This window comes from Poecilia mexicana, unplaced genomic scaffold (assembly GCF_051168715.1).
Source record: "Poecilia mexicana isolate PSO_F unplaced genomic scaffold, ASM5116871v1 scaffold_7, whole genome shotgun sequence".
Classification (NCBI taxonomy): Eukaryota; Metazoa; Chordata; class Actinopteri; order Cyprinodontiformes; family Poeciliidae; genus Poecilia; species Poecilia mexicana.
Window position 1 is genome coordinate 28,724,001 of NW_028263376.1, and position 144,179 is coordinate 28,868,179.

The following is a 144,179-nucleotide window of genomic DNA, read 5'->3' on the forward strand; positions in this document are numbered from 1 at the left end:
GGAAGCTCCCCTCTGTTTTAAAGCCACAACTTTATTAAAAAGCTTGTTGTGCCTTTTTGCTGGAAGGAGAAAAAAAAGTTAGCCATATGTGGTTTCTCTCATTGTTTTCTCCTCCTTTCAGTGACTGTTTGAAAGTATTCACACGTTAAAAATGACACGGTGAAGGCTACGAATTCATCATGGCTCCGTCGGAAACAAACACTTTAAGAGATGATGACTTTGTCCCCTGGGCTGTGCACCTGGAAAGAGATTTCAATTAAAGCATGTCTCTGATGGCTTATTACATAATAGGGAAAATCAAATTTCTGTTAGTTTCAAATATGAATTATTAATTACATGGTGCAAAAACAAAGCTGTTTTCATATTTAGCACAATTTACATCTGGATTGGTATAATTTTAGGCCATGAAAAATGTTTCAAATGTGTCAAAAAATGTGTCGCGCATCATTGGTACCATGATTGTCCACACAATGTACCGTCATTTGTTCAGAGGGAACTAAAAGACGAGAGGAAATGGCTTTGAATGCAAAGAAGAGTCTGTGCAGAGCTCTGCACCAGGGATATAACACCCATATCAAACCAGAGAGCTTTTCCTTCGGTTTTCCCTCCACAAACCCAGACCTGTCTCCGTGTAATTAGCAGTAATATTATTCTTGGGTCGGACATGAGTTCCACACCAAAACCCAGTCTGAAACTGAGAAGTCACAGTGTATGTGCATACTCATTTATTATAACTAGCAGAACAGCAGGTTTATGACGGAGTTTCTGTCAGTGCCGGTGAGATGGCTGCCCTGGGAGCGCTCTGCTGCTGCAAGAACCGCCAGCTCACAGAGATCCCTGGTTAAATCTGAATAATTTAACAGATGGAGAAGTAGAATAAGACACCTGGCTCCTTCCCAGTGAAAGTTATTGGTGTTCTGCTAATGGAAAGGGGCAGAACGGGTTTGAAATTTGACGAAGGCTCCAATTTTGTGCTTCACAAAAATACAGCATTAATCTGAATTCGGACGTGACACAATTGTGGGTATTTGGGATTGTGAGACAACCAAAAATGATTTCCAGTCATCAAACACAGCCATACATCAGAGTTTATCAGATGTTCCCCTGATAATTTAGCTTTGATGTCAGATATTTGTAGATTTTCATCCCATGAGAAAAATAAGAAGTTTTTCCTATTTAAAAATCTTTAGAAGATTTTTATTACTTCTAAAGGGGTTGGTCAGATTCCCCAAGAGCGTATGCAGCCACTGTTTGCTTTTTTTTTTAAACGTTGACCTGTAAGGACTGCTTCAGGGTGCATAAGACAAAAAGGTTGACCTGTTGACCCCGTGAAGCTTGAATGGATAGACAACGTGTGTCCTCAGTGAAAGCAGAGTCGGCCTTAAGGCAGGGGAGTAAGTGAAGAGTCAGTCGACCTCAAACCACCCATTTCACGTTCTTCTTCTTGCTACCGTTTAAAAACCAATCAGGTTTGAATGGAAATAAAATATCCTGCAATAAGCGTGAGCGTAATTGAAAAACCATATAAAGCAGCATTTACTGTCACTCTCCTAAAGAGAAGTAATTTGTTCTCTTTGTTTAAGAGGGTGAATGAATTTCCAATTATTTGATTCCATCGGAGTTGATGTCAGCGAAACATTTCCCAGTTGTTGTTTTCTCCGCCAATCTTGACACGGTTAGAAAAGCCTGTAAGAACTTACAGATAAGATTGAAGAGGACTCACTTATTTTCTATTACGCTTTGCAAATTCAAATAATGCCTTCTTGATTTAGTCGTGGCATGCTCTATAGGCTTCCATAATAGCCAATACAGAAGCCATTATTTAAAGTGGATATGACTTGTAAACAACAGTTAATTATATTGATCTTTTATTCCTGCAGCACTGCTTTGCTCTGAAGTCCAACTTTTGATTTGAACCCAAACATTTTGCGGAGAACAAAAACCCCCAATGGTTTTATTGTTTATACAAAAGCAATGGAATAAATTTCTATAAATTAAATGTAACTAAAACATTTTAAAAATCTATACATTTGCATTTTAATTTGATCAGACCATGAAAGGGATTTTTTTAATGGTGATTTCTCACTTTCTGTTTCCCTGAAGCGCAAATATACTTTTTAATGAAATCAAAAGATGACTGCAGGACTTTGATAAAATCAACATGTTTACGTCAGTGTAGCGAACGCAGTCAAGCATTTTTATGTATATTTTAGGAAATACTGTTTGGTTTGGTTAATACCGTTATCTGACCACTTCAGCAATTACGTCATCACTTGGTCACGTGATGCTTTCGATAAAGGGCTGTAAGTTTCGTTTCATGCTCAGTTGGTTTGCAAGCGGTAATAGGAAAGACAAAGAACTGAAATTTGGAAGAAATGGACTTCTAGCAACTCCTAACCTTCTGGTTGGAGGGGCATACGGTATGGACAATTGAATGGAATATTCTTGTGTTTGTATATGTGTAATAAGTTTCATTCGAACAATTTATATAAGAGAACATGACGGTTTAACTGATGTATATTTGCCACTGTGTACTTTATTGCAGTGTTCACGGTGGTCTTGGGCGTTTATGTGACAGAAAATTCCTTTAATAAACGTTTGGAACCATCAGTCGGAGCGTTGCATCTTCATCAACCAGTGAGAAAAGTTGGGAGCAGCTATAGTGAACACGTTAACCGTATGAAGTGAACACGTTAACCGTATGAAGAGAACACGTGCACCGTATGCAGAGAACACGTGCACCGTATGCAGTGAACACGTGCACCGTATGCAGCTCAGCTCGAAGCCAGAGAACAACGAGGGAGACCGCACGGTGAAAGCAAGCTGTGAACTTCTCGCCAGCCATGCTGAGATGGATGGGGGAGAGGGAAAAAGGACCGTTGCAGCTTGAAGACTACAACTCGCCTGCAGCTTGAAGAAAACTACCGCTCGTCTTTCAACCTTGCAATCTGCTCGGATCGTTGCGATTGCAGTGACTTGCAAAATATGGCGGCGGCTTGCAATCAGGGCAAGGATTGAGACTGCGCCGTTTCCACAAGTAATCACAAGAGCAACAGCGCGCCGTGGTCGTGAGTGGTATCACCAAGCCTTTGGCTTTCAGGTTTTAGTTGATAAGAAACAGTATCACTTGTAAATATTTGAAATTAAGTGTGAAAGGCCATTGTGTGCATATTTTGTGTGAATATTTCTGGCCTGTGTTATTAAGGAACTAGATATTCCTACTTTGGATTTCCTGTTTGGTTCTATATGTGTATGCTTGATATTTGAAATTAATACTGAGGATTACTTATAGAGCAAGTTTAGCTTAAGGTTTTGCTTAAGATTTTTATTATTAATAATTCAGAAAATGGATCAAAGTGAAGAGAGTGCTCTTGTACTTGAGGGAGTAATTCAGGCTCTTGAAGAAGAAAAAATAGACTTACAAACCAAGTTAGAAACTGAAACAGATGCAACATTAAGAGACCAAATGACAGAACGCATTGCTGAAATTGATAACAGTCTGCAAGCACATAGCGTAGAGAGTCAGGAACCAATTTCTGAATCTGAACAACTTAGGCGATCAGAAAGAGAGCGTAGACCAAGCGAAAAATGGCTTAACTATGCAAAAGAAGAGAGTGCAAAAAAGGAAAGAAAGTTTATGTTAACTTATGTCAGCTTCAAAGGTGAGGTTCAGTACATTAGGAGCCAACTCAAAAAAGAATGTGACAAAGAGAGTCTTGAAAGTATGACAGCTACTTTAGAAAGATATGAGTCACACCTAAAGCAGGAGTATGACAGCTTACGTGCATTGACCACACCAAGCCAAGACATAAGACGGCGAATGGATAGCTGCACCTCAGTAACTAAGGAAGTAGTTGCTCTGTTGAAAATACGTTGCTCAGAAATAGGCAAAGAGTTCGATGCTGCCGCAGTGAAGAAATCACTCGTTAAATTACTTCAGAGAGACGATGCCAAATCAGTATATGGGTCTACTGTATCGAGAGCTGGCGCAGGTAGCGTAGCAGGAAGTCAAATGTCAATTAAAAAAACAGAAGTAGCTGCACGTTTAGCATCCAAACGTGCTGAAATAAACAGAGAGAGTGAAATAGCTGCACAAAGAAAGGAAGTGTTTGCTCAGCAAGAGAAGTTGAAAATGCTGGAAAACCAAAGGGATCTGGAAGCTATGCAAGCTGAATATGATGTGTATGAGGAGGAGGAAATGAAAATGAACGGAGAAACAGGAGAAAAGCAAGAAATAACTCTGCCTCCAAGTCAGCTCCAAGGAGAAAGGAAAAGTATAACTCTGTCTCCAGGGCAGTTCCAAACTCAACATAACCCAGTGCCATGTGCTCAGATTGTCCATGAAACACCAGTCTCTCCTCGTTCTGAAAAACAATCAGAGCAAAAGCTGAATGATGCGACACTAGTGCAAGCCTTCAAAGAATCTCTGATGTTAACAAGACTTCCGGCACCGGAGCCATCCGTTTTTACTGGCGATCCTCTGAAATTTACTGAATGGCGTACTAGCTTTAAAGCCTTGATAGAGACTACCTGTACAAGCCCAGCACATAGACTGTTTTATCTCAGAAAATATATAAGTGGAGATGCGCTGTCTGTGCTGGAAGGAACTTTTTACCGAAGTGATAATGAAGCATATACGCAAGCCTGGGATGCACTGAACAAGCGCTATGGGCACCCATTCATAGTGCAAAGAGCCTTTAGGAGTAAACTTAGTAGCTGGCCCAAGATAGGACCAAAAGAGCCACTAAAACTAAGAGAGTTCAGTGATTTTCTTGTTTCATGCAAAAATGCAATGCCTCATATATCAGGTCTTAAAGTTCTAGACGATTGTGAGGAGAATCAAAAGCTGCTTCAGAAACTTCCTGACTGGACAACCACTCGATGGAATCGAATCGTCACCAAGGAATTGGATGACTGCAAGCCATACCCAAGTTTTGAAGCATTCTCAAACTTCTTAGCCGAGGAGGCACGCATTGCCTGCAACCCGGTTTCCTCGCTTCATGCTTTGAAGAAGACAGATGAGAAACCAGGCACAGAAGTAAAACGCATCAAAGTCAGAACCCTCGTGACAACAACAAAGGTTGCTCAAGGGAAAGATCCTCCAGCTAAGGATTCAGGTGAATCAGCAAGCTCAACAGATAATTCATCTGCTGCTCAAACAAAGAAGCAAATAAAATGCATATGCTGTCAAGAAAACCACTTCATTTACAAATGTGAAAAGTTTGCTGCTCTGACTCTTGAAGAGAAGAAAGCGTTTGTGAAAACCAACAAAATGTGCTTCGCCTGCTTGAGAGTTGGCCATGTTGCAAAAGATTGTCGGAAAAAGGCTACATGCAATGTTTGTAGAAAAGGCCATCCAACTCCGCTTCATGACGAACCGGCTCAAGTGGAGAAGTCTGAAGCCAACCAACAGAGAGACAGTAACGCTACTGCTTCGTGTAGTATGAACATGGCGAATGCTGACCGCACTTCAATGATAGTCCCAGTGTGGCTGTCTAGTACTGTCAAAAGTAGCCCAGAGATCTTAGTGTATGCTCTGTTAGATACACAAAGTAGCAATACATTTGTCACTGAAGACGTGTGTGAAAAACTAGAAGCACACACTGAGCCAATTAAGCTCAAGTTGTCAACAATGACTGACAGGTCAATAGTGAATTGTCACAGAGCCTGTGGGTTAAAGGTCAGAGGATACAGTTCCGAAGAATGCATTGAACTACCACCAGCTTACACTCGAGACGATATTCCGTTGGAGAAGACCAGCATTCCAACTCGAAAAACAGCCAAAGGATGGACACACTTGCTTAACATAGCTGATGAGATGCCAGACCTGCTAGACTGTCCTGCTGGACTGCTAATAGGCTACGATTGCGTCAGAGCTCTAAAACCGAAAGAAGTCGTATCAGGAGCGGAGCATGAGCCATATGCAGTGAAAACAGACCTCGGGTGGAGCGTGGTTGGTGCCAAAACACCTAATACTGGTGGAGGAATAAATGCAGGATTCTGCTATCGCATCTCTGTAAAGGAAATTCCACCTATTACACCCGCATGTGCGATTAAGGCTCTTGAGAGAGATTTTCAGGATACAAATCCTACAGATGGAACGATCTCCCAAGAAGATATTCAGTTCCTACAAATTCTGAAAGAGGGAATCCATCATAATGACAATGGATATCTGGAGATGCCTCTGCCTTTCAGAGAGCGCCCCCAGCTCCCTAGCAACAAGCATTTAGCCACAGTTAGGCTGAAACATCTGAAAGGGAAAATGGACAAAAATCCCAAATACAAGGAGGACTATGATCAGTTCATGGTCAATGTTTTCAAAGATGGTGATGCAGAGGAAGTCCATGCAACATCAAAGGATGGGAACACCTGGTACATACCACACCATGGAGTGTACCACCCGCGAAAGCCAGAAAAGATCAGAGTTGTCTTCGACTGCTCTGCCAAATATGAAGGCACTTCGTTGAATGACCACCTTCTCACGGGACCGGATTTAACCAACGCCTTGACTGGAGTGCTGTGTCGGTTCCGACAGTATCCAATTGCAATCAACTGCGACGTGGAGAAAATGTTCCACCGCTTTCATGTCATTCAAGAAGATCGGGATTTCATGAGGTTCCTGTGGTGGGAGAATGGGAACACAGCGAGTGAGCCCAAGGAATACCGCATGAGGGTGCACATATTTGGAGCGGCATCATCGCCAGGTTGTGCGAATTACGGCATGAAATACCTCGCCACCAAATATGAGCATGAGTACCCCATGGCAGCAAGCTTCATCCGTAGAAACTTTTATGTGGATGATGGTCTTGTCAGTTTGGATACCGTGGAAAAGGCCAAGCAACTTGTCCATGAAGCAAGAGAAGTCTGTCAGAAGGGACAGCTGCGTCTGCACAAGTTTATTTGCAATAACGAAGTGGTCTTGGAGAGCATTCCAGAGAGTGAGCGTGCTCCACAAGTCAAGGACGTGGACTTAAACTACACAGAGCTACCAGCTCAGAGAGTGCTAGGAGTTAAGTGGAACATTGAAATGGATGTCTTCTCATTCAATGTGGTCCAACAAGAAAGAACAGCCACTCGACGAGGCATCTTATCCACAGTCGCCAGCATATATGATCCGCTAGGATTTCTGGCCCCCTACATCTTGACTGGGAAAAGAATCTTGCAAGAAATGTGCAAGCGAGGTGTAGGTTGGGATGAGCTTGTCCCACCAGAGTTAAGGCCGAAGTGGGAGACATGGCTCAATGATCTGAACAATCTTCAAACCATTCAAATAACAAGGTGCTTTGTTCCCAACAATCTTGGCACGATCCAGAAGATAGAGCTGCATCACTTTTCTGATGCCAGTAACGATGGCTATGGGCAGTGCTCGTATATCAGGATCGTGGCTGAAGAACAAGTGCATTGCACTTTAGTTATGGCCAAGGCTAGGGTAGCACCCATGAAGATTGTCAGTATACCACGTCTAGAACTCACCGCTGCCACAATCTCTGCAGCCATAAGTAAAGTTCTCAGAGAAGAGCTTGACTTGAAAATCGATGCTGAGTACTTTTGGACGGATTCACAAGTGGTACTGGGGTATATCAAGAATGAGGCCCGGCGTTTTCACGTCTTTGTTGCGAACCGGATCCAGAAGATTATAGACTCTACTGACCCCAATCGATGGTTTTACATTGAAACAAGTCAAAACCCGGCAGATTATGCATCTAGAGGACTCAAGGTGGCAGATCTAATGGCATCAGATTGGCTAAAGGGACCTAAGTTCTTATGGGAACAGGAAATTGTGACTAATCCAACAACCCCAGAGCTTCTCATAGGTGACCCAGAGGTCAAAGTCCTGAAAATGGATGTTGTGCAGGAAAATGACCTTTTGATAAGGCTGGCAAGGTTTTCAGACTGGGTCACTTGCCTTAACGTCATTGCTCGCATTCAGAGGCTGGCTCATAGGGACATATCTGGGCCTGTTACAGTAGAGGAGCGAAAGAAAGCAGCTCTTGTGCTGATCAAGGCGGCACAAAAGGAAGCATTTGGAGAAGAGCTGAAGCTGCTCAGCCAATCACAAAAACTCAGGAGAACTCACAAAATGTATGAACTCGATCCGTTTCTTGAGGACAGAGTGCTCAGAGTTGGTGGCAGGTTAAGAAGGTCATCAGCGTCGCTAGAGTTCAAACATCCCGTAATACTCCCGAAAGAAGGCATCGTAACGCATCTGATACTTGATCATTGCCATAAAAGAACACAGCATCAAGGCCGAGGGCAAACACTCAACGATCTCAGAGCCAATGGCTACTGGATTATGGGTGCTAGTAAAGTTGTGGCCAAGCACATCAGGAGTTGCGTGACCTGTAGGAGGGTGCGGGGTCGAACTGAAGAACAGCGTATGGCTGACTTGCCTGTTGATCGAATAGAGCCATCTCCTCCTTTCTCATATACAGGCATCGACTGTTTTGGTCCTTTTTACACGAAGCAAGGTAGAAAAGAGTACAAGAGATATGGGCTGTTGTTAACATGCCTAAGCTCTAGAGCCATTCATATCGAGATGCTCGAGGACCTGACAACTGATGCATTTCTAAATGCATTAAGATGTTTCATTGCAATAAGAGGAACAGTCAGACAAATTAGATCTGACCAAGGTACAAATTTTGTAGGAGCAAAGAGTGAGTTGGGAAAGTGCTTGATGGAACTTGACAAGGAAAGGATTGCGACCTATCTCGCAAGAAAGGAATGTGACTTCCTTATGAATGTTCCCGAAGCCAGTCATATGGGAGGCATATGGGAGCGCCAGATTCGGACGACAAGGAGTGTGATGAGCTCTGTCCTAGCTCAGGCTAACGGAAGACTGGATGACTCCTCATTAAGAACGTTCTTCTATGAGGCCATGTCCATAGTCAACAGTCGCCCGCTGACAACAAACACCCTAACTGATCCCAAAGGTGCTGAACCCTTGACACCCAACCACTTACTTACTATGAAGTCTACAATACCCCTTCCACCTCCAGGAAAGTTTGTTCAAGAAGATCTGTATGCAAGAAAAAGATGGCGCAAAGTACAGTATCTCTCAGAACAGTTCTGGAACAGGTGGCGCCGAGAATACTTAACCAACATCAACCTTCGTCAGCAGTGGCATGCAACCAGACGAAACGTGCAAGTTGGAGATGTAGTTATCGTTAAGGATGAAAACACTCCCAGAAATGAGTGGCCACTAGCTAGAGTAGTTGAGGCACAGGAAGATGATGATGGTCTCGTGCGAAAGGTGAAAATACAAGTAGGCCAAAATAAGTTAGGACCAAAGGGTGAACGCTTAACACAACCTTCATTTCTTGAGCGTCCAGTGCAGAAATTAGTTGTGTTAGTTGAATATTATTCAAAATAGCTCAGCATTAACATGAAAATCAGTCACCTATTGTAAGATCTATTGATGGAAATTTTGGGTAAAGGTTAAATTTGAAGTTATTGAAAATTACATGTTTTATTTCTTTGAATATGGTGAAAGTAAACCTTTTGTAATTTTGGTGGCAGTGTAGCGAACGCAGTCAAGCATTTTTATGTATATTTTAGGAAATACTGTTTGGTTTGGTTAATACCGTTATCTGACCACTTCAGCAATTACGTCATCACTTGGTCACGTGATGCTTTCGATAAAGGGCTGTAAGTTTCGTTTCATGCTCAGTTGGTTTGCAAGCGGTAATAGGAAAGACAAAGAACTGAAATTTGGAAGAAATGGACTTCTAGCAACTCCTAACCTTCTGGTTGGAGGGGCATACGGTATGGACAATTGAATGGAATATTCTTGTGTTTGTATATGTGTAATAAGTTTCATTCGAACAATTTATATAAGAGAACATGACGGTTTAACTGATGTATATTTGCCACTGTGTACTTTATTGCAGTGTTCACGGTGGTCTTGGGCGTTTATGTGACAGAAAATTCCTTTAATAAACGTTTGGAACCATCAGTCGGAGCGTTGCATCTTCATCAACCAGTGAGAAAAGTTGGGAGCAGCTATAGTCAGTTTCAGTCATTCTTTGCATTTTTTATGTCCCTTTTTGCGAATAAGTTTTTAAAAATATAACTCTTTCGTTAGGATTTTTATAGGAAGCATCAGTAGTCTTTTAGAATGAAATTGTTTGTTTTACTCAAACACATCTTGACAAAAATATTAATCCACCTATTTAAACCCCTGATGCACTTTTCTACAGGTCTGTCAAATCCATCACCTTGGTGTGCAGCTATTGGTCAATGCTCAGGATGATGGGATGCTCCCTTTGCATATGTCTAGTTGTAAAACCTCCTCACTACTAGATTTCAGTATTATGATGCCACAGCTCACTGTGGCATCATAATAAAGAGGAAGACATTGGGAAAGACAGCAATAAAGCCACAAAGTGGCAAACAGTGTAAAATAATAGAGCAGGGTCAGCAGATGTTGCACAGAAGTTGCCAACTTTCTGCAGAGTCAACAGCTACAACAGAGTGAGCAACAGGAAGCGTCATGAAATTAGCTTCTGTGGAAGAAGAGCTGCATGCAAGCGTGGCTTCAACAAAGTGTTGGATGCAGTGGCGTATGGCACGTCTCCACTGAACTCTAAAGTAGCAATGACATTTTCTCTGGAGCGATAAATCAAAGCTCTTTGTCTGGCGATCCAGTAGATGAATCAGGGCTTAGCAGATGCCAGGAGATATTTAACAATTTGGAGATGGTACCTTCCTGATCCAACATGACTGGGCTGCAGGGCACAAGGCAAAGTCAATAAAGACGAACGTTTGGTGAAGAAGAACATAACAGAGCCCTGACCTCAATTGGACATTGAGGTAAAAATCATAGACCAGAAACTGTGAGCCAGAGTTTCTTATCCAACATTCGTGTTTGACCTCACAAATGTAATTCTGGATAATTTGTCAAAAATTTTCATAAACAACCTGAAACTGTTAAATGTGGTTGAAATCATGCAAAACCTAAAGGATCAAAAGGGAAATGATCAAGATGACACCCACGTTCAAAAGATTATGAGTAAGTGCTTGCAATATGGTGTAGTAAAATCAGCATAACATCGAACTTGAAAGTCTTCCAGTTTTTTTTATTGCTCCGACTGTAGACGGTCTCAGATCTACAGTCGGAGCAATAAAAAAATAACATAAAACCACTTCAACTAGCAAACGGGGTCAAGTTTGATTTCCCACCGGAAACAGGAGGAAGAAAAATGAGGTAAAATAATATATTTCAAAGCTCACTGCAGCAATTTTTTCCTCAGTAAATTAATCTGTAACTGTAATTTAAGGTGGGTTTAATTTTAGGGGTGCCAACAATGTGAAGGGTGCTTTAAGCGTTAAACTCTTCATCCATCTACTACAATTAAACAAGCCTTTCAAATGGCGTTGAGGACCATAGAAGTCCAGCAGCCTTCAGCTGAAGCATGCAGAGCTAATCAAGCTGATCAAGGAATTCATTAAAAGTATATTGTTGTCGTTTTTTTTTTAGTCTCAAGTGAAATTAATTTTAAGTATTTGTTTATTCAACAAGCAATTATGCAGAGAGCTGCTACACATCGAGTGCACAAGCTAATAGGAGAGTTTCAGCGGTTTTAGCAAACACTGTAAAATTTTGGAGTAATAGAAAACTTTACTATTTTCATTAAGACACCTGAAGTAAGGTTGTCCCTGCTAATGACAAGAAAGAAGTCTTGTCAATGAAATGCAGCTGGGAACGAGAAGCTACTGTATCTAATTACGTTTGTCCTACTTTCAATGAACCTCATTCTCCATCAGCAAACTTCTTGTGTAGCTTTGAGGATAATGATCTTTTCTTATTCCACGGGGGATTCCTCAGAGGAAGTAGTTAACGTTTTGAAATATGCAGCCTCGCTTTAGTGAGATCAGATTAATGCCAATGGTGAGGCTCAAACATGGCCACTCTGGCCATGTGCGCAACAAGATGCTGGATTTAATTTGTACTGCTTTACATAATGAGCCGACTTATAATTGCTTCATGCAATAAGGAGTTGAATGTGACCATGCATAGGTGCATGAAGGTCTAATTGGATGTCATGTTTTCCTGCTCTCCTCCTTTTTAAGTGATCCACTCTCTGCTTTGGGAGATGGGATAAAGAGAAAGGTAATTGTTTGGAGCTAATGGACACCATACAAAAACAGGTGGCCACTGAAAGCCATTAAATCACGGAGAGTTTTGTTATCTCCACTGATAATTACTCTGACAGTTTTCCAACTGTTGTCAGGTCAGCCCAAGGCTAACACCCCAGCAATGTTGCATCTGTCCTGTCTTTCGTAGATCCCTTAGTCAGAAGATTTTATGTCCAGGGTTACAAAATTACACGCGCTTGGATTCAGTCCCAAACTCTCATCTATATTCATTGAAATCCCGCCGTCGCCTAAAGGGACAGGGATTTTTTATTTTTTTTTCCAGCTACTGTGCATTTAGTTTATTTATTGCCCACTGCTCACAATCAATTACCAGGACCAAAACTCATATGTGTGTGATTTTGCATTATTATACATGGAAACAAGATTACTGTACCATGAGAGAAATGTCTCTAGTTAAAATGTTAGGTGAAATGATTGATTATCGAGCAGTTTCATGCTGCGAAGCTTCTGCCTGCATCGTGCTTTTACATGAGAATATGGCCTTATTAATTGGGACGACTAATTTTTTTTTTACCCTGGTACCTATGTACAAAACAATTTAAAAAGAGACAAAAAATGAAGGGAGGAATAAAATTTATTCAAACTGAAGCACTCCACCACGGTTCTGCTGTTGGCTCTGGCTGCGTGTCCATTTCCTTCTTAATCATTTAGTAGATGCTTTTATCCAAAGTGACTGAGAACGAAAAAATATTCAAAGTTTGTTCCAGTAAGAAACTCTGGCATGAGTACTGAGTGCTGCATTTACTGGGTAATAGTCAAACAGCTGCTGCAGCGGAAAGTGCAGCTCTATCATGTTAATTTGAACATCAGAAAGCATGTATTATTTTCCCAAATAATAAAATCTGGCGTGCCTCAACCTGAACGAATGCTCATAATAAACAACTCCTAAAATCACACTACACAGTTAAACTAATTGGAAAGTTTTTAAGATTTCCAAGCACGTTGCACTGGTGTCACAAGAAAAATTACTACAACAGACACAGAACCAATTTGGCTCATATCTACTGCAACATGAAGCAGTTACTCGCTATCTAATTTAGTTTTATTAGGCCAGAAGAAGAATCACAGTTTCAATTGGAGATTTAAAATGTCACTCTGGTATTTTGAGCACAATTAACTCTATGCCCACCAACCACCAAATTAATTTTCTCCATAAAAAGTAGCTCCATTGTTATCCTTTTTAGGCAGAACAGCTCAGGATTAAGCGGATCATGTTGCAAAAGGTATGCTCATAAAGTTTTGCTTTCATTGGTTAGGCGATGTCTGCAGAAGAAGCCTCTTTTATTCGAATCTCTTTTTTTTATGATTGTTTCCTGCCAACTGCCTTCAAAAACATTTAAAGCATTCTTTATTGTCTCTGGTTTCCATGGCTGCATGGTGCGGGGCTTGTTTTTTTGAGTGTGTACCATACTGCTTTGTATAGCGCAATCAATCTCTTTGTGTTGTTTTTGTGGAATTTTTTTTTCAGCTTTTTGCCTTGAGGCAAGAGCCAATAGATCATGGGGCTGCTCCCAAGGTTTGTTGCAGTTGAGCACTCCAACAGAGAAGTTGAATCTGGTGAGACATTTTGTCTGTACATAATAAATCACCAGCATAGCCTTGACTTTAAATAATATCTGTCTATCTATCTAAATTCCTAGCTCTAACATGATCTATTTCTTGTTCATAGTGTTGACCATTCCTCTGTCTTCTGACCGTAGTTTGAAAACACAGGGGAGAAATTTCCTCGTCTTCGGGGTTAGCTCCCTCACTTGCCCATAAGAGGGGCGAAGAACATAAAAGACGCGGTGGCACTGAGGTACTGAAAAGATAAATGTATTAGCTTCGGCTTAACAATGACGAGGCCGCACAAACTTTCCAAACTACCGCTGCTCCGGTGTTTCAGTTGCTTCAAAGCATGCGCGCTACAGCACGCAGCACCCACTTCTGTCCTCCAGTCAGAAGGGGGCGCTGTCATCAGTTTCATCAGTGAAAGCTGAGATTCACCTGAGCTTGTGCACGAGGGAGAAAATTTCAGGGAGAAATAGTGAAGAAATGCAAAATTTGTCATGACTCAAGCAATAAAACAAGGGCTATTACTTTCATAGGGAATAACTGTTCAGCATTCCCAAGTATCATTATGATGTGACATGTGATAAAACAGCAGTGGAAGCAATTGATGCATGCAAGAGTTTACAATTTATTGGACAAAATGAGAAACTGCGACCATGATGAGCTCAAATGACTAAATATTGTGAGGGTTGAACCAACAGTCCTTGAATTAGAGAAATGTACAGTATGAAAGTTTAAGTCCTAGAACAGCTGTTCTCATTTACATATTCCTACACTTTGACAAAATGAATCAGAAATTTTGTATTTGCTGCCTTTAAAAGCACATGAAGTAGATAAAGTAAAAAAAAAAGAACAACAACAAAAAAACTCAAATTGTTCAAGTTGCCTGGTGCACATAAGCTTTAATCTTATGAATCAAAGATGACACCTACGCTATTATTTCAGCTACTTACCTGTTTGGAGGTCTGAGAAAAAAAAGTTAGAAGTGTACAACAATGTTGGAGGTCTCTGCTATTCTGTAATATAACCAAGTTAATGACAATGAAAGAAACTTACGCAGCCAATATTGCAACAATGAATCTGCACTGATGACATCCCACCTCCTTACCAGCACATACACTTATAGAGTTGTTGCCTAATTTACCTTGAAGGAAAATATTGCCACTTTTTTCTGCATAAAATATCTAAAGTCTGGGGCCAGAAACTGCAGGGTACTTCCTGCTTTCATTCCTGAACACAGTTGCATCAAATGACATCCAGGTGAGTGGTGGTAACATCACGTCCCCAAACCGGGAAACACCAGTCATGAACGTTTTCTTTCATTACCTGCCTGGTATTCAGTGGAGTGGAAAATAAGCCCACATGAAGAAACAATTGCTGTGTTTTTTTTTTTTTAAACAAAATCTCCGGTAGCATAGTTGGTGTAGAATAAATTTACCTCTTGCATTGTTTTTAATTTCACCTTGCTATTTCTCTTGCTGTCACACAGTGAGCAGGAGGGAAAGCGATCAAAACCCCACCAGGCTCTGACTTACATTACATTCAGTATTTGTATTTTAACGCTTGCCTGGAGGAACAATATTCAGCATAAATACTTTCCCTGCATTTTCATTAGGTTTCGTTGGATTTCCCAAATGTTAGAAGATGTTTAAAATTGTCGGGGAATTTTTTTGTCAGAAGCTAAAGATCAACTAGAAGAATCTAAATTACAACACCTTCATTTTTACATATCTGTCTGTTTTGTATGTAGCAGACGTCTTGGGGTCCTCTCTGTCCTAACGCCGGGCTTTCATGTGCTTATTGGTCTGCACACTTGGATATGAAATCTCAAGGGCAGATGTGGTTTATGTCAACCAAGTGTTCTTGTAAAGTTGTTATTAAAAGGCACGTAGGAGGTCCTATTAATATATTTGTGTGTAAATATGGTTTCCCACATCTTTTTGCAGGCTTATATATTTCTGTGTTGGTTTCCTCTCTTGCAGGAATCTTTTGGACAGAGACACTTTCTCCAAGTCCGACCCATGTAAGTTCTCTTCTGCAACAACTATTGTTTTGCTTCAGGTGGAAAATGTTTGGCGGGATATAATTTATCGGCGCCTCCTCTGCTTTTAGATTGCATTCCTCTTTATTTTTGCTGAGCTTAAGCCTCATCCGGTTTACTCTGTTGTTTGAAAGTGTTCCTTCAATAACTGCATATCATTTGCACAGTAATGTGACAACCTTTCTGTGCTGTGAGCTAAACTACCATAATGCATGCAGGGTATAAACAGCAGCCCCGTGAATAGAAATGGCTATCTTTTGGGAAGAGAAACTGGAAAATGTCATAAAGGCAACATTTTTATTTATTTATTTATTTATTTATTTATTTATTTGCCACTGACTAGAAAATGGAGGAAACATTTTTCATAAGCCCTTTGTGTAAATAAGCTTTGGGGGGAAAAAAACAACAAAAAAAAACAAACAACAGCATCACACTCATCCCGATTTTTTGTGCGCGCCTGCAGCTGAACCTGAGGCTATATGCCAGGTCACGTCATTTCCACCTGCACCGGCTTCATCACGAAGCAACACGACGAAGTCAGAAGAATCCCACCCATTAGGACACAGTTTCTCTGATTGCATAGCTTACAGTAAATTGTGCTCTAGGGCCTCTCAAGTCTTATTTTGGAGAGGTTTTCTTCCCCCCGTAGAAGTGGATGTCAGTCAACATTAATCATCAAGTCTGCTACTTCATTATGCTGTCAGGGTGTGGCAGGATAATTAATGATGGATGTCGGCAGAGAAGGAGCAAAAACAAACACTGTTTGTGGATTCGCAATGCATTTTCGAAACTGTTCAATGACGATTAATTCCTCTGTTTTCTCTCTCACTCTGTGTCTCTCCGTCTTTCCCCTCCCGTTTCTCTGCTTATCTCAGTGGTCGTGTTGTACACCCAGGGCGTGGAGTCGAAGCAGTGGCGAGAGGTAAGAGATCAACAAGACTCAATCAGCCTGTCTCTTTCTCCATGACAGGCTGTTTTCTGTTCACAACCCCTCTGTCGCCCCCTCTCCTCCTCCTCAAGGTAATATTCTGTGCCAATCATTTGCGATTGATTGACCCTGTGAACACGAGTGCATCGGTCAGCACCGACTTAGCTTCTGACTGGCTGTCTGACCGACTGACTGATTAAGGTGACAGGTACACGCATCTGTAAAGATTTTTCTCTGCGTCGGCCTCCCCTCTGGCTGTTTGAAACAGGGTCGTAATTACACAAAACCACAGAGACTGATAAATCTAGTGGAGTTTTGCAGCCAGACAACAGAGGGAAGCCTCGGAAATTAGGACACACTCAAAGTTGATGGAAGTGCAGAAAATCTGTGACAAACACGCTTCTGTTTTTGCCACTTTGGCGATGGGCACAACAAATGCTCTCCATGAACATTACAGTCAGCTTGCAGAAATGATTAAAAATATGCTTCTGGTTTGTTTTTCACCTAATTTCCTTTGGCTCACACCACCAGACAAGTGCAAACTGGTGTGACACAGTTACAAAGGGATGCTGGATGTGTTGGACACAGCGTACTTAGGTAGATGTGGGCAGTTTAACTGACAGTTTAATTGACAAGATTCCCAGTTAAAACCTGACACTGAAAAAATCATGACATCAATTTGAAGTTTGTTGCCACATACTCTAGGTGTGAGATGCATCGTATAGCTAAACACATATCTTGATTTCTGAACTATGCACAGACTTTTGAAGCTTGAATAGTTATAAAGAATGAAAATATTGGTTATAAATACTTCAGGAAAGTATGTGTCTCAATGCAGAGCTTTTGTGCTTTGGTAAAATATGCATTGCTGTGCTCCACGGCTTGTTCTAGTGATGCATCTGAAGGCAGAAATGCAAACACCGTCGAGGGGTTCAAAGGTCAACTGCTGCCGTAAATTACATCACTGCAGTTCAGAACAAAGTAAAACAAAAAGCTGTACACTTGTCTAAAGGGGGTGGGGGGAGGAAGCATTTCCTTCACGTTTTGATTCCAAAGAGTCAACGCAGTTTTTAAAGGTAAATTTTTCATCATGTTGACACCCCTTCTATTGGAATGACCTCAAAAAAACAAAACAAAAAACAAACAAAAAAAAAACATTTGGTAACACTTTATTTGAAGGGGGTTGAGTAAGACTGACATGACACTGTCATAAACATGACATATCACATGTCATGAACATGAATAAGCCTTCATGAATATTTATGACTGTTGTCATAAAGCGTCATTCGGTAAATTATGACACTTTTAATACAAAGTTGACATTCAAAATGTCTTTATTATGACAACTTGACATTAACCAAGAAATCATTACTGTTTAAACTTTACCTTTAATAACATAAAGTTATCTAATTTTAAAGTGCAATCAGTAATACTTTTATAACAGATTTATATCTAATCACTTTCATTGAAAAGTCTGATTATAAATGCTTAGTAAATGTTGTTTGAACCACAGCTTGGCTCCCAGTCGCAGCATTAATAAATTAGGCCAAGAAGATGAGAGCATTTGTTTGCAGGTATACTTCATGTCACAATGTGTTTCACCAAACTGTCTCCCTAAGCTGTAATCTTCGCCAGAGGTTCTGAAAATTACAGAATGAGATCAAACATTTACTGTAGCGAAGTAAATCTTTTTCTGGCGGTGGAAAACCAAACTGGTTTCTTTCTTTTTTCTTTCTAACCAGTTTGTAAATGGTGTTAGTATCAGCCCTTCTTTGAAGGCATCATCCTAATTAAGAGTTGGGAGAGTGCTAGTTATATTATTCATGAAATACATGTGCCTTACTTTGCTCTAATTTTCAAAGAGAGCAACCTTTGTGTGAAAGAAAAATCAGATGGTATAAAAATCTATAGAGTTGCGACTGATTCATGGCTTTGTTTCTTACACACAAACTGCTTTACTGCTGGGAAAAAAGAAAAGCAAAAAACGTGATTTCTTCAGGTTGTTCAACATTTTTCATCCCTTTTGCTACATCCTGTTTTTAATGCAGATTGTGTTGCCATCAATGCTCACGATGAATTTAACTCTCAAATAAACAATACATTACATACATAATATTTAAGGTCTTCTGGCCTTAGTTCTTCCTAAACCTCATTGCACAAAACCAATGTGAGAGTTGCTTAGTTGGTTTTTGTTTCACGATAAACTGCAGTTTCTTTTTCACATCAAGCCCCAATCCTTTTCTTTTTCTTAGATGAATTTTACTAAAAGGAGCATCACTCACTGAAGCTATCCGGAGGATATAAAAGAGACGCCATCAATCAGTTTTACATGTTTGCAGAGCAGCAGGTTTTTTTCAGCAGGAGTCCTAATTAAATCATGCTATCATACATTTTCCTCTGTAGAATATAGATTATGCCTTTTCTTTTTGGGTGACGTGTTTAAAGACTCCTATGCTGGGAGGAAACCAAATTAATGTGCTGTGACTCTATAGATTTGATTTTATGCCCATTTGCTCGCTGCATGTAACCAGGAACATTGTTCCTGTTTTACTGAAAAAAAAAAAAAAATAAATAAATCTGTTTGTTTAAAACTAAAATTCTGATTTTGAAACATGTAGTCGAACAATTTCTTCTCACACTTAAATCTACAGATGTGTTTGAGGATGAAGGAGCAGGTTTATTAAGTTTTCTGCAATAGACTTCCACAAATGAGGGAAGTTTCAAATCTGTCAAAGTTTTCATAATATTTTAAATGCAACAGCCCCAAACTAACATGTTGGTTTGGGATCCAAAGTAATTGGTTTGTGTGAAAACAAAACGACTTGTCGTAGCTGTAAAAGCAACATCTATTAGCCGATTTGAATGACTTTAATGCTTTCTAAACTACCAGCCTAATTGGTTATCAAAATCAAATCAGTCCCACAACATTAGTTACAATTAATTTGATCTGAAAAATGAAATGCATCTTCCTGATAATAGAGGAGCAGAAAATCTAACAGCTCATTAATATTTGCAGAGAAAATATCTGGTCCAGTACCAGTCAGTGTTTATTTACCATTCATGAACTAAATAACACAAATTAAGTCTGACATAAATTAAAACCTACAATATAAATAAGAGCATTTCTCTGCTACACCATGAAATGGTTATTCTGAAGCTGAATGCTCTTTTCTAAATTAAGAATTGAGCTGATTTAACTTTATCGAGTATCTGTTTGACTCTTTGATGTGAAGAAGAAGATTATTTTGATTATCTAAGTCAGAGTTTTATGACCTAGTTTTGATCCAGAGAAGGCAGATAAAAATAGGAAATTGGAGGAAATAAAAAAGGCTCCAGTGTCATTATGAGAAAATCTGTCAGCATTCACATCAGCTTCTGCTGAGGACAGGAACAAAGCACCGCTGCTCACAGGTGTCTCAGGTGCTGTTACCCTCTTTCATCAGAAATTGTCACGGATGTAAGATTTTATCTACAACCTTTCATCTTAACGAATCGAAACTGTATTCCAAACATTGTTTCTAATGAGACATAAAACTTGTGTCTTATTGAAATATTGTCCTGTGGCAGCAGGAGACGATTGATTGCATCAAGTCGAGGCAGCAGAGTAAAGGAAGGACTTTCTCCGAACAGGAAAAAAAAAAAAAAAAAAAAAAAAAAAAAAAAACTGCGACCAGCTGGGTGTTTGAGAAAACAGCACAGACGCACAAAAACACAGAAATGAGAAGTGGCAAATGAGCGTAAACGACAGCAGTAGGTATTCCAGTGACTTCATAGGAGATAAACGGAGGCAAATGGATGAACTCTAAGCCAGTAGTACGATCTAAGGGATGGAAAAATCAAAGCAGATACGTGAGTCCGATCCAGCTGCAGTCGCTTTCGGATGAACAGCACTGCAACCTGGAAGGTCGGAAAATAACCTGGATTATTTGGAGTCTAGATTATTGTTTTGAGGAAACTACAGATTTTGATTTAGTCCGTTCGTAATCCGGCTGATTGAAGACTTTTTTCACACCACATACCACGCAGGATTTTGGCCTTATGCATGATTTTAAGATGGGAGAGTGTTGTTTAGTGGAACAACTAAGAATTTTTTTAATCATCTTTCAAAATTTTGTGCTGGCTTTTTACCTCAAGTACACACACACGCACGCACACACACACACACACACACACACACACACACACACACCCCCACACACACACACACACACACGCACACACACACACACACACGCCCGAAAAACTCATTAAACTGGTAGCAAGTACAGCAAGCAAATATTCCTAAACCAGAAAGTTTGGAGTAAGATGCAAATGTTGATGCGCATCAATTGATGTTCCCGGGCTATAAGGAGCTTCCTTCACCTGTCACAGGTGCCCCACCTCTGGCTTAGAAGAGGTGGGTGCAGACCGAATGGCTCTCCTAAAAAGAGATACGGCCGAGGTTTTACAGTGCTGATGACAGCTGGCTAAGCAGCAGAGTCAAGCTGTGCGGCATTGATAAAGCTAAGCGCCTCTTTTGCCTCTCTCTCCGATGATGTGTTTTGGCTCTTCTGTGAGGAGATATGGTTGGTTGAAGCCCCCTTTCACTGTGCCACCAACCAGCTTTTAATCCAGTTACGGTCCAAGCTCCCACACTGACTCCCAGTCATTCAAATTCCTCATCAGCCGAAGTATATCTCAACAAATGCTATGGATATATTGTGTTTTCTGCTTTCAGCAGTAAATCCCCCGGAGACCCATGTCCCCATGACAAATTGTGTGTTTATTGCACAAAAGTGCTGCAGCATCTCATTACTCTGTTACCGCATGATTTTTAAAGTCTTAATTTGCGACACCCTCCTCTGTAATTTCCTCCCCCCAGTGTACGACAGCTTTCCCTCTGCCTACCACTTTCACTTAACTACAAAGTCGACAGAATATAGCCTCCCTGAATTTGAGCAAAGCCCGGAGTTTCCACTTCAAGCTTCTAGACAGTAATCTGTTTTTTTACCGAGATAGATTTTCTGACACCTCTCCACACAATTTTTCTCGTCACGGTTATCAGAGGGGAAGAGGTGTGTGCTGCCTCAGTTGGCTGATCAGGGCTTTCGGTGCCGATTGTTCTGCCTCTGCAATTGCCCGGGACAAAAGTGAGTATACTGTAGCCCCCCTGCTGTCACCCTCAATGCCAGCCACGGAAATTACGTCCCTGCTGCCTCTGTGGAGATTTCACCTCCTCGGCATTAGCTGCCGCTGAGCTCTCACGCTTCCTGGCAGGAGGAACAAGAAGGGATTTGGTGCCACACGGCTCTTAATCATTTATGGTTTGTGTTTGACGGCAGACTTCAGCAAACCCAGACTCTGTCACGTAGGTTTCAGCAGCTCTAGTATTGTATTTCCACTCAAAAGTATTGGTGCCTCCTGACTTTTTCTCTTTAAACATATTGTCAGTACGAATCCAGCTGTTCTGTGAAGGCCTCTGAGTTTATTTAGAGAATAATGAATGAACAAACAGATTTCGATAGGTTCAAAACGCTGCTTTGGTAAATACTCATTTATTCTATTTTATTTATTCCTTAAAACGGGTACATAATTGTAAAGCGGAAGGTACAATTCTACCTTTTACTTCTATACAATCTATAAAGTTAGCTGTGCAGTTCGACAGCCTTTAACTGTACACTTTCCAAATTTGGGTTTTAATGGAAGTGTAAAAGAAGAAAGTAAATGTTGAAGGAGAACCATCATAGATGCCGCTTGCAGTTTGTCACAATCCACACAGGGAAGACGGCAAGCAGATCCTCGGGTCAGATGAGGCGCATGTCTTCAGGAGGAAGAGGGAAGTTTATGGTAAACCTGGAAGCAAGCCTGACTGAGGCTGCAGAGTTTCGACACAACAAGATCCCTAAACGTACGGCCAGATCTCCAGTGTGGGTCGTCTCAAGGCAAAAAGTTCAACACGTCTGAATACTTTTGCAAAACACTGCAAGCCTCCATCAGTTAGAATATTTTGTCATGATAACTTCTCTGCTGCCACGTTGTGCCTCTCTTTGAGTTTACCCCTAATGAATGCAGTCACAGAAACACGAAATTGAAATTCCTCTATTTTTTTGTCCTCATTAGACTGTAACGAGGACATGTGTCAGTTTATGGTAGCTTTTTGACTCTGGATGTTTTATTTATGCAGCACGGCGCCAGTTCTGAGTCTGAATAATTAATATTTGACAATTAATGTGTGTGTATGTGTGCGTTTGCAGGGAGCCGCATTATCTGTTTATGACTGAAGGTTCTGCTCTGCGGTTCTGTTTTTTTTTTGTGTGTGTGTGTTTGCACTGAAGTTTTTCCCTTCTCATTGTAAGTGTTAATTAGTTGGAGCTAAAAAAGAGATTTGTTTGTTCCAGGCTGTGAAGAAAATATGTCAAGTTAATTTATTTGCGCCTCTGTCTTGTTTCCACCTGTTATTGTGAAGTGGCTGAATGAATTAAAAACAGAAAATTGAAACAATCAGTGATTTCTGATAATTGAATCTGATCTCATAAGAATCCCTTAATTCAACTCAGTCAATTTGGGGCTGATGGAGGAGGTGGTGGTGTGTGTTTTGTTACGCATGATCAATTCTGTGTTCACGTTTTCCTTGCTTTTCTTTTCTTCCCCTCCTTTGCTTCTGTTCTGGTCCAGTTTGGGAGAACGGAGGTGATAGACAACACGCTAAACCCGGATTTCGTCAGGAAGTACATCCTGGACTACTTCTTTGAGGAGAAGCAGAACCTGCGCTTTGACGTGTGAGTTTTTCTGTTTGATCCGGCTCTCTCTGTGAACACACACCGAGGTGTGTGTGTGTGTGACTGTATGCCCTTTTGTAATACAGTTCTGAAATTCATCCCTCTTTCTCTATAATGTCAACATTTTATGAGCCCTCTTTCCACTTCATCCTTGTCTTGTACTTTGCTCTCTGTAGATCGGTCTTTTTCTCTTTTGGCCTCTTTGTCAGCTGCTCGTCTCTCCACTGAGGAATTATTCATCTGTAGATTAGCAGAATTAGAAGAGGCATTATAAATGTTTAACTTTAAGTTTTGCCTTTAATCTCTCGTCCGCGAAGCAACGCCTGAGACGACGTTTCTTAAATCCAAGCAGACTCCTGCTCCCTGCTTGTCCTGCTTTTTTACTTTGAAAAGGTCAGACTAGTGAGAGGGTCAGTAAGGTACCGCTTTGTTTCAAAGTTGGCCAGAAACGAGTGATCGCTTCCTTTAGAAAAGGACTTACCCTTCCAAATAATAAAAAGAAACAGAAAAAAGTTTGTACCTCTTAGACATGAAATCCCTGGTGGACTTAACAAATGTATCCACTGCTGAGCTGGAGGTCTCTGAGGATTTATAAGCTCTTAATGAATTTATTTGACATGCTTTTGTAATACAACACTGGCATGGGAAAAGACGTAGAGAGAGAGAGAGCTTCCCTTCATAATTAGTGCTACTCATTTTCATCTCTATTTTATTGCAGAAGTGGGAGCTTGGGTTTGTTCAGCCTTAATTACTTTTACATTAAGTCTGGCTAACAAGATGCTCAAAACTTTTTCTGCATTGATTGGCTGTTTCCATATATCACCCCAGGCACAGTTTCTAGCAGCCATAAAATACACAAAGTTTTTCTTGATTACATCTTGAATTGCAGCCTATATTGTCTCTTTTCTGTCTTTTCTGCACGTTACCCTTGAGTTATTTCTTTCATTTGCTTTTTCTAGGTATGACATTGACTCTAAAAGTCCAGATTTAGCAAAACATGTAAGTGAAACTATTTTTATTTATTTATTTATTTGTTTCTATGTGAATGAGGAACTCGGCTTTACATTTGAAGTGCACGGCTCAGATATTTAGGTTCTATGCAAACCTGTGTTTCCAAAACATCTCTCAAATATATTTTCCGATAGTGAGTGATTTGTGCTTCGACTAACAAAATGTAGTTTCTTTTTCCTTTCTGTCTGCTTCTGTTTTTTTTGTTTTTTTCTTTACCTAACTCCCCCAGAGCAATGATAACAGAGATTTCATTTGCATCCGGTATGGCCTCATTACCTTTGTTTCCCCGAAGTGAGAAATTAAGCATTGTACTCCCTCATCAAAGCTTTTCAGCACAGCTCTCTGTGCGGAGGTTTTACAGGTTTTCAAAATAGCATTTATTTTGAAAGGCTGGTTTTGCCTGAAAGACAAAATGCTTTATTGTGAAGCATACGTTTGAAAACGGTCAACAGAGTGAATGCATGTTGGTTTTACCCCCGTTCCCCCAAGCTTTTTATGAATGAGCGCAAACAATACAGTAAACAATATATTTGATAGACTTGGTTTGCATACTACCACATTTACGTATCAAAACAGGAGTTCGGTGATGCGATGCCTTCATCACTGTGTGTTTGCATTGTGTCTCACACTCTGAAGATAACCATCTGCACTGGTCGCTTTCCTTCTCTTGCGCTCTTTCACATCCCCCTTCCTCTCCCTCTGAGACTGTGCAGCTCTGCGGCTCCCCTCTCTGCCTTTCTGCTTTGTCAAATATTCATTTTCTGCTCTTTTATCTCGTGGTGTGATGCCAGTCTGGTTTTCGAGTCATGTGTCTTTTCGTTCCATGATATGCTCTGTTGTGTCACTGCTGCTGCCTGGTCTTTCTCTTTCTTCCTCCTCCTCCTTCTCCACCCTGGAAGCCCAACGACTTTAACGTACGTGTCTGCCTCAGACGCCATTATATATAAACGTACAAATGCCTATGACGATGCCTAACTCCTCACTGATTCTCCTTCTTACTCCCACGTGATCTGCTTGAATGCCGCTGTCCGTCTCTCTTCCTCCCGCTCCATGCCTGCGTCACCACGGCAGGACTTCCTGGGTCAGGTCTACTGTACTCTTGGAGAGATCGTGGGCTCGCCTGCCAGTCGTCTGGAGAAGCAGCTAGTGTGAGTTTCCTGTTCTCTTCCTTTTATCCGTTCTAAAAGCAGATTTGATGCTCCTGAATCTGTCCACGTTTCGACCGTCTGACCCAAACTGTCAATCTCAGATGAAAGGAAATTGATTGAGAAACACCAACTTGGTTGAAAAAAAGGCTCGATATAAACATCTTAAAGCCTGACTGGAAGTTTAAACATGTGCCCTCTGTTCATCTTGAGAACATTTTTTATGGTCAGATGAGACAAATAATGGAGTCTGTACCATTATTTGTAATGGTACAAATAATGGTACCATTACCATTATTTGTAATGGTAATGGTACCATTACCATTACATTACCATGTTGCTGTCGTGTCGGCAGCAACACGACAGCAACACGTGTTGCTGTCGTGTTGCTGCCGACACGACAGCAACACGACAGCATGTTGCTGTCGTGGTGACAGCAACATGCTCTCTGCTTGTGGTATTTAAGGGTTAGCTCAAAAATGTTTAACTTTACCAGCATTCAGCAGCTGGTAGACTCTGTAGAGATAAACATAAATGGTGTTTTGGTTTATGAGTGGGTGAATGTTTGGAGGTGTGAACAGATGAATGCAATCTAGAATGTAAAAAGTTTTGATTGGTTGATGAGACATAAAAATAACAATAAAAGTCAGTCCTTCTACATCATAACTGGTCCGCAGTTCACTTCAGAACTAAGTGGGATGGTTTGTATTTATACCTAAAGTTGTTTCACAAAGTTTCAAACATCCAATTTGTGTAGTTTTTTTTTTTTCGTTTTTTTTTGTATTGTTCAAAATTAATGTTACATACTTTTCTCTCCAAGTGTAGGTAAAAACCTTCTGACACCAATAAGATAAGCAGATGTTTGTATTTTATAAAAACTGATTTTTTCATTAAATTAAATCACTGTTGAATAATCAGAGCTAAGACAGAGTCGGGAGGAAAAGCTCTTTCATCTGCAGTCAGTTGCGTTTTGGTCTATGATTAAACTCATGTGCTTGGATGGAGATGGGAAATTGAACATGACTGTGAGCTTCCTCAGTGGAGTCCCTGTCATTAACATGCACGCCGTCCTCTAGATGCCATAAAGAGGAGATAGAAATAAGACAGAGGAACATGGCTCTGACACCCTATTGCCTTTTTTAAAATTTTGGAGATCATAAAGTAGCACTGAGGGTGAGAAATGTAACCTAAAAATTACATTTCTATTTTTAAAAATGTATTCATCTTCTATGTATTTTCTACTCTTACTTACTGTCATTCATAACCATAACCATTCTGTGCTGATAAAGTTGCACTGATTATGTTTGGGGTCAGTGATAAAATGTCAGAAACATTGATAAACCTTTTACTGAATCAAAAAATGCCACTGATACTTAAAGAAAAACAGCAAAAGCAAGTAGAAAGTTTCTTTTTTTGTCTGTGTTGCTACAGGTGAAATGGGGACCAAGTCCAGCAAAAGATGAGAGAATATTCAAATTTCAAACTACAGCTAGAGTTTAAAAATGGAAATATTTCAAAAATAAGTTATACAGAGTTCAGGGATATTACAAGTTTTGGAGGTTTTGATACTGCTTCAGATGTATTTCAGAGTTCAATATGAATAAATGTCATCATGACTAAATATATTTAGAGTTTTTGCACCTTAATGTTCTAAAAAATACAATTTTAATTGTAAATCTGACAGAGACTTTTAGACTAAAGTTGCTTTGAAAAAGACTGTGATGTAGCCTCTGTGTTGGTTATATTTATTTATAGATTTTTTTTATTTTAATACATGATATTATTAATATGTGTCAAATGAAAACACACTACTTCATTGTTTGTTCATCTTTATGTGGTACAGCACACAGTATTACAAAATAACTACTAACATTGACATCATGCAATAAAATAACAGTCCACAAAGCTTTAAAGACAAAATGTGTCAAACTCTGCACTTTTCAGCTTAAGTTGTTTAGTTACAAAATAATAAAGAAGACATATATATATATATATATATATATATATATATATATATATATATATATATATATATATATATATATATATATATATATATATATGTATAATGTCACTTTTTTAAGTGACATTATAAAATCTATAGACAAACAAGGATAAAATTTACAACATATTTCCAAAGCAGTGTCTGTCTGAGCTTTCTCTTCTTAGAAGAGAGAAGCTGCTTGACCAATGATGATTTACAGATATGATTTAAATCCCATGAAGCGGCTTTAGTACATCTGTATCAGATCTACCTGGGAGTATGAAACAACCTGATATCAGCTGGTTAATCAGTCCGGATCTCTGTTTAGGTTGAGTCTGTAGAGATCAGCGTAGCAGGAAAATATCAGTTTATTGTCACTTGTGTTTCTTGTGATAGAAACCATTTCCAGTAGATTTATTTTTCCTGATAGCGAGAGAAAAGTGTTGCGGCGTGTTTCCACCAGCTAACTGGCAGTGTGCAGCACCACTGATTCTGTATTTGCTCTAGCATCTCATTAGAAGAACTTTAATCAGTAGGAACATTGTGATAGAAAAAGTTTTGAAGCTAAAACTCTAGAAACTGACTCGCACGTGTTGCCCATATTGACGAAAAGATGAAACGTAGTTGCTGCCTCTCAGCTCAGACACTTGAGAAACTAAAAAAATGGGTGTATGTAAACAGAGCATCAAAAGCAGTGCGATTTTATATTTACTGAGTGTTATTTGAGTTTTAAATAAGCCGGTATGAATAAAACAAATCCATACATCATCCGGCTCTAACGAACACCCAGAGATCTCTCTGCGGCTCCGTGAGTGATGACCCTTATTTTGGAGGGTGAAGGAGAGTTTAATAAACCCTTCGTTTCTGTGTTTGTGTCTGAAAGACGGCACGTATTTCTTTTTATGAATGATGAGGTGCTGCTGTTCCTCGTGGTGGGCGTCGGGGGCTAGTTTGTGAGAAGTGGGGCTTTTTGGTATCGGCTGCGAACTCTGCCAGAAGCTTGTGGGCTGGATTACAAAGCGTGGTGCCCTTCAGTGCTGAATAAGAGGATGAGGAGGATCAAGAGGCAGCGCTCACCAGTGTGCTGTAAACTAGGCTTCACACCCCACATCAGAGGCAACGAGGAGGATCAGCTGCTCCCAGGCAGGCACGACGGATGATATATTGATTCGACAGCTTCAGCGGGGCACCTTGATTACTGCTGAGCTAGTGATGATCATGTTTGCCTGTTAATTTTTTTTCTTTTCTGTGCTGTCTTATTAAAGTTTGAATACATCTGGGTAGCGTTTTAGGACCACTAGGAAAAAACACTGTTATTCTGCTGTTGAACGGCTAAAATGGGCTCACTGCTGGGAGTTTTCGTTCAGTTTTGTGAAAGGCGACAACCAAGGAGCCACTCCGTCTCCCTGTCGTGTCTTCTGGGTTGACTGTGACTCTCTGTACCGAACGACACTTTGCAGGGACTTGGGGGAAATCTTTTAGTCATGCTTACACGAGCCCTCCAAAGGCACGCTGCGTCGAATGGCCTGCTTAAGAAGCACATCAGCTCCCCTTTCTCCATTTTCCACACTTCATCCTTCATTTATTCCTTTTCCTTACATCTGCCAGATTCTTTTCTTTTTTTTTTTTTTCCCGGCCTGACCCCCTTTTCTTTCGCTGTGCTCTTTATAATTTATTTATTCGTTTAGCTCATTCAAACCTCATTCTCTGTCTTCACGGCTTTCACGCTCTCCTTTTGAAGATACGACATATATTGTCTAAGCGTCGGTGCGCTATGCATAAATGCAAAAGTCACCTCAAGGACAGGTAATGTCAAGTCAAGCAAATTAATTGAAATGTGTCACGCTGCAACTCTTCGCCGCTTAAATCGCATGGAAGATTTCAGCTTTCCTCATCGACCGCGACAGAGCTGTAGAGGAAGTGATGATTTACTCCAACTTGGAAATTCATAAGAGTTCATTTTGGTAGTCAAACACTGACCATATAAATGACGACTGACATACAAACTTTTCTTTTATTTTAACCCTTTCCTGCATGAATTACGATTCTTTGTGTCAGGATTTTTTTCCAATTTTTATTTTTATTTTCTTAAGGCATAAAAAAAGTTATTTTATTTTATTTTGTTTAGGTGATCAATTGTAATTTTCTCCAAATACAAAGTTGTTATTTGAAAAATACATCAATGATATTGTTCTTTAGGGGTTATCTTGATGTCACAATATATATATATTTTTTTTACCTGCTAGATTCATCTACAGTAGAAGGAGGGACCGGGTCGGACGGCATGTTTTTTTGTCTGTCAGCCATATTGGATGTAACAAAAATAATTTCTTGCATTTGCAGCTGATGGCCAGTAGTTGATGGTGTATTTTATGATGCATTAGTTTCCACTTCAGTGGTCTGTGTGGATTTATGACATAAAAATCCACAAGAAACACAAGAAAATGGCTTTTAGACAGCTGTCCACTGTAGTGACCACTCTGCATGAAAGAGTTAAAAATGCCTTTAAAAAAGTTCATAGAATAAAAAGCAACCTAAAGGTCTTATTACAGGGTAACATGATGCCACCGTTTTGATCTACTTTATTAAGTAAAGTTGTTCATCAGTTTAACACAAATAGCATCTCAGTCTTTCCCATGGAAGCGACTGAATGAATTTAGCAATCTAGACGTGGTGAAGATGACCTGCTGAAGTTCAAACTTGGCATCAGAATGAGGGAGAAAGGGCATCTGAGACACTTTGAACAGGATGCGGTTGTTGGTGACAGACATGTTAGTGTGTGTAGAGGAACACATATAAATTAATTAAATCTGTAATTCATCCCAGCCCTCCATCCAAACTCCCACTAAAATCAAAGTTTACATAAGAGTAAATAATCCTAAATTACACTATTGCCAGAATAATTGTTTGGTGAAACGGTAAATATTGGGAAAATGAACACAGTTTCTCTGGGAGACCAAACTATTTTTGGTTCACAGGTGTTTTTTTTTTTATTTATCTCCTTGCACTACTTTAACTTTTGTCAAGCAATTTTCATATTGACTTAAGGAAAACATCATGACATGTTCATCATCATAAAGCGCTCTGCATCAGCCCAACAACGAAAAGGAAAATCCTGACATCCTTGCTCTATGCTAACTACCTAAAAAGCTTGTAGAAATTTGCACCTCAGTGACAGGAAGAGTCCTACATTATTATTGTACAGACGTAACATTTGTTTTGCATGCCAGACACATGAGATCAGTGGAGACAACGCAGGTGAAAGAGCAAAACATGCAGCAGCAACACAGTTTTCTAACACAGCAGAAACTTTGGATCGTACTGTTGCAAACGACGTTCTTCAGATTCACATTAAGAGGAAAAAATTTAACGGGGTCATATCTAGAAAATATTCAGATGCATAATTATTTAGACGATTGCAGCCTTTTAGATACTACAGAGCTATCAGTGTGCAATGAATACAGAGCAAGTTACATGAGGCAATGCTGTTATTAGAGTTGAATTCTGCAAAAGGAAAAGCTGGCGAAGATGAAGTAATTTTATACGACAGCATTTACAAACGTATTAAACCATTTTCAAAGTTTTTTTTTTTTTTTTTTTACTTTCTCTGGAACAAGACATGTTGCATCAGTGGTGCTGTGATGTAAATGAAGCTATGCGGATAAGACAGCTTCCCCAGAGTCTGGTGGCGGTGGATCAGCAGTGTGAGACTTCAGACGAGACTCTCCAGACCTCTTGAGGAGACGGAGGAGTTCAGCAGGAGGAGGAGGGTTACATAAAACAGTTTAAATGAGAATGAAACTATAAAGATGAGATTAAGACATCAGCCTGCTTGGTTCAAACTAAACTGAGCAAAAAAATCACCAGGCCCATTGGGAGAAATCTGAGGTAAAAAAAAAAAAAAAATAGAAAGCAAGTTTGACAGTTTGGAAAAGTAGAAGTGTGAGGTTAATGTAGCCAATTTTTAAATCAGGTTATTTAAAAATCTGATCTTATTAAACCTTGAAGGTTCTGGGGAAGATTTTGTCATCCTGAGTATATTTGAGGTGGAAAGAAGTGAACTCACACAATCACAGGAAAGCTCCAGCTTAAAATCTATTTAAATCTAAGATGTTAAGAAGATAAAAAACATACGGGGCGGGACTCCTTTCTCCTAGCTGTACCGGTTCTTTTACGGGACTGAGATTGGGGGCAAATTGACTCCTCTGCCACTTGAAATTGGGTTTATGAATACACAGTTTTGCAAGGATCGAGGTTATAATGCACTACAATCAATTTCATTTTGTTAAGCCAGGTGAAAGGTAGCAGTTTAAGGAAACCCAAAAGATTGAATCGGACTACTTACTTGGCAGCAGTTCCTCTTAGTTTGAAAGCATGTGGCCACAATTGGAGGCCATGACTCTCTTTGAAGCAAAGCAAACCTCCAGCAGAACCAAACCCATTATGAGCAGGAATCTGGAGACTGGGAGAGCAGACCAATACCGAGTCCGAGTCCGGCTGCAGAACTGCTTTCAATAGAGAGAAAAACTGAGCTCACAAAGTTCATAGAAGTAACAGCTCTTTGAGGGTCCTGGTCAATGAGAGACATTTCTTTTTATTTTATTTTCTGTGGAAACATTTAGATTCACGGCAGGAAGAATTTACAAAAAAATTTAAAAGTGAACTAAGATTTTCTTTGTAAAAAAAAAAAAAAAACCTTTGATGATGATTATGTGAGTATGGATAAAGCATGAAATACCTGCTAAAAAGCCAATATTTAATCAAAACCATGAGGAAGCTTAGTTAATTATATGGCGTACTTGTTTGTTTCACCACACTCAATCAAAGCAAAGTGAAAACACAGCGTCCATCCGATTCCTGATGGTAGCAAACCAATTACATCCAAACTGGATTTGACACGAGTGACGAGGCCGCAGCAGCGATCAATAATGACTTTTCAAGGACAAACTTTGAGTGACACATTGCAGGGCGAACATGTTAAACGCCACCAGCTCACAGTTTCTGAGTGATGAGCAGCGTACGGGGTAACAGTAGTGAAGATCGAAAAGATGAAGATCTTTCTGGATTTTCTCTAAACGGCTTCTTATCCAACACCCAAAGCAAGTCAGAATTTAATACACTAGAATAATTAACTATATGACTTGGTGGTACTACAAAATAAGTACCAAAGGACTGGAAGCAAACATAGCAGCACTTTAAAATGTTTCCTTCACTTTTGAAACAAGCAACATATGTTATATGTACACATGTTTGCTACTATGTCAAAGTTCACTGTAACTCAAAGCCTTTCAGTGGAAAATGATCAAAAAAAACAAAACAAAACAAAACAGACTTAGCCTTTTTAATTTGATTATAACCACATTAAAATAAATATGTTTACAAGTCAGCATTTAGCCTCATTGCTTTCTCTGTTTATCACACTTTGTGTTCCTCTACACACATATTACGTTTACTGCTGCTTTTTCACTGCAACTAGTTTTGGTTCATGCAAAAGCAGAAAATCTCTTTACTTAACCTCTTGATCTTCTGTAGTTGAGTTAAAAATACTGGAAAAAGCATTTCAAAATCAAACTGTTTCAGAAGCTTTCAGGACAACTCAGTGTGCCAATGCCATTACAGAACTTTTCCTTGTTTCCTTAAGTGGTTTCTGGTTTGTTTGGTCCAAATGGGTTGGATATATTTCCCTCTGACATGCGAAGAGGTCCCAGAGTCACCATGATCCTGTTGAAGGAATAAAATATGGTGACTTAAGTCTCAGATTTAACTTTGACGTACAAAAAACTAGTAGAAAAAAATCTCTGAGGTTTGAGTTGGACCCGAACTGAAATGAGTTTTGACTTACACTTGTGTTGCAGTTGAAAACAGTGTTTTGTATGTTAAATACATTTCCTCAAAAAAAAAAAAAAAAAAATTGTTAAATAAAATGCCCTAAAACAAGCAATGCAGTTTTGATTGTTTCACTCATCATCTAGAGTTGAGACCAGGCTTGGACTAGTCCGTCGACGCCGTCCTCTTGGACCTTCACTTGTGAACGTCTCTGATTAACCACATCAGTCAGACGAACCCGTTGGGTTTTCAGTTTGCAGCCGAATCTGGACTTCCAAGACAAATTAAAAGCAATTTTACTCAGGTGTCTGTTGGAGCCTTAAGGCAGATAAAGTACAATATCCATAATAAGGCTTTTTATTCAACCTAATGCATAACATTGCCATCATATCCCACTTAAAACTAGAACAGAATATAAAACATTAGTTGATTTTATACTCATAAAACGTTAAACTCACTGTAACCACATTTACTCCCTGAAATCATGGTGTCTCCCTTGTCTCATCTCTACTTCAGAGACTCGCAGCTCTTTTAAAGTTGCGTGTTAGCTGGCTGACTGACTGGAGGCTACGCAGCCGTGCTTCAGCTGTGATGAAATGCAGCACAGATTTAAATAATGAGTGGGAAGTAAAAGAGTTCACTTTTGGTCAAACTAAGAGCCCTAATCCAAGTCCTTTTGACTGCGTAAATGTAGAGATGGTTGCAGGAACGTTGTTGATTTTACCTTTTTATCGAGATGTTTAGCTGCTCTACTTTAATGATGAAGCATTTAAGGTCATGGTGGGAATAATGGAGGCTTGGATATCCACTAAAAGAGGTAAAAACAACCATCTGTGGGGTTCAAAACATCTGCATGTTCCTCGTTCAGGTTAAGTATAAGTGAAGCGGGTGGTGAACCGTAACAACTCTGAGCCTTTTCACCGACACGCCATAATTAGGTGATCTAAGTATGTTTTCCCTTTCACTTTTAGTTTTTAAATTATTTTCTTAAGGCTGTTTGAGAGTGAATACAGACCCATCAAACTGTGTTTAAGTTAGGGGGCTCTGTTGTTTTTTGTGAGTATTTATAATAATAACTCTTGAGGTGATTGTTAAAGAGCTATTTAACTTGCTTAGCCACAGAATTTGATGCTTTCTTGTCATGTTTTCACAGTTGTGAACTGATGTATAAACAGACTTAATTACGCTTAGCAGCTTTATGATTGATGCACTGTATTTCCTCTGTGAAGAAACTATGGAGAGCCTAATCCAGAGAGCCTAATTTCTTAATCTATGAGTTTAAGAAAAGCTCATAGATTTACTCCAAATCAAACCCATAATTAAATGTGTTGTGTTTTCTGACTGGGTTTGCAAATTAGCTTGTGGATAGGAAACCTACCAGCAAGGTTGCTTTGTTAGAAACAAAGCAACCAACTCCATCCACAAGTTTCTCTAAAGCAAAAAAAAAAAAAAAAAGTTTCTTTAAAGCAGGTTCTCCAGTTATGTTACAGAGATGCTGCCCTGCAACTCTTAAAGGAAACTCTGCTCATAACCACAATCTCCTCAAGTTCTTCAGAGGCCTGGAGAGGAGCTATGCATGTGATTTAGGTGTGATGAAATTATCAGTTGCTCACTTTCTGAAAACAGTTGACACTCCCTGTAGAGTTATAATTTACATTCTGCTTCAGCCGGCTTACAGTAGCCAACACCCCCTTGCCTTTGAACGTCACACACAATTACAACATTCTGCTGCTTCACTAAATGCCAAATTAGGCTCCAAGGCTTAACACTAACAAGGGCCCCAGTCCAATAATGTGGATTCCTGCTTAGGATGTGGAAAACCTCGACTGTGCTGACTGTACAGCAGCCAGCATGGTCCGGTGAAGCGGAGACTTATTAGGCATTATCTTGTTGCGGAAAATAAAACAGCGATCTCTTTGCTAACTTGATTCATAAGTTCTGCTTACAATATGAAACAAAATCTGAAAAAAATATCCCTGCTTTGTATGGAGGGGTGAAAGCGATCAGATTTTGAAACTCCGTTGTGTGTGTGAGGCATTAGATTTTTGTCTGCATGCTAATGGAGGCATTAAGAGCAAGAGCGAGCAAGGGCAGCGAAGGTTTTTACTCAGCAGGCGAGCTTAGCTGATTTCTTCTAAGCTCAGAGCGCAGGGTCCTCATTTCTGACACGACCATATGGTAATTCTGCTCCGAAGGTCAGAGTTCAACCAGAATCTGCTGCACCATTTAAAAACCTCTTTGTTGGTGAACTGAATCAGGGTGAACCATTGCACCAAGACTTCAATTACTTCTACCTGGTGCCAGAAATGGGGGTTAAAGGTCCTTCGCTCGATACTGACATAACAGCAGTGAAGGAAAAGTGAATCTGCCATGTCTTGATGTCGCTTCCCTGCAAATGGAAAGTTGGATAAAGTGCAGCTTTCTTTACAAGAGCAACAACAGAACAAATTTTAAAAACTCATTGGACTCTGATAGAGAGACAGAGAAATGTTTTGTTCTTGCCTGTGGCAGCAATGTGTTTAAAAGAAAATGAGTTTTTTCTTTCTGGTAAGCGAGAACACAAGAGCTGTGTTCCCTGAGACCTGAGCATGTTTTTTTATTTATTTATTTACTTTTTGCATTTAGACGAGAAAGCACCCAAGTGACTGACAGGATCTCCTAATCTTCTCCTTTACTTTCAAAACAAGCGATTTCTGGATTGCAGGTGGTTGATGAAAGCCTTGTTTATTTAGAATCAAGAAAAATCAAAAATCAAACACTATTATAGTAATTAAAGCTGCAGTGTAATTTATGTAATCAAAACATCAACGACGGTCTTGCAGAACACCCGCAAAAAGAAATGGGACATGCAAGGAACTTTTTAAGGATAGCAAATAAGTATTCTTACATTGTGAATATTTTCACATTTTGATATGTTGCAAAACTTAAAGTAGAACGCAGACTATGATTTTTAAAAGTTTGTAGAAGTATAAATCTGAAAAGTGTGGCATGCAAAAGCTGCTTAAAAGCCACATTTAGTATGGTTTACTAAAGGATTTCTTGTTGCCATGGATATCGCTCTATGTGGTTCATCGAGATCTTCTCAGCTGCTTCTTTGCATAACGCAGCCCTAACTCTGCCTGCTTGTTTTCGTGGATGGTCACGTCTGGACAGGTTGGCATTTGTGCCGTGTTCTTTTCATCTTCTGATGATGAACTGAGAAAGAAACCTTGAAAGGTTAGGATATTGCTCTGTGACCTAGAACTGCTTCAAACTTATCCACAACTTTATCCGCTGGCTATCTGCTGCGATTTGTTTCACTGGGTTTTATTTAGGGGTATCAGATTATAGAGGGCTGATTACAAATGAATGCGTTCAGATTTCTACCTGACCATGTAGGTTTTCTTCAGTTTCTCCTGCTTGCAGTTGCTCTATTTAAAGTTCATTTAAAATAATCTCAAGTTTGTGGCTGTAGTTTGAAAACTTGAGAAAAACTACAAACGGAATGAATTTGTTTATGTGCATCGTACCTGAAACAACAAACAAACCATAATTTGTTGTTTTCATTTTTTTACGTCTCTCTTCTCCTTTGTATTATATTTTCTTCTTACTTGACTTGAGCTCATTCTGCCAAACGTTCAAAGTGCTTTCACGCAGGATGCTGCCGGCTGTTACCTTTCCTTAAACACAAACAGGAGCTCATCTTGTATTACCAGAGTGGAGCCGCGCTCTTTTCCTCTCCAAGAACCACCGCTCGTATCCTCTGGTGCCATTTAGAATTAGTCAACGCACTTTTCATCATCTTTTTTTTAAATCCTGTGGAGGTGAGGGATTATGAATGCTTATCAAGGTATGTAGATCAGGGGGATTAGAGGCGTAATCCCATTTAAACCCTCACAGAGTTTTGGGAACCCTCTCTAATTCTGTTCAGCTATGATCTGCCCACTGCCCCAAACATTTACAGTGGCACAAAGTCAAATCAGCTGCTGTCGCCTTTTTGTTGCTCTCTGAATCTACTCAAAACGGTTTGATTTCATGATAGTGCTATGTTGGTAATGATTTCCCCATTTTTTCTTTTTCTTTTGTCACACAGACAGTTTTTAAATGTCAAACAAACTGTAGCATCAGACAAAAAATAACCAGAATAAATAAAAATGAACTTTTCAAATTATAGTTTCATTTTCTAAGGGGAAAAAAATGCTATCCAGACCAACTTGACCCAAAGTAAAAGCTAACTACTCCACTGGTTAAGTCATGGATTAACCACAATTGCTTTCATTTCACTGGTTCTTTTTGAGTAGACACGCTCAGGCCTGATTAGCTGTAAAATTAAGGAATATCTTAGCTAGTACCTGCCTGATAGCATGAAGAAGGCTAAAAGTTCTCAAAAAGCATGATGATGCATCTGAAGAAATTCAAGAAGTGATTGGAAGCAAAGTCATTGACATTCATTAATATAGAAAGAGTTACAAAGCAATTTTTAACAGTGGTTAACCTTCCCAGCAGTGGCCATCTTACCAAAAGAACCAAGAGGGTTAATGTAGGAAGTCACAAAACACAGAGCAACATCTGAACCCTGCAGGGCTCAGTTGAGGTCGGTGTTCTTTATTCAGCAATAAGAAAGATGCTGAGCAAAAAATGGCCTCCATGGGAGAGTCATAAGCTAAATTACCAAACAGGACACAGAAAATGAGTCTCACGTTTTCCGTCAAAACATTGTAAATATCCATATTCTGTACTCTTATCACACAAATCTGAAACTTTTTGGAAGGGGTGTGTCCTGTCACATCTGGTTTGAAAATAACACAAAAAAAAACAAAAACAAACGAGAGAAGCAGCCAAACATAACGGTGCTAATCCGATGCACCAGGCTTGCTTTGCTGTTTTAGGACCTACATGCCACAATTCAGCTTTTCTCTGTACCAGAAAATATATCAGGCCATCAGTTTGAGATTTAAACTTGGGCAGTCATCCAAAGCACACCAGCTAATCCATCACTGACAATAATTAAAAAAGAGAGATTTCTGAGTGGCCTGCCAAATGAATATCACCTTAAACATGAGGAAAAAAGTGAAATGGGGCTGACTTAAAACAATTTGGCATAAAAGACTGGGGAAAATCTGTACCCAAAGAGATTTTCTTTCCCCAGATATTACAACTCAGGTTGGTTTTCACCAAGAATGGCACATGAGGTTCATGTTGAGTTGGATTGTTTATCCCCTTCCATAAAAGAAAACCATAATTTGAAACCTATATTTTGTATCTACTCAAAAACAGTCTAACATTAAAATTAGTTAGAGAATCTAAAACATTAATTTAACCAACAGGAGAAAACAGAATCACATGCTTCATCCCAAAGAGCTCGTCGAGCCTTATAAAACACTGTTTTTTTTTTTTTTTTTACGGTTCTGTTTACATTCTGCTTGTTATCCAGTCGCTGCCCAGAACAATCACTAATTTCTTTTGGGAAAATAAAACAATCAAATCATTTTCTCCTGTTATTTCCTAGTGCAATTGCGCCTACCCCACAAAACAATATATTTAATAAGCTCATCTCTACTTGAGTGTAAAATTACAAAACTAATGCTTTTTGCTCTTATTCCATTTCAGAACCAAACATAAAAAAGCAAACCCAGCAACAACTGCAGCGTGAAAGGATAATTTTGTTTTTGTCGGATTCTCACTCATCTCATCGAGAGGATGATCCGCCCTCACTTTTGTATGCGTGACACGTTTCTGGGCTGTTAAATATCAAGACCATTCTTCATCCTAATGACCTGGTGTGAACTGCATCATCAATAGCTTCCTTTTCCCTCTTTGGACTTTAAACTCACCCACCTCCATCTATCTCAGCCCCATGCCGTCGGGGAACGGAAAACGGAGACTTTGTAAATAACAGTTGCTTTGCGAACGACCTCTGGTGGGAAAATTATGGATGCCTCGTGCCGAACCGGAATACCTGCGACATTAATGACTATTATCATGCACGGGCTCTTGCTGGGCTAAAGGAGAGCACAAGTTTTCTTTGTACAATCTCAAAAAAAAAAAAAAAAAAAAAAAGGTTTTGCAGGAGACTGCAATGAGCTGAAATATGCTGCTTGATCTGTTTCGATTCACTTCATCAAACAGAGACCCTGTCAGGACGACTGCAGCTACCTTTCTGTTTCAGCATTACTGACAAGCATGACAGCTGTTCTTCCTGTTGCTTGTTTTACTGATGAAGGACGATGCTGTACCACGAGGTCCTGTTTCATCCCTGTCTTCTCCTGTCTGTCTTCCTCGCGAGGATTTGTTTGATGTCGTGAATTTCTGCTGAAAGGTGACGGCAGACGTGAAGCTGCTCCGAGTGTAAACATGAGGCACGCTAAGGCCTTCAGGCGGAATCGATAAACATTGTGCGCGTTGGTGTTTTGCATTGGGTTGGTCAGGACCATATGGCACAGAGTCTGTTGGGTGCAAACAGGAGTGACTGTATGAATTATGGAGCAATGCAAATGGTGTCGAGTGTTGCAGCGCCTCAAAATTATGGCACCTTCTGAAACACATTACTGCCTTAAATTAGGTGTCAATTCCTCAGCTACGTTCTTCTTGATTCTTAAAGTATAAGAATCACGATTTACTGTTATTTTTGTCCCATGTCCAAATTTCACGAATCGGAATTTTTACTTAGAAAGTGAGCTTAGACATTTCCAGACACACATTTCGATGCGTAGACTTTCTGCTGTTGTTGAATGTTCTGCACTGATGTCCTCTGACTGGATTGAAATACATATTCAAATGCTCCGATGTGCAGCTGCGTAGATTCCCTCAGCTCCTCTTAGCATTCACCCTGTTCATGAACAGAAAGCAAGACCACCTCTTTGCATTTCAAACCGTTTCATCATCATCATCATCATCATCATGAGGTCTGTTTAGTGCAAGAGCTTTCACATCACCAAACGTCCAATCTCGTAAGGAAACCTGCAAAGAGTCACATGCCGGACACGTCAGCAAATAAGGAACTTATTTATGCGCTCAGCTTGTGCTTGCTCTTCACATTTTAACAAGAAGGCGCCGGAGAAAACGCGGTGTTCAATAATGCATGACTAATTTAAAAGACCATCGGCCCCTCGGTACCTGCTCACTTATCAGCGGCTGAGATGGTGGCAGAGTGGTTCGTCTCGACCCCGATTCTTGAACGTTCACTTGATTTTAATTCCCGGTTTGATGGGAGTGCTGGCCATTGCTTTGATTTTATAAGGAGATAAGTTGGCCTCTATTGCTGTGTTTACTGGGTTTATCGCCGGGCATTTTACGGACTCTTTGATGTGCGAATGGTCGGAGGAGCGAAACATCGATAATTCAAGGAAAGTTAATTCACCTTGAGTGGAGTCTCCGCGGACCTTAAAAGATAGAGCGGGAGGATTAAATATGTCTGCCCTCCGACTACAGCTGCCTTACTTCACACATTTCCTCCACAAAGATAGTGCAGCACTTAAAGCTGGATCCTTTGGATGCAGGATCTATGTAGAGGTATTGATCAAACTCGACGCCTTAGAGAGCTGATTTACTTTAATGGTGCGTTTTACTAGATGTGTTACAGGACTGGATATTGAGAGAAACAGCAGTGGAATCAGCTGGACCTGTAAAACCAGCAGTAATGGCAACATTTCTTGTGCAAGGAGAAAAGCACTCTTGCTTTCCTAATGGCCGTCTTTGTCTAACCCATTCTTGAATGTTTAGATGCTGAAAGTTTGGGCTTTTGTTTGCAACGCAAGCCTCTGTTGCTACAGCGACAAACTGCTTCTGGTTCAGACGGACAGAATCCAGCGTTAGGTGACAGCCACGTCAGCTGTCACAGCTTGACGAGGATCCGCAGCAAGTTTGACCTTTTAATGATTGGACTCCAGCTAAGGCCACAGCAGGACTTGCATGTAATTTCCCTCTTTACTCTAAAAAGATGACAGGATGTCAGCAGCGGGAGAGCTACTGTATGATTGATAAATTGAAAATCCATTTTGTTCTGCGTTCACTTAAATTTAGTTCACATATTATTCACAAGTGCATGAAGTGCTGAAATATGGCAAGTCACCTCATAAAAATGTTAGAAAAATGTGCAATAAATGTGTATAAATTGACTCGTATATTATTTAGCTGACATATTACAAGAAAGTCCCTGAACAAGGTGAGATATGAAAACACATCTGGGCAGAGACCCTTCGATTTGCTGCTAGATAAGTTGAAGATAAACACAAGCAACTCTTAAAAGCTTCAAAATTATAGCTGAACTAGGGTAATAGTAATTTACGATAATGTGTAGAAAAAAAAAACCCTAAACTTTTTCACAAAAAAAGAATAAAGAAGTCAGAACTACAAGAAAAAGTGAAACCTGTCCCTGGAAATTATAACTCTGTCAGATTTTACTCTGAAGAATTTGTTGGGAAGATTGTGCTACGATAAAAATTTAAGGGTGCGCAGTGGATCGTTGCTTTTATTAAAAGTTTAAATGATTTGTTTTTCCCCCCCACAGGGGCATACCTGGGAAGACATGTGGAACCATAATCTTATCAGCTGAAGAGCTTGGAAACTGCAGAGTAAGTCCAAAAAGTTTTGACCCGTTTACTTTCTAATTTCTTTTACAATAAATGCTTTTAATAAATGAGATATTTTATTTTTTTTATCCGTCTACCTAAACAAAGGCATATCAGGCTTTAATATGACACACAAAGTGGTGCGAATGCATGTTTGCCCACACGCCTTTGGGAAAGCGGGATGTTTCATATCTGTGCCGTCGGTGAGATGTATCGTATCATAAATGTTCTCATTAAACGAGCAGGATACGCCGTGTTGCCGAGCGAACGCGTTTGTCATTTGCAAATTGTGTACCTAGTGAGTATGCTACAAGCATGAATTGTTATTTAATGAGACCGCCTTTATTCCAATCACTAAATTGGGCCTTTACTCTGCTGTGTGGTGTTAATCCACGAGTCCACATTAATAACCAGTGTCCGGTAATACTCGCTGGCTTCCTCTCCTCAGTGCCAAATGAAGATAGTAAATAACAGCATTATGGCTGTGCCAGCATAGCAGCAGAGAGCAGTAAGATATTCTGGGCAGCACTACTGGGCCTCCCTTAGAGGCTGTACAGTAACCCACTAAGTGACCATATACGCGTTTTATTGCACCACATAACGTGTAATACTCTGAGAGTTCAAAGCTATGTTAATTCACTTGTACTTTCATGGAGTTTGACTGCAGTTTTACCTGACTTGACTTGTCCGACTTAGTTTTAAATAGTCTTCTGTTAGGAAGAGGCAGATCAGATTGATGCAGATAATGAACCTGCCACTATAAGCTGCCCTGTTACGCTCGTGTGTCGGCGCTCTTGCTCATTGAAGGGCCCTCCGTGAGGTGCGTTGCGTCTGCAATGATGGCGGTTAGCAACATCAGTGCAAAGCACCTCTTCAGGAGGCGAATTAGTAATATAAATGCAAATGATCATTACCGGTACAAATGACTGTTTCTGGCCAATTAGGGATGGAAAGATGCGCCACTCCAGACCTGCCCTGTTTGCACAGATTTTTAACCCTGAAAGACATTATTACCTCGGCAGCTTGAGAGAGCGCAGTTAGAATAAAAGACAGATAAGTAGATGTGAAGATGCTGCTGTCGGGCGATGTCCCACATGACCGAAATGCGATGACTTAGGATTCCTGCCGTCCATCTGGACGGTGTTTATCAACTAATCCGCCTGTGACCAATAAGTCGGCAGCTGAGGTGCTGCTTTGCCTGCAGCTCTTATTTAAGGAAAAATTGAGCGGAGTGGGAATCAACTGGGGGAAGTTCTGCAGGGTTGGCTCGAGCCTTTGCGGTGGATTTGCCAGGTATCATTAGACAGAGCAACAGGCTTTGCATGGATCAAAGACTTCCTCCTGGCTGCCGTTTGCTCCTGCACATATGAGCAGCGGTTGGCTTGCTCTCAGATCTTCCTCCTGGTCTCTCTGCAGCTCCTTCTGGTTTAAGTTTTGAGAAAACCTCTTTGCATATTCCAGCTGGAAACCACAGTGCGCACACCACAAATGGATTAGGCATAGCAAGTAGAGAATTTAAGGAAAATTCAATGCAGGATTTATATGGTAGAAAAGCAGATACTAAGCTTTATTCTCAAGGATATTGCTAATAAAAATATTAGGCACATAGTAAGAGATATAATTCATACATATTTTACAAACAACAGCGCCACCTTGAAAAAGAATGTGTATATTCCCTTCAATTTTTCAAATGTTGTCACATTAAATTAAACCCAAAATGTAATACTATTTTGTACGGATTTGTTTTAGATAAATCATTGGTACATTAACAGCCTCTAGTCTTTTGAATTATGTCTTTACCAATTTTACCCACGCAGTCAGATTTGACGGTCTGTGTGTTTAAACATCAACCTTACAGCAGATTCTCAGTTGGATTTAGGTTTGGGATTTTATTCAAACATTACAATGTACCAATACTGTTTCTGTGTATTATATAAAAATTGTTTCATAAGGTAACCCCAATTTAAAACTTTACCAAACACTTTTTAGACTTTTACAGAACTGCTGCATTTATACTGACAGTTAATTACTCACACAGGTTTAATTTACGTTTTTAGGTGACTTTTGAAACCACTGGTTGTACTGAATTTTATTTCGTGGTATCACAGTAAAGTTGACTACATATAAATCCCATAATTTCCAAAGTTTTATTACTACAAAAAATGTGTGAAAATGCTGACTTTTTATTACTTCTGCATCACAATCATTTACTGCTTTTGTTTATCGATCATATAAAATCCCCCAAGATGCCTTGATGCCTGTGGTTGCATAACGTAAAAACGTTAAAGGAATATGAATACTTCTGCATTATGGGAGGCTTGCTCTCAGTTGTATCCATTTGTCTTTATGAATAAAGCAACACCAGAAAGTCAATCATGGAGGATAAAAACATGAATTACTGTATAACTATGCACTAAATCCTATTTTCTGAATGATTGTTATGATTATGTCAGGTGTTTTTCTTATGCAAATACTTCCAGTTTTGCACTGAATTCAGATAGTCAAATGTCGCTCTGTGCTTTCATGAACCAAACTCATCCTCACATTTGCAGAAATGCTCCTCTTCTGTCTTTTATTCATCACGGACAAATGCAAAGAGAGGAAATGGATTGATGCGTGAAACACACAAAAGAGCTGCGTTAATGTCCACATAATGCTTTGGCACGTGATTCGCCGGGTGATTCACTGCACTCTGCTGTCCTGAAGACGCCATGGAAGCTTATGTAACATGCATTCAGGTTTTGTCTGACTTGCTTTGTGGCTCTTTGAAAGGAGAGCCCCACTTTGGGGAAACTGACAGCGAGCATCGCTCTGCCACTTATCCTGTGCGGCGCTATCTGGATAAAGCAGAGAAAAGCATGCAGACTGCACTCTGTATTCCCCTGCTGCTGCTGCTGTTGCTGAACCTCAGTGGCTGAAATGAATGTTCTGCTATTTTTCCCCTCACTTAATGAGGGAACACTGCACAGCACCAAAGTGGGTATGTGTTACTTGCACCTAATGAGGGCTTAAGGCGCACTGTTGCCATGATAGTTTGATTGTAGAGGTTGCATCAGGGTTGTTGCACGGTGGGTTTTGGACAGCTCCAAAGGGCTTCGGCAACCGACACAAGCAAACTCTTTTGCTATGTTGCATTATTTGTATAAATAGACCAAATGGGAACATGTGAAATAAGATGTTCTTGCGAGAAGCCACCAAAGGACAGCTTGACATAGTTTAGGTTTTAAAAAGCGCAGTGGGTTTCTCCATAGGTTTGGTTCCTATCAGCACTCCCCCTACCGTTTTTGCCTGCTGGTTTAAAAAAACGATGATAATAATTGAAAATGACGCAAGGAAATGAAAGCAGATGAACAGCAGCCACTTTAGCTGACAGCACGGGCTGTTTTAATGAGCTTTTCTCTATTACGCCATAATCTGTGCTGATTTGAAAAATCAAAAACTATTATTGGAACAAAAGAATAAGATAACGAAGTTAGCTCGTTTTGAGCAGGATACTCCGAAGTGTTTTCGTGCAGGATGGGAATTCACTCTTTTCTCTCTGCAGTTGCCTCAACAGAGCAGTCGGGTCGGTGCTGCGTCTGCGTCTGAGGGATATGATAGGGGTTAGTGTGAGGTAGGTCACAGACGGACCGTGCCGCACTGATGTGGGTCAAAGCAATCGATAGAGGCCGTGTTCAGCACATTGCTGATTCAGATCAAATAGCAGCATCAAAAGCTAGAAGCCTGTGGACGTGCATGGTAAAAATAGCAGCTCTTACATCCCTGTATGCAAGAAGCACTTATTCTCGAATGTTTCCCAGCGTATCTTAAAGAAATACGAGTTCAACCCATAAATCACAATTATAATAAAATGTTTATTTTATTCAATTGACATAGTGAAACTGCAGGTCCTTAAAAGATAATGTGCACTCTTTTCTTTCTTTTTCAGTTTTGTTTATCTGTCACAGGTGAATGATTTAGACCATCAAACTAATGTTATTATCAGACAAAATACCATTTTTAGATTATGATTCACTTTATAAAGGGAGAAAAATACCCATCCAAACCAATGTAACCATGAATGACAAAGGAATCGGTCCCTGTAATATTAGGAATTAACTTTGATTTGCCTTTTTTAAAAAAAAGCTAAGTTCAGTTTCACTGGACACACCCAGGACACACCCACTGTTTAGTAAGAAGTTACTAGACAGTAACCTAATAACAATTTGAAAACTTGACAAAGTCTAAGAAATGTCAAAAAACTCAAAGCATGCTCCGATCTAAAGTAACTGAAGAATAGACGAAAACATTCATCAGTCTTGAAAGGGTTGTAAAACTATTTCTGAGGCTTTAAGACGTAACTAAACCCCAGTGAGAGACATTATCCACAATGGAAAACAAAACATTAAACACTAATAAATCTTCCCAGGAGCGGCCGGCCAACCAAAATTATTCCAATGGTACACAGATGTCTCATAAAGAGGTCAGCAAAGAACCCAGAGTCGCATCTAAAGCAGATTTTATTGTCTTAGTAAAAGTTCATTGTCTGTGACTCAACAAGAAGAAAGAGACAACAGCAGCCATGGGAGAGTTACAATGCGAAAAATATTGAGCTAAAAAAATAACACTGAAGATCTCAACAAATATTTAAACGCCTGCAAGACTTTGAGGAAAATAGTTTTGTTGGCTGATGATATGGGAACGTTTCAGAAAAGTGTGTCTTGCAGAAGTTTCATCCAACTTTTTCATTCTGACTGATGGGTTGAAAAATCCCACTGTGGTCAATGTTTACCTGTTTTAAAATGATATTAATGACACATTCAGTTGCATGTAATTTTCATTGGGTTTAATTAGTAGTCAGGCTGAACAAAGAATCCACATTGAGCTGTCACACATGCACAAAGTCAGAAGTATGGGAGTGTTTTAAAGTGGTAGCAATTTTAAATATGTCTGGTTTAATTTGGCGTTATCTGAAAAGAGCCAAATGATGCTCAAAAATATAAAAAAAAATATTAGGTGACACCAGAGTTTTGTGAAACGTGTGTGAAATGTATCTTATTTAAGACAAAACTTTCATTTTTAGGATTTTACCTGCCTTGAAATGTATTAATTGATTGGTTTCTTATCAAAGCTTGAATAGTGATGAGCTGAAGTTTGTTAGTGACCATCAATAAGGTCACTTTTTTCCTCTTGTGATCATTTAAGCATCCAACACTTTATCATCCTGGAATGCAAACTAATATTTAGAATATAGAGAAACTATCAGGAATCAAGAGAGCTGGGAGGCAAAGAGATTGTCCTTAATCCAGCAATGAACAATGAATCGGTGCCTAATGAGTATAATTATAATAATACCAGCCTTTCTGGTGTATTGTTGGCTGTAGCCTCATATGCAGCTCCCAGCCTATTACTGCATGTACGAGGTTTTAGAATCCGTTTCTGTGCCTCACATCGTTACTATTATTATACTGAACACAAAAGGTATTTTCGATGCAAGAGTTGCATAATAAAAAAAAATGGTAATGAATGCATTTGTACATTTTCACAAACTAGAACCCAGTGGTTGGTTTTTCCTATTAGAATTCAGTCGGCATTTTTTGCCCGTTATTTGGTGCTTCAGTGCTTTTATATCTTGGCAAACAGCATGTATAAACAAACAACAGGAGGGACACAGGCAAAAGAACGGATTTACAATGTCCTTTACTCTCGCTGTGGTTTTTCCTTTGTAGGATTATGCCACCATGCAGTTCTGTGCCAACAAATTGGATAAAAAGGACTTCTTTGGAAAGTCAGACCCCTTCATGGTCTTCTATAGAAGTAACGAGGATGGCACGTGAGTTTGCATCTGGATTCTGCTTCTCTGTGCTGGGATTAAAGCCAGGCTGATGTGCGTAAAGATTCAAGATGAAAGGAGTCGAGTACAAAAGATTTCATACCGAGGCCTCTTTTAACTCGGCTGCGTACAGATGCATGCGGACAGAATTGGTCTCGAACACAGCAAAGCTGCTGTGGAGAGATTCTTTCTAGGTCCTGGTTTTGTTTTGAAGCTCTGTGCTCCTTCAGGGTTGTAAGTTTCTGTTGATCTTTTTCTCCAGGTTTACCATTTGTCACAAGACCGAGGTGGTGAAGAACACCCTGAATCCTGTGTGGGAGCCCTTTTCCATCCCTGTCAGAGCGCTCTGCAACGGGGACTATGAAAGGTAGGTTGGCTGGTCTCCCACAGTTAATGTTCAATAATACTCACATACTCAAACAAACCCCAAAGCTCCGAGTTTTTAAGCAAAACCCAACTCTCACATTGTTGTGATCCACATAATTTAAACACACCAATGACTAAAATCATCCGATTATTTCCTTCACCAGCCCTGATGTGTTATGGAGTCGTTGAAAACTAAAAATGGTCCCTTTCTACTGATCAGTGAATGCATAACATGCATAACAGCTACACGCTAATAGGTTGTGCTGACAACAGCAAAGTTAGCAAACAAGGTCTGCTTGGAAAACAATTGACAGCTATTCATGCTAAGTATAGTAGTTTTCAGGAAGTTTGTTCCAGATTTGTGGTGCACAGAAGCTGAATGCTGCTTCTCCATGTTTGGTTCTGGTTCTGGAAATGCAGAGCAGACCAGAACCAGAAGACCTGAGGGGTCTGGAAGTTTGATACAACAACAGCAGATGTATTTTAAAGTCTGTTCTCTGAGCTACAGGGAGCTTTACAGTGTAGGGACTTTAGATCTGGTGTTATGTGCTCCATCTTCCTGGTTTTAGTCAGAACACAGGCAGCAGCGTTCTGGATCAGCTGCAGTTGTCTGATTGATTTTCTAGGCAGAACTATAAGGACGCTGCTGCAGTCATCAATGCGACTAAAGATAAATGCCTGGATGAGTTTCTCTAGATCTTGCTGGGATTTTTAGTCGGGTTTTATTTGTAGTGATATCTCTGTCCCAGCCTAGCAATTGCTTTTCTACGCAGTTGCACTTGATTCTCATCTTCCTTCAATGCCCTGTCTATGCTTTCTCCCATTGAGCTTGATTTCTTTAGTAGAATTTCAACCGGGCCAATCAGGGAACAGGAGAAGTTGTGAACGATGATGTTGATTTGATTTTCCTCCTGCAGTTTTGGCATCGGAAGCAGAGCAAGTGAACGAAGCCGTTCAGTAATTAACATTAACAGTCATTTCATTCAGCTCAGCGCTTCTCCCTCCGCACCGGAGGATGGTTGTTTACAGCGCTGGCAACTTCAGATAAACTTCATCGTGAGCATTATATCCGCGATTGAAATTGGGTAAAACTTTACCTGTATCCACGCCTCCAGCAAGCAATCGTCTCTCAGTAGCAGAGGGTCCAGGACCTTCATTTGAAGCATAAAGTTCAAAAAAAGGACTTTATTGAATTTGTTAATTTCCAGTGACTGAAAGACACAGAAGTGATTGGACATTTTCTGATCGATGCATCTCTAATAGTAAATGGAGAAATGCATCAAATTCAAGGTTGAGTCAATTTTCCTGCTTCACTGTTCAATAAAGGCCTCTCTCTCTCTCTTTGCAAATCCTCCTTCCCCCCCATCTGCTCATTCAGTCACCCACAAACAGTGGAAACCTTTCAGCATTTCACATCTCTTATTGGCAGCGGCATCTTCCATCTTATCTGCTTCTTTTCATGGCAAACCGTCGCCTTGCAAAGCACCCGGGCAGCAGTAGGAGTTTCGACAGCAAAATAAGAAATAAGAGGATAAACAAAGATAGTGAGGGAGAGTGGCTGCACTTGTTGTTCTGTGTATGTTGACAGTGGGTTGGGATAAACAGAAGAGCCCGTCATCGTATGTCCGTGCGTGTGTGTGTGTCGAATCATCAAGGTGTGTAGGTGCAGATATTCATGAGAGTGAAGAAGAACATGTTAAACTTTGCCCTCTTCACCACACCAGGTGTCAACGAAGGTTCCCCGTTTCGATGTTTCGATCCTGCCTCTGCTCACCTGTCCGGAGAAACTAATTGGGTCAGACAGATGGAGCAGAGGCATGAAAGATGTCTGATTCCCTTTGAGGCTTTATGCTGCAAAAGAAACTCCTAGCAATTTAGGCTCTACTCACTTTTATCATCAGATATTGATAGTTTGGCCTGCTGTGGGTTTTTCCTGTTCTGAATTTAGTTAGCACCATTTAAAATTCAGTTTAAAATGTAATTTTCTCTTAGTGATCCTGTTTAAAAATATATATTTTTATGCTTTTTTTCTTTAAGGACAAATTGGTTGTCTAAGGTTGTATGTCTGTCTGGAAGGTGAACCTCAACCAAAGCACGATTTATTTTTTATTATAATTTATGCCACCTTGAACATACTTTTTGGTGCTGGATTTAGCTCCATTTACCTCCCATAAACTTTGACCAGCTTCCTAAGTCCCTGTTGGATAAATTTTGGCCTGATCTTATCACAGCACCTTCTTTGTTGTTTCCCCCACTCAAACTGCAGACGAGACTTCACGTAGCTTTCTTTCAACGTTGGCTTTCGTCTTTCAACTCGTACAAAAAAGGGCAAATTCATAGAATTTACAATAAAGATTTTTCCCACATGAACTGTGAATCTTTGAAGCGTCTTCAGAGTTATCATGGGCCTCATCACTGCTTGTATCATTTGTGTGGCCGGCCATGTCTTGCTCTTTCCAATTTCAAATGCTGAGTTTGGTTATTGATTTTTAATAAAAATTCTCCACAGCTTTATTTATGACTGATGTTTCTTCATGATGCTGACAGCTCTCCTTTCCCCTCTGACGCTTTCACACAGTTACACTTCATTTTCAAAGTACATTACTTCTAAAAAGGTATTTAGTTTCACTGAATTTTACTACTTGGATGTTGGACTAAAGTGCCTGGATACACGTGCAAACAACAAGTGTAAAGGTTGAAGGCTTATGAATAATTTTGCAAGGCACTGTGGATTAAATACTTCATGTTACTTTTGTTCCATGTTTCTCATGTTTTTCTACAGTAAAAATCAAGATAATGACAAGATGACAATAATAAGGAGGAAGCACACTCTGCTCTCTGCAATCACATCTTGCTTTGCGAATCTGATAAAACTCTTGTAATCACTTGGCTCCATTAGTGATCAGAAAGTGGAATCGCTCTCATTTCTACTCCAGCGAGCAATACGAGAGCGAGATTGATTGGGGACTGCAACTGAAGCTAAGGAGGTGCTCTAAGTCTCTTCTTGGAACCGATAACTATTTCAATGCCAACTCATCACCAGCCTGAAGTTATCCGTAGTGTCAACATGCATTAGTAGTTTCTCCCATGGTGTCGAAAATCTCTCAGAAAATGAACTTTTTCCTACTCTGATTCGGACTGAATGTTCAAGCAGTAATTAGAGAAAAGATTCACAATAAAAAGATTGGATTAAACAACTTTATAATGTGGGTAAACAGTGCAGACAGAATGAGTTCAGGGCGGCCCTCTGTCATCCCGTCTTCTTTTGGACCCACTGAGACATGATTGACAGCAGCTAACGGGAGGCTGAGGGACGCGTCCTGATACTCTTCCCCCCCCCCGTTTCAGCTCAAAAGGATGGAGACAGCATTTCTTTACTCTTCTCAAATCCTCTCAGGCTAACACAGTCATACGCCGTCAATCAGAATATGGGTTTTGATGAGGCTTGTTTGTGAGACTGGAAGCACCTTTTGGAAACAACCTTTGCTGTATTCAGATTATTTTCATTGGTCTGATATAATATTCTAATCTTAAATGTTGTGTTTGCATTAGCTGTAGGTGGAAAACATAACAGATTACTTGTCTGGCACAGAAACAACAAGATGATGTGATTGTTAGAGTTTCAGTTTTACCCATTATCCATAAAAATATATATTGTTGAGAATAAATACCGTACCTTCTTGCTGGCATCAAAGTTGGAGCTCGTTATGGAAATGAACTCTTTTGTCTTGCTGTGGTGTCTTCACAGGACAATCAAGGCGGAGGTGTATGACTGGGACAGAGATGGGAGGTAATGATCAACATCAACTTGTAAAACGTATTGTAGAGTATCATCTATGCTTTGTCACTCCATGTTATGATTGTTTATGAAATAGCTTTAAACCTGAATTTCTATTTCTGCTATTAGTTTTACCAGTATTGGAAAAATAATTTACAGACTAAAGATTAGAAAGTTTGTGTTTTAGTAGGGTTAGGCTGTGTTTTTTTTTCACTACATTCATTGTCCTCATGACACACGTTTTGTGTTTTGTTTTTTTCCACCAGTCACGATTTCATTGGTGAATTCACAACAAGCTACAAAGAGCTATGCAGAGGCCAGAGCCAGTTAAATCTATATGAGGTGAGTGGAGATGAAAAAAGAAGCAGTTTTCTACACATTTGCCCATGAAACCTCGAGAATAATTAGTGAATGTAGCGCAAGGCTTCCTCTTGAGTATTGTTTGATGTCTTGTCATGGTGTTCCCCTGCTTTAAACGGCTTAGATATAGAATCCAGGTCACAATGCAAACCTGACCCATTTATTTCAAACTCTAAAGGGATGATGACTCCATTTGTTCAGCAGAACATTTTTCTTCATTCACACTCCGTGTCGTGGCAAATAGGAGGCGCACCAAGCCAACAGTGGATTAAAATAGGTTACATGGTAACTGCTGCACAATGACTAGCAGCTAAGGCCATTTTTCTGCTCGGTACTCAAGAAACGTAAAATATTATCATCCCCAGAAGCTCAGGAAAGTCTTATTTAATACCAATAAATGAGTTAATAGTGAGATTAAAAGCATGAATTCTCATTTTATCCTCAACAGACCTGTCAAGGATTTCTACTGTATGTGGTGAAAATACAAACAAAGTGGAGCCACATAGCTGCTTGACAGGACTTACTCCTCGACCTATTTAACGTTTTGCAACATTATAACCTCAAACTTCACTGTATCTTATTTGAATTTTTATCTGACAGACCAACACAAAGCAGTGAAAACATTTCCATTTCTCTCTTGGTTATGTCTCTAACAGCTTTTCACATCTAGAAACTGGAAGTTTTTGTTGTTTCTTTTGTGCAAATTAGCTGAAACTCAGTCAGATTGGATGAAGAGCATCCATAGCATGCAACTTTCTAGCCATGATACGAATAGCTCAATGGGTTTTGATATGGACTTTGACTGGACCCTTCTAGCAATCAATATACTTTGAACTAAACCATTCAATTATAGCTCCTTCAGCATTTTTTGTATCCTTGTCCAGCTGGAAGTTGCACCTCTGGCCTAGTTAAAGATTTGCATCCACATAGCCTTGTCGCCACCATGTTTAACTTTCGAAATGTTTTTTTTTTCAGGATGATGCACAAATGTTTACCAGATATTTTCTTCTGCATGTTTAAAGTGTCTCTAGTTGTGGCAAACTAGAGTCAGGACTTCTAATGGTCTCATTTGTCCCACTGTTGTATAAAAATAAAATATGTTTTAGGTTCAATAAATGGTTGTCCGGTCAACACATCATCCCACCCAGGCTGCAGACCTCTATCGCTCCTCCACAGCCCCATGAACAATAAGCAGATGGACTCCATTTACTAATTACATGAGCTGAAAGCAGTGGGTTTGGTCTTTCACAGGTCAAAGGGCTGAGTACGTGTGCCACATCAGACTATTATTTGTGAAAATTTCCTTAAATTCCAGATTACGTGTTTTACCGTTTTCACCAGGACTCCCCCAAAGAAGAGATCCTTTATCTCAATTGTTCAAAAAAATGAACAATTATGGACTACTTTGTCAAAATATCCCAATAAAATTCATTGAGTGTTGTTGCAAAATGACAAAATATGAAAAGTTTTAAGGAATATGAATACCTTTGCAATGCTTTGGGTTTATTTTTGTACTACTGGAGAACCAGGTTTGGTGTAACCTGCTGATTAAATCTCTTGCTATAATATAGCAGCTTTTGATTCAGCTACAGGAGGTGGCCGATCTGAAAATAAAAGGTGTTGGGTTTGAAAAAGTGGTTGCAGAAAGAGTGAGGATTCTGCAGAGAGCTACTCGTTTTACGGTGCCGACATACATAGAGGCACATTCAATAAGAGCTGGCCTCAATTTAATTAGAAAAAGAAACACACCAGAGTCTTAAAGCTGCTATGGACCAGAACGGTGATAAAGAGTTCCTGAACTACTTTAAGGATGGCTACAAAAGAATCAAGCTTCCTTTTTTTATCCATGGATGAAAAAAGACTTTGATTAGGTAGCAGGTTACAATGTTCAGCCTCATTCACACTCAACCTGACATGCACAAAGCTTATAAGCATTAACTCTACATGTTGTAGGGATAAGAAAAGCTGGCTGAATGGCATGTGGTATTTTTTTTGACATAACCTTTTTTTTCGACATAACCTGAGCTCAGACAGTAGCGGCTGTAGAGCTATAAGGCATCATCTTTGTGGTCAAAACTAATTTTAGAAACCATAGAGAAGAGACAGAAAGTTTCCTTCAGGCTGATGTTTTATGTTTGTGCACAAACGCGTAGATTAAGCAGCAGACACATTTGACCTTGCTCTCTCGGTTACATTCTTTTTTTTTTTTTTTGGCTACAAGCTCTTAATGCAACTTTGATTAAAGGGGAAGAAAAAATACAGTAATTTCTCATCTCGCTGCTCATATCACCTGTTTTTGACCATTTTCCTACCCACGTTCCTCTTCCCCGCACAGCCTGTGGATCTGCACAATTTAATTCATTCTGAATGTAGTTATTGTTTTGTTTGCTCCCGAGGGTTGAAATGTAGGACAAGTATTCTTTTGTCCCCAAGGATGCATGTAGGATATGGAGTAGGTGGTTATAAAAATCCTCCTGAATAATCTGTGTCTTGCTGCGAGGCATGATCAATGGTACCTCATTCTCACCTACTGCAGATATTGGATTCATTCCCTATGCACCATTACCCTTACAGACAAGGAACAGGAGGACAAAGATGTTTTTATTACTCGCCCAGGGGTGGATGGAGGGAATTGTGTTGCAGGTTCACATTGTCATTATCCTTTGTTCCTGCCCCGCCTTCATTCCAGGTGGTGAATCCAAAGAAGAAACTAAAGAAAAAGCGATATATCAACTCTGGCACGGTGAGGCTAATATCAAGGCTGCATTTCATTCCTTCACTCCTCTGCAGCTCCGGGTTCGCCATCAGGTTTCCACTAAACTCGTTTCACAAAGCAGTCCAACGCCTCTTTTTAAAGATTTTCTTTTCTTAGTTAAAGATAAATGTAAGCTTTCTCCTTGTCCTGTTAATGGAGTAATTATAAAATGTTTATAAATGAGACTTTTTTTTATTACTGCTCTTGCTCTTGGTGAATGCCGTGGCTGTAATTAAAATCTGTGAATAGTTATCCATCATGCTGATCATCCATCAGCCATGCTCATGTGCAGTGATTCTAATACTAATAGACTCCATGGATATTCTGTATGGATAAGTAATTTTGTGGATGGTTAACCTAATATATAGATTGGCAGATTTGATTTTTATTAAATTAATAAACGTGCTGTGTTCTTTTTTTGTGTCCCAGGTGTCATTATTGTCATTCAATGTAGAGTCTGAGCACACATTCTTGGATTACATCAAAGGAGGGTGAGTTTAATAATCCTCATCTATGCATCATAACATTGTATTTGTGTTTTCTAACAGTTGCGTAAAAATATTAATTAAAATTAGGGTTTTTTTTTTTTCAAATCGGAACATAAATCTTCCTTGTTTGTGTTTGAATACGTAAAGGGAAAGAAATTATATAATATTATATTATTAGGAGGCTCGCTGGGTTTATATTAAGCAAAATTATATCACAGACAAATCTACACATTTAGTATAAATCTGCTACAAATATCAAATTGGATATCTATATTTTTAAAATGTATTGTTCTATTCAGTCGAGTTATTCATACAACACCGGTTCACGACAAACGTTACCTCAATACGCTTTAAGACAAATACCTCCCATTTTTATCTGAAAACAGATTATCCACTTCAGTCCAGATTAAATAGAAATATATTTTTAAATAGACAGATTCAGGTCTCATTACATGCATGTAGTTCTCGAGTTCTGTAGTTCTCGAGTCCCTCCAGAACTACAGTTTTCCTGTTGGTCCTTCAGACTCTTCATAATAATAATAGCCACAGAAACATAGTCTGAAGATAACAGTTGTGTGCTTTAATATTGTTTAAGTTTAAAAAAGTCAAACCAAATCAGTTTTTATTTGTATAAAGCCAAAGCTAGTTAGCATGTGAGAGGATGTTAAATATTATTTAATCTTCTGAAGTTTTCATCAAATTGTTGATGGGTAGTTTTACCTACCACAGTCGCCCGTTTGAGGACAATCATGGTCTTCATTATGGCCGAAAAAGGAAATGAGTTTGACCCCCGTGATTTAGAGGAATCATGAAATAAAAACGTGTTGGGGAAAAATACCACGACTGTCACCTTCATTTCAATCCTATGCCATGAAATCTTTGTAGCCTCATTGTTGCTTTTCTCCTGCAATCATCCTCTGTTTCTGGTGGGGTTCCGGTTTGTCCTGCATATTTGGAAAGATATCCTGGACTCCAGTCAAATATCATCAGTCCCGCCTGTCTCTAACCCCCGCTGCACCCTCCTTTCCCCATCCATCTTACCTTTACTACTTGGCAAGGTCTGTATCAGAAGAATGAGATTTATTGAGAAATTATCCATTCTAGGAAGCTCCACTGATTGCATCAAGTCATTGTCTTTGCAGCAATCTATCATCCAAACAAGAATCTGACAGATTTTTTTGAAGTGGGTTCTGTGGAAAGATGGATATCAGCCAGACACCTCCTTGAAAAAAATTTAAGTTTGTCATCTGACCCGATACTAAATTCCCCTGAGTGTTTAAAAGTAACTGGAAGTCAGAGTAGGACCAAAACCCAAAGAGTAAATTGGCCATATTTGAACAATTCATATAAAAAAATGTTATAAAATCTTGTAATGTTTCTGTGTAAACCACATGTTGCAAAATAAAGTGTGAGGATTAGCATAGTAACAGCTACAAAAGTGGAAAATTGTGAAAAGCAAAAATGTTACAGGTAAATGGGGTATTATCGACTTTTACAAGGCTTTTCAAGTTGTTACTGTGTCAGATCATCCTTTGTAATTGTTGTGTTACATAAGATTTGCAGCGGTGATAAAAAAGAAAGTACATCCCTAAAATTAATGGGTTGTGGTTTGGCCATGTGTAGAGACTTCAGGGTGCTTAATATTTCACAGCTTTTCGTCTTGCGCTGTGTTCAGTAAATTATATGTTGGAGTCTGTGGGGACTGGTAGTGTGTGGTGGTTTGTATAACCCATATATTTGTGAGAGGTTGTACTTTTTTCTTTAATGATTCTGCTTAAAGCATTATTGTAAAAGACTCAGCCTTCACTGTAAATGCCCATCAACCACATAACTAATGCAAAGCAATGGTTATCTTCGTTTCTAAGCTTTCGGATAAAGGAAATCCACTTTGGATTCATTAGTTCAAACCTCTGAGGAAAATGGTTGTGTTTACAGAAATGTAGGTTATTAAAAGTTGCAGTAGGGAGTTTTGAGAAAACAGTGGACTGAAACTTTGAACAAGCACACCCTACAGGTCCGTTCCCCCGGCTCTGATGCACTACAGCTCTACAACCACAACATATTGGTATGTTAGTCTTAGGTTGTTTTTCCTAACATTAGCCCTGCTAGAGCACACCAGCAGTCTTCAGCTTGAATGGCAGTAAGCACTGTGCAGGGAAGGATATGAGCAGCGCATACATGAGCACTGTTTCTGCAGGTGGCTGTAGGACCACTGGCAGGACACAATGACACAATGACACTATACTGCCTTCGCCATATGAAATGCAACTAGACAGTACAGCTAAACTCTTCCTTATATCAAGACTCTGAGGAAAGTTGACCTTTTATCCACAGGTTTATTGACTCCAAGGAAGTGTGAAACTAAAATACAAACAAAAAGGAATACATCACTTTCACAGTCTTTTGTAAACATGTACATATAAGTTTAACGTAGCTACATTAAATACTGCCCCAAATGAATTAGCAAAGTTGTGCAAACTTACAATAAACATCCAAAAATATTTACATCCATTTCAACAACCAGAAATAACATAAAAATAATGATGCACAACAATATATTGAACTCAACGTACCTACAATACTTCGTCAGGGCAAAGATGAATGCAGATGGAACTGGATTGATTGAACTCACAGGTGACATGAATCTAACTCTGTCTGGTTTTCTGGCTGAAGCCAAGTGACATGCAGCTGGCTGCACCTCTCAAAGGGAACGCCCCCATACATAGACACACCCACAAAAATCCCCAACAACACAGACACATTACATTAATATGTAAAAAAAAAATAAAAAATACGTATTACGAATACATATTCTACCAATACGTAAAAATATATATTTTTATATATAGTAAAATATTTTACGACAGCTTTAATGTAGACTAAATACTCTTGAACTTGATCTTACTCAACGAAGCACCATGTTTGAAGATATTCAATAAAATACATTCCTATTAGCACTGTTGTGATTTAACCTGGTAAACTTTAGTAAGCTATTATGTCACCATTTGAGCTTTATCAGATGGTGATTGGATCATTACACAATATAAAAGTTACATAAGTCTTTGCTACATATGTTAGGTTAATGACAAATTACATATCAGCTACCAAGATGTTAGCTTTGTTAATATCAGCATCAAACCATTTCTGTGTTTTTCTCTGTATTAGACATAAACGCATGAGAAAAGATGAATATTTAATTTATTTAAGAATAAGTAACGCTCTTTGGAGGCTATGTATTGCATAAGATTGATCCCAGCGCCAATTATGTTCAATTATAAGCATGTATTATGCATTTCTGTGAACTCCTGTTACACACTGCATCCCTCCTAGTTTATCGGCCCTTACGTTAACTTGTTCAAATAACTGAATTCATGCCTCGCAAAACAACTTACTCTCTGCTTGCTGCTGATTTGCAACAGCATAATAAGAGCTGTCACAGTCCCGATCGTTGGAACCAGCATTACATTTTCAAAGAGCTCCCTGCTGCTGCACACACCCGCAATTCATCTGCACTGCTGTCGGCAGCTGAATTTGGGAACTTGTGAAAACATCATTATCACATAGTTCAGTGTCTGTCAGCCAATGCTGTGGCGCTTATTGGTAAATGCTCCAAACAGTCAAATACAAATCATCAAATACTGCCTTTCACTTCAACAGCACTGCTTTATTTGTGGTTTGAAATGAGTGCTACCAAATCAAGTAGTTTGTATTTACTTATCTTTTAACTTTTAAAAGTCATTCTGATATATTCTGCTCTTCTCAATTGTCTAGCATCATTAAGAACACACAGAAACAATGATTAGAAAAAAAAAACGGGCCGCACACTTATAAAATACACACAAATTTGGTATTAAAATGCCAGTTGAGGGGTTGTCAATTATTCAGCTGGACCAGCAGCACAGTGAGACTTCCCGAGTGTTGTGAAGAATTTAGAGAGGACACTGCTGAGATTTATAAATTAAAAGAGAGCATAAAAGGAGAACATTTATATTTAATGCAGCAGCTTTAAGAGCATTACTTTAGCTCATCCTATTTCCCCATCCCCTGCCTGAGGCAGAACAGGCACCACACACTTCCTTCATTGATCAAAACACGCATGCACACACACACACACACACACATATATATATATATATATATATATATATATATATATATATATATATATATATATATATATATGCGCTCTTATAACCTAAGAGCTTAATTAAAAACACATCACATATGGAAATGTTCCTCGGTGGATCAGCAGCTGCCCTGATTTTAGTTTTCTGCTGCTTTGCTGCTATTGGCTGAGTGTCCCAGATCCATATTGGTTTCTCTCCAGCAAACTCAAATAGACACAAACACTGCATACCCCTACATATAGTAAACCTCACTGTCACAAACACACTCTCAGATACGATAAGTTTAAACAAAGATCTATAAAAAGAATTTAATGCTTAATTTACTATTTTTGATTATTCATTTGCTTTAATATTCATGTTCTCAAACACCAGAATTAGCATTTGTGCAAATCTACAGTAACCTACATTTTGGGTCTGTTTACGGGATTGCAGCTACTGTCTCTTTAAATCCCTTCATTTAGACTTTGAATTGGTGTATTTGATATTCTTTGAGATGACATGTATGTTGAACGGTGATTAAATAAGCAAAGTAAATTGAATCAAGTAAGTAAGTAAAAGTTTATTTTTGTAGTACATTTTCACAGACAGTGGTCACAAAGTGCTTAACAAGAAGGGTAAATCCAACAAAATACACATAAATTTACAATAAACATGTATATCATGTATATCTTTGAATAAAAATTACATTAGGAGGCTTTTAAAAGTATCCTCAGAATGCAAACTCTGTAGGAAAATTCTCCTTCTAGCTCTTACGGGCAGCCAATCTGACATGATTAGGAGATTATTAGGGATTATATGACCCCTAACTCTAACCCTAATTGCATTCTGTAGAGCAACATGTTTAATATTTAATGATTAAAACAAACAAGCGAAATTTACCTCTCTCATGCTTTTCCATTAATTAGCTTTACCCAGATAAGGAATGCAGTCTTAGTTGTGGTGGTACAGCAAGAATCCTTCATTATTTTGTTGCAGGGATTTAAATATATTTAAATCTCCCCAGTTCCTTTGTGCATTTGCAGACAGTCTCTCCTGTTTGTGTATGGTTGCTACAGTATCTCCAGTGTTTGCTTTGATAAAACCCTCAACAGTCTGTCATTGTGCCGTAAGCTTTTCAAAAGGGGTTCCCAGAGATAAAAGCTCTCTGAAAGATACCGTCAACAACGTGACTGCTGCAGGGATGGGTCAGTGTTTCTTCTCTGTTTATTATAGGTTAAAATGGCTGCGATTTACAAGAGACTTAATCTTTTTTTTGTCTCTCTGGTTTTGTCTTTGGAAGCAGAGAGCAGAGCATTAAACAATATAGCTGTATCCTGGTTGTTATCCGGGTGAGCACTCTGAAATAATTTGAGTATGAGAAATTGGAGCACATCTCCTGAAGATTTAATGCAACATTAACTCTTAACCACGGCGTAAATCAAAAGTCCTACACCCAAATCCCCACCTGCTCTTCTCGAGTCCACAGGTAAATGCTGATGACGTAGTCATGCTTTAACTCGTTTAAGGGTAAATGGTGGCTGGCCCCCCCCGTCCACAGTTTCACTCCCACCCCCCCCGTCAACAAAAGTTTTCTAAGTTTCTTTCTCGAAAAACTAAGACCGACCCCCGACCAGAAAAGGGAACAGTTATGTGGCCCTCGCAGGAAAAAGTTTGGGGACCCCTGATGTAAACTTTATACAGACAAGAAACAAGTTTGGTTCCTTGATAGTGAAAGGCGGCTGTATGAATTAGAAAATAAGTAGAAAAATATCAGAAACTAGATTTTTTTATGTTTTTGGATAACAAAAACCTATTTTTTTCTTTATATACTAAGAAGCAAATATTTTTTTTGTTTTAAAGAAATTTCACCATTTTATTCAAAATTTTGTTTTGTCAAAATTCTGTCTATTTGAATGTGCAGAACCAAAATGTTTGCAGTTTCAGGGTTTTGCTTAAAACAATTTTTCATATATGACTTTATGATATAGGGTTTAGCTTTTATGGGGTCTTTGCTTGAGTTATGAATGAAAAATCCATTTATTCTTCACATCCTGCAAGTGATAAAATAGTGAAACAAGTTATTACTTATCCCTACCTTATAAAAAATTAGAGATCTGAAAACGGGGCTGAGCAGCATGTTGTAGAAAACTGATGTCAGAGCTAACTTTGATATTTTAGATCTCTACTATTGATTTCTCCTCTTTTGTGGGATTTTTGCTCCACTGCTCCATCTCCACCAGGTGATAACCAACACAATGCCTTTCAGATTATTTCTTTTTGGAGGGAAAAAGCAATTTCTTTTTTCAGAGACACACCTCTGCACCCTGAGCACGTTTACAAAACAGGAGGTTTTAAAAAGAGATCTTATTTCAATTTTTTTCATTAACCTTCAATTGGTGCTGAGATTCAGCCTAATAGAAATAATTAAAGTCCAAAAGATGGGTAGCGCTCTGTTTCAAAAAGGCTAATGAAAGATTTATATTCCCTCAAAATGAAATCTGTAGTTTGATCAGGCGGGTTAAAACACTCTTGTGTTCGGTTTGTATGAAGGTCCAATAGCTTCCTCTCAAACTACCCTGATCCTCCTAAAACTGAATAAATTATTTTCAGTTTTTATTCTGTTGTTTGACTTGAGTTCGTTTTATGGTCCGTTTACCCCATGACTCTTTCAGGGGATCATATAATTGGTTTTCTTCATCGTCATTTACAACCTCTAATAGATATGCATTGAAAATATAGCTGGACTTCATAGCTGCAGCATTTCTTGCATTCTTCCATGAGGTCATGTAATGCATGTGTCACATTGCTTTGTGGGGAACAAAAGCAATGTTTGCAGACCTCTTTGGTTTTATGTGCCACCTGTTTTTTGTTCTGACATGGGGGCCACTGCAGCTCAGCTCACATGTGAGTTAATGTGGAAGCAGAGGCAGAATATTTCTCTTTGAATCTAGACAGCTGCTCTCAGTTTTTTTGCCCAGTGAACCAGAAACTGTCTTGTAGAAAGAAATGTTTACAATCATTTTGAACCTTTAGTCATTTTCTAGTTCCAAATAGTGATAAGCCACCATAGTTTTGTTTGGAAGAACTTAAATTTGAGTCTGAATACTTATGACCATGTGATATTGCAGTCTTTCTTTTTTAATAAATTTGTAAAAATGTCTACATTTCTGGGTTTTTTTCTGTCAAGATGGGATGTTAAGCGTACATTCATGAGAAATAATATGAACTTTTTTGGTTTTAGCAAATGCAGCAATGAAACAAAGAGTTAAAATTTAAAGGGATCTGAATACTTTCCGTACCACAAGCAGACACAGAAGACTCGTTGGTGTAATCTGTTTTTGCATCTAGTCGAGACATTTTTAAATGAACCATGACAGTCATATATTTTTAATACATTTTGTCCTATTTTATACATCCAATGTCTCTGAATCAACTCATGTTGTAAGAACTTTTGTATTCTTCTTATTTTAAAACTGTGTGTTTCTCATATAGTTAAACTTCATTAGTAAATTATACCAGTAACCCAAAGGCAAACTGTTGTATAGTGATTTTTTTTATAAGTTTAGCACAGCCTTTCATAACAAACAAGCTGCCAAAATCTTTAAAAAAAAAAAAAAAAACAGTCACATTTTGGCCATTTTCATGTTTGTCTAATTGGAGTGAATTTTTCCATTTGCAGGCTATCTTTGGATGCTGTAACCAGTCATTTAATGTGGTGCTAAGGCTAGTTTGAGAGCTGTAATTTTATCTGGGGACAATTTGCCATGAAATTGTACGAGACATTTGAAAACCTGACGTCTGATGCATTATCTCCTGGCCGATAAGAAGAAATGACAGTGACAGGTGAATTTGTCCTTTGAATAATGCATCCTTGATAAATGAAGAATTACCTTCTTTCAACAATCCCAGATTTGAATGAAACTAGGATTGAAGCCCCTTGAAGTCCCTTGTTGTTTGCTAATGGACCTGCTGAAAACAGACAACGCTGGCACATCAGTCAACATTATTCCATATCGATTTGTTAGTTTGAAAGTGATTTGCTCAGCTCTTAAACAAATCCCCACTTAGCCTCACACGTTAAATCAGTCAGACGAATAAAGACATGCACTATAGAAGCATCTTTGGATGTTCCCTTTCAAATTTACCAGTCAGTGAGACGATGTCTGACGTGTCCTAGATATTCAGCCAGACTTATAGAACCTTGATCAATAATTTAGTCTTAGATTAAAAAAAAAGAAGACAGAAATGAGGAAATTATATTAATAAAGCCTTTGAACACACACAAATATAAAACATCACATATTTTCTGTTGTTGCCCTGACAATATTATGTCAATATTACAATAGTATACAATATTACAATATTATAATGGGCAATATTGATATTAATAACAAGAAGTACAATCTTCCACGCCTCATTGAATTTCTGTTCCAAATATAAATTCCTACTAAATGTTTTTTTTTTTATGTGAAATAACATGACCAAAAAGCTAATTTCATACCGTGTAAAATTTTGTGACTTTAGCTCAGGCACACTGATTCGATTTTTTTATCCTAACATTTACAAGCAACAGCAGAAATCAGCAGAGTTTTACATTGACGCCGCATGCAAACCTAAAAGTTCCCTCTTGGTCTGCTGAATGGTCCAAATCAATGCTGATTAATGAACTGAGGTCAGTCTCGGCAGGAGGAAGCCGCTATTATCTCTGATTCTGCATGTGTGAATATCTGAATGGAGGTGGAATCAAAAGGAGGCAATCAGTGTTAATCACAAAGAAAGGGCACACACTTTGATCCAGGCTTCCCTCCTCTCTGTCCTTTGTTTCTCTCGCAAGATGTTTAGTTTAGAACGAGGAGGAATGTTTAGTTTCTGTTCGAGGTTTTGTCTGCCGCCACAGCAACAACAAATAGCAAAAATATTCAGGGCACTTTGTGAACGAAAGCTTGTTTTTCAGCTTTATTACTTTCATCAGATTGATTCGTCTTTTCATTGTTTTTATCTTAGAAAATAATCCACTACATTGATACAGAAGCATATCAATAATCGAGGGTTTAATCCCTTGGGCCTCATGTACATTAGTTTGTTTCTAAACTGAAATAAGATGGGGATCTGTCTAATGATACAACAATGCAAAATGAGGATTGAAAAAAAGCCGTGTTTTAAATGTAAATTAAAAATGTCATGCCATATGCCATTAAGTAAGTCGTCTTAATAATCAAAGGTGAAAACTGTAACAGTTTTTCCAGCTTTTTGGATGTTTCCACTGGTATTTTTCAGTGGTGGGTTTCGAGTCTTTGGGATTATTTGTTCGTAGCTCTGATATCCAAAGACCTAACTGTGTCCTTATCTGATTTAACAAAAATGCAGCCATTCGTGTGTATTTATGGAAACTGCAGGTGGAATTAATAAACCATGATCAGTTTTTCCACACATTGTTTCTTTAGCTTCACCGTAAAGAAGGACTGAGCTGCATAAACACTTTGCAAAAAAGAGATCTACTTTAACGACTGGCAGTGAGTGGCTATTTCAAATGTTTGGCATTTGAAATAGCAGACACTTTGTGTGCTCTAATAAAGGCAGCATTTTAAATCATCAATTATGACCGTGATGCATGCTATACATCCCCTTTTCTATGCTTGACAAGATCCTGCGTTAATATAATTGGTCGTGGCAGGGAGCATGCAGCTGTGGCAGTAGATAATAAAAGTGAATTATAAACATGTTACTTTTGTCACACCTCTTCTAAGAAGAGAGAAGCAACGCCTGGGCGAGCCTCATTAGACTGCAGCGTTGGGTGTTCCTGCCTCTCGTTTGGCTAACATTTGTTCTTGTTTGTGTTTCAGAACTCAGATTCACTTCACAGTGGCCATTGATTTCACTGCATCAAACGGTGAGTGTTTTGACTGCAATTGCGCTGCTCGGCTTTTGTATACCATCAGATGCGTGTCATACCGCTGGAGTTTTCTTTCTGCTTCTGATCTTCACTCTTTGTATTGTTCAGTCGCATTTATTACAAGTGCGAAACAAGATCTAATGCATTTAATTCTGATTCTGAGCAAACTGAACAGAGACGAAGCAAATCTACACATTCTGCTGCATGTCTATTGAACTTTCACATTTGCATTATATTATAATGGCTGACAAAGTTGTGCATGATTCTGTAGTGGAAGAGAAATTATCCATGTTTTTATTGTTGGGTGTCCATACTTGTTTTGGACGTCTAGAGACTGTGGTTGATCGTTGTCCTTGCAAAATAGCCCAAACTCAGTCAAATTCAAACAAGAGCCTCTTTAAAAAAAATCATTTCCAAATCATGGCTTGTCTTGTGAAATGGATTTGAGGATAGTCTTTGACAAGGTCACTCAAACACTTTTTTACACTTTTTTTTACCTTAAATCTTTCAATCAATCAATCAATCAATCAATCAATCAGTCGAGTTTATTTATCTTGCACAGTTCAGCAACAAGGCAGTTCAAAGTGGTTTATATCATAAAAACAAAGCCATAAAAGACGATATGCAGTCAATAACAGACTAAACATTACACTTGATGATTGCCATCATCAAAATCATCAACACATATCAAATATGTTGGTCAGTGTTGAATTTATTATAGTTCAAAAGCAGCTTTAAACAGGTAACTCTGACTGCATGGCGAGTGTCGTTGTCCTAATCAAAGTCACAGTGTCAGGCCTCTAAAAGGTAATACTAAAACATTAAATATCTTTTTTTTTCACAGTCATAAGCTTTGTGTTGATCAGTGATAAAAAAAATAATCTTAGCTGAAGTTTGTGGTTGTAACATAAAAAACAAAGTTTGTGAATTGTTTCTTTTTTAAAGGCATTTCATATAAAAACACGAAAACATGAATTTCATATTGACATCTATCACAGTCCTCACTCTCTCCTTCACTTAACACTCCTGCTATTAAACAAAATTGCAGATGCACACGCTTTTATTGCTGCCTCTGAAATCCCATCAGAGTTTCATAATTATGAGTTTTTAGGGGTTTTTGTTGTGAATATTTCAAGCGCACACCTGGGTACAATCAATGTTTCTGGAGTGCCTCATAATGAAGCCCTGTCTGCCAAAGTTTCTTTTCCACTGATGTTAAGATTTTTGTGAAAATAATGTCACTTAGAAATAATTCCTGCATTTGACAGACACTTGACGTATCATCATTCTTGGTTGTCATGTATTTACTTATAGTTTCTATGCAAATAGCTTGTGACTAAGCTGGGGATTCTTTATTTCTCAAAATAAACTCATGTGATTTTGCACACGGTTAACATTAGCACACTTTCCCTTAATAACTCAGAAAGTTACAGAAGGCTACACCCATAGCTTTTATGTTTATTTCTGCCACACAAGAGCCTGCTGTAGCTTTGTTTTTTATCCACAAAAATAAACCAGGTGGTTTCATTGCTCCATTTTATTCAAATCATCCCCTTCCCCTCTTGCAGCTGTCAGTTTGCTCTCTGCCTCCTGATGTGCATCACTGACTAAGACTTTTCCTGTGTCCAAAGGAAATCCATCGCAGTCCACTTCGCTACACTACATGAACCCTTATCAGATGAATGCCTATGCCATGGCTCTGAAGGCTGTGGGAGAGATCATTCAGGACTATGACAGCGATAAGATGTTCCCTGCACTTGGATTTGGTGCTAAGCTCCCGCCTGACGGCAGGGTGTCTCATGAGTTTCCACTGGTGAGTAAACAGTGGGATGATTTTGGACAGTTTCACCTGGACTTGACGTGGATCAGTGCGAAAGTCATTTTGATCCCCGTATTTCAGCTGAGATCATGCGTCTCGTTTAGCATGTGTGGATACGCGTGCATGCATGTTTATTGACATGAATGCGACTACTTGCGCATGGCAAACATGACCCAGAAGGAGTTTCCATCCCTTTGTAGTGTAAATTAGGTTCTGTAGGGCTGAAGGATTCTTAAATCAATTTAGCTTCTCTCAGCCAGCTAATGCACTCGGCGGCTGCACGGTGCAGCCTAATGAGGAGTGTGTCTACAGGGTAATGTCTGCATCACTCCATGCCGCCATTAAAATTTGCAAATTAAGATTCATCTCACCATATAATTGAAGCCTCATTTCTCTTCATGCTGTATTCACACAAGTGGGCGTAAAAGTAAAGTTACATCCCTTTGTGGAACATTTGTCACAGTGTCGGGGTTTTGAAATTTGCCCCGCGGTCAAGGAAGATAGCATTTGAAGCGAGGTTTGACAAAAGAATCTCTTGTGATATCTTCTTCTTTTTTTTTTAAATTCTCCCCAAAAATGTCACTCAGCCCTCTGACAGCTTTACGGGAGCAGGGGAGTCATCATTCAATGAGATGGAAGATGAAGGGAGAATAAGAAAACAGAGGACAGTCTGAAGCACTGGTTGGCAGATTTGCTGCTCTACTCTGCAGTTTAACCTTTAGGTAACACATAATGCTCATCCAGTTTAAACACCGACCCTCAGCTCTTCCTTGTTTTTCTCGTTCTCAGTAGGGCGTAGTTGCCGAGGAGTGAGCCAGGAGAAAGATCGATAACATCCTTGTAACCGGGGGATAGTGTTACTGGTCAGAGTCTGCAGGGAAAGCGGGCAGGAGAGTACAGAGCTCACTCTTAATGAAGTGCTCTAGAGAACTCAGGACCTTTAGGCTGTGGAGAAAATTTACATTACAGCGAGACGGTGACACTGAGCGAGCAGCAAGGACGAAATTGAAGTTGGTTGTCTCAATGTCTAAGTGGGCGGCCAAAATGTATTTGGGGAGACTAGAAAATGTCTGTCTAGAAAAATGATGACAGATTGTGAGCATCTCATTAAATCATCAAATTGTTATTGCTGTCTAAAATGCTTCAACTGAATCTAACTTTCATTTTTGTACTGTTTGGCACTTATATCATATCTCAATGAATTAAATGTTTTTACATTTTTGCAAGTGACAACCACAAACTTAAATGTAATTTATTCACATCCCATATTTCAGTCAACACAACCTTTCATTTGTAGATGTACTTTTGAGTTGTTTTTCTTACTGGGAGTTCAAGCTACACTCCAGTTTCTACTTACTTGCCTATTTTCTTCCAAGACTGATTTGTATTTGGTTCTAATAATGTTCCAAACAACCAGCTTTCCTGGGTTTACTGAAGAAAAGCATCCCTGCAGCATAATGCCACCACCACTGTGCTTCATGCTGGGAATAGTATGTTGATGTGAAATATTAGTTTTCAGCCAAACATAGCATTTTGTTATGTAAGCAAGAAAAGGTCAGGCAGATCAACATCTTCTACAAATTTGTTGCTGCAGAAAACTGTAAATAAGGCTCTCTAAGAATGTCTTCCCTCATATCGTTTATAAAAGCCATATTTTAGAGAATGACAATCAGCTGTCCTGCTTAAAGACTTCTCCACCTGAGCTGGAGATCACTGCAGCTCCTCCAGTTTTCTTGTTTCGCCCTTCATCTTAAATGGGAATCAATGTCTTTACTGATTTGAACTTTTGGTGAATTGTTTTTATACCCATAATTCTCTGAGATTCAAAGCTTATAAAACTGACTTAGAATCAAAACCTGCTTCAAAATATCCCCACAACTTCATACCCGACCTGTTTGCTGTGTTGCTTGGTCTTCCTGAATCTTTTTGTTCTCTAACAAACTTTGGAGGCCTTGACAGAACAGCTGGCAAATTGACAACGTATTTGGCTCAACATCTATCAGTTTTGCACGGAGTTTTGATTAGTTTGGGAAATCATATCCATGTTGTTCTTGCAGTAACCGACTTGTTTTGTTCCTTTCAGAATGGCAACGTTGAGAACCCGTACTGTAATGGTATGGAGGGGATTCTTGAAGCTTACCATCAAAGCCTTAAGACGGTTCAGCTGTATGGACCCACCAACTTCGCTCCTGTTGTCAATCACGTGGCAAGGTGCAAACGCAAATGTCTCCCGCTGCGAATAAATCCGAGCACAGTTAGATTTTCCTTGGAAGCCAGTCTGTGAATGTGGCAACTGCGCCGCTAGAGGTATTAAGTCTGCAAGTGGAGGTTTTCTCTCAGAGCAGAGAGGAGCTAATGATGGGGAAACAGTCAGCTGTAAGGCAGAGATGAAAGGAAATGGAAATCAGACGAGGCCCGACATATTAGAGGGCCCACCGTTTTATTTTTAGACATAATGTAGATATGAAAGTGGGAGGAAGGATCACGTGAACTGCAGGGAAATTATTTCATGTCGTGTTGCCCTTCTAGAAATACTGGTGACTTAAACTGTTTATTTAATAAAGGAGTTTTACAATAAGTGGGGAAAAATGGCTTTAATTTAACATTGTGACTGAAATGTCCGGGGTCAGAGTTCAACAAATTAATTTTCTGGCTGTATATGAAAACCTAGTTGTTTCTCAATAAATAGAAAGCACAGGAGGTTTGTTAAAGGTGGTCAGATTTTAATTGAAGTATTTGTTTTTAATAGTAATGCCATAAAGAAACCTGTCATAACTGCATGTGAAACATGCACAAATTTGGTTTTATAACCATGTGTAGTTTAATAAAACTAATAAAATAAAATAAAATTCAATGTTTTTGTTTTTAGAAATCATCCAATTTATCTCTCCTTTCTGAGGTACTGACTCCTTCTTAAAGAAATTAGATTCACAGCTTTAAATAAATTATGAGTGAATCCAGTTTTGAAGCAATTTCTCTGCCCTCTAAAATTTCTGGATTTAATGACATATTCAACAAACAAGACAAAGCGATACCAGCTCTGAGAATATTATCAAATGCTGTGGAAGAAGCTCTTTGTCCACATCACCGGGTTCAAGAGCAATTAGGGACACGTCTTTCCTCCTCATGATGGTTCACAACATGAAGGAAATTCTCCTGGACGTGTGAGAGGTAGACGCTCTGAACGTGTCGCCCTAGCAGACGCTCTGAAATTATTCTCACCACTTGTTTGAATTTACCAGACAGTTTCTTCCAGTGTATTATAAGCCTGGAGGGCCACCAGGCTTTACTTGTATCCCCATCAAGCTAAGAATTACTTATTTATTTAAGTCTTTTTAAAATGTTTTCATTTTTTAAGACTTTATAGTGTCATAAAGGGTGGTGGTTGATGGTGAGGAGATGACGCTTAGACCCAGGTAAAATGAAGAATATGATGGTTTAATGATGATTTGCTCAGGGAATCAGTCCAAGACAGGCAGCACGGCAGGAGACAAGCGCACAGCTAAGATGCCGGTAGCAACTGACTAACAGAACTAACATGCGAGCGAACACAAACCAGGACTTGGCAGTTCCACTGGAGAGTGTAGACAGCAATTGACGTTAGACATCCGTTTGACAAACTTAGACAAGGATCCGACAAGAGACAAAGACAACAGGTGGACTTAAATACACACGGGGTAATCAAGGGAACGAGACACACCTGGGAACAATCAACGGGGAAGACAGAGACAAACTCACAGGACAGAAACTGAACACAGAAAACTCTAAAAATAAATACACAGAAACATGGATCATGACATATAGTTGGTGTCCAATCTTCCAACCTTTTAGTAACGTGATATTTTTGAATTTCCTGTCAACTTTAAACATTTTTTTAACTCAAAAACACGATGAGCCGTTGGATGAATGACTCCCCTAGCGCCCAACCACCAGGCTTAGCAAGTTTTCTTGGGGAAACCTTGAGAGATCTGTAAAAAAAAAAAAAAAGGGTGGTGACGGCTCTGCCCTTCTCTCTGCTTGAATGATCAAGGCAAAGCAGTGCAGTTCTGATGTCCCAATTACAAAATCAATGCTCAAACTTTAGGGTAATTAATCACAAAATATACTTGTGAACAATATTGTGCTCAAGAATGTTCTTTTTATGGACATCCCTCACCTAGCTCAGAAATCCAATGACAAAACTCCACACATTCAGAACCAGCATGCCTTGGTGCGGGTCTCCGACTGCCAGCCATCTTGTATGGCACCCGCTCCTGGCGCTCCTCCCTGCTGGTGATGGGCCACCTGGAGGTTTGTTCTTGTAACTTCTTCAGGCTGAGCCAAGCCAAACCCAGGAACCATCACCAGGATGCCCTGGTCTCCGTGTCCAGGGAAAGGCTGACCTCTTCTTGTGGGTCTGCCATTTAATCGAGATAATTGAATCACTTTTGGTCCGACTCCAATTTGCCACAGGCTGAAGCCCAGAGCAACGCTGCCCTCAGGATCATATGGATGCTCAAACCCCTCCACCACAACAAGTTAGTAATTCAATGGAGGAGCAATTAAAATATGTTTAACGTTCTCTCAAAAGTTAACACCACAGACATTTGTCTGTGGTGTTAACTTTTGAGAGCAATTGAGAACAAAACAGTTCATAATGGTAGCTATCGCTTAGCTTAGCCAATAATAACTAGACATCGCACCACAAAACATAAAGTTGTTTTAATATTTCAGCAACTTGCTCCAACAATAATCACTGTTGTGTATTTTAGCATTTAACATACAAAAGAGACTTTAAAATCAATCATAAACTCAACTATGAATATTAGGGCACTGTCAACTCTAAAAGCAGAACCGGCAGGGCAAATAAACCCAATCCGAAACCTACGAGAACAAAATCCCCCAAAGGCCATGTTACTGTATTCCACGCACCGAAATGTAGGCATAAAAAGCAGCCCAGAAGGCTTTTATGCATATTAAAACGTCACATTACAGTGTTGAATAGTCTTGATTCAAAGCTAATGAAATTCATCATAAAGTTCTGCGTTTCTTTCAGCCTCTCCAAGGCTAATATGTGCAAATTTGAGTGGAATAAATCCTATTTTACAAACACAGTTCACATTTAAAAGAGAAGTTAAATCAAAACAAGCCAGAGAGGAGAAGAATAACTTCTCATTGTACATGAGGAGACACATGCCGTCACATCTGTTGCAGAAGGGCATGTATTTTTTTTTTTATGTGGCTGAATAAAGCAGTTTGTGCTGTTAAAGGTTTAAATAACGTTGATGTACGACGCAAGCTGTTTCACAATATAAAACAGGGTGATAAATGGCTCATGCTTTTAATATTATCATTTGCCGAATGATGAATGAAGGAATCTGTTTATCCTCGTGGGGATATTCTTAAAAGTGTCCACTGAACGTGTCCGAAGTTACTGTCGAGAAGTCGAGGAGGTCAAATGTCTCTTTAATCTTTAAACGCTGTTCATTGCTCACGCTGCTGCCACCGACGGGCACGCTCTCCGATTAAAATGTCAGCGTCTCGCAGCCAAATTTCTCAAGCTGGTAGGAGGGGAGTGGTCAGCACGACGGCTTCACCTTTGACCTGTCCTTGGAACCTGCAATGACGCTTTTTGTTTTGTTTTGTTTTTTTTCCTCCTCTGGCTCATCAAAGTTGGTCTTATAGGTGTTAGGCAATCAATAATGTTCTGAAAGAATAAGACCGCTGCGATTGCATAAACAGTTTAATAAATTATTCATGTGGAAGCCAGCGATGGGCATTTAAAACTAGGACAGCCTTGCAGTGGTGTCTCTCTGATGGGTTCTGTAATACTATCTGTAAAGACCACCGAGATGTAAGAAGCTACACAGACTTTTTTTTAGCTTTTCTTGTTATGTTTTTGTGTCACGCTCTCAGTGCAGTGACATGTTTATTTATTTTTTGCATTTCTTGATATATTTGACACAGTGGTTACTTTTCTGCGGCTCTCGGTTGTTTCTGTCAGTCCACAGCCTCGCACATGTGGCTCTTTTAAACATTATTCAAGCTCCACTTTATTTTGGTGCTGCTCACATTCCGCTTTTCATTCCTCTGACCCAGGTACGCAGCAGCCGTGCAGGACGGATCTCAGTACTTCGTCCTGCTCATCATTACAGATGGAGTTATATCAGACATGGCTCAGACTAAGGAGGCCATAGTGAATGTAAGTGCTGCTCCACACTAGCTGGAGGATGTTGATCTGTGTGTTCGGCTGTGCTGTGGCATTTCAGGTGCTTTTAGTTTACTTTGGTGCAGCTCTCAGGCTTTTCTGTTACTTTCAGAGTTTGTACACCAATTGGAGGATTTTTAGCAGGTGTTCTCCCACTCTAGACTTTCCAATAGTTCTCCTTCACACTGCTGATCAATTTAAGCAACTTTCTAAAAACTATTTGATTCTAATTTGTTTCTTTATTTGCGTTTTCTTTCTGGAATGTTTATTGTATTTTGATTACAAAGCTGATTTCGGGATGAAGTTTGCACAGGAATATTCGTCGACCAGGTTAACGCTCCCCAGCAACACAGCTCTGACCCCCAGCAGACTGGGTTTAAAGGGAATTTGCGACTGTTAATCAAACCTTTCGAACAGCCACACCTTCCTTTTAAGATCTTGTCTGCTGCTCTGCTCTCTGCGCAACCTGAGTTTTCACTCGCTCCCGCTGGAACCAGGATTCTCCCTCTTCCGTCTGCAGAGCTAAAGCCTGGATATCCTTTTGCATCCAGGCTTCGTTCTGCAGAGACAAAACCACAAAAAAAGGGACTTGATTACATTGAAAACCTTTGCAGTATGTTTTTAAAGAATATTTTTGACATTTTAGATCATAGCTGATGCTGACCAAAGCTGCTGTCACCATGTTTTTTTTTCTTCCTGCTACATATGTTGGTATCTTTATAAATGCGTAATATGTTGGCCTAATTTGAGGATTTTGTGAAACAGCAATAATGTCAAATCTTTTAAACCCCCTCTTTTTATGCATCTGTCAAAATGAACAGTGTAATATTTGTGATGTGCTACTACATCTGAACAGAGTGAGTAATGTTTTGTTGTAAAATTATTGTGTTCATTGTCTGATCTTGGTACTCATCTCACCATCACCACCAGGAATCAGAACACAGGCGTTTGTCAACCTTTTGATATCTGCCACTTCAAGCATTTAGCATGCCGGGCCAAGTGATACATCAGTTTATCTTCCTAATATGACATTAAGCATCGTGTTTTTATCAGGTCATTACTGACATTTGCTTCTAGCTCATGCATATTTTGTAGTAGTTATGCTCCTAAATGATATCTCTAAGTTATGACTTATGCAACTGCACAATCTGTTTGTCAATTTATTTCTGCTCTGAATTTATGAAGCAGAAACCAATAAATAAATGCTGCAGGAAACAATGAAATTTGAACCCATTTCCGATTATAATAAACACTAATGATGGATCCATTGAACTGATTAATTCAGAGATAAGAAATGAGTATTGAATGCAGTAAAAATATGCTTAATTTAAATTTATCTCATGTAGACTATACCAATTTAAATCTCTAATAAACCACTTGAGTTTGATTAAATGTTGGTAATTCACTTTAAAAAGGATTCTTGGTTATTTTTATATGTTTCTGTCTTTGTGCTTGGTAAAAACTCCAACTTACCCCGTCCTGCACCCAGACCCTCTCACTTCAACAATTTAGTAAATCACCTTAATTTGAGAAAATATTTGGAAGCATATCAGTCAAGTTTTACTTGGAATAAGTATGACTCCAATGTCGAATGAAATTGCTGACCAGTTGTCTTGTAAATCCATGTAGTCAAAACCAAATTAACTTAATTGAAGTTTTAAGATATCCATTTATAAAAATGAAAGCTTACAAGTGGTTTTATTTTTGGACCGTTTATCATTGAAAAGTATTCATGAGGAATTGAATTAGATAACACAAAATAAATAAACAGTTTTCCTGGGTTTATCTCAGTATGCAAGTTTGTTTCAGTAAGAAGTGATAATATATATTTATTACACACAGAGAAATATATTTCCAGTGTTTTTTTCTTTTTCCAGAAAAAAACCCAGACAAATATGACTTATGGACAATGAAACCCAAAAATCAGTTCATTGAAATGGAAATTTGAATATTACAAAAGATGAATCAGAGTCTGTGTTCTGTGTGCTTATGCACACCAACACTTGTTCTGGGCTCTTTCTGTATGAATTACTGGATTGAGGTGATCAGTCTTTAATATCGGCCCTCTGCTCATTTTCACTTTTTTCTCTGGTGTCTCTCTGCTTCCTTCTGAGATTCCCGGTGGGGTTTCGAGTCAGGCAAGGCCACAGGCCAGTTTAGCACAGCAGTGCCACAGCCATTAAAGCCGGTGTTGGTACTCGTAGCAGCGCGGCCAGGTGCCAAGTCCTGCTGAAAAATAAAATCATTATCTTCATCAAGTAGCTCTGCAGAGGGAAGGATGAAGAGCTCTGATCCTGGCAGAAAGTTAATCCTGACTTTGGACACGGCTCCTAAATTTAAAACTGACTGAGGAAACTTCACACGTGACTTTAAGCAAACTGAATTATCAGTCTCTCCACTTGATTTCCAAATAAATTGCAAATTTGACTTTTATCTGAAAGTTATATTTTAGTTTGATTATGGGCCACTGAGGAAAGGTTCAGTTCTTTTTCTCCTTCGCACAGTTAAGATATTTCAGAGAGGCTAAGCAGTGGGAATTGGACACCTGAAGCCTTTACTGAAAACACCTGGGTCTATCCCCATCTGCAGCTTTACCTGATAAAATTGAACAAAATAAACACTGAAAATGTATCACTCAGTGTGTAATTGATCTAGATAATATATAAATGAATTTAGCAATACATTAGGTATTTTGTTTATTAAGATGCACCTGTCTAAACCTCTAACAACATTTTATTTTCAGGATTATGCAATTTGAGGGACTTCACAAATACATGTTCTCATATAAAAAATATATATATATATCAAATTTGAGAAGGAAATTTAAAACTGGCAAAAAAAAGTGGGTTTCCTTTAAAGGAAAAATAGGAATTGAAAAGTTTAACACTACATATTTTCCATCAAGTGAATCAAATGACCTGATCCGAGCCACTACGGTTTAACAAAGCCTGTTAATTTAATTAGTCTCGTTGCTCTTCAAACAACATAACGGCAGTCAGTGGTTTTCCTCAAGCAGACTTTACGAGAAAGCTCTGAAAAGGTAAGGCGGGTTTATTTTTATAGCACTGAACATGCACAAGGAAAATCAGAGCCATGAAAGGAAAGACAATGACTTGGACCTTTAAGAAGATGCTTAAAAAAAAACTTAATTTGTGAAACGCCTCAAAGTATTTTATAACAGCAAGAAATATTAAAACATGTATTCACTGCAAATCTAAATCCAAAAATAATCTTCAATCTAACACTTTAAACAGGGAAATAGTTTATTCATCAGAATCTAAAAAGGTTTTCAGTTTTTCTTTAAAGAAGCCTCAAGTGTCTGCACTTTTCTCTTTTTTAGAGAATTACTGCACCTTAAGTCCACTGATGTGCTTTTTTCTCCATTTTAGCTTTTTCGAATCTCCTCAGGTTTTTAGTTTGAGCTGGATTTAAACATACTCGTCTTATGTAGAAATGCACAAAGTAAAGAATACACACAGCTGGTGTGTACTGTCGATTTGGATGTTTTGTTATCATAGTTGGTGTATCTTCAGGATGTGTGAGCAGTGAATCTGAATTTGTGTTGGACTGAGCTCCCCTGAGTGACTTTACCATACAAGCAAAGTAACAAATGGTGTAGACTGAATAATTCAACTCTGAAGGGAGGATTTGATCTGGCATTTATAGGTACAGTATGTGCTTGTGGGACCTGAAGGGGGAAAGGGGGAAATTGAATATGTTTTTTTTTTTTTTTTTTTTTTTTTTTGGAGCAAGTGGGAAAGTTCTTTAGGAGTGAACGAAGCAGAAAAGATAAAAATGGAGGAAAAAAAGAGTTGGAGGGAGGAAAATTGATAAAGACCGTGAAGGGGGTGGTCCTCCAAAGTCTATTTACTCCTATCTGTGACAGACCTCTCCCTGGGGGAGGTTTTTCCAGGAAGCCTGACCCACTTTCACCCTGCAAATGCATTTTTACCACAAGCACATATCATTCATTCATGCCAGAGCTTTCATATTTTGAACATCAGTGCTGCGGTTTAAGTGCATGTAGCTCTGCACCACAGCTCAGAATATGATCCGCATTAATCTTCTATGTTAAGATTGCATTTTTGTTTAGGCTGGAGTTGAACATACAGGCATCATTGGGTGTTTTATAAAGCAGACTGTGGTGCATTTCTATAGCATAACAAATGAGGTATGTCAGATAAAGTGATATGTGTAGGGTTTTTTTTAATGGCTACTCACACACACACTTTATACTTGCAACGTTAGAATTATGCCTCCATTTTATGTCAGTATTTTTCTCTTATTCTTGCATCCAAAAGCCTGCCTCACTTCTGATTTGATCTTTCCTGAGGTGTTTTTCCCAAAGTGTGTACAGCGACACCCTGGTGCAGACGCTCAGTCCACCAGGACAGGACAATCCTAAGTGCTGTAAGAGAGACAAAACATCTCCAAGAAACAAGGGAAGAAGCTCAGATGCCTTCTAGCACCTGTCCTGTCCTGGATGACTGAGAATCTATCAGCTTAACTTATTTATTTATTTTTGTATGTTCCACTAGTGTGCCTTTTTGCCACATCTCCCTTAAAACGAGCTGCTGGTGAAATGAGCGTTGGATAAAACGTAAATAAATGCTGCAGATGTTTGTTTAGGATTTGAACATCAACTCATCTGGAGTTGTTACTTTGAGATTATGTTGCTTTTCATATGGATGGATGGATGGATGGATGGATGGGTGGGTGGGTGGGTGGGTGGATGGGTGGATGGATGGATGGATGAGAGTTATAGAAGAAATCTCTTCAAAACTTGTAAACTCTGTAAAACACTGATGTTGAAAAGCCAAATAAACTTGGTCGAGCTGAACATAATGAAAGTGCGCCGGTTGCGCGCTGCAGCTTTAAATAGCTTCGCTGACGTTGGCAGCACGGCGTGTAAATTAAACACTGTGTATGGCTGTTAGTTAAAATGTTCAGCAGGATTTTGCATGAATCAAACTGAATAATGTTTCCCCACAATGCGGCGCGACATAATGAGATGTGAAATGGATGTGCTCCAGTTGAAAATTGCATACTTGTTAATGCATCTCCTCCTAATACAAAGACTGACTGATGATGATTCTTTTGTTTTTATGACAGGCTGCAAAGCTCCCGATGTCTATCATCATTGTCGGAGTTGGCCAAGCAGAGTTTGATGGTGAGAAAACAAACAAACAAAAAAAAAAAAAAAAGGAAAATATTGTTTTGTGTGACTTTGTGTTGGCTCTGTAATGGACTTCTGAGCTATCAGAAGGATAAGTGTTTTCTACAAGAATCATCGTTTTCAGTGTAAACATAATTTTGACTTTCTTGACGACTCATTCAACAAAACAAATGTGTATCCATTTAGCACCACATTTCAGTTGGGATTATGTGATTAAGATATTTTTGTCTCTGTAGCAATGGTTGAGCTGGATGGTGATGATGTCAGAATCTCATCACGAGGAAAGTTGGCAGAGAGAGACATTGTGCAGGTAAGAAATGTTTCATGTTGATTCCCTCTAATACTTAAAAATGTTTTTTTTTAAATCCCAAAAGTATTGCATTTGTTTTTAGTTTTCCTTTTTCATGGAAAAAAAATACAGTAAAATCTACAAATTTGTTTGTTTTGCAGTATGTGTGCATTTACAGGACTTCATTTGTGCCCAGTTTACCTTGCGTTCTTTTTTGGGCAAAAGGATGTTGTATTGTGTTTCCTTTTATTTATTAAACTCCTATATTTAAGGTTAAAATTTTGGTATAGCCGCATTAAAAAAAGGAACATTCACTAAATATACTAATGCAGTAAGTCGTAAAAATGTCTCGCATGTTTCCAGTTTATAGAATTTTGAGATTTCAAACGAAAAGCTTGAAAACGATTCAGAAAAAAAAAGTCATTTAAACTATTTGAAATTTAGGTTTTGAGTGTTTTTCTTAACCAAATGTTTAATTTGTCTCAAACTCACTTCTCTCATCCTCAGCAGCAAACCACAGCTTCACTAGTGTTTGGACACAGGAAGAGGTGATATAGAGGATTCAAATCATTTTAATCTAACATTAATTTGAGTCCAAATTGTGTAAAACCTAAAAACATAATGGATTCATGAATTATGCTGCATGAGGCATACCATGGGGTAGTAGCAAGCAGTGTTCCCTTGCAGCAATAAGGTTCTGGGTTGAAATTCTGGCCTTGGCTTGTTCTGAGAGTTTTCTCCAGGTTCCTCCCCAGAGTCCAAAAATGAACTGGTTACTCTAAATTGCTCTTGGGTTTGAGTGAGTGTGTGTTTGGTATTTTGCCCTGTGGGACTCTGTTGCCCTGAGATGGAAATAATTTAGGCAATTATCTTTGTCTTTTCATTCACTATTCAGTATCGTGAGGTTCTAATAGGTACAGAAAGACGTGGCCTGCTGGAAGGAGCTTTTATTTAATATTAGTTCTTTTTGTTGTTTTTTTAAGATGATTTATTGTCTCGTGTGTCACAGTTCGTACCATTCAGAGACTACATGGACCGCACAGGTAACCACGTCCTCAGCATGGCCCGGCTGGCCAAAGACGTTCTGGCTGAGATCCCGGACCAGCTGATCTCCTACATGAAGAGCAGAGCCATTAAGCCCAACCCCGTCCCCCCACCGTACTCCTCCTGCAAGCAGCCCGAGACGGAGTCCGTTTGATCCCCGCCTCTGACATCGGCACTGCTTTGGCCGGTGCAGGTTTCATATTAATGCAAACGATCCTTGTGAGGAGAAAGTGGGAATGATTTCCAGGCACTTTGACCCCAGTGAAACACACACACAACAAAACTCTGTAAAGAGCCAGAGCAGAGAGACGGCTGTAGAGGAACGGGTTGGTAATCGGAGGGTTTTATTTTTTCTCTCAGAGCACCAAGAGGAGAATGATGTAAAGGGAAGCTTTAGATGTTTGCTGTCAAACCTGTCAAAGTGGTGATGTGACGGAAACCTGTAGAGCGAGGCCTTTCTGAAGGCGTACACATATTAGGATGTACCAGTTTGTATTTTGTTTGTGGTACCTTTTTGGAGTTCATGTGTTAATCTAGGGATCCTGTTATGAATACCAGTTTTTATTTATTTATTTATTTATTGCAGAAATAATTTATTGTTTCGCAGAGATTTTATTGGGTTGGGGTATTGAAGTCATATAGAAATATATATCCTGTAGTTTTCCATCTTATATTTTGTGACCAGCATAAGGAAAACTATCATTTCTACGACCATTTCTACTTTGATAAAGCCTGTAACATAGAAGCATCGGACACAAATCTAACAACGTAGGAAACATTTTCGCTCACGGGAAATTTTTTGACTGCAAGCTGTAACATAGTCTACCGCCATACACATTTTTCATGTCTTATATGCATTTCTAATCTTTATATAAACAGAATGCACTAATTAGTGTCAAAACAAAAGCACAAAGTCCTCATATTTATGTTCACTTTGAAAACTCAAACCAGAATGAAAATCATTTGAAGGACGGCAGATCACATCTTACCACAGCTTTAATATTCTCTTCTAGTATTTTAGACAAATTTATTATTTAGGTATGCATAATGCTGAATATTCTTATATATTAAACTATATTTTACTTACCATATTGAGCAGGATGTTTACATAAGAATAATTGCGTAATTCCTGGCACATCCTCATACATTATCTGTATGCAAAGAAATAATTGTACTCAAGTGAGACTCTTTTGCCATCTTACTATTTATTTATTTATTTATTTCCATTGTATTTGTTGCTAGTGCATGTCGTTATCTGGAATTTTGTTTGGCAAATTTGAAGGATCCTTCAGATTTTATACTCTGATGTCAACTTGCTCCCATCATTTCTTCCTTAAATGTATTTACATTTCGTTGAGGGAGGTCTCAACAATCAGAAATCATTGACCAGAAATTGAAGTGCATTCAGATGCACTTTTTTTTTCAAATATCTAACAAATACAACAATTACTGAATGACTTGAGTTGAGCTAAAACTTGACTGTACTCAGTCTGGATCCAGTGTTTTGTCCATATCTACATGTGTATTTTTCTCCATGTGTGTTTTTCCCCCCATTTAAAGCTAACACTGTTTTATTTAGCCTTTAGTTGTGTAAAAAGCCTGTAAGAAGCATGAATTAATCTTTCACTGCTGTAGCATGATCTCACATTAAAGATGTTCAGAAATCCAACCTTTTATCTCACATTAAAACATTAAGAGGAGTGACTGAATCCCATTGGAAATATGGTTTAGGTTTAATCTACCTTCAATTAACCAGGATAAAAACTCTTTTTTACAAGAGTGTCCTGCACTAAGAAGGCTTCACTTTATCTGGTGTTAATTTGGCCAATTTGGCCAAAACCTGAAATGAGGAAACTTTCCTCAATGGCCTTCATGCTTAACAAGTTTCTAAGTGGATGTGGAAGAGAAACGATCCCTTAGCACAACAGATCCTCCACCATACTCAGCAGTGGCCATGAGTTTCTTTTCCACACACATTTCTCTGTTATTTTACTCCAAACTGACCTGAAGTAGTGACGGTTTTTGATTGTTGATCAATTGCTAATATGGATTCTTAGCAGCACTATTCATTATTAAACCTGAAATACTTTTTTTCCTTAACCATCTTATATAATTATCTTCACTGTTTGTGTTGGAAAATAAAACTTTAATGACTGCACCATCTAATGTGTGAATATGGGAAAGTTTAGGTACTTTACAGACGGTTTTCATAGGGTCTGATGTCGCAGAAATTGTCACTGGGTTGTTTTTGTTTTTGTTTGTTTTTTACCTTTTAAAAAGTTGGATTTTTCCAAATTCTTTACTGTGAGATTATGCAGACGCACCAGAAAAGCAATTCATGTATCAAGTTTGTACTTTTACAGGGTTGCCAATAACAATAGTTAATTTTTGTTATGAGTTTAAGACTTTGGACAGTTGTCGATACATCTTTGTTGATGGCATCATCTTTCAGTTCACTTTCTCCCTGTCACTCGATATCTTGACCTAGACGTGCCTACCGTTTTAAAAACATATCCAAATTAAGTTCACCCAGGTGTTTTACGTGGATACATTGAAATAGTTGGAAATGATAAAACCTCCAGATTAGGACTGTCGCAGTGGCAGCTGTTGAATCACTCTGTCTCCATCGATGTTCTGCATATTTTATACCTTGAGCTCGTCACTAATGATCTTTGGAGTAGTTGCTAAGCCTTGCTGTACACTTTTTAAAACCAAGAACTGTTTACAATTTAACCGTGGCTATTTACATTAATCACCTTTAGGACAGAAACAGCACTCATAGGTTTTATGAAGATATTTGTTTGGGTTTCTACTTTGTTGATTGATTTATTTTTCGTCTTATTGTGATTTAAAGTATTATTGAATGACAGTGGAGAACCAATGTTTACACAGGTTTGTTGCTTCGTCACAGAATGTGAGTCGGGTTTTTTTTTTTGTATGTTTATGCAATGATCTTTCTTTGCTGTTTGCTGTTTTCTTAACTCCTGCTGCTCTAAGCGCTCTCAGAGAGCTGAAAGAGTCTGATGAGTCCACAGAAACTCAGACCAGAGGCACTAAACTTCTTAGGGTTAGCTCAGAACCTTTTTTTCTTGTTTTTACATTTTACCGTCAGAAGACAAAGAGTTTAATCTGCTGCAAACGTAACCGCTTCTTCTGATCTCAGACAAGGCTGCCAAGTTACATAACAAGTTACAAATAACGGTATACCTCTGCAGAAGCCATTTAGTGCAAAATAAAACTGATTTATACTTCTGAAATAAAACATAGCAGATTGTCATCATTTAACAGTTTGAATGTTGACATCTTATTTGCATACAATGTTTTTTTTTTTTTTTCCAGTCAGACTCTTCATTTTTCACAATGCGAAGATCATTTAGCAGCATGAAGCAAAGAAATGAGTATCATTATGCAGGTCGTAGTCTGTGACAAAACGGAGAAAAGACAGCAAAAGCATTTGAAGCAGAGGTGGTGCGGAGGGAAATAATGCATTCATTATGACACCAAATCAGTTTAAGTAGGATTAAATGTTGTATTTATTTATGAGCACCTCTTGTAAGAATATAAAAGGGTTTTCTTCTTTTCCCTAAGGCCAATGATACTCTCACGGGGAAATCAGAAAAAAAAAAACTACCAAGGACACAATAATCACTCTTATGCAATTGTGAAACATTAAGCAGTTCTGAGTTATATTTTTCAGCAGCAGAGCAATTTATTTTCCTTAGCAGAAGTTGATTTTATTTGCTATTTCTTTTTAGCTGGTCTTAGAGACTGAACTCTAATTATGTACATAAGCCCTGTATGAGGAACGTCCAGTGCCAACGTGTTCAGTTGTTGAACTTTAGCCTCTGTAGACAGTGTGCATGTTTGTGCCAAAGTGGCAGGAAGTTTGGTGGTTTCTCTTCATTTCACCTGATTATTGCATCTCCCACTGACTTTATTTGTGACAGAGGGCGCCGTTCGGACATGACGGCCTCTTCCGGCATGTTGCATCTCTGAGCTTTGTTTCCATTCTTTTCCTATCAGAAACATACTGAATGGGTTCTTCTTGCCACTGCTCCTGTTTTAACCCAGGTTGTTTACATACCTCTTTTGATCTCTGACTTGCATGCTGAAAAAAAAACAAACTAAACTATTTCCAAACCAAGTGTTGGACACAATACTGTCGTCATACTGTGGTTTGTGAAATGCTTTGTAATGGATTGCCTTAACTGAAGATCAATAAACTATTGATAACTTTGGCAGAATGTGGTGCAGAGTTTTTCTTTTAAATCTAGCAGATAATGGACTGAGCTGCAAGTTTGTGATAATTTAAGAAATCACAACAACAAAACGGCATATTTTTACAGGCAATTCCCACCAGAGAAGTCCAACATTAATGTATATTTTGAGCAAAGTTTTTGAAGAGAAACAGTGGATCTCAAATGTGTAAACACATAATTTAATGCCAGCTTGTAGAGCTCGTCCATCTATTATCTATATCTGCTTGTCTTCCTGGAGGACTGGTGCCTATTTACATCAGTCAAATGCACAAGAGGCAGGGAAATCCTGGACAAGTTGCCAGTACATCAAAGTAATAGACAAGGGAAACACAGAGACACACAACTATTCAACATACACTCACTCTTAAGTGCAATGTAGAGACACCAATTAATCTGTCATGCAGTTTTTTACACGTCTGGTGGAAACCAGAGAACCCCGTACATAAATTACCTGCAAGAAACCTGTGGCTAAAGAGGATATTCCTCCTCTGAGTCAGAGTGAGTCCACTCATATGATTGACTTCAACAGATGGGGGGGAAAAAATGAAGTTTTGAAAAAGCTGAACCAGAATCAAGAGCCAAATCTGAAAGAAAATCATTACAAGTAAAGCACCTATACAGAAACTCATACTATCATGTTTCCAGGTAAATATTTCTTACCTCAGTTACACCTGTTTCATCACACAAAAGCACATCAGACCAGATTGGTTGAAACACAGTAGAAATATATATAGTTTAGTCAATTTTATATTATTTCTATGCTAGGTTTTGTGTTTTGGTTCTTGGCTCAAACACGTTTTCCTCTCACTTGTGGGTTTGCATGCATCTGCAAACGCTGAACAATATGTGATAATTTGGCTCTGCTGCACGCTGCGTCTCTGCTCCCAGTAATTGGTGGTAACATTACAGCATTCTGTCAAAGCGCTTCTTCTGGCCAGTATGCAAGTTCTCTCGGATATGCATTGTGCTGATCCCTCCTGGTTTTATCTGTGTTCGCACTAACTGTGAATTTTGTCTGTTCTGGTGAATCACTGTGGCGTATACTGCTCCTCACGTTTGGGAGAAAACAAACAAAACTACAAAAATGTCATTTTGAGAATCTTCCAAAATAGTCGAGTCATTCATTGTTGCACACACTGTTTGATGCAGCAGTGATTAATTCATTAAATAACCAGTTTTTGACCAAGTTATCAAGAGAGTCTTCAAAACTCCTCATAACAAAACCAATTGTTTTGTTGAACTACTGTCATAAGTGCTTTGTCTTTAGAGTATCGATAATTATTTTTGGTAACATCTGCTGTGATTACTTAGTTGAACATGCTTTACAATCATTAAAACATTTCTGTACAAACTTGAAGAATTTGCTCTTCAACTGTATCTTTTCAATCTCTAAAAACACATTTTAAAGAGAAACATCAATGTTCATCAAAGACACATTATAAACTGCATAAAGAGATGCAGGAATGAAATGATGTATTTTCATCTCCACACCTGATGCTTTCTTTTCTTTATGAAGGAATACATCTGAAAATGCTCTATAATCTTGATGAAGTTTAATGCCAGTATTTAGCAGGTCTGACTCGATGTCAGAAAACCAAACAGCTTTTTATCTCAGCCAGCAGATGTCTTACCTCACACAGGAGCAGCCTGTGTGCTAACAAAACATCTTCCTTTGAATTTCTTTCAAAAAATCTTTAAGAAAGGGCACATAGCTTTGAAAATGAACTCCAAGGTCTCTTCTTTGTTGTTTTTTTTTCCTATATGACCAACAGAGCTGCAGCCTGGTCAACATTTATAAGGTAACCTTTATTTACCAGGTACCAGGCATCAGGATGTGATGCTCTTCTGAGCATCACATCCTGAACACCAGCAAACACTTATGATTCTCTTCAACAACAGAACCAAACCTAAATATTTAGTGCATGATTTCAGATTATTACTGCTGTTATATAAAGGCTCAGTCATGTCATGTTAGTTATTTTTCTTTATGTTTAGCTTTTCTTATTTTCGTGTTCTGTGCATTTCCGCTCATTCTCTTGTTAGCGTGAGAATAAGCCGAGAGCTGTAGGCATTCACACTCTTGAGATCCTTCACATTTTTCCCCTATACACTTTTCACCACTTAACTATTTCTGCATACTTTGTGCTATTTCAACCAATAAACTTTTACCATATTCTGCTCATTCAGGACATTCTGCCTTTGTACTTTGTTATTTATATCTTCTACAGTTTATGAAATATTCAGCTTTTTGGGTCCCTTTAAAGTGAACGAAAAATCCCATGATTTCTGAAAAATTCTGCTAAAAACTTTGCGCTTTTTCATGGCTAACTACTTCCACAAACCTTCAGCTAGAACTGCCATCCAAATGGTGAGATGCAGTCATATCCTTCAACTACTTCTGTTTATTCAGGGAGGTACAATCCTTCTTCAGGTTTTTGCTTGCATTATGCTCAGTCTTCAGAAAAAATACATGGGTTTTTCTGGTCGCTAAGAAAGCACTGAGGGTCTTTGCAACCCTCATGCAAACCCGAAATCCAACCCTATTTCCAACACTCATTCAAATTTTCCTTCCAATCCTAATCCAGATCCTCAAACATTTAAAGTTAAACATATGCAGTAAGTACGTTTAGATGGTTTATTTTATGTGGGAAGACACAGTGATTTTCATCCCGTGTCTTCCCACATCCTCAACTGACTGGACTCCAAATCACCAAGTTAAATATCATCACATAGTTATTTGTTCTTTCCAAGAAATGGTGATTCATATTTTTTTTTCCAGTAATAAAAAAACATCCCAAATCAGGATTTTCCAGAGCTGTAAAACATTTGTAACCTCTCAACCTTCATCATCACTGAGCTTCCCACTAAGCCCGCTTGCATCCGCTGCTAAAATAAAGATGTTGAACCCTGATCCATTCAGAATAGACCACCCCTCCATCTGATTCATTTGAAAAAAGACCATTGAATGCAGGAAATGGAAGATCTTCTATAATTATGAACTGAAATGCAACAGCACCGTGCCATCACGCAGATGTTCCTGTCTCTCTCTGATCGTTAGCTGCACCACTTCTGATCTACCTCGTCTCCAGATGAGGATCTGTCTGCCTCCACAGGTTCAGACCAAACATTTCATCAGTGGCCTTTATTACAGGGGTATGTTAGGGATCTTGATAAAATAATGTCAGAGTAGTATACTGTAACAGACAGACTGCTCTCATCAGCACTTATTGGAGGTTTTCTATTATAGTTTTTTTTTTTTTTGTAAAGATGGTTAATTTATGTCTCCACATCTGCTTGAGAAAATGTGTCCTTTCGCCGAATGCATCTCCCTTGGACATGTGTTTTTCTCCCCCTAATTAGATGCACTGCTGAGAAATCAAGATGTCCACCTGGGGAGACAGAGACAGCAGCTGGAGACATAAATTACCAGCCTTGGATAATACCAACACCTCCTTTTGCCCACCCACGTACTGCCTGAACAATAACCACCAACTGGCAGTCAGGAAGAAAATCAGCAGCTAATGACATAGAATTAGACCCGACTTTCATTGCATGTAAGATTTCACTTGCACAAAAGACAAAAAAAATAAATAAATAAAATCCATCCTTCTACCAAGAACTTATTAGTTTGGAGTCCCGGCAAGCACATTTCCTCAGCCAAAACAAATATTGGGAAATATTGCTTAATCTGCACATTAAAAAAACAACAACAAAAAAGAAAAACAAAACAAAAGGAACAGTTAAGACTTTTCAGACACTAATTCAATTCTCTGCCAAAACCTATAAAGCTGATAATTAGCACACGATGTCTGCTTTGTTTAATCCATACCAAACAGAGGGAGGGAAATGGTCTCACTGGGAGCAATATCCGAATGTGTCTTGGCAGGAATAGAGACTTAACAAATTCACATTTATCTTTTTGATAATACAAATTGGATTTCATAGGACATTAGAGCTCTATCAATCTTTGAACAAAACATTGTGGAAAAAGCTCAAATCCTCTAATCTTTTAAGATAAAAAGCCTTATTGTGCACATGTTTGTTTTGCGGCTGTTTAACAACAGAGTAATCTACTGAAGACTTTTCAGTGTTATTGCTGCATCAGATAATCTGAACCAAACTCAGAGAAACACGTCCAGAATTATGATTTATTTGGTGTAATAATAACAACTCATTGTCGTTGTCTTAGATATCTTGTCAGTGAGCTCTGTTCTGAACCTGTTTAAAGATGGAGGTGTGCAGGAGACACAACAATAAAAGCACAATATGGACCTCGGTGTCAGTATTGACCTGTAGCCTCGTGTCTTCATGGTATGTCTCAGTTGAGCCCAATTAAAACACCCCACACGCTTCCCCCAGCAGCGAGGTGAGCTTCCTCACAACAGCCATCAATTTTTAAAGCTAAGGTCAATTGAAGACGTACAACTCTTTCCGCTCAGACAGATTCGAAGAGGCGGGGAGGTGATGGGAATGGCTGCAGCTCCATCTGCTTCCCTCTGACTGTTTGCTCTCTGGCCTGAGCTCTCTGCTCTGCAGGCTGAAATGAACTGTTCTCACCTTGGGGCTAAAACTCCGGTCTTGCTGAGCAGCGCAAGCCATCCCAGCTCCACACAACGCACTCGCTGCCCTGAATGGGCTATAAATCATCATTAGGCTGCCGATGAGGAACGATATTATAGGAATGAGTGAATTTGCGGAGTGCCGAAATGGAGGCCGAGTGGAGCAGTGGGTGGTTTCCCATTACCACCTTTTATTGGGTAATGCTCTGCAGATTTGTCAGCTCAGGATGGCCGTCCAGTCAGGAAGTAATTGTGATGAATCAGCTGTTATTGGGCTAAAACTACTGAAGAGGAAAAAAGCAAATATAAAACATATATATATATATATATATATATATATATATATATATATATATATATATATATATATATATATATATATATATGTATATATGTATGTATATATATATATATAAATATATATATATATATATATATATATATATATATATATATATATATATATATATATATATATATATATATATATATATATATATATATATATATATATATATCATCTATTTCTATGCGTGCATATTTGAAAGCCATGGAATTTGTTTTGTATACATTCATATTCAGATTCTTATCTTTTAATGCTTACAAAATGTTGAAGTAATATGCAAAAAAAAAACCTATGAAAAACCTAAATATCCACAGAGCAGCAGAACTGATATCTCATGTTGGACGGGTTTTATGGTTCTGGACATTATTTCATCTGGCAGAGGGAGCCTTATTTACCGCTTGCTGCATAATAGGGCAGCGTGTTCCTCGTAAAAATTCATCCTTATCACATACATAAACAACATGAAATTTGAACTGTCAACACAATTTTTGGTGTGTTTATGTGATTGGTTCTGGTTGCACACACAGGAAGACAAGTGGGATAAATAATCTGAAATGTATAAACAGAGCAAACAAGCAGTTTTAGTTTGTGCTTTTTTATGTTACAACCACTAATATAGAATTTTTTCTGAATTTTATGATGTGATAAATCAAAGGAAAGTAGCACATGTGAAGTGAAATGAAAATGATACGTTGTGTTTTCAAACATTTTCTTTAAATAAAAGTATGAACAGTATCATAAGATTCATTACACTGTCCTAGAACTATAAAGTGCACCTTCATTTTGAGAAAAAGGAAAATGTTTTTTTTACCTTTGCAAGGCAGACATAATTAATTACCAAATAATTGCTGATTGACAACAAAAACATAATCGCCTTTTGAAGCGGTAACAACTTCAGTTTCCTATAAGTGTATAAGTGTTTGGATGTTGTTGTGCAGTTAATGAATCCCACAAGGTGCGCCTGACACAGAGACACAAGCCCATGCAAATCAAAAGCCTGTTTAAAATCTTTGGAGTGCTGTCAGCAGCTATAAACCATTTCAGTGGTGAGAACTATTCCCTGCTGGCGTACGGGAGGAGGAGTGCTCACCGCTCTTGCTTTGACCACACTGTAATGCAGTAAAAGGCTTTGAAGAGGTCAAATAAATGAAAGCAGGTGAGATTCACATTGCTGCGCCATCTCCTTATGCATGCTTCCCTCCTTCCCACTTACCTCCACACTAAAGGCAGCGCAGTATCTTTGACTTTGTGGTGAATGAGAGGTAGAAATCTTCGGAATGAGGTGACTAAAATGAGCAGTGATGAAAAAAGAGAGAAAGGAGAGGTTCTGAAAGGGAGAGAAAGGCAGGTGATGGGAGGACAAAGGAGAGGGAGGGTGGTAATGTGAAGTAAATGGTTGTCAGTTCAAGCAAAAAGGAGGTGAAACGGTGGAACGGAAGGAGTGCACATGAAGAGGAGTCATCCACCAAGAAATTAATGAAACGGCGTCTGACCGAGGCGCCTGTGAGGTGCAGCGACTGAACGATAAAAATCCCAGCCAACATGGAATAATAACTATTAACGGGCATTTGAAATCTAACTCCCAGTTTAATGAGGTTCCCCGGGGAAGAGAATCTGCGAGAGTCACAAAACTGCAGCTTGCTGGCTGAAAAATAATGAGTTTGGCAGCTTTTACCTCTGCTCCCTAAATCCCTTCTTTTTTTGTTCCTTCTCTGTGTTTAGCGGAGCCGTTTTCTCTCCTCCCTTTTTCCTGCACATTGTTATGTGTGTTTTTTTGTTTCACAGGCTCAGAGGACACACAAACACATGCACTGCAATATGGTGGTGGTGTGTGTGAGACGCCCTGCACAGGAAAATACTGGCAGAGGCAACAAAAATAGCAGAAGACTGCGAGAACAAAGATAACAGCTTCTGCCGCTGTGTAGGTGTGACACAGCTGAGCTTCGACTTCCCACAACCAACTGAGGAAGAAGGGACTCAGAGAAATCTCTAACAAAGTGCAGAAAACAGTGGCTTTATGTTGCCTGTCCCCTCCCTGCTGGCAGACGGGCGCCGCTCGTCTGATGCCACCTATGCCGAGCGCTCTGAGCTGGCGCTCCTCTCCCACACAGCTCTGTCAGGGAGATGTTGTCTTTGAAGAGCCGCGAAAAGCTGACAGACTCAGCATTTTAAAACCTTAAAGTGGAAACGAAATAAGGACAACAGAGCTGGGAGTTAAAATGCCGCCTGTGTTGCTCATTGGTTCATCCTGCAAGGAAGGTCCTGTGTGAAGTCAAGCCTTCTGTCAGGCTGATACGTTTGGTTTAACTTTTCTGTGTGATGTGATGCTTGACTGTGGTGAGGACTCCTGCTGCATTATGGATGAAGTGCCAAACCATAACTACGAAGGTGGAAAAAATGTCTCTCTTTGACAGCAGTATTTTCTAACTGGTTTCTCAGTAAGTAACTGAAAGAACACACCAAATGTTAAAAGTTTTTTTTTTTTTTTTTTTTCTTTAGAAAAGAGATAACTAGGCTTAAATAAGGGATTTTTTTTGACGGATGCATTTAACTGCGAGAGTTAGAAATAAATTCAGGAGCAATACAACAAGATTTTAAAACTTGTTTTAACAAGATTTATATCTAATCAAAACCTAGATATCTTCTCTTTTTAATAAAAGTCTTTACAGTAAAATAGCAACACGTAACAGGATCAGAAGGGGAGTCATAGCGAGCCCCATAATCTGTATTTTTCACGCCCATTTATTTCTTACTGGTTAGTGGTGAGCAGGGACTTTAGATGATGCCCATATGAAAACTGATAAACCGGGCTAATACACATCTAATTCATAAACTACATGTGATGTCCATATGAAAGACTTTAAACAACACATACAGGTCCTTCTCAAAAAATTTGCATATTGTGATAAAGTTCGTTATTTTCCATAAGGTAATGATAAAAATTAAACTGTGATATGTTTTACATTCATTGCAGACCAACTGAAATATTTCTGGTCTTTCAATGTTTTAATACTGATGATTTTGGCATACAGCTCATGAAAGCCCAAAATCCCTGTCTCAAAAAATGAAAAGGTACAATGAATGAGCAATTAACCTCATCATCTGAATCAATGAAGTAACTCTAAACACCTGCAAAAGATTCCTGAGGCTTTTAAAAACTCCCAGCCTGGTTCATTACTCAAAACCGCAGTCATGGGTAAGACTGCCGACCTGACTGCTGTCCAGAAGGCCATCATTGATACCCTCAAGCAAGAGGGTAAGACACTGAAAGAAATTTCTGAACGAATAGGCTGTTCCCAGAGTGCTGTATCAAGGCACCTCAGTGGGAAGGAAAAAGTGTGGCAGAAAACGCTGCACAACGAGAAGAGATGACCGGACCCTGAGGAAGATTGTGGAGAAGGGCCGATTCCAGACCTTGGGGGACCTGCGAAAGCAGTGGACTGAGTCTGGAGTAGAAACATCCAGAGCCACTGTGCACAGGCATGTGTAGGAAATGGGCTACAGGTGCCTCATTCCCCAGGTCAAAGGTCAAGCCACTTTTGAACCAGAAACAGCAGCAGAAGCGCCTGACCTGGGCTACAGAGAAGCAGCACTGGACTGTTGCTCAGTGGTCCAAAGTACTTTGTTCGGATGAAAGAAAATGTTGCATGTCATTTGGAAATCAAGATACCAGAGTCTGGAGGAAGACTGGGGAGAAGGAAATGCCAAAATGCCCGAAGTCCAGTGTCAAGTACCCACAGGCAGTGATTATCTGGGGAGCCATGTCAGCTGCTGGTGTTGGTCCACTGGGTTTTATCGAGAGAGGGTCAATGCAGCAGCTATCAGGAGATTTTGGAGCACTTCATGCTTCCATCTGCTGAAAAGCTTTATGGAGATGAAGATTTCATTTTTCAGCACAACCTGGCACCTGCTCACAGTGCCAAAACCACTGGTATTACTGACCATTGTGTTACTGTGCTCAGTTGGCCTCCCAACTCTCCTGACCTGAACTCCATAGAGAATCTGTGGGATATTGTGAAGAGAAAGTTGAGAGACGCAACACTCTGGATGAGCTTAAAGCCGCTATCGAAGCATCCTGGGCCTCCATAACACCTCAGCAGTGCCACAGGCTGATTGCCTCCATGCCACGCCGCACTGAAGGCTGCAAAAGGATTCCTGACCAAGTATTGAATGCATAACTTAACATAATTATTTGAAGGTTAACTTTTTTGGTATTAAAACACATTTCTTTTATTGGTCGGATGAAATATGCAAATTTTTTGAGACGGGGATTTTGGGTTTTCATGAGCTGTTTGCCAAAATCATCAGTATTAAAACAATAAAAGACCTGAAATATTTCAGTTGGTGTGCAATGAATCTAAAATATATGACAGTTTAATTTTTATCATTACATTATGGAAAATAATGAACTTTATCACAATATGCTAACTTTTTGAGAAGGACCTGTAAAGTTCATGTGAAACCCCAAAAATAACATGTCATGCCCAGGTACATCCAAATTTAATGCAATACGCATTTACATTACATTTACATTACACATTTTTACTTTTTTTATGTCTTCATCTTGTTCTGTTGTCATCACATGTAGAACATTTGATCATGTTTTTGTCATGTGTCTTAATATGCGTTTTGATCATTTGATCTCATGCAAAAAACATGATAAATTTATGGGGTTTTTATTTCTGTTTGGGTATCTCTTGTCCGGAAAGATGTAGCACTAAAATTTTACTTTACAGGCCAGAATAATGAGGATTTAATAAACAAACCCACAAACTGCACAAAGTTACATATAAACTTTCTGAACAGACTACATAAATGACAAAATAAGAAAAAAATGTGATGGGAAAAAGATAGCGGTTAAAATTGGTAGTTCTAAAACCTTATCTATTTGTTATGAACATAATAGATCTAATTGTTTTAGGAGTTATTTTTCTCTCTTTCCATAAAGACAAAACTAGTTACTCTAGACTGAAACAACAACCAGTAATAAAATTATCATCATTTAGCAATAATTGCTAAAGCTATTTATTGCTTCAGCACATTTTCTACAGTCACCTTACCTAAGAGTAGTATTATTGCTAACTTATGGTTATTTGAACCAAATCTAATGTCAATAATTGAAACAGTCAGAAACTATTTGCTTTTATAAAACATCATATAATCATACAAATAAAAATAAATTACTGTGCATGAATGAAATATCATACAATAAATAAAGCGTTCATACATTGAGACAAAACTTTCCCACAGGGTGACAGACAGATATTGAATGGTGCACAGACTGCTGGGGAATATAAAGAAGTCATCCTGCAAAAAAAAAAAAAAAAAAATTCTGACACGTCAGCATCAATAAAACCTCGGTAACTTTACCTGCTGGGCGAAGAGGTTCAGAAATCTCCTTCAGAAAGCGCACTGCATATGTAATGAGACAGTCCGGAATAAATTTATCAGCACAGATATACAGTAGTAGCTGAGTCTGGAAAATGGAGCATGTACACTCAAAAGGTAAAAATTATTCTAAACAAATCTCAGCTCTTTGCACAAAGCAAAGAGCTGCTTTGTAGCTGATAATCTAAGTCACCCAGTTGTTTCTTACGGAGATACCTGCTGAACTGTCTCCTGTTTGAACTTTTATTTTATTAGTGGGTCAGGAGGGAGAAGTGATTTTTCATCCCTAACAAAGTCACAGTGGAGTCAGAGAGCTCTTTGCCGGATCAGAGCAATAATTTACGCAGCTGGGTGCCTCTCTTCTTCTCCACAGCTCGCTGAAGAAAGAACTCCCACCAACCACCCTCTGATTCTGAGCGAAATTCACTTTGCTTTCCCCAGACGTGGCAATTATTTTCTGTAAAATTGTAATTTGTCACATATGTGATTAAGTAGCCAGAGTTTGAGAGCATCAGATCACAACACTTAATGGAAATATTGATCTGAAGAGAGAGGTGAGTGAATTACCACAGCCTCATTGTAAGCAGTGTGAGTCCTGGTGAGGTGGCTTGGCCTTGCAGGTGGGGCTGTCCTCAGGATTTCCTCGTTGAAGTAATGGTGTGGAGTCCATTAGGTTAGCCCTAATACCCTGCTGATGTTGTGTGAGCGGTGTGTGTAACACCCCATTTCCTTGCTTGAGCTGCATATTAGCATCTGTCACCTCGTTGTAATACCGTCTTCTGTCTTGAAATAGCGCCTGAGAGTGGAGCTGAATGTTAAGCTCGCTAAAATGTTGATGCAAGTTTTCGCTCATGTCCAGTCTCATCCCAGTTTCAATTCGACCAATCACAAGAGATCAGAATCCGACCTTCTTGCTGCCAAGACAGATTACTGACGGCTGTAATCTGAGTTATCATTATCAGCAAACACAGAGCAATAAATCCACATGCTCTTTTTCTTTTCTTCTTTTTTTTTTTTTTTTTTTTACCTCAAATCTGATTTATTTGAGTCCCTGAGCAGATTACAGCCTAATCATGCACAAGAAGACTTGAAATTGCACAGTTGGTATTATATCTACAATGGTTTTGATCTTTCCTTCACCTCAGGACACTCAAGGATGTGGAATGAACTGTGAAAGTGAGATGTACGATGATAAAGTATTCACAGCATTTTGCATTTTCATATTTTGTTCAAGCACAAATTTGACAGAGTTTCTTCCAGAACAGCCACATTTTCAGCTTCATTCATGCTAAAGAAAAACAGCCACTCTGTATGTTTCTCCCTGTGAAACCTGGGTGCCATTCCCCCACATTTCACTTTGGGAATGTTGTGTTCAGACTCATGCACAATTAACTCTAAATCCAACAAGCTCAATTTTGTTTCATCAAACGGGAACAGTGTGTCCCCATTTTTTTTTTTGTCCCCTACGAGTTTTAAATGTTTTGTTTTTCAGCTGTTGATCTCTGCAAGGCCTTTTCAGATTTACCATGGCTTCCTGGTTGCTTTTCTGATTAATGCTAACCTTGGCCAGCCTGTCATTTCTGGTGGATGTCTGCATCTTGAGCCTTTTGCAGTTATGCCATTTTTGGATACTGGACTGAGCATCACTCTCTATAAAATGTTCAAAGCTTGGCATGTTATTTATAATGATCCAGAGTTAAGTTCACACAAATGACCTGTTTTCATTTTGTGGCTGAAAGACAAGGAATTCACACGCAACTGGATCTGCTGCTGGATCTCTGACAGCCGGGCTTTCCCACTAATTCACCAACTAAAGTCAACTGAGCTCATCAAATTGTCACAGAAACTCTCACAAGAGCGACAGTTCGGAGAAACAGACAGACCACTAGGTGGCAGTAATGGGAGATATTGTCAGAATTTGTTTCTGTGCCATTCCCCTATAATGGGAAAGAGATGAAATTTAGATTATGTTAAATTTAATGGGGAAGTTAATATAAATTGAATGTTGTTAACTGTATTCCTTGAGTTTGGTGTTTCGTAAGGACTACTAAATGTCTTAATTTTCCAAATCATGGTGCATATCTGCCTGTGATCTGCCAAGTATGCTCGCTCATTTGAATGTGAAGGACAGATGTAGCGCCAATGCATCAAGATGAAGAAATTAAACTAATATATACACACCACCAGCTTCCAGTTTCTACATATTGCTTATTTTTTTTAGGTTTAGTAAGCTCGATACATCAGCGTGAATAGTGACTTTTATTTGCGAGGAATGTTGTTTTAATCACCAAGAAAATAAAATACAGTTAATTTATATCATTTTTATTCACTACATTTTATTGGGATGATGTATTTATTTCTGTAAAAGACATTTTTTATACAATTAAATTATGCTCTGCAGGAGAAGAATTAGAATGTGATTTATTCACCAGGTTTGTACAGCTTTGCTCGCAGCGAACAGATTTAAAATATAAACATACATATAAATCAATTTGCAGACCAAACTTTTCAGATTTTTAATATTAATATCAGCAATATTTAAAAGTCTGTGACATTTCCGTCCCACTTGACATCTGTGCTATATGCTTGTGTTGCTCTGTTACATAAAATCCTAATAAAATAAACTGAGGTTTGTGGTTTTACCTTAACAAAATGCAAAATAAATTATATTTACTCAGCATCAAGGGTTCTTATCTTTCTATTTACTGCTTCATCCATCCATCCATCCATCCATCCATCCATCCATCCACCCATCCCTTCAGCCTGAGCTCTATTTGCTGCACCACCCCAGGAAACATCATACAATGACTGGTCATTCATCCTTTATGAGCACAGAAGGAAAGTGAGGACACTCCTGTTGGCAGCTCATGACAGCCCCACCGCCCACTGACAGAGGCTTTATGATCATGCCACCACATGATACCTCAGAGAGCTGTGACAGGGGACATCCTCTCAGAGCCCAGCCTGAAGGAATGTGTTAGGACCAAAGCCAGCTGAGAGTATTTATACAGCTGGATTGATTGCATTGTTTGTTTAAAGCATCAGTCATTCTGCTTTTCTTTCCGCTTGGGAAGGAAAAGAGTACCTACTCTGTACCAGTGAGTTTGTGGAGTTCTAACTTCCCTGTTTGTTTTACATTTATCCACCATTCTGCTGTGATTTCTAGTCTCAGACGAGATTATTTGACAAAGGAACTTAGTCAAATAATCTATGCTGGCCTTCAAACTACCGATGTTTCCTGGTAGAAAGACAGCTGGAATAGTCACCTAGTGTGACAAATAACCTGCAGAATGCCACAACAGGGTTAACATGTGTTCTCAAGCAGCTCAGTTGAAGCAACAGTACCGACTGAATAGGTTATTTCTAGGGTGGGTTGGTCTGTGGAAACACACCTCAGATACTATTTTAATAAGATTGTACATGAAAAAAGGTAAATTACAAAGATCTGACTTTTAGTTTCACCAGTAAAAACAACCAAATCCTAAATTCAAAATAAAACCAAATGTGTACAGTCCATATTTTTTGACCAACTACTACCATCTTGGGGAGAATAATGACACTGCAACAGGAAATTACTCCAAATCTTAACCACACATGGGATTTTACTCAGTCTCTGCACCCTCATGCATAGCAATGGAGTTCATTATGCCATGTAAAGTTTGTAGAAATATTAAATTAACATCCCCAAATAAGGAGTTTGTATTATTATGTGTAAAATTGTGATGTGCTGCACATCATTTCACTAATCTTAATGTTTGGTTTATTAAAACACGCTCATATGCTTTTATAGGCGATACATAGTAAGCTCGACACATTTTTTTAAAAATCTACCTTAAATAAATCCTGACATAAAAGCTAAACAGCAGTTTTAATTTTAGTTTTATAAATAAAACCACAGGTTCAAATTTATTTAAATACAAATAGTAATTTAGAAACTCTGAATTATATTACTCACCTGAGGGCAGGGGATTAACAAAATTAGAATGGGGACATAAAGAAGGATTATGGACACCATATTAGAAGTATAATCTGGTAGTGTGAAAAAAAAACCCCAGCCAGAACCAGATTAAAGAAATACTTTAATGATATAAAGAATCTAAAAAAACTACATAAAAAACATGAAGCAAGATGAAAAGAAACTTAATATTCACTCAGTGTTGTTAGTATTTGTGCAAATTTCAACAAGGAAAGAAAAATGTAACCACAGGGACTCATCATCAATATTCATCATCTGTCATTATTTGAATATAACTATTTTTATTTCACAATTTTACCTTATGAAAGAAGGCTTACAAACTTTTGAGTATTTGTTTACAGTTTAGAAAAAAAAACATTTCAAAGCATGAAGACTTCTCAGAAACATTAGCACTGATTTTTCTCCCTGCATACGACTGAACACGTTTATTATAAGCGCCATTTTGCTCTGTTAATACTCTCAAAAACACTCAGACATGTTAATCACAGGAAGTATTATTATCTCCTCAGTAGTAATTAAAAGTGTGGAATCAGCCCCCCTTATAAATAATAATCAGAACAACAAACATCATTAATTTCTTTGCTTCACAAATTGTGAAACTTCCATCCAGAACTAAAAAAACGCTTCCACTCAGGGATGAAAATAGTACAAAGTTAAAAAAGCTAAACAGACATTTTGTTTATATCAGGTTACATTTTTAGGGTAAAATTAAAACCTAGTTATGCCTAAAAATGAAGTAGTTTTGATCACCAAGGTCAAGATCGTCACAATTTGTCTGCTGTGATACAAAAGCAGCAAATGTGTTCATAGTCTAAACGTTTTCGGAGGTACTTTATTTTCCTCATCAAAAGGTACAAAACAGTTTGAAATCACACTTACAAAAAAATACTTTGGCTGTCTTCCACAGCGAGAGCAGAAAGTGAAGGGTAAATGTGTTTGAGCCAGGTGGGCAAGTCTCTCCTTCAGATAATTTCCTAATTAAAACACAGGAAATTATCTGAGATTCTGAGGAAGGATAAAATCCACTAAAGACCCGCAGAACCCGGAGCCCGCCCCACAGTGGTGCCAAATCCCCATCGACTGTAAATGATAAAAATAATAAAAACCTGTTTGTGTGAGTTGGATCTAATGCTGCTCTGCGGTCGCTACGCGCTCGGCTCAAATCAGAAAACACCCTCGATGACGATGAAAAATAAGAAACCAAAGTGATGGTAGCGCTTGAGTGAGCTGGAAATGCCACCGAAGCAATCCAAAAGTGTTGACGTTGATTCAGACGTCCTCTTCCTCCGAGTCCTTCGCAGGGCAGAGGGTGAACTGACGCACAAAGTCATGTGAAAGGAGGCCTCCAGACACAAAGTCCTTCTCTGAGAAGGGGAGATGCTTCAGAAGGATGTTTTCAAGCTTCTCCGTACTCTCGCGGGACACCTCATCTGAACCAAGGGAGGCTCTATCAGGACTGTTTTTAAATAAAGCTGAAGCGCTGCTCTGATCCCCCCAGCTGTGCTCACTCGTGGCATCGTGATCTGCCAATGTTTGGCTCGTCTCAACGTCCCTTTTGTGCCCATGTGAATTTACGCTCGTCTTAATTTCCAACCGCTGCCTTGTCCTGAAGGTATTTGAGTTCGTCAGCACTGGATCAAAGCTGCTTTCAGTGAGCTGACCAAGCTGCACCGATTCTATCATCACCAGTTCTCCAGAAACTATTTCCTCATTGTCCCCTTCTCTGTTTTTGTTAGGGGTGAGTTTTATGCTCGGATCAACAAGAATACAGTCGGAGTCTCTTTCGCTGCTGTCTGTGTCAATATCTTGCTCAGATCCATCCTGCTCTATGTCTTCTTCCTCACTGGCTTTCTCATACAACTTCCTAGATTTTTTCACAGGAGTATCAAATATCACTCCTCTGGGAGCAAGAGAACTGAGGTTTCTGCGACAGAGGCCGTTGTACGCCGAGAAGCCGAGCTGCCGTTCGGGCTGTTTCAACATGTAGACTCGGACTGACTCGGGCACATGGACGTCTTGGCGTTTCTTGTGCGGCAGTAAGGCAGACAGGCCTCCAGGTAGGCAGCTTCCAACAATGGGTACAAGAGACGAAGGTCTGAGCGCCGAGACAAAATCCTCCAGCTCCTGGTAGGAGGAGTGGTCTGAATATGGCACTACGTAGACGTTGGGATGGAAGGAAATGAGAGGTCTGCTTGTGGGTAAGATGGCCAGTGTGGGTTGTTCTTTGTTCCACTCATGCAACACCGCTGAGCAGATCTTGGACTGGTCCACCACTCGGATGCGGCCGGCCCCGGGCTCAGTGGTGAAGACGTCAGGAAGCTCCAGAGCTCTGAGGGTCTCCATTCTCTCGAAATTCACTTCAATCCAGGTCTTAAACTCCATCGCCAGCTCAACCAACAGAGACTCCTTACCCAAAGAATAAATGCCTGTGAGACAGAAAAAAAAAAAAAAAACATCAATGATTTTGACAAATCTGATGTGACTTGATCAGGTCTCCACAGAAACAATGATTTGGATTTAATTTCTCATAGTTTCTACCAGTTTTCACAATTTTTTTTAAATTTCTCATTAACTGCTAATTTCTTACATAATATTTTTAATCAATAAAGCAAGTTAAATATAATGTTATGTGGGTAAAGTACTATTTGTGTAGCTCTGATATGACAACTACAACTCTACTTTGAGGTCTTTTGTACACATTAAGCTTCATAAAAATTAATCTTGATAAGTTTGCATCAACTACAAACAATCCTGATTTCAAGACAAACTTGGTTAGATATTGACTATTTTCATAACAAACCAGCTCAATGTAAATAACAAGAATTACATGTAATCTCCCTATGCATGCTTTAATAGGCCAGTTTATGGAGAATATTTTTCTACAAGTTAGTCAAGGCTTAATGTTGAACTTAAAACTCTCTTAGACGTGATGGTTAACGCTCTTCATCAAGTGCTCTATTGTCATCCCTTAATTCTTCTCCCTGGATTACAGGACATGTTAAATGTGAATGCTGCCAATAATTTCTCAAAAGAAGCAATTAAAGAGCAACTGTCAACATTTTGCTAACTGTAAAGGTAAATTAGGACATTGGTTAGTAGATATTAAACTTATTTAAAACTTCTTAAGGGCTAAAATTGAAATATTCTACACTAAAGTTTGTAGCATTACCATGACGATTTGCAAGAAAAACTTCCAACGCATATTAAGGACTTGTAAGCACATCTGATCAGATAAGAGCTTATTTTTTGGGCCGTGTCATTTTCTGTGTAAACTCACCTATAACAACGTTGTGGTCGGGGTTTCTGCGGATGATCTCTTTGATTTGCTGAGTGGCTTTCTGTCTGGATGGCAGAGTGCGGTTGGGGTCACAGTTGGTGTTGTCCAAGTAAAGAATGTCTATGGTTGTGTTGGTCCTTAAACATGGCTCACGCAGCATTGAAGGAGTGTATCTGAAGTCACCTAAAATACACAGTTCAAAGTTTTAAATGTAAACCTAGAGTAACCACACAATTGGACAGAAAAGAAAAACAGTGGCATCAATGAAAGACATCAAATTCCTGTAAAGAGTAGACGGACCAGTGTAGAGAATTGCCCCGAAGTAGCCCTCAAAGAGAAACATGACAGCTCCAGGACAGTGGTTGGCATCTATCAGTGTGACGGTGAGCTTCTCCTTGCCTATGTCATCCAGAGGGAGCAGGTATGGCTCACACAGCTCCAGAGGATGGATCCATTGTTCTTTCACCTGAACAGGAACCAGAATGGTGAATAAAAGGGGTTCAGTAAGAGTTCAAAGAACGTAGAAGAAGTCAGTAATTTAGCAAATAAAAGCTAAATAAGGTGAAAAATAAAACAGAAAACAAGCGGGACTGACAATACGCTGGAATCTACTGAGAAACTCACTAGTCTACGGTTACTTTATGCTCACTTGCTTTGGTCCATCTGTGCAGTTGTGCGGCAAACATATATTGACATGCATTATTTACATGCAGAATGTCACCAACCAAATATTACAAGCAGTCCTTTGCAATTGTGTATTGTAAACATGACACAGGCTGTGACTCGAAATATTGTACAAATTTAAGTTGAAGCATGTTATTGTATGTATGTTATATAATGTTATATTATAGCATTTTAATAAATCGATGGAGCTTTAAAACTCTTAGTTTCAAGACAATGCATTGATGTGTGTTTTTTTTAAATATACATATATCAAGCCAGTGGATTTTGTCTGTCTTGTTTTGGATTAAGTGTGTACATTAGGTTCCAGTGTTAATGCGTGCGGATGGTTCTCTCCTCCTCACCTGCAGTTTGAGTCTGAGCAGGGCGGCAGTGACGGGGGAGCAGTAGATGGGTCGGTTGCTCCAGGTGGAGGTCAGACCCACCGTGTGGTCGCTGTGCATGTGGGTCAGGAAAAACAACCGGCTGCCGGGACATTTCCGAACCTGCCAAAAGTCCACGACCAGCGGGGTGTCCGGGATGACTTTTCCATTATTAGACATGGCTCGTTGTTTCGCTGTAAATCAGCCAAATAAATAATACAGGCTCTTTCCAGTATTAACGCGTTGCTTAGGAACAAATCATTTCAAATGTGAGCTAAGAAGCCCGCCTGTTACAGTCTGCATTGTATTGTTTGAATACTAGCTGAAGTTATGAGCAAATGTTCAAAGGAAAATAATAAATGCGTAAACACTTAACTGGTCTTCTTTTAGAAAGCATCCATTATAAACAGCTGTACCACTAATGGACTCTGTAACCTGCCGCGTTGCTTCGCTGGACTTCATATTCCCGTTTTTCACATTTTTTTGCCAAAACAAAATCCTTAACTCCCGACGCAGTGTTTTATTTTTAGAGTTACAGTGCCATCATACCCCGCCATTTCTGTTTTCAATTGAATATTCAACGCCTTTTCCGTTTTCACCTTCTTTTCTTTGGGTCTGGCAGCTGCTTTGCCGTTTGTCGGGCACCATACTGCCATCTACAGGTTGAACAGCGGTACTTCATCTGAGAAGTTTCGAGATCTTTGATAAAAATAGTTATTTTAAAGTGATTATGACCTTTAAATATTTGTTTCTACAATCTTGTCTCGAAACAAACAATGGCGGAATCAGGAGCTGCACAGATGAACTGATCAATGAGCTCCAATCCTTTCTGCTTTTACCAGGTTTAATATTGCATCTTTGCCAGAAATGGGTAGTGACTTCTTAAATTTACTCACTTACATGTACTAGAATAACTTATTGGAAAAATGTACTTTTAGAAGCAACTTACCACATTGTGTTTTTTACCTTAGTCATATTATAATTAATTGTGGCTACTTTTACTTAATGTTTCTGGATACTCCCTGCCAGTTGCATTAAATGAGGAACAAACATATTTGAACCAAAGATGCACCAGGCACAGATACAAACTTACAATTTATGTTAAAGTGAGACTTTTTGTTTGTAAACAGGCATTTGCACATAACTTTCTATTTTTGCCTGTTTGATGGAATCAGTACGTAAGTTGCCTTACTTAAAAATACTTTGAAACTCTTAGGTAATTTCTTGGATGTCTACTTTTATACTTGAGTAAAAATATTTTGAAATATAGTGCTACTTTTAGATGAGTAAAATTTTTGGGCTGTCTGCAAACTTCTGAACTTTGTGGGTGGAAACACTGCTTGCACATATTTTAGTGCATTTTACAACTTACATATTGCATATATTGTTGTATCTATCATATACATATCTATAAATATTATGAATATGACTTTTTTCCCTTTTTTGGTGTCTTTCTTACTCTCAACATGACAGTAACCATTTTCGTTTTTAACTCATTCAATGCTCTATTTCTTAAGTTAGTGCAATGAAATGTGAATTGTATACAGCAACCATAAAAATCAATTTTTTTTGTGTGAATTGAATCACAAATAAATAAGATTCACTACATCAAGCATTGTCTGTCTCCAAGGGAACAGGTGAATTATTGCCCTTTTCCACAAGATGGCGCTATCAGAAAGCTAAAAACTTTGTTATTCTTAAAACAGTAATGGTAAGCTGATTTTTTTCAGTACATAATACCCCAGCAAATAATGACACCAACCAACAAGAAAAGCTTGTTTGTCTTTTTAATGTAAAAGACTTTATATGTCACTGGTGGCATAGATGTTAAAAATGTACCACCAGCGTATTTATAGATCATTTATTGTTTTTTTTTTTTGTTCATGAATTACCCTGTCTGTTGTGTTTGTTTTCCAGGTTATTAGGCAGGAAAGAGGATTCACCTGAATGAGGTCATCCCTGTAGTGATGTCAGCAGCTGTTTGTGCCCAACCCCCACATATCTGGTTTCACAATGCTCACGTTTTGTAATTATACTTCTCACTGCAGCACAATCCCTATTCCACGGCACATTGTGTATCACTTCCTCCTAGAGTGGAGTCCTTTAATAACTCTCTGCTTTACTGGTAATTATCCTGCTCTCCCGTGTCCATGCTGCGAGAAACATTATTTGGTTATTACTTTGACGGCTCACTTCTGCACAGATCAGGGCTCTGGCTGTGGTACACAGTCAGGACACCTTTAAGCAGCCAATCAGTGAAGTGTGAATAAATTAATATCGGCTGAACAGTTGGTGTTTAAACCTGAGCAACGCTTTGATCTTATGGAATATTTAGGATTGCTATGCTGTAGGGAGAAGTAATATTTATACCTATTAAACATTTTCACGCTTTGTGAACATACCGCAAATGGCGATATATTTTATTGGGATTTTATGTGACAGATCATAATCGGACATAACTGCAAGGTAAAATGATACGTGGTTATGTGCTGAGACACCTTTACTGTGATGTCACTAAAACAATCCACTTAATGTGTTACTCATTTAGAAGTAATTTATTTTGGTAAAACAAGAGTCCAGCTATTCTGTGAAAAGCTCTGAGGTTCAGTGAGCATTAGCAACCACACAGAAGAAGCATAAAGGTCAAGTAACACAACAGGCAAGCTAGGGATTAATTCATAGGAAAAGCTATAAAACACAATCTCCCAAACTTCCACTATGTCCAGGAGAACAATATTTCTGTCCATCATCTCAAAAGGAAAAAATAATGACACAGCGACAAGCCTATGAATATGCGGTCATCTGCCTAAACTGAGAGGTGAGCATTAATCCCAGAGGCTTCGGGTCTTTCTCACCTGGAGGAACACCAAAGATCCAAAGCCCAGGAGAAAGATTAGGAGCAGAATCTGTTGGTCTAATAGCTACACTCTTCACAAATCAGCCCTTTATTCTGCAGCAAGAAGAAAACCATTGTTCAAAGACAGTTTTCCCACAGCAAACACGTGGGTGAACCTTTTGGGTTGTCAATAACTAAGTGTGCAAGACACTAACACCACACAATGAAGTGGGGTGACAGCGGTGATGGTGGAAGGAATTTGCGATCAGTAGGTTGGCAGTTCGATTCCCTCTTCCTCTATCATTGTGTCCTTGGACAAGAGGACACTTAACCAACCTTGACTGCTGGTGGGGTCTGAAGGCCGGATGGTGCGATGCAGCAACCTGATTGGTATGAACAATTATTTTATTGTGCAAATCAGGTAAAAACGTACCCCAAAGTGCTTAAGGCTGTAATTGCCGCAATAGGTGGCTGTAAAGAAATGACTCAGAATACAAATACAGCCAAACCTTTTCTCTACAATAAAATCATGACATTGTTTTGATTACAACGTGGGAAAATGCAAAGATTTTTGAGGTTGAATAAACAATTTTGTAGGGCTCTGTATTGTATAGTTTCCTGCCTCTCTTGATTTTACATGAAAACATTGCAACAAGGATGGAATAAGCAGCCCTGTTAGGAGGTGTCAAGCCAAAGGTCGGAGAGGTCAGCAGAATAAGTTGGCACCAGGCAAAACTGCTGTCAAACAGCGGCAGAGATGCAGAGAAAACAGATGGCTGCACAGTCTGCAGTCTGTCGCTGCTGATATCACAGGCAGTGCTTTAAATCCTCTGAACACTTGTATGGATCCTCACTGACTTATTGAGACCTTATTTGCTCATAAGCTGTCATTTAAATTTTGTTGAAGGTATTTACAAGCATTGCAGGTGTCAAGTCCTGTGAAATATGCAGCTGCGCTTTGATGACTAAATGAAATCAGTGGCCCCACTAAACCATCCCACACCTAGCCTTCCTGTAAATTCTCTCATCTCCTGGCTTCGCCCTTTATTCATCCCGTGGGAATTAAGAGCAGAACAGCCCTGGTCTTTCTGCCCATTCATCAGAATCATCAAATTTGTTCAGTCGGGGGTGATGGAGGTTTGTGCCTTATTATGTCTCTCCAGGGATGATACAACGGTCCTGCAAACAAACTCCCGAGTTATTTGTGGAAATTTGCGAGGAGCTAAAAATATTCATGTTTGCTCACAACAAACTGGCCACTGCTGAAGATACTAATCCAGAATTTGGCAAACAATCTCAGTGATCCATCTGCTCACTTTTCTCCCCACCATGTCACTCTCTTTCCTCCGCAATCCTTCCGTAGTAAGTCTTTGTTTTTCTTCTTTACTCCATTCCTGCCAGCTGTCGTCCGCAGCATACTCGCAGTATGTCATCTTTTGGCAGGCCAGCCCACTTGCACAATGTGATAACGCAGCGGTGTGACTGCTGCCTCTTCTGTCTTGAGTGACCACCCTCTTATTCAGCATCCGTCGAAGATTATTTCTTCAATTTTAAGCCATGATAAGGCCCCACATGTGTGGGCGGACTTGGCTGTTTGACTGATTTCATTAGTTCCTTGAGATTATCAAAGTGTTTCTGAAAGTGCTATACAGGCCTGCAAAGGAAAGCGCTTTAGTGGATCCACATTATGCACAAGCAATCATCATATGACTTGCTGTGGCAGAGGAGCTGTACGAAGGAAGAAAAATGACATTAATCGCCTTCCTCTGGAGCTCTGAATGTTTCTGAATTTCTCAGCGTAAGATGCAGGAGAGGGGGAGTCCTAGCAGAAGAGGGCTGAGAGTTTTCATAGAGAGCACCAAGGGTTGTAGCTGTTCATTAATTCTCTCCATCTATGCAAGAAGGTGAGCCAATTTATCAACCAGACTAGTCTTTAATGGAAACAGATGCAACCCACACACCTGAAGGAAGGAGTAAACAAATTATTATTAATCTTCTGTGCTTATTAAACCATTACAACTGAGTGATATAGGTGTACTTGAATTTTGCTGTAACTCATCTTTGCTTTGCTCCCTGATGGGTTTTCCACTGGATACAGGTTTGGGATGTACAGAAGAGATAATTAATTCCTTCAAAATTATGCATTTATCTGTTACTAATGTACACTTTTCAAGAATACAAAACTGCAAAACAAAAAGTCCAGTTTTACACTTTGAAAATGAACAATTGTTGCGGTTTTGCTAAATATTTGTCACAGACTTCTTGTTCTAATTGCCACCACATTTACAGCAGCCCTGACAGCTGGTTGACAGCTCCTCAAAAAATGTCTGTCAATAGGAACATCAAGCTGTCAGCCCATTTTACTCTTGAGGACAATAATAAAAAGCATCATTCAAAATCTGAATCTAAAATGTTTTCTTCAAGATTGATGGTGGGATGAGAACAGATTGACAAACTAGGGCCTCATCTGGTTCAAAAGTTAAACCTTAAAGGGAGCCTCTCATTTTACAAGTCCATCTTTATTCCAACCCTTTGACTCATGAAAGAACGAGATGAATTGGTCTTTCTCCATTGTTTTGCTGAACTCTGGTTTAGCGATACCGTGAGCAGGACGGTTATCCAGTGAGAAATCAGAGTAGATCTTGTGCTTCTTTTCCTGAAAAGAGTCATCTTCAGTTTGGTCATCTGATCAGCGCCTTCTTACGGAGGTTTCCCCCACTGTGTTGAGTTATGTCAACTTTTCTGTCAGCTCATATCAACTGTCTTGATTTTGCTGAAGAAAAGAATCTCTGCATATTTTTATTTATGACCTTACTGACAACTATTTAAATCCCAATTATTTGATAGATTCCAAAGAAAACACATGGAAACGTTTCGCCAGTGTAAAAAAAAAAACTTTAAAGGAACGGAAGAAAAGCTAAGAATGACTAAGTAAAACTTTCTCTTATGTTTTATTATGTTAGAAGAATCATTGGGAATGGTGTGACTGTTTGATTGAAGGGGACCACTGTACTACTTTTACTGTCACTTTAAGCAGGTGGTTCACATTTTAGATTTCTGTATGGGTACTGGCAGCATGCCCCGAAACTGTGATAAAGTGCCTTGAATAATTGATGGTAAGGAGCCCAAAGACACTGTTTTCACAGGGATTCATTATGCTACTGCAGTGTATCAATGGCCAAAGACAAATAACGTCTGTTCTCGTGATTTAACAAAGTGTTTCCACTTGCCCATTGGAGCCACGTCACAGGGTGCGTCAAGAAAACCCACTTGACTATTTACCCTGGTAGTTACACTGCCCACGGACTTGAAGAAACGCTTAAAATAGGAGCTGCTTCTGTTCTGTTCTCACACATTTGAAGTGCTACTGATCAATGGCGATTGGCAGAGGAAATGGTGTGTGTTTGTGGTTCTGTGGAGGCGTGATGTGTTTTATTTGTAGACTGCTTAAAATAGTCAGAAAGGTTTTTTTGTTTTTTTTTTCCCCCTGCGTATGTAAACTTGTTTATGCTCATTACAGTGTGGGAGCTGAAGCAGACAAACTTTAGAGCAGAACTTCAGGCTGCTGGTAATGAAGTAGACGCACGCGCACACACAAGAGTACAGCCAGCAGGCATAAAGCTCAGTCATGTGTGTTATCCTGTAGAAGAAGCTTAGCCTACAGTTTTCAAATTGAGCAAAGTCAAAGGTTGGAGAAAATCCAGTTCCTAGTATGCCAAACAGTCAGTGGAGGCTGTGAAAGACAACGATTCACAATATGAGCCACTCCGGTCAATATTCACGCTCTAGCAGCTTGAGTTGCTTGGTTTGCAGAGGGATCAGTGTTTTAAAAACAGCTGGATGGAGATTTTTAAGCCAGATTAGCTCTAAGTATCATTTTAAGAGAAAACAACAAGCTGCCAAATTGCTTTTTTTTTTCATGCACATCAGTGGTTTCCTGAAGAGCTGCTTTCCTGGATGTTTTACCTGAGTTTTGTCCAAAAAAAACCAAAACATTTTTGCTGCATGCATAGGCTACAACCTCCAAGATCGAAGTAATTTTAGTAAAAAAAAAAAAAGAAAAAAAAAAGAAGATTCTCTAAAACAAAATAAATGTAATTGTTATCTATGCTTATTTTTACACGCTCGTTTTGTTTTGAGTACTTCAGTTTTGGTGTGAATTTCATTTCGGGCAGAGTGAGAAAATGGGTGAGAGTTGTCAACTCTGGAAACCGGTTCACTTTATAAAGGTAAGTGATTGTTTCTATCTGCTTTACAATCAATAAAGATTGAATTCCTGTGGTGAAATAAGGGGTTGTGTGCTGGGAACCGTCTGCACTCTCTAGAAAATTCCCACCTTTTCTCTCTGCATGCTCATGCCGCCGTCGTACAGAGTCCGACCTTCGCCTGCAATCATCTAAAAGCAAAGTCAGTAACTATTAAATACGAGATCAGATCCACTCACAGTGATAGCAGTTTAAGTCTTATCTCCTCCTGTGGGATTAGTTAGAAAAAAATCCACAAAAAACTGAGGAAAAGATTTTTCTCAGTCAAATGTGAGGAGGTTTTAGAACACTGCAGCCCACTTGAAGAATACTATTTGTAAAAAAAATACTTATTTTGTGATGATGTAGCTGTTTTTGCAGCCCAGCTGCATCAGGGTCTTGACTCTGGTCTGTGTGGGCCGTTTTGTGTCTTCTTAGTGTTTCTTGTCTCCAGTTGCTTTGAATTCCTCCAATTCTTCTACAGCTTGTTCTATAAATTATTATTATTTTTTCTTTAATCTCAACCTTCTGATAGGCTGATGATTTCTCACTGTGTCTGTAAAAGGTATTTATTTTTTATTTATTTATTTTTTAAAAAAAAGGAATCTGGCAAACTAAATGAACGTTTTCCATTTTCCTTTCTACGCTAAAACCAACAGCAGGTTTCCACACTCTGAGAAGCTACTGCAGCAAAATTTATTATGACACTCAGTTTGTTTTTCTGTAATTCATTTCCCTCTTGTCTTCTGAAAACAACATCTGTAAAACCCAAGCTAGCACCCCCCAGGAAGAAAAATCTGCATACATTTTGAAACAGACAGATGTGAGCAGATTATATAAAAAAAAAAAAAATGAGACAAACAGCTGAACGCCTCCAGAACCTGAACAAAATAATTTATTTTGTCTTATCTCACCCCTGTTTAACAGCTAATAAGTAATGCTTGCTAGTTGCCCACTCAGTTTCCCCTTCAGGCAGAGGAAACGGAGGTGAACTGTGGACAGAAAGAGAGCTCACTGTGTGGGTTTAAAGGTCACACATTGGAAAATCTTCATCTGATGCAAAAGCGACAAAGGATATAAAAGTAAGAGTGAACTCTCCAGCAAGGACAGACGAGCAAATCAAACTCACACTGTTGTTTTTAATATTTGTTCTTAATGACGATGATGCAGCTCTATGGTAATTTTAGAGCTCTTGTTAGTGGTGTAGATGGGGTGGGTTGTGCTCGTTTGGAGGATAGTTTTGTTTTGACCAACATTTAATAGCTCTGACCTCAGCATTTATATTGCGTCTTTACAATGGTCAGCTAAAAAAAAGAATAAATAAAAAAAAGTTGTTCCCAGACATGGATTAATTAAAGAGTTTTTACTTAACAGTTGAATATGCTGTAGCTTTGTAAAATATACACTCCTCTCAAGAAAAAAAAATATTGTGACAATGAGAGTAGTTTCTTTGTTTCTGTTGAACACTGGTTTCAAATCAGAACATTTATATGAAATCAAGTACTGGAGTCCAGGTGTTTACATTGGATCTACTACACAACTCATTACTGGCAAGACTGTAATTCATCACATTGCTCATTAAAATATACGTATGGGGTTTTCCTGTGTGTCTCCACCATAGGTTTGGTTTCAACTTCTACTTTTCTCTGTTCAGATTGGTCATGTAATTCACCTTCCTGTTGAAGTTTGACCGAACATCTCCTTCTTCCATTTAGTTTTGATTCAGTCTTACGAAAAGAAAACATAAAATATTAAATATTCAGTTCTTTTAACAGGAATTGTTCACATGTGGATGTGAGATGTTTCAGAGGTTTCTTGCAGGTACAGCCAGTTTCAAAGATTTTGGGACTTTGCCTTTCTGATTTCAGATCTGCTTCATCTTCTTCTTGAAAGATGTTGCTGCGTGGTAGTCCTCTTTATCTCACCCTTCATCTGTTAATGTCATGACGTCATTTCATCTCCAAGTGCCTCCTTTTTTTATGTTGGTAATAAAGCTGTAACATTGTGAAGTCTTGCAGAGATTTTGTTTTTACTGTTGCAGGATGGTTGCATAGTACTACACTTTGTATTGACTTGTAGCTGCAGTGTCAATCTGTCGTTCAAATGAACTCCAGGCACCGTCATGACTGCATGTGTGATAATTGCTGTTCTTGTTCATGAGTGAGATGGCTGCTGACATTCCCTCTGCTGAGAGTTTATACAAAAGATCGATTTCCATTAATGTATCTGGTGACACTTTATTTGAAGGTTGGTGCATAAGACTGACACAATACTGTCATAAATACAACATTACACCTGTTATCAACATGAAGGAGTCTTTGTGAATGTCATGAAGTGTGATTCGGTAAATAATGACACTTTTAGTGCAAAGTTGACCATTTTAATGGACTTTCAATGCAAGTTTTAGTACAACTTTAGTACAAAATAATCATGAACACTCCTTCATGTTCATAAAAGGTGTTATGTCATATTTATGACAGTGTCATGTCAGTCTTATGCAGCAGCGCTTTGGGAGTAGAGCTGCTGCTTTTCCACATTGAGAGGAGCCACTTGAGTACTCGGGGGTTCTGATTAGGAAGTCTTCATTGGTTAGGTGCGACGGGGACGTCCCACCTGGATGAGACCCAGGACACGCTGGACGGACTGTGTCTCTCGGCTGAACGCTTTGGGATTTCCCTGGAGGAGCTGGCACCCAGTGGGAAATATGGATGTCTCTGCTTAGGCTTCTGGCCCCAGATGAGAGTTAGATAACAGATATTGAATAAACAATATTAACATGCAGGTAATCTTTGAATATATGAAAATTTAAAAGGAGCGAGATAAGATGATAATCAAAATATAGGTTCAATAAAAAGTAAAGTTGTCAAAATGATTAAATTTTTTAATAAAAAAATCACTTCATACATTTTACGACCCTCGAGTTCACATGAGGCTAATTTAGACACCAGCTGATGACCTGAGATGAAATGCTTCCTCACTGGGGGTCTTTTTAGTGCAGCACTTACTCCTGTGGAGGGGCCATGTCTGGTCCTGGAGCTTCTTCATCAGAAACACTTGCCTGCTGCAAAGAGCCGTGTAAGATCAGTGGGAATAACTAAATAATAATAATAATAAAAAACAACGAAACAACAAGCCTGCAGACATGAGAGAAAGCCTGTTTCACAAAACCACAGGTGTCACATGAGCTATTAGCATTGCCTGTTTCAGAATAATGAGCTGAGGAGCTGGAACAGGCCTGCTTCATTAAACACACAATGAAGGCCATCAATAGTATCTGATCAGGTGTGGATTGAGATGTATTATTGATCCAGTCCTATATTAGCTGAACTTAGATACATACTGATGATAGATTATACAAACAGATTAGCTCTTCTAGCATTTGTGAACATCACAGTTAGATATAATTCTTCCTAGAAGCTGCAATAAATCAGGTTGGATATTCAGCTCCTCTTGAGTTGACCTTTAAGATTGACTGTCAGCCTGCAGGTCTTAAATTTTTGGTGTTGCTCTGAAACAGTAAAATATTAATACCTTCAGAGGCACGCAGGGCTGCTAAATGTGTTAGCAAAATCCTGTTTGTTTTATTCTCCGGAGTCTGTAGCAAAGAACAAAAATAGATTACAAAAATAGCTGCATTTTCAAACCAGGAGGTAGCGGAGCGATTGTTCTGGAGCTTTTAAAGTACAGTTCCCCCAAAAACACTTTGATTTTGCTCTGTCAAACATAAAGCATTCACTTGAGTGATGGCAGTAAAAAACAAAGCATACATGTCTCTAATTTGCCAGCAAAGTGTCAGCAAAAACAACTGCCTCTGCAGAAAGTCCCTGATGAAATCAGGCGAAATGAAGGAAGCAGAAATATATTTTTAAAGCTATAAAATTAGCAGCCAGCCTCGTTCTGCTGCTAGGTGCAACGGATGTCATCTGCGTCAATTTCATTGTCTGCGGCATCCTTATTACCATTTTACGTCGAGGCGGAGAATTTTCTGGCAAGAGCTGTACGCCTAAGAACGTAGTTGGAGTGAATTAATTTAAAACAGCATTCAGACTCTGGCTCGAGATATTTTTAGTAGCTTCACTTGTCGAGGCTGCAGGGAGTGAATGTCCAGAGCTCAGACAGAAAGAGGTAAAAGAAGAATAAAATCTCTGCTGGGACCTTTCCCTTTCCTGCTGAGCCGATAAGAGCTCTGAATGAAAAAGCAGGAGCGTGTGAATTATTTTATATAATTTTTTTTTTTACTTTACTCCAGCAACCCTCCCCTTGGGTATTTAAAAAGCAGCTCCCACTAAAACCAGAAGGTATAAAGCCTGAAATCATTCAAATGCGTCAACCCAATGCCTCTCTCCTCTAATAACTAAATTACCAGAATAATTATTTTTTCTTAATTGGCTCATTATTGCAGCTTGGTCTGCTGTGAAGCTGCACCTCTTTATTATTTTATATAATAAGTCTTTTGTTATGGTGCTTACAAAGACGAATTACCCACATCCCAGAGACTGTTCCAGCAGGTGATACTCTTTATAAATCAGCAGCCGCTCTCGGTGTATCACATCCTGGTTTATCTTCACAGAAAAAGATAAGCCCACGAAGGTCTGAGGGAAGGGGAGGCTGGAGAAAAAACACAGGAGACATCAGCACTTTCACATTCTTAACCTCAGCTCCGGGTCAGAAAACTGATGGTGAGGGCATTTAACAAGGAATCATGGAGGAGATTTGTTTGTTTTTTCTCTTAAATACAAAAAGAGAAAGATTTCCCTCTGATCGGATTTTATAGTTTGTCTAATAGATGCAGAGACATACTTCCTTATTATTTATTCAGCTTATATATATATACTACTATATACAGTAGTTTATAACCAAACATTTGTCAACTTCGAGACCAGACCATCACAAGGTTGCATAAAACTGAAACTAACATGTAGGTCCATCTTACTTTGCAAAATAACAAAATAACGTAGGGTTAGACTTTACAAACTCATTCCCTAAAATCTCATCTGAAGTAAAGTCTGGACTTTAACACACTTTAATCGTATCAGTGTAGCTGCGGCTGTGTGTTTCGGATCGTTTTCATGCAGAAAGGTGAACCTCCGCAAGCCTTTTGTAGCCGTTAACGGCTTATCGTTCAGGATGACATTATTTTTGCACCACCATCCATCTACAAACCTCTGAGACATTCACAGAACGGCCCGATTTGTATCGAAGGATTTTATTTAGATTACATGAAATACAAACGCCAGCCAAACATTTGAAGACCATGTCAGTCGTCAGCTCCTCTTGTTGATTTATCACCTTAGATTTTCGTTCTTTCGGGTTTCCAGTTGCGCTGTGACGCATATGAAACCTTAAGAGGGCATGAATACTTTATAAAGGCACTAATGACGTCTCATATTTTTAAGTGAGCAGCATCTGAGGATCCAATAAGTCCATGTGGGTCCTAAAGAGTATTCCCCTTCCCCCATGTTCACCTTCATGCAGCTTGACTTATTAAAGGCAGTAAGTGCAATTACGTCACAAAAAAGTGAGCCTGCGGGGAGTACTGATGTTGTAATGAATAGGAAATCCTTGGTATATTTTAATGTTTTGGAAATCTTGGGAGATGAAGGAGAAAATTACAGCAGGAATCTTAAAAATGGTTGTTTTTACTCAGTAATCTATTAATCATGCCTTCTTTTTTTCTCTTAACAATATCAATCACTTATGGAATAGAGCCTGCATTGTTTGCTCAACCTTGAACATCCTCTTTATTTTGATGTGTCAGGTTCTTGAAAAGATGCTGACGCGCCAAACAAGTTCAGCAATGAGAGACGCAATCCAATATTCAACATCCTCCCATCGCCATGCCGGGCCGCCATGTTGACACTGGACTATTTTCAGACCAACATTAGTGCCAATTAATTATTCATATCATTTTTCATGCTTGGAGCCATGAAACATGTATTGGATTTTCTAGCAGGGAAAAGCAAAAAATACACTTGCTACAATGTCTGTCCAAAGTTCTTCCCTTTTTCTTTTTTTTTTTGTTTTTTTTGTTGCAGAAACCTGTGAATATAATACTAATGTAAGAGTAAAGTTTTCTAGCCAGTTCTCAAGCTGCCATTTGTCACATTCAGCACAAATCTGTGCAGGTGTTAAGAGCTGCAGAAAGCAGCGACGGCATGCTGTCAGCACCCATATATCCCACTGTACTGTCTGTGTCATTGTAAGTCCTTTTAGGCGTCCGAGACAAGACCATCAAAACAAGATACCCAGGTGCCTCTGAGATGCTGATGGGTGCAGCCAGATTGAGAGCACTTTGTAGAAATTATGTGTGTTTGAGTGCGTGTGTGTGTGTTTAAGGGGAGGTGAAATGCAACATCCTGGATGTTCAATCAGTGCTCATTCCTCTGAGATTCTCAAGAAATAATTGATTGAGATTAATCAAATTTTCTGTTTATGGCATTTGTATGTCTAGCAATCTTTGAGAGGCTTTTACTTTGCAGTTCTGAACATCAACATCATTCAGAGGAAAAAAGACTTACTGTCTCTCTGAACAGTAAGTTTATTATGTTTTTGTGTTTCTTTTGTTTAAAGAAATCACATAAAAATCCACCTTAAACCTAATTTTGAGAAATACACACAACCTGTTTGCTTTAAATTTGTGGCAGACGTACAGGTCCGACCCTGTGGGGGAAATAATTTATCCATCCGATCTGAGCAGATACTGGCTTCACACTCATATGTGTATATGGTCATCTAATTTAGATTAGCTCTTGACTATTACTGTTTGAAAAAAAAATATTTTCCTACATTGCATGCAAAAAAACTCATTCTTAACCTTAAATGAAAACTGTAAGCTGTGAGACATTTTTTCCATAGTTAGCTGAAGGCAGACCATATTTCTTTCCTGAAGTAATGAATTTTCGTGGTTCTAAATATCATGCAGAAGTGCCACTCCTTAAGTCACCCACTTAAAGTTTTCTCTGCGGTCTGACTGTACATTTACAAGGAGATCACAGGCTGTGAACTCATGAGGAAGGAGGAGGTCACAGCAAACATAAAGAAGAAGCAACCGAGAGGAAAACTCCCGGCGCTCATTGTGCTGACTGAAAGTCAAACTTACAGAGTGACATTTGCCATCAGCAAGTAACATAAAAACGTCGGCAAATGTAAATGTAATGAAAGGACACATGCTCCAACACGCCAGCATCATCACACGCAAGACGCGCAGCAATTTGAAATGGAAATCCGCCAAGGACGCAGCAAATGATTTCCACTACGGTCATTAAATCGACATTTCTATGATGACATATCGGCGCTGGGTTGTCGGAGCCGTGGTTAACTGAGCGTCCTTCTTGATTGCATTCTGAAGGAAATGCATCTCGGCCTCCTGCTGGGAACGACTCTGGGATTTTACACCATGGCCCACTTCCACCTTGCCCGAGCGCTGACATGATGACTGTGTGGGAGCATCTGGTGGAATCACAAACATGCAGTGAAAGTGCAAAGACATGTCTTTGAATCGTTTGAGTGGGACGTGAGGAAGTGTATGGGAAACAAAAGTGAGGAATTTAAAAAAAAGAGAGAAAAAAGAGGGAAGAAGAGTAAAAAGAAAATGATAGGATGAACAGATGTTTGAGAAACTCTCTGATCTGGACTGGTGATTGGTCAACGCAGAAGGAAGAAGATGAGCAAAATAAACACCATGAAGGATGTTAAACAGCGGAGCTGAGACAGGCTGCTCCTGTCAGAAATGAGTAGTGCTAAAAGAAGACAGACAAAAAGAATCAAATGTACGTTTCAAACTCACTTCTTTCCTCAGAAACTTTATTTTGACATTTCTTCTCTTCAGTTTTGTTTCCACCTGCTAGAAAGGCTTAAAGCGTTTCCATTAGGCAAACTCTTTTTGTTATTCAGTTACTCTATAATTTAGCAGGTTTGTTCGGAGGAGTTGGTTCCTCTGGGGTGTTTCTCTGCCCTCTTATCTGTTTCTCCAATGCAGGCTTGCAGTGCTCTTGATTCGGGGTTCCAACTAAACATGACATCTGTTCAGTGATATTTAATCATATCACTACGCAGGCTGACCATTTGGACAGGACAAATTTATATTTCTTCTTTCTATTGGCCAATTAATGAAGTATTTCCTAGAGGACCTGAATGTAAAGCCAACTGAATAAAGGACTCTTCTAGTCTGCTGAACAGACATTGTTATATCATGGCTTTCCATGATAGGGAAGTTTTCTGTCTTTTTTTTTTGCTTCTGAATGCAGCAGAAAACTAACTACATGTATTTTTTCCTCTTATTTCTGTTTTCCATCGTTGTTTTCCATCTTGTCTGACTGAGACAACCCAATGTTTTGTCACAGCTTCCTTGAAAAATGTGCGGTTTTACGCTGATTGCTATTTTGTCAGGGGAAATATGATTCACCATTGCACTTCAAAACCACAAAATCAGTTTTGTTTATATGGGACATTACTGAAATCTGATTGTGTTTGGGGAGAATATGGGTGTGGAATTGCTAAGTGGTCAGATCTTTTGTTTTTTTTTTGTTTTGTTTTGTTTTTTTCGTTTTTGCTGTTGTTCAGTATCACGACAAAATATCCAAAGCATTAGGGTCTATAAAATAATTTAAAATAAAATCTGTCTTTTTAAACATCAGTAGCAAAGGTTAAGATGCAAAAAATAACATACAGTTAAGGCCCAAAATTATTCATACCCATAGCAGATTAAAGCGATAAGTAATTGTTTAATTTCATCCAAATTGTTTTCTCTTGACTGGTTGTAACTTTTACATTTTAGACTGGTGCAGATGGATTCCAGAGTTGAATTCATTAGAGAAACTGTAGTGGAAAGTAAAGATTATGGTGATGGCAAGGAGGCCTTCCAAACTCAAAGACTTGAAGCTCATTGCAGCAGATGAACGGTGAAGACGCCAGTGGAAAGATGAGCAACACTCGTCAGCGATTATGAGAACCTTCTGGATGCTGTAATAAGAGTTGTCAGTTAATTATAGAGAACTATGTAAATTATTTTGTTTTTTTTATTAGAAATAACCTGTTGCCGGATGAAACGGTTTTCTATGAGATCTTGTGTTTAAAATCTCATCTATTTTCAGAATAAAACCATCAAAGACACATTTTTTCACCCTCGTTGTTTCAGCTTTGACAGAAAAGCTTTTCTTCACATGATGTACTACGCTGCTACAAACACACGTAGGAGAACCCTTTTTAAATTCAATAAATGCAGTTATGATTCCAGGTTTGGTCAAATTCATCATCATCCAACAAACTGGCTGATCGGTGGGTTAAAACGGGGCTCATTAGAGTTTGTTTGTTGGAGGTTCTGCACAAAGAGAAATCAGTATGCAGAGGAAGAAGATTCCCGATGTCCTGCCCTTGGGTAAGGACCCGGACACCTCTCTAGATGCTTTAAAGGAAATTAATGAAAGACCTTGGACTGCATTATTCATGTATATTAATGGTGAGGTAACAAAAGGCACTTCTAAAACTAAATGACTTTGCACCTTAACACTTAAATAACTATAACATGAACGAGAAGCAAAATAGAGTGATACATGAGGTTTAAATTATGCTCGCCTCGTCATGTGGTTTAAAGGAGGAGGATAATAACTCTGAAGCGGCTTGAGCAAATCAAGGAATCTCAGCAAATACCTTTGCAGCACTGGGATTATCTGGATCCCAGCATCAGGCTTTCTGTGTGGGAGTTCCTGCTTCCCTCCTAATCTGCGCCCTCATTTGTCGTGAAAACCCTGTGACACGAATCCAGCCGAGACTATCTCATTTTTCTTCAGAGGGTTTTGCTCAGCATGCTAGGCCGCGGAGAATTTTATGAACGATAATAACAAAATGTATGAGGGCAATATATAACACAGTGTGCACTGGTTCTTATTGTTCCCATGAGATGACTGAGAAGAGATGATGGAGAGATTGCCTTTATTTTTCTCCGTCTGGCAGAACTATCGCTCCAAAATATTTATGTGAGAAAACATAAAAAAGCAGAGACAAAGAAACAGAGACAGCATTTGTGTCTTCAGGCGGGGACAGAAATAAACCAAGTTCACTCTGTGAGCAAGAACAAATGTGTGAAAACCTCAGATCTTAAAAGCTCCACTATTATTAGACCCTATTTTTTAAATATTTGAAACAAAAAGAAGTTCCTAAAAGAGAAACAAAGCATTGTCATGTGCAGCACTGATTTCTTTACCTGTTCTTGTACAATCTACTGCACAGTCCTTCAAAATATACACTTTTGAATGCACAATTATTTTTGGGTGAATCATGAGGTCAAAACATTATGAATGAATTAACAATTGAATCATATTTTTATTTCAAACAAATAACCACTGAATGGAATAATAGATCGAAAGAAACAAGATCAGCATAGAGTGCAGTACATAACCACGAAACGCATGTGAGCTAACAATCAGACAACTTAGCAACCAGGAGGTAAGTGTCCAGTAGATGGGCCTAACTGATAGCTACATATATCAATATATTTTATATGTTTCCTCACTGACACTCCTGCCCCTTTCTAATGCTGTCCTGGGCAAATGCCCATGCGACCAATATCAACCGCTACTGAAAAATTGTCACAACAATGTGACAGCTTTATAACCCCAGTTACACTACATAGAGTAAAATTACAACAATTCCTCAATTTCCAAGGTGAAACGAATACTTATTAAATCCTAAAAACAGTAAAAAGTGTGTACTTAAATTACCAAGCTGTCAGTATGATACAAAATAACAACTCACCTTGTGTTTACTTATCTTTTATCTTATGTATTTCAGCGATTCAGCCATTACGTTTATAGTCTTTTCCGTAGAACAATGATTTTAGGCTTTATGCAATCATTTTGAGAATGTTTATGTCATGAACTGAAGTTATTCTGCAGATTCATCGATAGACTACCAAGAGAAGCACTGCTACTTAGAAGAACTGTACTTGATTGGCATGCATACCAGTACTGACTAATTCAAAACAAATTCCTGTATTTGCCTTTCCATGACATGCAAACCACAGTACTTCATAGGATTTATGGATTAAACACTCTGGGATTTACTAGAATTTATAGTTAAGTGCCTTTGCTCTAATATAACAGAACAATGTGTTCTGTTTTTACTGCTGCTGCCAAGCAAAAAACTACAATGTTATTTTGAAAACAGTGTGTGGATTTAATTAAGAAATTATGATAAAATAACTAACTCTATTGCCTGTGGTTAATTTAAGATCTTTGCCAATGCTGCAATTAATAATAATAATAATAATAATAATAATAATAATAATAAACAGAATAAAACCATGGCCACTACAAATCTCACTTCTGCTTTTTCCCCAGTTGTAGGCTGAGGCAACATTTCCTAAATCCTTCACAGCTTGGAGCTTAGACTTTATTAGACAGGTATGTTTTTGTTTTTAAGAGGCTTAAAATAAACCTTGTTATTGCCTGTGTGTTTGTTTCTTTGCTGTGAGTGCACAGAGGAACCACATCCCCCCTCTCGAGGTGAATAAAAATCAATCCATCACTCAGACCTAAAAGTATAATTAATGCTTGGGAACTTAGTCATTGAAAGGATAAGAGTAAGTCAGCAGAATCTTTTGCATGGCGAAAAAACCCCAGCAGCTTAAATTTAATCACCGCAGGTGGCTTCCAGAGATTAACTAGCAGAGTAAATATTTTCTATGCAGGGTACAAAGAAACTGAAAAAATGACATGCTCGTGTATTTAGCGTCCTTTTCTCTGATTCTCTTAGATAAAATCCAGTGGATCTAATTATCTTCAAACGTTACCTAATTACAAATTAAAGTCGATGTGTTTGCAAACGGCATTATGAAGTCTAAGGGGAGCAGCAGACACATTAACGTTGTGGAGAAGTTTAAAGAGCAGTTAGGTTATAAAACTGTACCCTAATATTTAAACAGTTCACATGGCACTGAGCAGGCAAACCAAACACAACATGGCCGTTCAGATAAACTGAACAGAAAAGGATTTATCAGAGAGGATCTGGGTAGTTTTACTATTAATTATGCACTCCTGGTATCTGACATTTATGGAAGAGTGGAATAAAGCAATAAGCAATTAATGAATTAATTAATCAATTAATCACATGGTAAATTAAAATGAGCTCTATTATTTCCATTCTGATGATTAATATTTTTTAAGTTCAATTTTGTTTACAGAAACATCATAATTCATTTTACTTATGACTTTGGGTGTGTGTGGCTTTTTATTTCAGTTTTATTTGTTGCTTTTACTTGTTGGTTTATTTTTTTATTTTGGGATGTTAATTAAATTATCTTCCAGTTCCACTATTACATGTTATTTTATTTTATTTTTTCAAAATTAATTGCAATTATCAATACATAACTTGAAAATAAGTTATGTAATCTCAAACAACAATATTATCGTTTATAACCATTTTAAAAAATGATAACTTGTGAAGTTTTATTTGTTATACAGTTGAAGAACCACAGTTGTATCTCTGTTGTCCTGCAGCCTCGGCTCCTCTGATGCCAACTTCCTGTCTCCGCCATCAGAACCAAGAACCGGACCTGGGGTGACAGAACCTCCTCTGTAGCTGCTGCCTCTGGAAGAAACTCCTCCAACCATCAATGACGGGATAAAACTATCCACCTTCAAATCACATCTCAAAACTTTTCAGAACTGATTTAATGTGTGATTAATGTCCTGTTTTATGCTTTCCCTGTGTTTTCCATTTTCCAGTATTTTGTATTTAATCGTTTTTCTTTTATAATTTTGTTTGATGTTCTGTAGTGTCTTTGACTCATTATAAATGCACTATACAAATAAAAAGTTTTATTATTATTTTAAAGAAAAATACTTTTTTCTTTGATAAAATGTTGCATTCTGTGTATTGAGAAGTTAAAATACATATTTTCACTTCACAATTATGACAATTTGTTTCAGTTCTTCACATAAAATCCTATTAAAATTCAGTTATCTTTGTGGTTGCAACATTAAAATATATATAACAAAGTGTGAATACTTCATAAGGCACCAACTAGTCTGTTTGCAGCCGTTCTGTGAAAAATTTCATAGCTTCAAACAAAGACTCAGTATTTCTGTCATCCTCAGATTTAACACTTACCTCCGTTTAATCACTTTCTGACAAGGTACAAAAGCCTCTGGATGTGGCTGCAGCAGTGTGTGTGTTCGGTTGTGTCACACTGAATCAGCTCCCCTGCATAAATATGCAAATAGGAGAGGAGAGAGCCACTGGGTGTTTCACAGACTCGTTACACCCCAACATTTGGACCTCTGAGTCAGTCAGCAGTTTGTCTGCTGCCAGCTTTGACAGCGATTCCTCTGAGGGCATTTCAGCCAGTTGTTGAGGCAGCTTGCAAGACTTCTTTCCATCTCTGTTCAGTCAGGGGTGGTTACTACAATAACTACCTAAAACAGGGGTTGTCAAGTGAAGAAAAATCCGGTGTAATTAGCTTAAGGGACTGCATTTTCGGGGGAAAAATCAGAAGCCATTTATTCCACCTCACTTCATATTTACTCACGTGTTCTCCAGTGATTTTATCCTCAAACTTAACAGCCTCATGTGACCTCTCCGCTCTGGTTGTCTATTAAAACATTGACAGTCTTACAGTCTCTTTTAATAATCTTCATGTCTCTGCAAACAGGAGCTCCTTTCACCTCTTCACTTTTAAGTCACAAGCTTTAACCTCTCCATGGCTGTGTCAATTTACATAGCTCGCCCAGGTGTAAAACATTTATGTTGCCTGCAAGGGTCAGAGGCTGGGGTCAGAGGTTGGGTCAGAGACTGGGGTTAAAAGGATTTGATGGAAATGAGGGGGAAACGCTCTCTGGGTGGTTTTGGAAACCGGCCGCCTTGTTTCGCTTTGCACGCAACTGAAAAACGACCCAGTTCAGCCTGACTTCACTCCCGCGCTGAGAGCTTTGCGTATGTGTCCGAGTCGCCGCCAGCACTAATGCTATCACCAAATCTTCCCTATCTGATGCAAATTTCAAAATGCATTAGTTCCTGCACCAACATGTGTTGCCATAGGAACAAACATAAATTCCCATCCGAGGGCAGGCAGGTGACGGAGGAAGCCTGTATAAGAGGACAAGTAATGGGATTTACTTCGAAACAAACACCTGAGAGGATTTTTCCGAGGCTGTCACATGCGCTACTTGGGTCAGCAGGTCACAAATTATCCAACAAACACCCAACGTCATGACACAATCTGTATATCAACGCTACAGTATTATGTGACACAGCTTCCAATATATGGGCTGAATCTTAGTCGGGTTTCTATAACACAACAAATGCTGATGGTAAGAAAAGAAATGGAAACGATGGACAAATTGATATGATGGATGTCAATAAACCCAAAAATGAGTGGACTGGTGGATTGAGAGGTGAAGTGAATCAATAATAAATGCTCAAATGGTCAGGCGGTCAGGATTACGAAAATATAATCAAAATAAACCAAAATGTAGACTTAGGAGTCATTTTAAAAAGTGTTCATTCATAGATCGTTTAATACACAGATTGGCCTTTCTGATCAATCCCAAATAGGCTCATGGTGAATTTGGCTCCATTGAGGTTGTAACAGAGAACCGAGAACGAACACCCAAACTAACCATGTTCCAGCTGCAGCTTAAAAATCATTAAATCACTAAAGAAATACCTTTACTAACCAAATCCAAATAAAAGGTATTTAATGCGGCTTTTACCACATTCATCTGCAGTCAAATATGAGTCTGGTAATGGTCGATGCAGATCAAAGTTACAGAGCGATAGCTTGGGCTGGCTCTGCACCAGCTTACATGCTACGATCCGCTGGCTGCTTCCTTAATAATTTGGCATCCAGATCCTATTTCACAACAAGTCATTTATCATCTTTTGGATGTCATTAAAGATCACCCTGATCTCTGTAACTCATGGACACAAGAATATATGAGCGCCATGCAGAACTTGCACTAAGTCATTTTCAAACAGAACTTTGGAAACATTGAACGACATTTGAAAGTTTAATTGCATTTATATATTATGCCGCATAAATGGTACAGCAGAGAGACGAGTAATTATCAGAGTATTCAGTAAAGATCTATAATCGCATAAATTGGGCAGTGAGGAGGTGTCCTTTAGTTGTTTATGAGGATTAAACGTGGAGAAATTTCTTAGTCGCTCATTTGGCCTGGCAGGAGTGTCCCATCACCAGGTTTCAATAAAGTCACAGTGCAGCTGGGGAGAAGCAGCCAAGTTTTATGATTTGTTAACCGGCACCCAGAGATATAATTACACATGGGGAGGCGACTGCCTTCCAGCAGTGGGACACATGGATGAGTGCAGATGATTTATCTTACCTTAACTCAAAACCTCACATTTTTAATGCAGATGGAAAAAATATATATATATATTTTGCTGTATTGCTGTAGTCTTCTTTCTCATTTTCTACTTGAATTTTGTCTCTTTGAGGCCACAGAGACACATTCACGCTGCAGTGTAAAAAAACAAAATGTAGCCACTTTTCATCAAAGCGAGAATAATTTAGCTTTCGCTGCTATAATTACTGACTGTCTTTTTTATTTATTTTCTCCCATTTTCATGTTAACACACATTGATGTCCTAAGGGCATCAATTCTGCAAACGTACGTCTACATTTGCAGAATTGTTCTTAACAGAAAAAAAAAAAACAAGTGTCTGGAAAGTGCAAGGATTTCCCATTAATAAAATATAAACACCTGCTGTCAAGTCTTGCATGGCTGAAAAGGAGTTGGGGTGACATGAGGCTACAGGGGCTTTAAAATTAATGTTTAGTTTGATAGCAATGCGCTTCCGTAGACCGGAGATGTAATAAACATGGCAGGAAAAAATTATTCCTCTGCATTGAAATAGTTAGCACACTCCTCCTTCACCGTCGTTGATTTTCTGAACCCAGGAGGTTATTTCATGTCACGTATTATGTGGTAAAATTGTTTTCCCTAAAGCAAGTTGTGCTACCAAACTGAATATTGACATGGAGTTATAAGGATATGTCTTTGCTGGAGGGAGTAAAAAAAGTAAAAAAGAAAATGTTTCCCCTGCAATCTTCACACTATAGGTGTTGAATATTTAATTAACTTCATGAGACCCACAAAAGCCCCTTACATGCTCTCACGTAAATTCAGGGCATTCTTACACTTGTGGGGGGGTGAATGGAAACAACGCTGCAGGGCGCCACACAGGCAGTGCCCCTCCAGCGACGTGTTTCCACAGACACTGATCTTTTAATTGTTGGACAAAATTAAATATCAACAGATTATTAGTTCTTCTCTTTGCTTCATAGCAGAGGCGGGCCTGTCATGAGAACAAATGTTGCTGGACAACAAATTGTCCAGGTTATTATTGAGAAAAACGATAATGTTATTGTTTTGGGAGCATCTGTAAGTAATTTACTGGTAGTGACAGAATAAAGCAGGTTCACCAATAAACATTAATTTTGAAAATAACACAGGAGAGGGAAGAAGTTCTTAATATCCAACAGAAAAAAAACAATGACTACAAACAATAAATAAACCAGAAATAAAAAACACACACAGCTGCAGACATAAATAAAATGGATTGTGATATCAGTAAATAAAATCATCAGAATGAAAACTATTGAGCTCATTTCAATTTACAATGCGACTGATTGATTAATTGTTTATTGTGACAGACTTTAGCAGAGATGCTAATTCTGATCCTCAACCATTAGTTTTGATTATCAATATCCATCTGGTTTCAAAGAACTGCTTACAGACTGAAAGGATAATTTGGGAACTTTAATCTGGGGTGTTGGATCAGGTGCAACTCTGTCTCGAGCAGAACCTCTTTAATGATCAAAATTGCCACCTCGGTTTTATAGAGACTGCTTCTGCAAATGGCGAATCGCCGTTGCTAGGCAGTTTATGACTGAACCAGAAGCTGCTGGTGTCCGTTACGTCTCAGCTGGCACCGCGTTTCTGTTTATGATGCCACAGATACACTGACTCCACTGGCCAGATCAACCTTTTTTGTCCCAGTTGTCAGCATCACTGCCTTCGCTGGATGCTAAATCTTATTACAAGCTGACCTTGAGGGTCGACCAATCGATGGATTTCTGGGCTGGACGTGTTAGAAATAACCTGGCAAGCTGGTTTTGAAAAATGTGTTCACCAAGGAAGAGTTGCCATAATTAAGGCGCTAAGCGAAAGTCACAGTGGGTCTAAATCAATAGGTTCTTTTTCATTATCTTGAAAGGAAGCTGCTTGATAAGTGTGTGGCATCAGCGAAGGTAAGTTTCAAAAATGCTTTCTTTGCAGGAAAGTAAACGCCTGAACCAAGGCAACTACATGATCTCTTCACTAAAGCTCATCCAACACACAGTATGATGCCCGACATGGGCGAGCCGGCAGTTTTGGAAATCAATGAAAACCAGTAATTAGGTGTGTATGTTTGCTACAAAGAGAGAATCAATTAGAAAGTTTATAAGGATTAGAGAACGTTAGGAGAATCAATATGTTAGAAATACAGCAGTCCACTTAGAAAACACTGGCATAGCTTCGGAAATTGATTATTCGGTGTTTACTCAGTCGTACCTGACAGATGAGGATCAGCCCATAAACCCAGGACGGTCTGATTGTGTTTTGCTGCTTAGCTGAGTGAATGGCAGATGGAAATGAACTTGTGTTTTATGTGCCAGCTGAGCGCTCAGAACAGTGCCGCTTCCAGACGGTCATCCTCTTTAAATGAGTCTGACTGCTGGTCCCAAGCCTTGCAACACCGGATAGCAGACAGGCTCCAAAATAACTGAGCAGACATCAAAGGAGGCAATGCTTGAGCATAGCGACTCCTCCCACAGAGAGCAAAGACTCCATGTTTGACCCAGTTTTTTTTTTTTTTTTTTAATTCTCATCTGGTCCTGCTCTTCAAAAAAAGGAGCATCGCAGCAAAACAGACTGGCCACTTAAAAGAAGCATACAAAGCAGCTGGATGCAAACTAGGCTGCATCAGATACTTTGATTTGGGCCCGATGACACCTCACAGGCAAATCAGCATTCAGAGTCCTGCCATTATTCCTTTAATTTGCTGTCCGTCTTTGCTTTTTTTTTTTCTTTCAACCCCTTGCTCATCTCTCCTTCCGCGGCACAAAGCTTGAACTGATGAATCCCTTCTTCTTCTGTGTCTTATTATATCCGCTCTGCCTTTGACTGATTCACAGCCCGAGCCCCCCCGCGCTGATTTTATAATCTGAGGTCAGAGCGGACGAGGAAAACAAGAGCAGACGACTGATTTCAAAGAGACATGAATGATCATTTGTGTTTTCCTGTACTGTCCTCACTAGAGTGATTCAGTTCTATACAAGAGTTCACAACGCCATCAGAGGAGAAATGATCATTCACGCTGTGGTCCCCTGATTCTCTCCTTGTTTACTATTGAAATTTTGCAGAGCATCTGACAATAGTTTTAAAAGACCAGCTGCTTTTCATATTTGCTTCAAGCTTTGACCATGCAGTTGATGTTGATTCATGCTTCTTTTATAGTACCTTCTGATATATTGTTCCAGTAACAAATATGATTTTCATCTCCTTCCCAGAAGCCGCTGAATTAAAAATAAGTTGTTTAATAAATCATTAGTGTAACTGTTTGAATGGGCTAAAAGCTTCTAAGGTTTGTGACTAATTAAAAGCCAACGCTTCAACTTTCACGCAAACAAGACATGCAATTATGCATAATTGCTGAGCAGAAAACGCACAGATAACGTTATCTGAAGGAGCAGCTGCAATGTTTCACCACAATAAGCAGAATAAAGAACAATTTTGCCCTCCATGTAGAGAGAACACCAGAGAACTGGCTGTATTTTCCTTCAGACAATTGGAGTGGTGAAAAGTGGGAGATAAAGCCAAGCGTTTTGAGAGGCTTGGTATTTTCTGCACTGTAATCTTATTTGGTACCGGTGTTAGATGACATAGGAACACTCTCCACACAGGGATGCATTAGGGAGCCATTGGTTTGGCCTATTTTGCCGCAGCGATTGTTACTTCAAGTGTGCTATAAAATGACACACTATTATGTGTAAGGGAATGAAAACACTCTGGGAATAACCTGGTAAAAACACTCAAAGACATGAGATTCAAGATTGAAATCTGAAGAGTCATTCAGTTATTTTACTGACTTGGTTTGGGACGACTGTGGAAACTTTCAAGGCAGTCTGCAGGTGAGAGCCAGGATAGAAATCGGATAGCTCAGTCGTACTTAGCGGAATAAAGATTAAAATTTTAAACGAATATTTCTTTAGAATAGACAATGCAATGGGATTAACAAAAAGGGGTCTAGTTTGGTTAATCATAAAAGGCCCTGCTGCTGCCCAAATGTAAACACTATTCATATGGACAAGATTTAGTCAATAGCACTTATTCAAAGCATTTTATGAGGAAGTTTCCAATCCTTGATACAGTTTTCTGAAGTGAGTTTCAGAGATTTTTCTTATCTTCACTGTGCTAAGTAACGTGTAGCTGTGTTTGTCATGGTTCCATTTACTTAAAACTTTAAATTAGCATTTTTCTTGTGCCATTTTTTGATTTATGAAGACTAAAGCACGCCCTCTACACCTGTCATGTTCTCTTGTCTTTCCCCTTTAGGAAAAACAAAAGTCTCTTTTGAAGTGATGTCTGTAAGACTGCATCAGAAGGACGGTCCGTTTTCTCTGAAACAAATGGAAAGCATTAGTTACCATTTAAAGACCCTGGGAATGCTGATTAGTTTAAAAAAATGTATGTATAGATTTCAAAATGTTTCACTTGCATTTATGTGAAATGAACTGATTTTATTTCAGGATGAGATCCAAACCATACGGCATTGCTGCTCTCACTGCTGTCCTCTATACCTTTCCTTTCATTCTTGCTGATAACCTTTTATTGCACATCACACCTGACACTTTTCTCCACCCATTTCATCCTGTCTGAACACGCTCCATCTCTTTTCTACTCTCTCCATCGCTCTGGACCGCTGATCCTAAGTATTTGAAGTCCTCTACTTTCTTTACTTCTACTCCCCGTAGCATCACCTTTCATCTTTTGCACACATGTATTCTGTCTTGCAGCAAGTACACTAGTGATCCTCAACATCTGGATGAGATTGTGCTACTGAAAGGAAAGGTTACTGCTATAAATCTTTATGCAGGCTGCCAGAAAGCCTTTAGTGCATTACACTGAGCTAAAGAAGTGATAACGTGTGAGAAGAATAACTGGAGGAGTTGTTCTTTTTAGATGGTCAGAAATGCTCAGCTTCTCTGGGAAAATGTGCTTCCCGTCTTAGACATTTCTATAGCCTCTAAAGATGCTGCTCTGAGAGAGAGCAGGGCACATCCCTGGTGGTGCTTAAGATAGCTGGCCAGAGGACAGTTTTTATGTCAACACGAAGGGGTATATTTGTGCTCTGCTGCTTGTTTTTTCAGCTTCCTTTGTGCTCTTCCACCATGAAAAGATCCAACACGAGCTTTACATGTCGCACAGTGCTTAAGCTATGGAGCCGTTGATCCCTTCACGGAGCGTACGTCGTTTGATTATTCTTCCTTTATAAAGCATTTGTCAAAGACAGTTCTGAAATGTTTAATGTATTTTGTTAATTTGGTATTTTTGTTGCCATGCTCTTTACTTTTTGCAGCTCTGCAGGAGAGAGCGACTTCTTCTCATCACTTCTCGGTGTAGGCTTCATCTATAAAGCTTTTGTTCCCTCTGTTTAGGAACCCAATTAGCATTTCTTTTGCCTTGCTATCAAATATTGCTTCTAGCTTACAGATCCCTCTAAAACATGATTAAACAAATCTGCCTGCAAGGAATATCTTTTGCTCCTTACGACTGCTTCTTAGATACAGAACAAAAGGAGATCTCGTTTTTTTCATGACTATTTTTAATTTGCATCCTAATCCACCAAAGTAGCTTTCTTAAATTCAACAGCTTTAGTTTCAGTTTCATTTTCTTATGAGCTGATAATGGATTTTATCTAAACCTGTTCTGTTTCCAGAGAACAGGTATAAAGGCACTTCCAAGAAGAGCCATAAATCTCCCAGTATTATCTTTGACCCGGTTGAGGTGCAGATTGTGCCGCGTGCGTGCGTGCGTGCTCTGGAGTGACTCGGCAGGGCAGCGTGAACAATGCGTCCGGGAAGCAGCGGCATTTTATTGTTGATTTGGGCCATCTTGTGGAAGAAAAGGCAGCCTCATTTTAACAGCTATTCACAGGACGTCTTGATGTGAATTCACCAGGTGGCACGCAGCAGTTGCTGCTGGGAGCTTTTCTGACGACGGAGTGCTTGCTGAGTGTCTTTGTGGTCCGTGATGAAGTCTGAGGCTTTCAGGTTTACTGCACCCAGGGAACTGGATGCTGCCCCATTAAACCCCTTACACTCCACCCAGGCCTCATTGAAGGTGTCAAATTTGAAAGCGAGGCATGTAAAGCTTCAAAATAGAATTGCAGTCAGAGGTATTACATTTACTGCCTCACCATGTTTTTTTGTGGCTTTTTATTTCCAAATGTCTCATTATTTATGATGCATTTTCTTACTAATTATAGAGGTCCTTGTTAAAATCCAACATATTCTGCAAATACCCACATTCTCAAGGGAGCATGTGGCAATTAGCTGTGTTAGCACCCAGCACCGCATAAGATATAAATCTGTGGGAGCATCACTTTTCTCTGACTCCTCAAGAAGACTGAAACATTCAGCACCTTGGCCGTGCTTTTGCAGAGCAGTATGTTTACTTCTTTTTCTTCTAGCCTGTGCACGAGACAGGCTGAAGTGATGTCAAGTGGCAAGGGAGGAGTGGCTGTCCTAAATGTTTGCCGGTGGGAAGAGGTGTCAGCTTAAAACAGGGGAGACGCGTCAGAGTTGTCAGGGTTTAGCATGTCATTAATTGTTGACAAAATAGCCGCGCACTAGAGGAAGAAAACACCAGCAATCACCTACTGGGCAATATATAAATAAATTCAACTTGATTAGTACATAATGAAGTAAAATGGGGGAGGAAAACTTACAAATTACTGTGACTAAACAGGAACTAGCTTGAGCCAATAAAGCATAGGCACAAAACAAAGTCCAAACTGAAAAATGAGGTCACCACAAAGTTTCCTATCATTTAAATTTCCAGATCTTTGGTAGTTTTTCCAAAGTCGCTTTACTTTCATCCGACTGATGGCTTCTTCCGCTTGTTGTTGTTGCGTCAGTTCTTTACATCTAGGAAAAAAATAAGGATGAACACTGAGAAATTGCTGGAAATCTCAATTGGATCTCTCAATAAAATACATGACACCACCACTAAACATTACCAAACCAGGACAGCATTTAAAAGAACGCTACCAGCTGTTTGAGGGGCATGATTTTAAACTTGTAAAACTGCGGATAGGTTTTATCTGAATGTTTTTGCAGCAAGCACCTCGACAACACGCATCACTGCATGCCTTATCATGCACAAGCATGAGCCTTATCAGCCAGAATAAAGGTTTCCATTCAGAGATGGAAAAGTGGCTCCAGAATAGGAAAATAGCATAACATACCTACGAGTCTGAGGGTTGACTCTTACATTTATTTATTTATTTTTTCTCACTACAAAGGTTGTCTGTACTTGTTTATATATTTTTCATTCTCAATATATTGTAATCACCCAGTAAAATGGATCTATGACAGGAATGCAAATGTAAATATCAACACAACTATGGGAACCAGTGAGCTAACACTGGGATTTGCAAATCAAATGTTGCCTTTAGGAACTTTGGGTATTTCTCAGGAAATGTCACCTTGTTCCAAAAAGAAGAGGCACTGAAATCATTTCTCTGAAAATTGTAACTACCTGTGAAGCTGTTTTACTTTGACAACTGTATGATACGTGTTGTAGAGATTTTAACAGGTGTTGAAGTAGAGTTTTCTACACCAGCGAGGGTTTTAATTCACAATTTGCTAACACATTAGAATGTTCTGCAAGATTCAAATGCTTTTATCAACAAACACAAAACACATTTTTCCCTGCATTGGCTGTCCTTTTAGGACACATTTCATATCGGAAGGTTTTTATTCTAATGTAAGTCTGATTAACTTTCAAATAAATAAGAATAAAAGTCAGATACTTTAAGTTTTCGGTCATCACTTGACTTTACTGCCAACAAATGGCAGATTTTCTCGTGTGATTCTTATGGAAAGACACACATTGTCGTGATCTTTAGCAGAAAACGTACAAAGAGAAGGAAGCTGAGATTTCGGACACGAGAAACATCCCTGTTTTTATGCTTCACAGTGGCAGTTTGGATTGTAATTTTCTTTTCATCGCCTCAATTTTCTCTACTGCTTGCTGCCCTGCAGGAGCAGCTTTTTGATCCCTTGCAGGCTTTCACACCTGTTCCTCGTCACGCCCATCACCAAGCTGTGTCTTCCTTGGATTTTCTCTCTGTTACCTGATTTGTGTTTTGCCAGCTGGATTATGCTCAGATCAATCCCTATTTTCACTGAAGAGGTAATTGATTGTCTTTTATTATATATCACACATTTGTTAGTCTGCTCTTAACTTTGTCTGCAATAATATATATTCTTTGTACATATCAGGGTTGATCATTATAGCTTGGATATGAAAAAAGCGCCAAGCAGAAAGTATTTAAATAAATCCTCTTCACTCAACAAAATTGCTCCATTCACTGAAAGCTGAGTTTAATGTGTTATGCTTATTTATCAGATGGTATGCTGGTGAGGAAAAAAATGTCTGAGGTGGGATACTTTTGAAATTAATTAAGGTGATTATGTAGGAAAATTCCTGGTGTGTGTGTATAGTGTTGTTTTTACAACTTCAGTGCAGTAACCCAAAATAATTTTAATAATTTCTGTCTGTCTGATACTACTATACAAGGAGTAATTTAAAAAAGAAAGAAAGTACAAAGCAGCATAGCACACGGCTAAAGATACCAGTGTGAGGATGTTAAGCATCACAAAACTCAAGCACTGATGCATAAAACAGTGGCCATCAAGACAGAAGTAATGATAGAACATCAAAGGAGGTTTTAGTTCATAAAATAAAGATGTATGTGGAAATGCATCCATAAGCATGAGGAAGTCAGGAGAGCATAACAGACCTAACAAACCAGCACTGTACCCAGGAATTTAAAAGCATGTTGCAGTTAGACGAGTCCAGCTGTAGTTCAACACAGTGGAGAACGACGGCTTGTGACAAAAAAATTACAGTTCAGAAAACAAAAATGTCTTCTGCATGTGTGCTAGCACATGTCATCTGAACAGATTGCTTAATTGTACTTTTATTCTAGCTATTAAGAAGCTAGCGTACAAGTAAGAAGTAAAAATACTGATGTTCAAAAGCTGACTTGTCATGAGTTGTTACAAGAGAAATGCCATTGAAAATAAAATGATGTTAGATTTTTATGTTAGACTTTTAGTAAGTGTGGGTTGCTGCTGTTGATGCTGTTATGTGTAATGGAAATGCTCCACAGTGTAGAGTCTACACTGTGCAGTGTCCATGTTATGCAGTTAAGGTGTCATATCATACAAATGCAGCATTATTAATGCATTATTATTATTTTTTTTAGACTTCTGTCTTTAGTGGTGCACTTATATGAGGGCTTAATAATTGAATTATTTCACTGTCAACAATTCATTGTAAAATAAATGTTATGAAAGTATTGTTATTCAACATGATTTATGCCAAATCGTACCAAATAAACAAAAACTAAGCTTCTAGTTGATTTTCTTGGCTTGTTCGGTCAAAACACTTAGAGGGCGAGTGACTTCACCGTTTCCTGGCTCTGCACAGGCCTATCAGTAATCCCTGACATCAGCAGGGTGTTTGGAGAGATTCTCTCACCAAACATCCCTCTTTTGAGCAACAGAGACCTTTCGTGTGACGACGGCTGCTTGTTGTTGATGTGTTTCATTTTCACTATCAGCTCGAGCCTGAAGTGGGGTGTTGTGGTAAATTTCTCGGACAGGTTGTGGGTCAGGAAGCTAACAGCCCTGAGAAGAGTGAAACAACGACGTCCACACGGCTTTTTTTTTTTTTTGCAAACAGGAAATCAATAGATAGCCTCTGTTCACAGCAGGACATGAGACTCAGCAGTCACAACACTGGCCACCTTATCTTAAATCTGGGTCACACGGATAATGTGGAGTTTAATATTGTAAATGCATTTTACAGAATTCAATAATATGCAATATCCCGAGATTAACATTACAGTTTTATTGCTATTAATTTTTTTTGAAAAGGGGAAGTCACTGCTCTTGTGAATGTAACTTTTTATAGAGTCAAGCTGTTCAAAATTACTTCCAGAAATGAAACTAACTGTATTACATTTGCATCTTCATTTTTAAGGAAACCTGTGTTTATTTGAAAATGAAGAGAATCACTGTTATGTGCTGCTCATTTCCAGAGGGTTTCAAATTAATCAGAACGTCCACCTATTCCCACTGACTAATTTATCTTTTCCTTAGAGTTCCAGTTTTTTGGTTTGTGGTTTTTTTTTTGGACTGATGGTAACATTTTTGGTTTTACATAATAAAACCTACCGTGTGAGGAAAATATTCTGATTAATGTGTTGCGATCCAAAGTTTTCATTCTGTCCGATTGAGTAGTCCTCCGAGAAGACCTCAGCAGTTCATCACTGGGGCTTTTTAATGACCGAGTAATAATAGTTTTGAGCTTAGTTCAGCAGACAACGTCTTTCCTCATTAAATTGTGATGATGGTTCATTGAGTTGTTCTTCATCCGAGTAGATGAAATAGCCATATAAATTTTCTTGTACATCAAAACAAAAAGCTTTATGTGCTTTATAAAACCCTCCCGTGTTACACCGTGGGCCATCCAGTCTCCATCACTAACCGCCTATTCAGCCATGAAAAGCATAAGCTTCCCATTTCTATAGGATGTCTGAGGCGTGCAGTTTTTGGCACCCAGCACACCTGGCTTTTTTCACAGTTCAGCAGATAAGACTCAAAGCATCACCAAAAGGCACAAAACACTATTTTCAGAATTTAACAAGATTAATATTACTTGTTTTTGTGTAGATGTTAGCACTAATTTGGCAATTTTTCAAGAAATTGTGACTCTGAACTGTGATGGACTGGCGACCTGTCCAGGGCTTACCCCGCCTCTCGCCCGTTGACAGCTGGAGATAGGTACCAGGACCCCTGCCGACCCCAATAGGATAAGGCTGTAAGAAGATTGATGAATGGATGCGACTCTGACACAAATAAGACCTCTGTCTCTTTAAAAACTCCTGCTCTGTCTGAAACGCCGCCTTCAGGAAGTCATCACAACTGCGCACCTCTATTAACCTTTTAGCAATGTTTTTACCAGGATTGCATTGAGCAGCATCTCGTATAAAGACGTATAAGGAGCTCAGCAGAAGTGCAATTCCACCAGTTGTTTGCTAACTGCTGCTGGCTAGTCTGAAGGAGCTGAGATGGGGTGGGACGCTCCGCTAGGCATAAGCTCTGTATCGTGAACACCACATCCCCGAGGAGGAGTTGCACCTTGAAGGTGGTGTTTGGTCTTCCCAGACATTTTGGGAAGCTGAATGGTTGCCATGGGAGATTAGGGAATTTCTCAAGCATGCATTAAAGAATCAAGGTAACACTCCCAGTATGTTTTTGATGAGGAAATAATTATGTAAAGATCAAAAAAGTTGGTTTTACATGATACTGACCTTTTAATAAAATGAACACTTACACTGTTAAGCATGTGGAAGATTCATCAGGCTTTCGCTCAAATGAAAGTTAATGGCATAAATATTGAAGTATAAAAAAAAAAAAATCTTAAATGAAGCTACAGACAAAAAGGCTAAAATGATTTGCACATCTCTTTAATATTTTATCAGAAAAGTGGTGTGTGTGTGTTTGGCTGGGCTGGTAATTATTATTTTAACATGCATCTCAAAGTAATGTAGGAAATCTCATCCGTAAATTTATTCTTCTAAAGCTGGACTATTTCAATGCTGAAGATGCTTGTGAAAAAATAAAGTGTGTTCTACAATCATAATTGTCCCAAACAATTAAACTGCGGCTGGTGCAGATTGACTGCAAGCACGGGGTGACAGTGCTGTGCTAGGAATTCACAAATAGATTAAACAAACAATATATACATATAAATTGATATAATGTATGTATGTAAAACAAATATGTTGTACTGGTGCCCAGGCAACCGTATGCAAACAGGCGTTTGTACCTGGATCCAAGTAAATCTGTGATATCACTTTTATAGGTTGCATTGTTTTGGATTCTAGACGCCACAGAAAATGTTCACTGAACAGCAGAATCTGGTTCACACAGCTGAAGCACTCTGCACTTCACTGGTCATTCAGCCTCAAATGGCAAAATCTGACAAATGTTTACTGAAGCGTTTCTTTATGTTCACATTCTGCGGGCATTAAAGTAAGTCTCACTGAATCTCCTGTCACATGAGTGATTCAGAGGTGCTGCAGAAATACATCCCGGGAAACCTGAAAAGTATCGTGTGAAGAGTGTACAGTAAAGCCCAAAATTATTCAAGCCTCTGACAGGTGTAGCTTTAAAGTAACCTTGGTAAGTAACCTTACACTTCAGCCTGACGGAGAATTGTTTTTGCTTCAAAACTGATACTACTATCACAGATTTATTTTTGATAGTTTGAGACAAACTTTTCTCATTTGTTGTTTCAACGAAGAAAAAAAATGCTGAATTTATAAAGGCCAGGGGTATGAACAATTTAGGGTTAAATGTAAATACATCAAGCCACTGCAGGGACGTCTGAAACCCTTCATTTCAATTGTGCACTTTTGACCTCAGTGTGTGTTGACAGAATTCAGAAATAAACTATGTTTGGGCGTCTGGAAACAAAGTTAGGTGAGCGTCCCCCGCTCTGGTTCACCGCACTATAACAACATTTGCTCAGACGGCTCTGTAATTTAAACTAAAAAAAAAAAAAAAAAGTTGGAAGGGGTGAACCTACAGTATCTAATTGTCAGCAGTACTGATGTGTTAGTTTACAACATGTGCTCTACGATGATTGATTTTTCCATCCATGGCTTGGATCATGTTCATTATGAGCTCCCAGGTGAGTGGGAGTTGGCGCGGGGCGGCCATATGGCTGCTACCTTCCCCTGTCTGTATTGGCTGACCTCTATAGCTAACTCAAGCTGACAATTTTCACAGCTCAAGTATTTTCAGTCCTCCTGCCACAACTGCCTATCCATATAAACGTTTACCCCAATGTTGCCATGTGTTTTTCTACAATAATTAACTTACCGAGTGTAAATGCTGCCTTCCCGCTCCCATAAAACATCTGAGTGAGTAAAGTGCACCATCTGTGACACCTTTCAGTATGACTGATCATCCCTGCCTTTGCTCAAAGCTCATGCCTCTCACTGTGAACTCTAAACAAGATAAGATACTGTGCCTCTCAGATTGTATGTAGGACCAGATCAAAGAGTTATCCGTATTTGTTTCATAAGTGTCTTAGAGCGATAAAGAAGTTATTTGGCCTTGACCTTAAAATAAGTTCAAAATTCATTGCAGCAAAATTATCTCACAATGCAAAATAATGGAAAACGATAAGCTTTAATTTAAGTGCATGTATTGAAAAGGGGATTAAAACATGCCATAAAATAACAATTTGTAAAAATAAAATCACTGGGGTCACAATTACCGCTACCCTAATGTCTTTAAGTAAATGTAACTCAATCCATTTTTAACTTTTTGTTTTACTCTATTATTTTCTAATTAATTAGTAATCTAAAAACTTGTTGTTTTCCTGAGGCATAAATGTGATCCTATAAAAGTGATGCAGTGACCCAGTTCAATATTTTTAACTGAAACCAATTTTTTACCTTGGAAAGAAAGCAAAGAAAACTACAGAAAAGAGTTACATCTGGGAGAGAGAGGGGGGGGGCAGATACAGAAACTGGAGAGAGGAAGCAGAGGAAGCTCATGATCAGAGGAAGACCTACTACAAACAACCTTACTTTGTATTGCCTTTGCATTGTTTTGCCTTCTGATGTCCACGTTTTGATGTGGCCTCTGTTTTCCTGGTTCCATCCTTAATTCTTGACCGTTTTTGTTATGTGAAGTTAGTCCCTGGCCCTCACTCACAAATGCAACTCGTCAGTAATTACTCTCCTCTGTTCGTCTCAGCTCAGTGAGTCAGCTGTCAGTTCCTCGTGTTATGCTGCCTGCTATGCCCCGTTTCTCTCATCCCTGAATGTGCAAATTTCTTCATTGTTTCTGTCATGATCATGTCTGCGAGGATAGAAGACAAAATGCTTTTACAGGCAAAAGGAAACACCAAGGATAGGGCCACCCGCGATTCTGTTAAACACAATGAACTCGAATAAAATCTCTGGTATCAAAGATTGGTGAGCAACACTGTAAAAAGAACCGTCTCTAATTTACGGTAAGATACTGGCAGATGTGGTTGCCACAAAATTAAATTCTGGTAATACGGTAATAGTTTTTTTTTCTTTTTTACAGTGTAAGACACTGTCACAACAACTATTGATCATTCTATTTTTTTAAGCTTTTTACACATCTGTGTGCAACAAATATGTCCACACCTGTATCAGTATTTAGCATGTACCACATGTGGACACATATCTGAAACCATCGCATGTCTTTGTGTGAAAAATGCAAATGAAACTGAGATCTTGCCAAGAACAAAATGAATCTCACAGTTCTATGGAAAGTGTGCAACACTTGCACTTGTCGAGGCCCGTGGCAGAGAAATATCCTCGGGGAGGAGAGCGAGACTTCCTCTGGGATGGTCCCACAGAAAGTTGCACAGAATTTCTTGAAAGATTAGTTACGGAACAAACCATCCCTCCAATGAATCCACCCCATTACATAGAAAAGAAACAGGTCCAACAGGCTCTGATAAACGAAAACAGAGGCAAATGAAATCATCTGGAGCTTCACGCTCACTCCTAATAAAATAAGAGAAAGGAAAACACACAGAGACAAAGAAAGAGAGGTACGAGAGAGACAGAGAGAAAGCGAGAGAGAGAGAGAGAGAGAGAGAGAGAGAGAAGGGGGGGGGACAGAGCGCACTGCCGTCTGCACAGGAGTTGAATCTGTGCGCGCTTTCCTGCCAAAAATGCGCAGGCAGCGGCGCTGTTAAAACGTGCTCTGTCAAACTGAAAGACGTAGGCTGACAAAACGCCCAGCGCCCTCTCGAAGAAACCGGAGCCAGTGGGAAGGATGCTGTGCTTACGAGAAGCAGGTGTATCCAGCCAAGTGGAGGGGACGCAGGAAACCGAGCGGGAGCGACCCGCTGGAGCCGCTGGACAAAAACACCTGCTTCAGAGGAACAGCCCGCAGTCTTCGCCGCTTCTTTCCTTTTTTTAATAGCTGGATTTGGTCCCTCGAGATGTACATCTGGCATCCAGAGTGGGGAATAAGGGCGCCATGAGACTGACGGACGCACAACTAATTTGGGAAACACCTTAGAGGACAAGAGAAGAAAACAAAGATAGTGTGCACGTCTTTGTTGATCACAGAGATCTGCTGACATGCCCGGGACGGTCTCCTCGGCGCCGCCGCTGTACATAGGCATGGAGGTCCTGATAGCTGTAGCCTCCGTGATAGGGAATGTGATGGTGGTTTGGGCGGTGAAAATTAATAAGTCCCTGCGAGACACCACGTTTTGCTTCATAGTCTCCCTGGCTGTGGCGGATATTGCGGTGGGAGCGCTGGTCATCCCCCTGGCCATCACGGTCAGCATCGGACTTGAGACTTACTTTTACAGCTGCCTGCTCGGGACGTGCACCATGCTGGTGCTGACGGAAAGTTCAATCCTGGCCCTGCTGGCCATCGCGATTGACCGCTATCTCAGGGTCAAGATCCCGACCAGGTAACGTAGGTCTTTCGGGAAGGACGGGAGGAGGTCGGGGGTGAAGGTTCAAGTCTGATTATTGTTTGCTCCATGTGGGAAGGGGCGATGGTGGTCGTTTCTTCACACAGAGGTCAGAGCTACCACAGCTCTCTTCTTGGGCATCGATTTGCACGGGGATCGTGTTTCACTTCAGACTGCCGTGTTTACCCCACATTTGGGTAGATTTAGCTCGCCAGAGGGTTCGTGAAAACAACAGGGGCATGCTGATCCCGCAGCAGCCTGTGATTTTCTGTTTGTCCCGTCTGAACAGGGCCTTGCGGAAATACAGACCTGATACCACTGAACTCAGCAAGCATAACCCTCAACGTGCTTAAGTTGGGTTTATTTTATATGACAAACCAACACAAAGGCGCACATTAATGTGAACTGGAAGAAAAAGTAAAGCTGACTCATTATTTAACTAAAAATAATAAGAGAAATGGGTCATGCTTGGGTTCTAACTCCCTGAGTCAGTGCTTTGCAAACCAATCTTTTGATACATTGCATCTACAAGTCTCTCTCTCTCTCTCTCTCTCTCTCTCTCTCTCTCTCTCTCTCTCTATATATATATATATATATATATATATATATATATATATATATATCACAAGGTGTTTTTTTTTTTGCCTATTCTTCTTTGCCAAAAAGCTTTGACGCAGACAACTGAATACAGTCTGGACTTTGACTGGGCCATCGTAACACATGGATTACAATGCATCTCTGGCTTTGTGTTTGAGGCTTTTTGTCTTGCTAGATTGATCCTTGAGAGCTGCTGTCCTGCAGCCTTTACAGCTGAATCCAATGAATGCCTCGTTACCAGGCCTCTGCAGAACTGAATCACTGCTGATGAGAGAATTCAGGCATTTTATTCAGGTGTGTTGAGAAAAGAAAGGTATCGAAAAGCTGCAAGATGGCTGGTCATAAGGACTGGACTTTGCGACCGCTCTGCTGGAAGATTTTAGCCTCAGGTTTTTGAACCACTTTTAAGTTTTCCTGATTGCCTACTGTTAGCTTCACCTATCTTCCTAATAAACCTGACCAGCTTCCATCATGCTGCCACCATTGTGTGGACAATATGACCAGCGTGATGGCAAATATTGCTCTTTTTTGCCACAAATAGTTTATCAAAAACTTGTAGTTTCACTTTATCTGACCACAGTTATTTTTTTTTTTCTTGCACACGTTTGCTCTTTATCCTACTTGATATTTGATAAACTGCAAGTGGAACTTCTTCTCCAGAGTTACCATTAGCCTCTTGGCTGCTTCTTTGTTTAAAGTTTTCATTTTCCAGCCAGACAGTGTTGATCTAAGGTATTTACCAGAACAGAAACATGTTTTCTTCCATAGATCCATTCATCATCCCATCAACCCTTACTGGTTTCCCTGCTACAGAAAAGCAACTTGATGCTGCAGTCTCCGTGTGTGGAAGGGATAATGTGTTCAAGATGGACATCCATCTCTTCGTAGGCTTAGAGTTTCAGCAATTGTTTTATTGCCAAATTCTGCTTTAAACATAGTCACAACTTTATCCTTGACCTGGCTGCTGTGTTCCTTCATGTTTATGTCGCTTCTGTTTTCTAACAACACAGAACAGATTTACACTGACAAACACACATACTCTGATTATTGTATTTACCAGGTGACTTCCTTAAGAAATTGAAAACTGAACTTGAAATTGGATATTATTCAGGAGTATCAGAATGAAAGGGCTATTTACATGTTGATGTGCAGTATTGTATGTAATGTCAGAAACCGTAGAAAAGTTAAAGGGTGTGAATTTTTTGTAAGGTCTGGATGGATGTGATTTTAATGACAGAACTAGAGCAGACCAGGATAACGACTAGGAGCTGATAAGACATCCCAGTATCAACTAAACGTTGTAATTTATTATTCCTTGTCACCACAGATAATAGCTTGTGGCTCATTACGACACTCTTGGAAAACCTTTAGCTGTTGGCGTTTCATTGCTTTCACCAATCCAAAGTCCTTTTAATTGTGGTTCAAGTGGAATAAATCAGCAATTTTCAAGGATGTTCATTATCTTCCATACTTTTTCTAACAAAAGAAAAGAGACTAATTCACATATACGCCACAATTATTGGGCATATATCACAGTTTTCGCAACGTTTCCTTTTTAGCTGTGCTGATGCTTGTAGCTTGTGACAGACATGCCAGTTTCCATTTCCAAACTCTAGAAATATGCTTAAAAAAGCTTAAAAGAAAAAGAGTGAACAGGACAGCCAAGCTTTCACTGATAACATACTACAATCTTCAAACCATTTAAATCTTTTGCTCCATCAGAACAATGAAACAAAAGGTGCTTTTTGATGCTGTTTTTCTTCTCTAAGGAGCGAACAGACTGGTCCATGCGTCTTTGTACCGCTGCATCTCAACACATCTGCCCCCTAATCAGTACTAGACACACTGCATGTCACCAGTGAGAATCGGGCTAAAATGCGAGGTCCGGTTTAGCTCCAGGCTCCCTTTTTAGCAAAGGTCAGCTTGTGATGATCCAAACATTTTCTCATCATACTCTGTAAATATCAACCAATGGTAATCTAGACATGATCTAATTACCGCGCTGCATGCTTTCTAGCATCGAGGTGGATCAGATAAATGTTTACATGTGTGCCTTTAGGCTGCATCTGTTTCATTTCTTTCTCTGTAGATGAGAGAGGAATAATAACATTTCAGAGACCCTGAATCTTTTACCTCGATCAGTCTCTCACCATTAATCCTTTACAATAAGTTATTTAGAAGATATAAATCTGCAGCAGAAATGTGAAGTCTGGTGGGCCAAATAATGCATCTGCAAAATTAAGTTACAAAGTTAAGAATCATATATGAAAAACGGAGTATAAAGTGTGCTGATGTTACTTTCAGGGGCGCATGTCCAATTTGCACTGCAATGAGCTGCAGCCCATCAGCTTAGGGTTTAAAGTATTCAACTCAAGGACAATGAAATAAAACTTATTCTGGTTGTACATAAAAAATAAAGATAGTACAAATTTCAACAAATGTCAAATATGATCTTCAACCAACACAAGAAGATACAATTGCTAAATTTAAAAAATATATATACATCAACTGTTACGGTTTGTGAAAGAAAACATGCATGTTCCAACAGTGAAGACATTTTGACCTATTCCTGGTTCTTCCTGCAGGTACAAGCGGGTGGTGACGTCCCGGCGGGCCGGCCTGGCTGTGGTGATGTGCTGGACGCTGGCGTTCGTCGTGGGCCTGACGCCCATGTTAGGGTGGAACAATCTAAAGCACCTCCAGGAAAACGGCACGATCGGCTCGGACCTCATCGTCACCTGCCGGTTTGAGACCGTCATCAGTATGACGTACATGGTTTACTTCAAC

At 39.1% G+C, this 144,179-nt stretch overlaps 5 protein-coding genes across 7 annotated transcripts in view; 4 read left to right on the top strand and 1 right to left on the bottom strand.

The window, feature by feature from the left end:
- Positions 1-2,201: 2,201 nt before the first annotated feature.
- On the top strand, positions 2,202-9,952 carry LOC106934266 (uncharacterized). Of its 2 annotated transcripts, none has more exons than XR_015763835.1 (2): positions 2,202-9,762; positions 9,888-9,952. XR_015763835.1 is itself a non-coding variant. In XM_088007398.1 (2 exons), the coding sequence occupies exon 2, from the start codon at positions 3,347-3,349 to the stop codon at positions 9,368-9,370; it is 6,024 nt and encodes a 2,007-aa protein (XP_087863524.1). In that variant the 5' UTR covers positions 2,202-2,420; positions 2,546-3,346; the 3' UTR covers positions 9,371-9,952. The 2 variants fall into 2 exon arrangements, 1 of the variants encoding a protein (XP_087863524.1); XM_088007398.1 differs by having other exon boundaries at positions 2,202-2,420; positions 2,546-9,952.
- A 3,703-nt stretch (positions 9,953-13,655) lies between these two features.
- On the top strand, positions 13,656-47,765 carry LOC148158461 (copine-5-like). Its single transcript, XM_088007543.1, has 8 exons — positions 13,656-13,672; positions 15,654-15,730; positions 16,624-16,670; positions 23,331-23,434; positions 24,394-24,433; positions 25,517-25,593; positions 41,889-41,952; positions 47,658-47,765. Exons 1-8 carry the CDS (start codon positions 13,656-13,658, stop codon positions 47,763-47,765), a joined length of 534 nt encoding a protein of 177 aa, XP_087863669.1.
- Positions 47,766-54,699: 6,934 nt separating this feature from the next.
- On the top strand, positions 54,700-80,176 carry LOC106928274 (copine-8-like). Its single transcript, XM_088007545.1, has 10 exons — positions 54,700-54,717; positions 54,955-55,008; positions 55,450-55,511; positions 65,458-65,504; positions 67,139-67,320; positions 69,410-69,537; positions 73,405-73,507; positions 78,626-78,683; positions 78,926-78,999; positions 79,988-80,176. Exons 1-10 carry the CDS (start codon positions 54,700-54,702, stop codon positions 80,174-80,176), a joined length of 915 nt encoding a protein of 304 aa, XP_087863671.1.
- An 18,459-nt stretch (positions 80,177-98,635) lies between these two features.
- dclre1b (DNA cross-link repair 1B) lies at positions 98,636-103,467 on the bottom strand. 2 transcript variants are annotated; one of them, XM_015004408.2, is made up of 5 exons: positions 103,247-103,467; positions 102,853-103,064; positions 102,128-102,293; positions 101,828-102,010; positions 98,636-100,976 (listed from the first exon to the last, which is right to left on the bottom strand). In XM_015004408.2, the coding sequence occupies exons 2-5, from the start codon at positions 103,048-103,050 to the stop codon at positions 99,820-99,822; spliced, it is 1,704 nt and encodes a 567-aa protein (XP_014859894.2). In that variant the 5' UTR covers positions 103,051-103,064; positions 103,247-103,467; the 3' UTR covers positions 98,636-99,819. The 2 variants fall into 2 exon arrangements, with proteins under 2 accessions (XP_014859894.2, XP_014859893.2); XM_015004407.2 differs by having other exon boundaries at positions 102,853-103,467.
- A 36,357-nt stretch (positions 103,468-139,824) lies between these two features.
- The window catches only part of adora1b (adenosine A1 receptor b), a 5,993-nt gene continuing 1,638 nt past the window's right edge, over positions 139,825-144,179 (top strand). The window contains exons 1-2 of the mRNA XM_015004409.2: positions 139,825-140,792; positions 143,978-144,179. The exon at positions 143,978-144,179 is cut by the window's right edge and continues 1,638 nt beyond it. Of these exons, the coding sequence (XP_014859895.2) occupies positions 140,452-140,792; positions 143,978-144,179 (543 nt within the window). The 5' untranslated portion in view covers positions 139,825-140,451. The remainder of the gene's footprint in view (positions 140,793-143,977) is intronic.

Excerpts from the sequence above, each read along its gene's own strand:
- dclre1b (XM_015004408.2), bottom strand. The coding sequence starts at position 103,050 with ATGTCTAATAATGGAAAAGTCATCCCGGACACCCCGCTGGTCGTGGAC. Across the intron at positions 102,294-102,852 it reads TGCTCAGACTCAAACTGCAG|GTGAAAGAACAATGGATCCA; the intron begins GTGAGGAGGAGA and ends GTTCCTGTTCAG. Across the intron at positions 102,011-102,127 it reads CGGGGCAATTCTCTACACTG|GTGACTTCAGATACACTCCT; the intron begins GTCCGTCTACTC and ends TGTGTATTTTAG.
- LOC106928274 (XM_088007545.1), top strand. Across the intron at positions 65,505-67,138 it reads TGATTTCACTGCATCAAACG|GAAATCCATCGCAGTCCACT; the intron begins GTGAGTGTTTTG and ends CTGTGTCCAAAG. Across the intron at positions 79,000-79,987 it reads CAGAGAGAGACATTGTGCAG|TTCGTACCATTCAGAGACTA; the intron begins GTAAGAAATGTT and ends CGTGTGTCACAG.
- LOC106934266 (XM_088007398.1), top strand. The coding sequence starts at position 3,347 with ATGGATCAAAGTGAAGAGAGTGCTCTTGTACTTGAGGGAGTAATTCAG.
- LOC148158461 (XM_088007543.1), top strand. Across the intron at positions 15,731-16,623 it reads TTTCTCCAAGTCCGACCCAT|TGGTCGTGTTGTACACCCAG; the intron begins GTAAGTTCTCTT and ends TGCTTATCTCAG. Across the intron at positions 41,953-47,657 it reads AAGAGCTTGGAAACTGCAGA|GATTATGCCACCATGCAGTT; the intron begins GTAAGTCCAAAA and ends TTTCCTTTGTAG.